The 144,179-nt window shown below is 34.7% G+C and overlaps 7 protein-coding genes across 9 annotated transcripts; 4 read left to right on the top strand and 3 right to left on the bottom strand.

Annotated features, from left to right (window-relative positions):
• Positions 1 to 6,966: 6,966 nt before the first annotated feature.
• On the bottom strand, positions 6,967 to 7,905 carry LOC115981219. The gene is made up of 2 exons (XM_031103386.1): positions 7,510 to 7,905; positions 6,967 to 7,377 (listed from the first exon to the last, which is right to left on the bottom strand). The coding sequence occupies exons 1-2, from the start codon at positions 7,903 to 7,905 to the stop codon at positions 6,967 to 6,969; spliced, it is 807 nt and encodes a 268-aa protein (XP_030959246.1).
• Positions 7,906 to 42,937: 35,032 nt separating this feature from the next.
• LOC115981506 (protein RICE SALT SENSITIVE 3) lies at positions 42,938 to 45,482 on the top strand. The gene is made up of 8 exons (XM_031103696.1): positions 42,938 to 43,395; positions 43,512 to 43,562; positions 43,653 to 43,829; positions 43,952 to 44,057; positions 44,193 to 44,234; positions 44,317 to 44,373; positions 44,668 to 45,283; positions 45,374 to 45,482. The coding sequence occupies exons 1-7, from the start codon at positions 43,259 to 43,261 to the stop codon at positions 45,169 to 45,171; spliced, it is 1,074 nt and encodes a 357-aa protein (XP_030959556.1). The 5' UTR covers positions 42,938 to 43,258; the 3' UTR covers positions 45,172 to 45,283; positions 45,374 to 45,482.
• Positions 45,483 to 53,617: 8,135 nt separating this feature from the next.
• LOC115982682 (threonine--tRNA ligase, mitochondrial 1) lies at positions 53,618 to 65,709 on the bottom strand. The gene is made up of 20 exons (XM_031105357.1): positions 65,431 to 65,709; positions 65,097 to 65,334; positions 64,949 to 65,008; positions 63,376 to 63,465; positions 62,308 to 62,382; positions 62,055 to 62,183; positions 61,886 to 61,975; positions 60,818 to 60,906; positions 60,646 to 60,742; positions 60,482 to 60,568; positions 59,720 to 59,804; positions 58,488 to 58,582; positions 58,131 to 58,163; positions 57,953 to 58,039; positions 56,792 to 56,884; positions 56,464 to 56,556; positions 56,150 to 56,371; positions 55,008 to 55,079; positions 54,668 to 54,739; positions 53,618 to 54,020 (listed from the first exon to the last, which is right to left on the bottom strand). The coding sequence occupies exons 1-20, from the start codon at positions 65,667 to 65,669 to the stop codon at positions 53,925 to 53,927; spliced, it is 2,142 nt and encodes a 713-aa protein (XP_030961217.1). The 5' UTR covers positions 65,670 to 65,709; the 3' UTR covers positions 53,618 to 53,924.
• Positions 65,710 to 87,127: 21,418 nt separating this feature from the next.
• Positions 87,128 to 87,769, top strand: LOC115982081 (transcription factor PAR1-like). The gene has a single exon (XM_031104589.1). It carries the CDS (start codon positions 87,315 to 87,317, stop codon positions 87,540 to 87,542), a length of 228 nt encoding a protein of 75 aa, XP_030960449.1. The 5' UTR covers positions 87,128 to 87,314; the 3' UTR covers positions 87,543 to 87,769.
• A 9,691-nt stretch (positions 87,770 to 97,460) lies between these two features.
• On the top strand, positions 97,461 to 101,627 carry LOC115979245 (RING-H2 finger protein ATL47). The gene is made up of 2 exons (XM_031101227.1): positions 97,461 to 99,178; positions 101,482 to 101,627. The coding sequence occupies exon 1, from the start codon at positions 98,028 to 98,030 to the stop codon at positions 99,174 to 99,176; it is 1,149 nt and encodes a 382-aa protein (XP_030957087.1). The 5' UTR covers positions 97,461 to 98,027; the 3' UTR covers positions 99,177 to 99,178; positions 101,482 to 101,627.
• Positions 101,628 to 103,573: 1,946 nt separating this feature from the next.
• Positions 103,574 to 124,998, bottom strand: LOC115982678 (AP-1 complex subunit gamma-2-like). Of its 2 annotated transcripts, XR_004089700.1 has the most exons (19): positions 124,750 to 124,998; positions 120,946 to 121,248; positions 120,573 to 120,714; positions 119,363 to 119,536; positions 118,682 to 118,861; positions 116,820 to 116,974; positions 113,569 to 113,659; positions 112,898 to 113,061; positions 111,799 to 111,853; positions 109,050 to 109,172; positions 108,771 to 108,866; positions 108,035 to 108,162; positions 107,567 to 107,671; positions 107,179 to 107,438; positions 105,882 to 106,130; positions 105,624 to 105,799; positions 105,253 to 105,357; positions 103,967 to 104,132; positions 103,574 to 103,837 (listed from the first exon to the last, which is right to left on the bottom strand). XR_004089700.1 is itself a non-coding variant. In XM_031105353.1 (18 exons), the coding sequence occupies exons 1-18, from the start codon at positions 124,779 to 124,781 to the stop codon at positions 104,037 to 104,039; spliced, it is 2,634 nt and encodes an 877-aa protein (XP_030961213.1). In that variant the 5' UTR covers positions 124,782 to 124,998; the 3' UTR covers positions 103,574 to 104,036. The 2 variants fall into 2 exon arrangements, 1 of the variants encoding a protein (XP_030961213.1); XM_031105353.1 differs by having other exon boundaries at positions 103,574 to 104,132.
• Positions 124,999 to 137,806: 12,808 nt separating this feature from the next.
• LOC115982677 lies at positions 137,807 to 142,344 on the top strand. Of its 2 annotated transcripts, none has more exons than XM_031105350.1 (6): positions 137,807 to 137,973; positions 138,149 to 138,325; positions 139,097 to 139,273; positions 140,505 to 140,702; positions 141,447 to 141,544; positions 141,624 to 142,344. In XM_031105350.1, the coding sequence occupies exons 1-6, from the start codon at positions 137,904 to 137,906 to the stop codon at positions 142,098 to 142,100; spliced, it is 1,197 nt and encodes a 398-aa protein (XP_030961210.1). In that variant the 5' UTR covers positions 137,807 to 137,903; the 3' UTR covers positions 142,101 to 142,344. The 2 variants fall into 2 exon arrangements, with proteins under 2 accessions (XP_030961210.1, XP_030961212.1); XM_031105352.1 differs by having other exon boundaries at positions 141,620 to 142,344.
• Positions 142,345 to 144,179: the final 1,835 nt, after the last annotated feature.

The raw sequence follows: 144,179 nt of genomic DNA, 5'->3' as shown, positions 1-144,179 counted from the left end.
GGTGTACCGTTCTTTCCTTCTGGGATCTAGAATGCCGAGAGCAAGATCGTCCTTGGCAACGTTTCTAGGCTATTTGGGCTTTCTTTGTTCGTCCTCGGTCATTTCTTCCTCCTTGGCGTGGGCCTTGGGCTTAGTATAAAGTAGGCCGGGGTTGTCGAATTCTTTGGCCCCATAATAGCCTCTCAAAATCCTGCTGTTTGGCTCCTCAGACGGAGAGGAGGGTTTTGGTGTCCTCGAGCCTTTATCATGGCTTATCAAGTCTTGTCCTTCACTTGTCTAAGGCACGTTCCTGGCGCCTTGGTATACAGAGTGCGTCTTCATTAAATTCTGGCAGCTTTGTGCTCCCCACGTTCAACGGTGCGATGGTAATCTAACGGTAGGGATTTCCTTAACTTTATGGGCAGGAAAACTCACACAGTTACTTTTAATGGAAGGTATAAATACCCATTTGAACTGATTTGTCTCTTTACTTTTGCACTTAAGAGTTCTTGCGCACATATCTTGAGTTCAGTCAAACCTCCAGCCAAACTCAAGTCTTTTCCCAGCATAAAAAGCTTGTCCGAGGAGCTTTTCCTCATTTCTATAAGTTTTCTTCTCCCTCTAACTTACGTTTTCTCTCTTCTAAGTTTCTTTTCCTCTTACTCCTCTCTTTCTTTCGTCCTTCCCTGAGTCTTTTTAGCCATTTCTAGGGATGGGTAAATTAAAAAAGTTGGTTGAGTCCGAAGAGGCAATGGAAAAATTCATCGTCGATTATAGGATACCCCCTAATGTAGGTTTGAGGTACTGTGAAGAAGGGGAGTGGCATTTTAGGAGGCAAAAGGGTGAAGTGATGATTCCCCTGATTGCCTTTATAGAAGGTGGTGTAAGGATCCCTATGGGGCCAGTGATGAGGGATTACCCAACACCTAAGGGGTAAGTCCTACTATATGAAGACAAGGGACGATAAGGTTCAGCTTATTCAGTGCCTCCCCAAGACCAACAAAAGGTTGAATAAGGACTTCCTCATTATGTCTGGGGAGTGGCACGACGGCCTTCATTGCCCAACAGAGGAGGGGGAACCAGGTGGGGTATCGAGACTAGGAGAGGGCTAATCTTTTGTGCCATCATAATTTGCATTGTTCGGTTACTAATATGAACGTGTTTTCTTTTTGCAGATCCACACATCTTTGAACGACACTTTCACCTAGTCAACCGGGGAGATTTAGAAACTATTCTCAAAGCGGCAATTTTTGTAAACAAAGCTGACAACCAAGTCATGGTTGCTCACAAGATCCTAGGGTATGATCCCATCCAGAAATCATTCCCCGCTCCAAAGCACGTGATCAAAGCTAACGATCCTCAGCTTCACCAAATCACCATAGCAGAGTACGGGTTTTTGCTTCCCGAAGGATCTCCTATCCAGAAGGCGTCCCGTTGGCAGGCCCTTCGTCTTCCACCCAATTACAGCCATCATTTCCATGATCCAGACTTCCCCCTCCCCCCCAATCTACTCTGCCTCCTGAACCCGAGCCCACCGATCCAAAAAGGAAGAGGGCCGCCAAAGCCAAGGAGCCCATGGATGGAGGGAAATCTCGCTCCTCTCGGGAGGAAGATGAAGCCCTACGAGCTTCAAAGCAATTAAAGATTGGGTACCACGGCCAGGAAAAGGAGGTCGATGCTCAATCCGTGCCCCAGGCTTGGCTTCCCACCCTAATGGTCCACGAGGAGCCGTTGATGGACAATGCCTCCCTTAGGGACTTTCGAAGGGGTGAAGGCACTTATGTGGTCGACGCGTTGGAGAGATCCCTGCTGCTCCCCACTGATATGGCCGAGCTGAGGAACTTAAGGAGGCAGGAGGTCTTTCTCAGCAACAAGAGATACCTAGGCATCGTGAGGTTTCTAGTACATGTGACTCGGTTGATCTTTATTCCTTGGTTTCCAACTTACCATGTGTTTGTTCCCATTAGTAGGCCGTCCAGGCCACTTATAGGCTAGAGGAGGATGCTAAGGAGCAGAATAGGTCCTTAGAGCTCGAACGTAACAAGCGCGTGGACGCTGCATAGACCCTCAAAAACTCCGAGGCTGATCTCTCAAAGGTCAGGGATGAGCTAAAGGAGATGACCAGGGCCAAGGACAGCGCTAAAGCAGGCCTGGCTAGCGCTAAAAAACAGGCTGAGGACTAGACAACACGCGTATTCGAAGTCGAGGACTAGTTAAAGATTGCCAAGGAGTAGATCAATGATTTAAAGAAGAAACTGTTTGAGGCAGAGGGGGCCAAAAGCGTCGCGGAATAAGCCAGGGATGAAGCCTTGAGAGCTAAGATAGAAGTGGAATTCGCCAGAACGGAGGTCGAGAGCTCCAAGGAGAAAGCCAAGGGGGAGGCTTATGACTTGGGAGTGGCTGAGACCCAGGCCACTCTCAAGGCTCAAGTCCTTGGAGTATGCAGGCTCTATTGCTCCCAGGTTTGGAACGAAACCCTCAAACAAGCTGGGGTTGAGGTTTCATCCGATCTGTGGAAGGTGGAGAATGTATACTACCCTTCGGCCATCCAGGAGACCGCCCCTGTCAGTTTCGAGGCTAAGGGTGCTCTAGAGGAGGCTGAGACTGCTCGGCCTAAAGCTGCTCTGGCTATAACCACTCTTGATGAGCCAGCCGAGGAGAGTGAGCTTCCTAGGGCGATAGAAACACATGGAAGTTTGAATCCTGAAGCGCCTCAAGAGGCTGCCGAGTCTACAGCCGGTGCTCAAGCCCCCCATGCCGTGGAACTAGCTCTCTTGGTTCAGCCCCTTCAGACCATTCCTCTAGGTGATACCTCCAAGGGTCCTGAGGTCACTCCTGCTCAACTACCCAAGGAAGGGGTCAAGATAAAGTTGAAGAAGTAGGCGACCCGACTAACTTTTGTATTAGTTCTAATTTGGTTTTTTAGTTAGTTAGTTAGTTAGTTTTTTTTTTTTTTTTTTTTTTTTTTTTTTTTTTGTTGTTGTTGTTGTTGTTGTTGTTGTTGTTGTTGTTTTTTATTTTAAAGGCATTGGAATCATTGTAATTAAATTTTTAGACTAAATGTATGAAATTCCTTTCTTCCTTTTCTCTTCTCCCCTTTTTTTACATTATGTGTTTATTGTCATTACTACTATTGTTATTACTACTATTGTTATTACTATGAACCTTGTGTCTCGTGAATTGGTTATCCTAATGGGTAAGAATGGCTTTGTTTATGAACAGCTTTACAATCCTAATTATCAAAAAATTGAACTAAACAATTGGTAATAAAACGTCACCATCCATCCATGAATTGCTTGACAAAAGGTATGAGAGAAGGTGAACTTTAAATTGAAAAAAATGATCCTACCAATTTAAACTTTAAACTCTATATATACACTATTGCTGCCGGGTGTACGTATCACATTTGAAATTAAAACTTTAAATTCTAACTCACCGGCATTAAAGGGACGCTTAGTTTGCGTCTACCCACATTTTTAGGGGGCAGGGGCCGAGTATATGATCCGAGGTACCGAGTGCGTACTTAGGCCATATTCACAATTTTTATGAATCTTGAAGTAGCTAGTTTCCCCATAGGTCTGAGTCCAAGGACCATGCGAGGCCTTGGTTCCGTCTAGTACTTAGATTTTTCTTGAAGTAGCTAGTTTCCCCATAGGTTTGAGTCCGAGGACCATGCAAGACTTTGGTTCTGTTTAGTACTTAGATTCTTCTTGAAGTAGCTAGTTTCCCCATAGGCTTGAGTCCGAGGACCATGCAAGACCTTGGTTCTGTCTAGTACTTAGATTCTTCTTGAAGTAGCTAGTTTCCCCATAGATTTGAGTCTGAGGACCATGCAAGACCTTAGTTCTGTCTAGTACATAGATTTTTCTTGAAGTAGCTAGTTTCCCCATAGGTTTGAGTCCGAGGACCAAGCAAGACCTTGGTTCTGTCTAGTACTTAGATTCTTCTTGAAGTAGCTAGTTTCCCCATAGGTTTGAATCTGAGGACCATGTAAGACCTTGGTTCTGTCTAGTACTAAGACGGTTGCCAAAATGAAAGACATACACTCATGATAGACTTAAGATTTGAACTTGAGAAATGCTTCTGTTAATAATAATACCTTCTCAGGTTATTTACATTCCATGGACGAGGTATAACTTTTTCATCTAAGTCTTCTAAGTAGTATGCTCCTATTCCTGATACTGAAGTAATTCGGTATGGTCCTTCCCAATTGGGTCCAAGCTTTCCCCAGGATGGGTTCTTGGCAGCACCCACAACTTTCCTCAGCACTAAGTCCCCCGATGCTAACGGTCTAAGATTCACATTGGCATCATATCCCTACTTGAGCTTCTGGTGGCAATAGGCCAATTGGATCATTGCCTTTTCTCTTCGTTCGTCGATCAGGTCTAGGTTCTTCCCCAGTAGTTCATCATTATTATCCGGGATGAAGGAGTTCGTCCTCAGCGTTGGGAAGTTTGCCTCTAGAAGGATAATAGCCTCGGCCCCATAGGTCATGGAAAAAGGTGTCTCCCCTGTTGACCGCCGTGGTGTAGTCCAATAAGTCCATAAGACGTGCGACAGCTCTTCCACCCATCTTCCCTTGGCGTCATCCAGTCTCTTTTTAAGCCCACTGACTATGACCTTGTTGACAGCCTCAGTCTGCCCATTTCCTTGAGGATAAGTTGGAGTTGAGTACCTGTTAGTGATCCCCAGTTTGCAACTGTATCTTCTAAAGGCCTTGCTGTCAAATTAGAATCCATTATCTGAAATGAGGGTACAAGGGACCCTGAATAAGGTAACAATGTTTCTCCAGATGAATTTCTTAGCATCCACATCTCTGATATTTGCCAATGGCTCAGCTTCGACCTATTTGGTGAAGTAATCTGTGCCAACCAGTAGATATCTCTTATTTCCCACTGCCTTTGGGAAAGGGCCTAAAATATCCAAGCCCCACTGGGCGAATGGTCATGGACTGGTCAAAAAGTTGAGGACCCCGCCTGGCTGATGAATATTTGGGGCAAACCTTTGGCACTGGTCACACTTCTTAACATATTCCAGGGCTTCCTTCTGCATTCCCGGTCACCAATATCCCTGGGTAATGGTTCGGTGCGACAGAGATCTTTCTCCTGTGTGACTCCCACAAATCCTTTCATGCAGCTCTTCAAGCAGTAACTCTGATACTTCTAGGTGAATACACAGTAAATATGGTGCAGAATAAGAGCACCTATACAATTTGTGATCCTCAAACAACCAAAATTGAGGGGCATTCCTTCGTATTTTTTCAGCCTCTGATTTCTCCTCGGGCAGGACATCATCTTTAAGGAACCTCACTATAGGGTCCATCCAGCTAGGACCCACTCTAACCTCATGGATATAGACCATGCCTTTTGCTACTTCATTTGCTCTATCCAGATGCTCAACAAGAATAATTCGAAACAGACCCCCTACCGAAGAGGTAGCAAGCATGGCCAATGAATCTGCATAAGTGTTTCCACTTTTGGAGACGTGTGACAGGCTGAAAAGATCGAAGTCTGACTGCAAGCGTTTGACCTGGCTTAAGTACTCTTGCATCCTTGCGTCTCTGGCTTCTAACTCTCCCTTTACCTGCCCCACTACTAGTTTCGAGTCCGAAAATATCTCCACTGCTTTTCCTCCCATTTTCTGCACTATGGCAATTCCTTGTAGAAAGGCCTCATACTCGGCTTCGTTATTCGTGGCCGAGAACCCGAGTCTCAGGGATTTCTCTATGATAGTCTTCTCATGAGATATTAGGACTAGCCTTACTCCGGACCACTTTTGATTTGTTGCGCCATCAACGTACACCTTCCAACATGGGGGTCCTGGTGTAGAGATTACTCCAACTGATTTTCTATCCATGTTCCCGTCCTTTGCTACTGTTTCTACTGGTAGTTCAGTAAATTCGGCCACCAAGTCAGCTGGGACCTGGCCCTTTATGGAGGTCTGAGGCATGTACTTGATGTCAAAAGCTCCCAGAGTGCTCCATATGGCAATCCTTCCAGTGTAGTCAGCAGTTTGAAGTACAGAATTCAAGGGTAATTGGGTTAGAACAACCACTGTGTGGGCTTGGAAGTAATGGGAAAGCTTTTGTGTAGCGTGTACCACGGCCAGAATGGCTTTCTCCAAGGGTAAATATTTGATCTCAGTTTCATGTAGCGACTTACTCACGTAATAGACTGGATTTTAAAGGCCATTGTCGTCCCGTATTAGCACTAAACTCACAGCATGGGGGGCCACAGCAATATATGCATATAGGACTTCATCGGCCTCAGGACTGGACATGATGGGTGACCGGGATAGGTATTCCTTAAGTTGCTAGAAGGCCACAATACAGTCCTTGGACCGCTCAAATCCTTTCCACTTGTTGATCAAGAGATAGAATGGCTTACATCTATCCATCGACCTAGAAATGAATCGATATAGGGTTGCGATCATTTCAATAAGCTTTTGGATCTCCTTGGCATTTTATGGTGGTTTTAGATCATTTATAGCCTTGATCTGGTCAGGGTTAACCTCAATTCCCCTATGAGTAACCATGTAGCCCAAAAAATTTCCTGATCCCACGCCAAATGAGCATTTGGAAGCGTTTAGGCACAGCTTATGCTTCCTTAAGACACCAAAGGTGCTGCCGAGGTCTCCTAAATGCTTGGACACCAATTTACTCTTCACCATCATATCATCGACATAGATTTCGATGCTCTTGCCCAACTGCGGCTCAAACATTCTTGTCATCATCCTTTAATAAGTGGACCCTGCGTTCTTCAATCCGAATGGCATTACCTTGTAGTGATAGTTCCCAGTTGGTATCACGAAGGCTGTCTTCTCCTGATCCTCCAATGCTAGTGGTATTTGATGATAGTCTTGAAAGGCATCTAAGAAGCTCATCCGAGGATGGCCTGCTGTTGCATCCACCAGCTGCTCTATCTGAGGCATGGGGAACGGGTCTTTTGGGTATGCTTTATTTAGGTCCGTGAAGTCTACACAAACCCGCTATTTCCCACTTTTCTTCTTGACTACCATGGTGTTGGCCAACCATTCGGGGTAAAAAACTTCTTTGATTGCTCCTGCACGCTTAAGCTTCGCCACTTCGTCCCTAATCGCATCGGCGTGCTCTCTTGATGGGCGACGAGGTGGTTGCTTCTTGGGAGTGATGGTCGGGTTGACATTGAGATGGTGACAGATGAAGGTTAGGTCAATCCCGAGAGCATCACAGTCATCCCATGCAAATACGTCAATATTTCTTTTGAGGAACTCAATCAACTCCTCTTTCTCTTGAAGAGGCAGCTGAGCCCCTACCCAAAAGAACTTCTCCGAGGCACCACTAATAACCACATCCTCTAGATCTTCACATTTCGCCTCCGCGGCATCTGTGTTAGGGGGCGAAACCGGGGTCCTTGATTGCTATAAATTCTTTTCAGCAGAAGCTGAGGACTCCGCATCGAGCTGATGTGAGACGGCGGCCATCACACACTGCCTTGTCGTGGATTGGCAACCACGGATTTCGAGAACTTGGTCCCCTAACAGGAATTTTACCTTCTGATGCAATGAGGAAGTAACAACCCTAAAGATATGAAGCCAGGGCCTACAGACGATGGCTGTATAGGGGGAGTAGGTGTCCACCACGATAAAGTTCACCTTCACTATCTCTGGGCCGGTCTTGATGGGTAACCTAATCATGCCCTTTGGAATGACCAGCTTCCCGTCGAAGCTCATTAGAGGAGAGCTATAGGGCATCAAGTCCTCTGGTTTTAACCTTAGCCCCTTGTAGAGGTCGGGGTACATCACCTCGGCCACACTACCTCCATCCACCATCAGTCTTTTCACATCATAGTCCCCGATTCTGAGAGTGATCAACAACGCATCATCATGGGACTGGGTGGTTCCGATCTTTTCCTCTTCTGAAAAACTCAAGATTGGGCGAAAATTCATTCTGGCCCTCTTCGGTCCTAGTTGGGACTCCTCGGCAGATAACTAAGCCACGGACAACACTCGTGAAAGGCACGTGCCTGTTCATACTGGCGCGGCTAGGATTACATTGATCGTCCCCACGGGTGGCCTTAGGGCAGTATCTCTCTAGGGTTCCTGGTGGGTTTGGCCTTGATGACCCCCAGAGTGATGTTCAACTTTCCTTCTCAGACTAGTTGGTCCAAGTAGTTCTAGAGGTTCCTGTAGTTCTCCGTGGTGTGTCCGTGGTCTTGGTGGTATTGGCAATAAAAGTTCTGATTGCGCCTCGTGGACTCTCCCGCCATTTTATTCGGCCACTTGAAGTAGGGCTCGTTATTGATTTTCTCCAACACCCGATGTACTGATTCTCGGAATACAGTATTGACAGTCTGTGTGTTGGCTGCTCTGGATTACCCTACGAAATCTCTCCTCAGGCAACTGCTGTTATATCGGTCCAACCTGAAATCCCTCCTCTCCTGAGGGATAACCTTCTCTTTTCCCTTACCTTGCAGCTAGTCTTCCTCTACTTGTTTATACTTGTCAATCCAATCTATCAGTTGGCGCACACTGGTGGCTAGCTTGCCAGTCAAAAACTTCCTCAAGCCGAGCTCGGCTAAGAGACTGTTTTTGAAGGTGCTGAGGGCGACATCGTCAAAATTGTTGTCCATTTATTATACATCTCCCAATATCTGTCCAAGTAGGCCTTTAGAGTTTCTTCATTATGCATGGATAACGATAATAAAACGCTCAAGGGCCAAGGAGCTCTGCTGTTTGTGATGAAACAAGAGCCAAAAGCTTGGGTTAGCTGCCTATAAGAATCTATGGAATTCGTCTTTAAGCCATTAAACTACCTCATTACCACTAGTCCCAAGCTAGACGGGAAAACCTTGCACATCTGCGCCTCGTTTTTAGAATGGATAGCCATCCTCTAGTTGAACTGGCTCACGTGCACCACGAGGTCTGTTTTGCCATTGTAAATGGCAAAGGTTGGCTGCTGGAATCGTCAAGGAAGTGTAGCCCCTTCTATGTAGTGCGTGAAAGGTGACTTGACGAGTTGATCCAGTGCCCTGCTCATGACATCATTTCCCAAGCCCCTAGAAGATGGGTTTTTACGCTTACACCTCCGATAGTGCTCTTCTTCGTGAGAAAAGGTCTCACTTGGGGAAGTTCTCGATCTTTGCCTATAGTCATCGTCACTTTCATCAGAGGATATGTAAAGCCTAGAATGAGATCACCCTCGTTGTGCATGGCGTAGCCTTCTCTTCAAATCATCTATCTCTCGCTGCATGGCCTGCTTATCGTTCTGACTCTAGGATACATGACTCCTAACTTCTTCTGGTTGCACGACCCGGTTGTTATTTCGTCTTTAAAGCACATGACTGCCCACGCGAGAATAGTTTTTGCTGGTTTGAGTGGTGTGCGCACTTCCCTCTCGGAACCTTCCATTCTATTCGTTTCGATCACGCTCAGGGTTAGGAAAGTTGTCCTATTGTTGGGATCTAGCCGGTTCAGGCTGATGGAAGTCTGCTTGATGAGGGCTTGATCCTACCATGCTTGATTGTTGCCCTTACTAACACACAAGTTCTTCCCACAAACGGTACCAATTGTAGGGCCTGGGTTCGAGCACTTCTTTTATTGGATGAGTAGACTCAAGCCCAACTAGCCCAATACAATAAATTTATAGAGAATGGGTTTAAGAACTAGGTCTTACAACAACTAGACACGATTATGTATGGATTGAATAATAAGGATATAAACTAAAGTATGAAGTTTTGTCCTCGGGCACTTCATCCGAGGAACTTAGTGTTCTTCTTCTTTCTTCAATGCTAGGTTCCAAAGGCTTCCAAGATCATGCAAATTTCTCCCGTATTCTCCTTTTTTCTCCCTTCTCATTTTCGATCCCCCATTCTTGGAGGATCTCTCACATTATATATCTCCTTCCAATCGATCTTGGCCCTCCATCTATTGATCATGCAGGTCCTTACTCGAGTGCTTGTCCCATCAGCCACCTTCCCAAACTCTTTGTGAGTTGCGGCAACCAAGACCGCACTGTTCAAGGTCATTTCCTCATTAATGTGGCCAGAATGTTAGTTGGGTGCATTTAATGCGGAGGTGACAGTTTCCCCTTGAATTGCTCCTACACCATACCCCTATGGGTGTCCTACTGTACTTGTCCTTTTTCTGGGGGCGTTTTGGGAGGCTGTCTTTGACGGCGTGCCGTTCTTTCCTTCTAGGATGTGGAATGCCGAGAATAAGATCGTCCTCGGCAACGTTTCTAGGCTATTTGGGCTTTCTTTGTTCGTCCTCAGCCATTTCTTCCTCCTCGGTGTGGGCCTTGGGCTTAGTATAAAGTAGGCTGGGGTTGTCGAATTCTTTGGCCCCACAACTACATACTAAATTTCATATATAAGAAGAAAAAAAAAAAAAAAAAAAAAAAGATTACCACCGCACACCCTTAGTACAATGGTCACTCCACAAGTATAAATAATTGTGGAGTGTAGAGGGCAATAACTAGAGTTCAAATCTTCAAGAGGGAGTTTCACACACATATACACTTAGATTAGGTTATAGTAAATTAGGATCAGGGTTCAAATCTCTAAGAGTGAGCTTCATACACATATACACTTAGATTAGGTTGTAGTAGAATTCTGTCTTATATAAAAAATAAAAAAAATAAAAAAATGATTGTTAATAACTATAATAATTATCATATTTCATATTTTTGACAAAAATAAATAAATAAATGAGACAAAAATTCATTTAAAAATTTTCCTTACATTATACGAATTACTGACTAAGTGATATACAAGTAGTATATACAAGTTAATTATAAGTAATTAAACTTTTTTTTATACAGTTTCAATTATATTTATGGGTTCAGCTTCTAATAATTGCGCTTTATCATCAAACCAAAACATCAATTAGTTTTTAGAGTAGGCATGGATTGAATCTCAGATTTCTTATTTAAGCATAAGAGATTTTACCAATTAAGCTAATTGAAACTTGGATAAATAATTAAACTTAAATCAACTTGACTGGTTAGATCTAAAAATTCAAGTGCCATATTTTTAGTCATTTTAATTCAAAAAATTGTTAAATTATGTTTGGATAAAGTTTTTGAACAATATTATTTATCAATTTTAATCTGTAGTATATAATAGAATTTGAATTATAGTATTCACTTCATGATATTTACCCTTTTTTTTTCTAATAGAATAGAATTTCAAGATTTTGAATCTCAAATCTCTTATTTGACTATATGAGACTTTACTAGTTAAATTCAGTTAATTTGAACCCACAAGTAGAGGTTCATGATGTTTACTCTTTATCAAGATAGAAATTGATTTTTTTTGTTCGTTTAATTCGAACCTAAGGCTGTGTTTGTTTTGACTTCAAACTAATTTCAGAAATGCTTTTCCGTAAAATAGGCTGTTTGGTTGGTCCGAAAAATTGGGTCAAACGGAAAATAATTTCCGTTGACTGTAAAATATGCCCTCTAATTCTAGAAAAGCATTTCCATTTTTATTTTACCTTCAAATCACTTCCGGAACTGAGACGCGCAAAGAGAGGAGCTCACAAACGCGCAAAAGGAGAAAGAGAGAGAGAAAGAACGACTCACAGACGCAGCGGAACGGCAGAGAGAGAGAGAGAAAGAAGAGAGACTAGGGAGAGTGAGTAGCGGCAAGATCTCGCCGTCTAGTTTGCGCCGCCGAGTTCTCAGTTCGCGCCACCGATCTCTCTCTTTCTCGATCTCCCTCTCCCTTTTGAACCGGGTCTGATAGTCGCAGCACCGCACTGATCGCGATCTCGCCTTCGCGCCGATCGCAATCACAGCACCGCACCGATTGTGATCTTGCCTTCGCGCTGATCGTGATCGCAGCACCGTGTCGATTGTGATCGCAGCACCACGCCGTGCGATCTCGCCTTCGCCTCCACCGCGAGATCTCGCCTCTCGTCGAACCCAATCGCCTCTCTCTCTTCCTTCTTCTCTCAATTTGACCGGATTATGAATTTTTTTTTCTGGGTTTTATTTGTGTTTCTGTATTGAGGAATGAAATTATATATTTGTTTGGCAACTGAGAAAATGTGAGCAACAAGTAGAAAATGTGTTTTCTATGGTATTTTCAAGAACGCAACCAAACACTAGAAAATATTTTTCAAAACATTTTCTGAAATGCAACCAAACACTTAAAAATATTTTTCTTTCAAGAAAATAGCATTTCTGGAAAATATTTATTTTCCGGAAAATATTTTACATGAAACAAACACAGCCTAAGTCCCTTATTGAACATCAAAGGATTTTATCAGTTAAGTTAATTGGAACTAATCACTATATATACACTTTATGTGAAATTTAAAACCTACTAATTATGTTTGTTTCGAGATTAATTATTTTTTAAAATGTCAATTTGTTTACTATTTAGCAAAAACAGAATTTTTTTTTATTTTATAAAACAAGTAATATAAAAAATGTTTTATAATTTATTTTAATTTTTTTAAATAAAGGCCACATGGTATCCTATGTGATATGCAATCAACATCAAAATTAACATCAAAATCATTATTTTTATTTTATCATTAGCCACATTAGTTTTTGTGTGGGGATTTTCCCATGCATGCTGATTGTCCGCTTTAGGGAGTCAATCCCGCATGATTTTGCTCTCAGTACCAAGTATGGGGTTTGGGATTTTTGGGGTGCTTTGATCCTGTTCTCACATCGGTAAGAGAAGCGCCTCACACATGTCTTATAAGCCCTTGGAGTAAGGCATGGTGTACCACTACACCATAGAAGTGTTGTAGTGGTACACTATGCCTTGCTTCAAGGGCTTATAAGACATGCGTGGGACGCTTCTCTTACCGATGTGGGACTAGGGTGTCACAAGGTCAAAGCATCCCAAAAATCCCAAACCCCATGCTTTTATGTGTGGGGATTTCCCCACGCACGCTAATTATCCACTTTGGGGAGCCAAGCCCGCACTAATTATCCACTTTGGGGAGTTTGGGATTTTTGGGGTGCTTTGACCCTGTGACACCCTAGTCCCACATCGGCAAGAGAAGCGCCTCACGCATGCCTTATAAGCCCTTGGAGCAAGGCATGGTGTACCACTACACCATAGAGTGGTACACCATCAAGGGCTTATAAGGCATGCATGAGGTGCTTCTCTTGTCGATATAGGACTAGGGTGTCACAGGATCAAAGCACCCCAAAAATCCCAAACCCCATACTTGGTACTGAGAGCAAAACCATGCGAGCTTGGCTCCCTAAAGCGGGGGTTTGGGATTTTTAGGGTGGTTTGACCCTGTGACACTCTAGTCCCACATCGGCAAAAGAAGCGTCCCACGCATGCCTTATAAGCTCTTAGAGCAAGGCATGGTGTACCACTACAGTTTTCTATCAACTACTTAACGACATAAATTATTTTGACACAATATCAAAAAATTAAGAACTAAACTAACACATTTAAAACATTATGAATTATTTTGACATATTGGACAAAAATTAGGGACCTATATGGTAATTTATGCTACATGTTAAGTTGTACATATTTTATTTGGAAACAATATAAATGCTTCTCACATTTATGATAAGAAATTTAAGTTGCCATTATCCTTTCTTTATTTGCACTAGTGATAGGCCAGTGCGTTGCACGGTTTAAAAAATAAATATGTAACATATTATCGCTCTATCATTAAAAATATTTACAATAATTTATATATTTTTGAAACCACAATAATTTATATATTTATAATAAAATATGAAAATAATATCTATATATATATATATATTATTGTTTTAAATTATTAACCAATCCCTATTTAAATTATGAAAAGATTATCCCTATATGAACATTTTCCCTATTAAAAACACTTCTATTCTCATAAAAATAATCCCAGCACTTTTATTTATTACTTTTATTTTTTGTGCAACACTTATACCCCAAACTATATACTTCTAAATTTAATTTTCAAATGGATAGGCAAAAGTATTAGGTTGCGGATTATAAATGTGGAAATAAATATGCATAACACACACACACACAAAACCCTACGTACTAACCATTACAAAAACTCAATGACATAGTGAAATTGATATCTAACTTGAAACTAAAGTATGTGTTTGTCTGTATGTCTTTTGCGCGTGTATTAGAAGTAGAGGTAATTTACACAAATTTTAAGAGCAACAATCATAGAGACAATAAGTAACATGACTTTATGGTAATTTAGAGTGATCATTTCCTAAACCATGCTTCTCATCCCAAACTTCCTAAGCTTATATCAATGAGGCATCATAGGAACCTTGGTAGATCCTATAAGAAATACATATAAAAAAATAAAAAAAGACTTGAAATAATACTACATGCCATATAAAAATAATACATACCAAATACAAATTTTATACCTAAGACACAAAATTGTACAAATAAATTGATTCTTATAAAACTATTTTTTGCTTAGAATTGTACAAATTTAAACTGAATAACCATACTGGATGTTATATAATAATCTCCATTAAATATTAATTTATCCAATATACACCCATCAAAATTTGATACTAACCTCAAAATAATGACAATCATTCTCAAGCTCATAGAAACAATCAATCTTTGGCCACAAAATACTCGTTCAACCTAAAATTCTTAATACATAAAAGAAATATGTGAGCTGAAAACATGAAAATATATCAAAGAAATATTTGAGCTGAGAACATGAAATATATCAAAAAATAAGGTTAAAGATAAATCAAGAATTATAGAGAAGAGTCTTTGACAGTGTCACAGTGGAGATAAAAAAAAAAAAAAAAAAAAAAAAAAAAAGGGAAAATGCTTAGGAATTCTAATTTTCCCATTACAATTCCTAAGCATCATTGAGATAATGCAAATCTTATAAATATAATAGAGGCTGGATATCTTACTGCTTAACGCAGTTGGAGGACAGATTATGGCCTTTTAAGTATATATTAATCATATAGATTTATCAGTGGAACCTATTTTTACTTTTTTATTTTATTTTTTATTGTCCTTTTTAGTGTGTCGGCCATGTTCAGCCAAGTAAGCATTAATCTTTCCAATTTTCTTATAAAAAAAATATAACTATATAAGCACGCATTAATTTATAAACCACACAAAACACGTATTTCTTTAACTTTCGTACAACCAATCTTGTGTTTTAGAGGCCTGAGAATCTGGTTTTATGATCTTGCTTTGTTTGCAAAAGACATTTTCCTGGTTAGAAGTTTTTCTCTCTTGCTCCAAGCATCTTATTGATCTTGTTGCATAGTAATATATTTTTCCTAAGTAGTAATATTTTCTTCTATTTTAAAATAATAATAAAAAATGGCCTACCACCTGATTAGATAATCTTACACAATTAACTCAATTAAGGGACAATTTTCTATTATTGTTATTATTATTTGTTCTCACTCTCAAAATGTGTGGATATTGGGTATTATTTTGAAAGATAACCATTGAGTTTGAGTGACCAAACAATTGTGATGAGCAGGCCTTTGTATAAAGTCACAAATAATGGACCTATAATAGATACCATAGTGCCAATAAACTTGGCGAGACTGCTATCCCACAAAGGGCCCAATTTGATTGTGATGAAAAGCCCTTGTACAAAGTCACAGCTAATAATGCACCTATATAATAGATACAACAACCATAGTACCAATACACTCGGCGAGAGACTGTTGTGGGCTCTCAAGTCCAGCTTTGATTCAAGCCTTAACATTCTCATCTTTTGGAACAATGGTTAATTACGTCCACAGAGAATATAATTAGTTTTAAAGTTTTTACTAGTTCATCTTTGATCCATTCTAGTATAACTTGAGAGTGAAAAAGAAAAATGAAAGAACAGGAAATATTGAGGAGTTTACTATTTTTCTTTATTTGATAGCTAAAGAAGAAAACTCGACCTAAAGAAAGAGAGGTGGAATATTTCCATCACAGGCGTACAAAAATGTTGCTTTTCAAAATTGAGAGAAAATATATGGGAGAAAATTTCCCCTATTAGGAAAAGAATGCAAAGTTACATTTTTGCCTCATATCTCTCTAATGTGTTTGCAGGGCCGGCCCAGGCCTAGGCCATTTAGGCCATGGCCTAAGGCCCCCTAGCATAGAAAGACCCCCAAATTAATATGGGACAGTAAGGGTTTTTTTTTTTTTTTTTCTAATTAAAAAAGGAGTGAGTTACTTGCACTTGTTTTTTTAATCTCATAGGTTTTATAAATTGATATGTCACCGATCATAACAAGTAATTCAATACTTATTTATTTTTTTATTGAAATGCCACATTAATTTGTAAGTTTTTTATAATAAAACTTGTATTAACTTTAGCATCTTTTTCACACACACACAAACAAAAAAAAAAAATTATGAATTAATAGAAATACAACAAAATCACCAATTCACTATTAAGTGAATGAAAAATGTTAAAACTAATACAAATTTTAAAACAAAAATTAATAAACCGATATGGTAGGAATATGATTGGTTCCACTCAAATAATATATTAAATTGAATGTTTTGAATAATTTTTTTTATTGGTGACACATCAATTTATAAAACCTATATAGTAGGTATCACTAGCTCACTCACAGTGAATTAGTCTTATTAATTAGTAAGAATTAATAATAGATTTGAAATTAAAAAAAATTATATTTAAAAAAAAACAAAATATTATTTAAATGATATTTAGATATAAAAATGTCCCTTTAAAATTTTCGCCTTAGGCCTCAAAATATCTTGGGCTAGCCCTGTGTGTTTGTAAGTTATGCTTTCTTTTTTCTCCATTTTTATTTTATTTTTTATTGAACAATCCCACCGCTAGCCTCTTTTTCTTTTTTTTTGGGAGATAAAAGATAGAACTCCCACCTTGCCTTTGATCCTTCTTTATTTGATTTATTTTTATTTTTATATGACCTCCCCTAATATATATTCTTTTTTATATGTTAAGCTTCATTTATAAAAAAAAAATAAAAAGAATTCCAATTATCAATGTTTTTTTAAAAGTTCAAAAGCTATAAGAGGAAACAAGGTTGAAAGAAAAAAAATCAAGCAATAATTTTAATATATATAATCTTATCTTTGTGAAATTTTTTTTTTTAATTTCAAATTCTTAATGTAATAAATTATTCTTCTATATGAAATTTTTTTTTTTAAGTAAAAAAGATAGGCATAATTATGTAATAAACTCCAAAATTCACTATTGTTTTTAAGTTGAACTCTAAAATATCAAGTGCCTATTTGTTCACAATATAGTTTTATAAATGTTTCATTTTGATTATTTTATGAGTTTATACCAAATATCAAAATTCACGAGTTGTACTTGACGTTTGTCTAGCTACTAAACATTATTACATGTGAGTCAAAAATAAGATTTTGAAATTAAAAAAAGAAAATTCTCTATACGACTTACTCGTGTAAAATAAATAGAAGATAAACATAAATAATGAATTCCCTTTTAAATTTCTTGCATTAAAAAACACTTAGTATTCACATGAATGGTTTTTTTTTTTTTTTTTTCGATCTAATTGATCTTAAGTATTAGCATGCGTGCATTTATGTGTCCCTTATAAATTTTGCCCTTTAATTTCAAATCTACTCCACCAATATTGTTGACAAAGATTTTTTTTTTTTTTTTTTTGAAAGAGTTTCAACCTATGGCGTCCACTCCTGATATAGCTCTTTATCATCAGACCAATACACCAATTAGTTTTTGGTGTAAGCGGGGATTGAATCATAGATCTCTTATTCAACCATCAGAGACTTTACCAGTTGGGTTAATTGAAACCCACTATTGACTAAGATATTAGTTTAGGGCCATCTCTATAATATTTAAAAGCTAAAGCATACATTTATTATTTTCACACTCTTATTTAGTCATATCAGCATAGGATTTTAGTATATTATGTCCAGTTCAGTCCACTTAGGTCTATTTAGTCCATTTCGGTACACTTCGGTCTATTTGGTCGATTCGGTCCATTTTCATTCATTTGATCCATTTTCGTCCGCTCGATCCATTTCGGTCCAGTATGGTCCATTCCATCCATTTCGGTCCCTTTACTCCATTTCGGTCTATTTCAATCCACTTCGATGTGCTTTGGTCCATTCGGTCCACTTCCATCCATTTCTGTCCCATTAGGTCCATGCATTCCATTTCAATTCATTCCATCTAATTCAATCCATTTTGGTCAACTTTAGTCCATTCAGTCCACTTTGATGATGCTTTGGGAGGAGAGGTTTGTGTAAAAGAGGAGTTACTTCATTGACAATTATTTCACATTCTTATCATAATGTTGGTTGATTTTTGATAAAATTATATTTTTTAGGTTATTAAAGTCTCGTATTTTTTTCTTATATAAAAGTAATGGATTTACTTATATCTGCTTCTTCTTTAGGCCATTCAATTCGTATAGAAGATAAATAATTTGTTAGGAGCATAAGAAACAAATTCTAACCACACATTACATTATTTAAAAAATATCTCACTTTATATAATAATTGAATGTAATATGAATTATGTTTCCTTAAAAAAAAAAATACTAAATTAAAACAATTTCAAATAACAAACATAGATAGGTTAATTTAGAAAATCTAATATATTGTATCAACCATATGTTGTTAGAAAATAATCATATAATTTTAAGGGTCTAAGATTAACACTTATAAATCTCATCTATTAATTTCATTTTTCACTTAACAAGAAAAATAAAGTTGTCAAATTTTTCAGCGCATTGTGCAGGTCTGCGCCTAGTGACAATAATAGATGACTATGTAGGTCTGCGCCTAGGGCAATTGGTTATGTTTTTATCACTTATTTATCTTTGAATTTTAATGAGAGATGAACTTGTTGGGGCCAAGGTACCATTTTGTTTGCTCGTATTTCTTTCCTAGAAACCTAACTTCTTGGACTTACTTTACCTATCCCTGGATATATTCCTTGTTTTGCACAAAACCAGCAGACAAATTTCTTTAAGATGGATCCATTTCAACGTGCAATATAAAGAGGTAGAAAATATATCATGGGACATCTTGACTAAGCAGCTGGGAAGAGATCTTGACTAAGCAGCTGGGAAGAGTGATATGTCAAAATAGTCATGGCATTTAGGAATTTGTTTAATCTTCTTATTATTCTGCTTTGGAATTCAAGCAGTGACAACCATATGTATCTTGAACAATCATGGATTCATAATTGTATGTTCCATATTTTAGGAAATCTAATATGAGTGTGCTACAACCTAAGAAGTACTAACACTTTATTAACGGTATTGTATTGGTATCGTACTTGTGTCATACTAATTTCGTACTAATCTTTTTATGTTATAATTTTTTTAAAATTGTTCATGTTGCCGTGTCCGTGCTTCCTAGCCACAGCTGTTCTATTCTCAGTTTTTGAGACAGCTCATCTATCCACAGATTTGGAAGATGTTTGCTCTATTATCCAAGCCTTTCTCCACCTAGCCCAAGAAAAAAAAGGCCTTTGTCCAACTGATTGTTTAGAAGTCTTAAAATCATAAATCTTTTCCACACTGTGATATTCATCTTCTGGAAGGCACTCTTTCTGGTGAGTCCAATCATATGTTTCATGTAGGTTTGGTGACATCAAATTCATGTAAGACTTCTAGAAATAAATCATGTAAGACTACTGGAGGGCAGGTTAATTCAGAGACCAGAACCACATGCCCCATTTTACTTTGATGTGTAGAATTTTTTGAGCTGACATGCTTAATGTCTATTTGGGAACAATTTATATAGCTTTTTGCTATAAAAAAAATTGTTGAAAGTATACTAAAATATACCTGTACTTTACAAATTTTTGTAAAAGTAAGAAAATACTGAAAAAGTGAAATTTTAAAAAACTGTATATAAAAGCTAAAAAGTAAAAACTGAACTTATAAGCTGACACACTCTTAATATGTACCTTATCAATTAGGTAGGCTGGTCCCATCAAGCATCAATTAGGTTGTTCTTGAGCAACTTGGCAATAAGATTGGCCTGAAATAAGAGAACCAAAGTGTTTTTATTTCCTTGACTCTGTTGTTGTCTATCAGGAGAATGGAAATGTGAATAGACAGGATGATTAGCGATTGATGAACGAGTAGATGGCGATGAGCTGAGCCACATAGAGCACCAAGCTTTCCAAAAAATCAATTTTTTCCCTTATATTTAGCTAAAGTTTTCAATATATATATATATATACCTCCTTTTACTTTTTTACTTTTTACATTAGTTAAAATTTTATCTTTGATCCCCTCATTCTTATTCAAGGGTTAATTGCAAGTTCCCATGCCCCAAACTAAACGGTCAATCTCAATCTACCCCCTAAATTTCTTAAATCAAGCAATGTCCCCCATGATTGATTAGCGTTCACTTTAGGGACATTTTTGGCATGTATTTATTAATGGGCTAAAAAAACTCACCATACTACACTAAGCCAAGAACCCGAAAAAATTCCCTAAGAAAGCCAACAAGGCGCAAGCCCATTATTCTCTTCGCTCACTAGACTACACCGCATGGACCAAAATGATCTCATGAGAGAGAATTGGTTGATGTATATCTTGTTGAGTTCAGGGAGGTTGAAAATGTGTGTTGCTTTTTTTTTGTGATTGTGATTGATTAATTGTAGAAATAGATTTTAGGTTAATTGTATTAGGTTTTTTAGTGTTGGGTCATTACATGACATTTGCTTGTAATCAAATTAAATTCTTGATGTATTTTATTTGATGTAAAATAAGTTAAAGAATGTGAAAGAAAGTTTGAAGAATTGTTGCTGGAAGAAGTCCGATCAAGTGGAGGTTAAAACTACTCAAGCAAAGATAAAAAGGTGTGCTCAAGTGTCTCATTCGCCCCACTCAAGTGAAACTTCGAGAAATAAAAGCCTATTCTATTTCGAACTTTATTTCAGACAGTGTTTTAACCCTGTTTTAAACAGAATTTAAGCATGATTTTAAGGGTTATAGAGGCAGAAAATTGGTGCTATTCAGGGAGAAAATCCAACCTCAATCCTTGTGCTTTCATGAAAGATCTATACTAGTTTGTTTATGATATTTGTGATCTAGGAGCTTGAAACAACGGAGCCAACACAATCAAGTTGCCTTGAAAATATCTTCTAGCTAGGTGGTATTAATTTGAAGTTGTAAATGAGCAGTTTGTGTCAACAAAATCCAAAGTAAAAGATTCCAACGAGATTAAGAGCTGCGCGTAGTCATGTGACTAAGTATCTACCAAAGAAAGCAATAGTGATTAAGGTTAATATCTATTGTAAACACTTTAATTTTACTTAGTGAATTTTGATCCTTGGGGTTAGTGGATAAGAGGCTATTTGGATGGCTTGTTTCTGTAACTCAATTCTCAGTTTTCATAACTCATAACTTAAAACTAGTGGGACCCATAGCTCAATATTCGTTTGGCGCATTATAACTCTGTTTCCATAACTCTGTTTCCATCACTCAATTCTCTGATTTTTGAGTTATGAATTATGGAAACTAAAAACACATTTTAACTGTTTTCAGTTTCCATAACTCATAACTCAATGGCATTTCTGTAAATAACATTACATGGAGGGACCCACTGTCAATCAAAGCCGCAACTTTTGACCATTTTTTTTTCTTCACTGGGTTCGGTGCATGCATTCATGTTCTTTTTTTTCTTTTTCCTTTCACACTAGTGGCTTCTTCACGTTCTTCACTGGGTTCAGTTCTTTGTCTTCTTCTTCTTCTTCTTTTTTTCATTGGGTTCTTTTTTTCATTGGATTTTTCTGGGTTCAATTCTTTCTCTTTTTTTTTTTTTTTTGTTCTTTCACTGGGTTCTTTTTTTGGCTAGGTTTTTTGGGTTCAGTTCTCTTTTTTCTTTTTCTTTTTTTTTTCTTTTTTTTTCTGGGTTCGGTGAGTTTGGGTACTGGGAAAAAAAAAATGCACCGAGTGACAGTTATGGGACCCCCAAATAGTGTGAAAAATATTGAGTGATGGAAAGTGAGTGATGGTGTCAAACGAGTGTGAAAAATTAAGTGATGAATGATGGAAATTGAGTGACGGAAATTGAGTGATGAAAAAAATTCAACCAAACAGCCTCTAAGTCCTCAGTGTATTTTTTTTTTTCCATTGGCGGCTACTTTTGGTTTTTCACATTGTAAACATATTGTTGTATTCTTTATTTTCTTCACTCTACTTTTAGCAATATTGTTTGTGTGATGAGATCAACCCAAGTAAACCATAAAAAAAAAATAATAATAATAGTAAGACTGGGCACAAAATTTGGAAAATATAAAAATAAAATTCCAGTTGAAAATTTTAATTCAAATAGAGAGAAATAGAGATTGAGATTGACCCCATAGTTTAAGGCTTCAAATATTGGTTGCTAAGATGACTCACATCTTTTTTATTCAATAAAGTTTACTGGAATGTACATACTATTCAATATCTTTGGCATCCATCAATGTAAAACAAAATTAGTTAATGCAACAAAACCTTGTTTATGGTGTTGTAACTATGGTCCTAATCTAATGTCATTTATCCAAAATATTCTTCTACCACGTTACGCTGGACTGCCAATTTGCAAAACTCTTAATATTATGAAGATTTGGAAAGATATGGGAGCAATCATATTAAGTGCAATGATTGAGTGTAATAACTTGAGCATTAGCATTAATGTTATTCCAAACATAATTGGGATTAGATGATAAGAGGAGTGTGTCTAAGACTTGGTTGTCTGTCCAAATTCCAAAAGTGAAGGAATCGATGACTAAATGGAAGACAATGAACACATTCTCATTTGTCATAATAAGCTACACACCTTTTTGTCGATCGATGAACTATACCACTCCTCCTCAAAATCAATTAATAAAAAAAAATTTAAAATAAAAATAAATAAAAAACACTCAAGCATTTGAACGATATCCATCAACATCACATCCCGCTAGCCTCTTTTTAGAGCAATCGTGGGGAGCTGACTGTGGTACCCCAATACTTTTCAGTATTTCAATTATATGCCTAATACAAAGATTGCAAGTTTTTTTCATTTTTATTTTTATTTTTAATGCAGTGATTGCCAATCAAGCCTCAACACGTTTCACAAACACGTGGAGATCATCACATGCCAAGAGGCTAATGAAGAAGATGCTGTTGTCCCTTCAGAGGGGTACCTACATGGAGGTATATTACCCCTCTCTCCTTTGATGTGGGGAGCAGAGGCAGGGAGAGGGACTAGTCATTGCAACCCATTGGCTGCTAGTACCAAGTACGTCCCACTTCACTGACTACTGCAAAATAAAGAAAGAAAAGCTGACTGGGAAAACAAGAAAAGGAGTGTACAAAGTCAGGGCCCCCCCTCCCTCTCAATTTGACATGCTTCGTTTACTATTTCCTCTGGTGGACCCTTTGTCTTTGATAGTGCCCTTGACGCTTGGCTGGGTTCCAAATTCGTTGCATTTCTCTTACACAACTTGAAGTTCAAGATTTCACACTTGAAATGATACCAGAATATTGTGAGTTGTGTGTGTATTTTTTTTTTTTTTTAATTTTTAATGATAAGATGGAGCAATTGTATCGGTTTGAATTGAAAAAAAAAAAAAAAGATGCTGATCACACCAACTTATTTATTTGTGAAAAATACACAAAATTCTCGTATAATATTGTTTGGTAAACCATTAATTTTGTAACAATGTTTTAGGGTTTTTTTAGTTTAACACAAAAATGTTTAGGGTATAGTTTATGTGAAAATATAAACACGTATTATCATATGAATAACTCACCGTTTTTATCACCGATGTTTACTAATTTATCTATAAAAATATCACACAACTAAGTTTTATATTCAAAATGTAAGAGGATTTAATGTTTTATACAAAAACAAAGTCCACGGAGATACTTTTTATCATAACTTGAACGATTACTTTTACATTAACTTATCACTTTTTCTCTCATAATTCATAATCTATCACTTCAACAAATTATTTTTTGGTAGGACTTCAACAAATTGTTGTATCTCTAGATTAATTATCAATCTCTAATTGATGGAAAAATCACACTAGCTTCTATGTACTTCTCCCTATTTATTTTCTGTGAGCAGCGTTTAGCCATTGATTAACCAATAACCATTTATGAGAAATTGTAGGTATATACCTTCTGATTCTCTGATTGAAATAGTTTTCCTATGCTCATTGAGACACAGAAATATTATGATGCTTTAGTAGATATAGTACTGACGGCAGGTAAAATGGTGGGTCAATATTTTATTTTTGTTGTGAACCAGAGCCTAATAAGCTGGCTTCATAGAGTCATTCAAAACCATTTATGAATTTCTGTTAAAGTTGCCCCCACTGACTTATCTATTAATGCTTTAATTGAGTGCAGCTCTATGTACAAATTAAAAAGATTGGATTTATAATACTGGCCCATTCTTTTCACTGTATCTGCATGGCCTGAAATTAATTTACTTTTTCCCCACTGTACCTTGGCGCTGAAATTGGTCCCAATTCAACAGTAATCGTTTTTTTTTTATATATATATATATATATATATAAAATAAAACTATTGTATTTTTTTAATAAATGTACCGTGTACTCCTATAGTTCTATAGTCTGCTAAAACGAGGTCGTATCTTTCGCATCAGTCCTATATAACAGATCTCTGTAGTGTACGTATAAAAGAGATACATATAAGATATATATAGTCTTGTGACAAAACAGAAACAATTCCATAAATTGGACAATGAAGAAGGGGAATCGAATTGATTGAGGGGATGAATTCTTATGTGTTTTGGGCCATGCATGCCCTACAAACTTAGGGGCCTACTTGGTAAATATATGCAGGTACGTACCACGTACAATATGTAAGACCGTACTACTACAACATGTAGTCATCAGTCATGCATGTACAATGTTTATATTGTGAAGATGTCAACAAACATGTTGTCAATTGTCATACCTCATCAGTAATTCGATACCAAAAACGTGTTGGGTAACGGTTCACTGAGTATAAACTGATGAGTATTAATAGGGTTGAAGTTTTCTTTTTTAACATGAGCTTAGATTATGTTTTAATGGAAAGGATTTCAATTATCAAGAAAGAATTCGATGAAGAAAGTAACAAGCTATCTAACAAAAAGGATAGGTTGAAGATAAAATTGCATAATGAGAGGAAAGACTTGAATATTTCATTGAGAGAATATCTGATTACAGAATACATCCATATCACAACAACTCCTGTATTTGTAGTACCTCATCCACAATATGCACTTACTCTAATGGATCTTCAACCAAATAGGTCCCCCCAACCCAATTTGCATCGATCAATGTAGTAAGGAAAATGAGACTAGGTTGAAAGAGGATGCCATGAGTTATATATAGTGTCGCGAATATAACGTAGTTTCCTTTTGGTAGCAACAAGATGAGCAACAACGGGAGAATGCATATGCTAACTTACATGGTTCATTGGAAATAAAGATAAATCAAACCTTGTAAATTATCAAAAAGCTAAGTTATGGAGTGTGAAGGTATTAGGTACCTACCTCGCCCAATCCAATCGATCTTCTAAAAAAAAAAAAAAAGTTGTTCTCAAGAAAATAAGTTCTCATCTAGGGTTTTGAAAAGAATTTTTAAGCATACAAATCCTAATTCTAATCTAGTATTTTTGTTTTGTCTTAATTAGCTCATTAAACAAAGAAAAAAAAATGTTTTCTATTGATTTGAAAGCACTAAAACTTCAAAAAAAAACCAAGGGTTCGAGAAATTCCATCTGTATGTGCCAAGGCTTGATGATCGGTTTAGGCTTGGATTGATGATTCTAACACTAAAGATTTGTGTTTTGGGAAGATTTCGGAAGAGTTTCAAGATGTTTTAGGGGATTGGAGAGCAAATATTTTAGTATGATTGATGGTTGGTCACGAATTGAATAAATTAGTAGCCACCTTATAAACTTCTCAAAATAGCTTTCTATAAATCTCTAGTGAATTGAATGTGCTTTCTGAATGGAACCCCTCTTCTAGTTATAGGGTGAGGAAGGCCTTGGCTGATAGTTTGAGTGAGTCTCAAACTCTTCAATACTTAACATTTTGGAATTATCTTTCAAAAATTCATCAAATAAGAGTTGAAATCATTATTAAAAAAAAAAAAAAAAAAAGGATTGGAGGCCAAATTTTTGGGTCTAGGCGTTGAAGTGCCGATTGCATCCCACTGAGTGTCAATTGACACTTGGGGGGATGGTCAAATTGCTGAACAAGGTTTTGAAATCCGGACCGTTCATTGAACCGTAAAAGGAAGAGGTTTAAGGTTTTTGAAGTCGAATCGAGGTCGAACTGCAATGACGTCATAATTATTTTAAATATATATAAAAATATTAATATAATAAAAAATAGAAAAATTAACTAAAATAGTCTAATTCACCAAGGATTTAACTAACAAGCTCCAAGACGAGTGTTTCACCAAGCAAATCTTTTATATCATCTAGCCCTCGATCTATCACAAGGTTTGAAAGTAATTCACCAACAGTAGGTTTCACAGTAACAATGGCTTTCATAGAACCGACCACTTCATAGTAACAATGTGTAATCCATTACACATTATTTCTTACAAAAATACATAAAACCAATGTTATGAATATCGTTTCGGTTTGTCTAGTGGAATGGAATGTTTCAATACTGGTTCGATACCGGCTCATTTCAGTGTACCATTTCGGAACTACTGCAAATATATATATAAAATTTCATATCTTATTACTTACAAAAAAAATGTATAAAAATTTATATTTTTAATACATTTATAAAACTTGTTATCTTAGAACTAATATGATCATTTACTTAAATTACTATTATTTTATTAAAGTATACTAATTAATTCTTTTAATGCAAAAAAAAAAAAAAGGAACAAAATGAAAGTATGAACTTAGAAAGTTGGCTTGCACTCTGCCTAACAATTATATTTTCAATATTTTATATTACTCCTTTTTTCCTCACAAGCTGGTTCACTCCCTTTTCATATATATATATATATTTTTTTCTCTTCTATTTTCTCATCCACACACGTCTAGTCACACTCCTCGATTTCCACTCTTCTCAGTTTTAAATTTCCTCTCATCTTTGTCATTTTATGTTGTCTTCCTCTTTCTTCTACTTTTTTCCTTTGTGTGCGTCTTCTTCAACTTACCAGTGCTTCATCTCATTTGACTTTTCTCCACTTCTCACTCAAGTTTCTCACCGTGGCTTTTTTGTTTTGCTTTATTTTTTTTTTGTAAGGTATGTTTGTTTATTTCATTTCTTTCTTCTTGTTCTTTTTTTTTTTTTTTGGTTGAGATTTTAGTTTTACAGTCCAAACTCCATGTTGGCCGAATCTTGAATTTCAGCCGGTATTTACCGAGCGTTTCTTGATTGAAAGAGTGAGGCGAGGGTTTCTTGTTTGAGAGAATGATCCAATTCCAAAGTCCAAACGACGCCATATAGGAAAAAAAATAGGGAAGAGAGTCCAAAACGGTGCCATTTAAGGCTTGAAACAAAGGACCTGTGTGAACCGCCTGAACTGGTAACGGTTCATAGAACCGGGTAGTCCGATTGCAATTTGTACGGTTCACTGTTTTTTTTGCATGGAACGGTTCTTCATGTTTAACAGACCGTAAAAATGGCCGATTCGAGGTTTTCTCAATCGAACCGTATGGTCCAGTCCGGGTTTCAAAACCTTGTTGCTAAACAAAACTTTGACTCAAAGAGTCCAATTTTGCCTGTAGAGATTTTTTGTAATTTTTTATTTGTAATTTTTATTTTTTACTTGATTGATTTTTTATTATCATCCAACTTTAGCGCCTAAAATTTAGTTGTTTTAGGGTTAAATAACATTAATGTATATTTTGGAAGTCTTGGATTCAATTAAAATATATATATTTCTAGGTTATTTAATAGAACACAAAATTAGACTATTTATCCATTAGTATTAAATAATCCTATGCTTGATGATGAACCATTTTCCTAAACATAGATTGTGGGGTACAAGAATTTAAGTAAGATAATAGTGCCACGTGTCATACTCATGGCTAAGGGGGCCATTATCTTGCCGAGAAGGTCACACCCTCTGACAATAAGATCACATTAGTGGCACAATACTAAATGAGGTCCTACATTAGAAAAAGGGTTTCGGGGAGGGGGCTAACCCTAACATGACTAAAGGGATGGTGGCTGCCACCACATTTAATGCATCCCACCAAATCTTCTGACAACATTTATGTGAAGAAGACCCCTGAACAATGCTGTTTTGGCTGCCGCAACTCACAAAGGGTTTGAAAAGGTGTCTGATAGGACAAGCACTCAAGTAGTGGCTTGGATGATCAACAAATGGAGGGCCAAGATCATCTAAAGGGAGCTATATAATGTAAGAGATCCTCCAGGGAGAAGGGATTGGAAAAATCAATAAAGAAAACACTGTAGCAACAAGAACTGAAATTGTATCCAAGGCTGAAAGAACTATATTCAAAAACCACTCTCCTCGGACTTCGCCGAGGAAGGATTTCTTTGCATAGAACTTGTCTTTATTTGCTTTCTTATTATCTATAATCCATTGTGTGTGTTTCTTGATCCATTGAAGCCTAACTTTTAAGCCCACTCTCTTCAAATTCATTGTATTGGGCTCTTTGGACCTGAATCCTTCTACCCTTTGGACTCAGGAACCAAAACGCTGCCCTTACATAGACCAATGGGATCATGACATGTTGTCAATCATAATTAATCCTTTAGGGGAGTAATCATGATTATTTAATCACAATCATGTGTGTCTACTTAGCATTCAACCAAGTAACCAAGGTGGTTACTAAAACAGGAAAGTTGGACTTGAAGCTTTTGAAGACTCAAATGTTTAGTACTTAGTAGAGAATAATTCATTGCTGTAGTGAGTTCATTAGCGAGGGATTTTGTTTTACATGATATATTTGTGTGATAGAGAGATCACCCTATTAGAGGCTTTTAAGTTGCATATGGATTTCAAATATAAAGATATAGGAAGAAAAGGCAAGTGAGGATTCAAGAATAGCTCAAGTATCTTGAAACCGTGAGACCAATGATGAGTCCAAGTGATGAAGGATTCGAAGTCATGATGTAATTGACATATATTGTAGAAGGTGTTGTATATATAGGTATGTACAAGGATAGGTTGTAATAATGATGATGTTTGAGTTTGAAAATATTGTTTCATAAAGTTGTTAAAGTGAAAATTCAAGTTATGAAATTTTCTAAGTGAAAAATTGAAGTTAAGCATTTTCGATCGATCAAAGCTTTGGCTCGATCGATCGAAATGGTAAAGAAAAAATCTTGGAGTTTCTGAATGGTTCGATCACTATTTGATTCATATTCGATCAATCGAAACTCAAAATTTGAATTTTTTGCAGAATTTTTCTGGTGACTGTTCGGAAATGTTGAAGAGGTTTCAAGATTTGTGAACGGTTTTATGAAACATTTTAATTCTCTATACGTGTCTTTTGATGAAATATAACCCCATGGGTATAAATAGAGGCTTATGTGGTTATTTTCTAGAATTGCTATCTATAAAACCCAACATCTTAGTTATATCCTGAGAACAAATTTGTGATAACTCTTTAGCAACAATAATGTGAGGGGCAAATATTGTTTAAGGAAAATGATATTGTGCCTCTTCTGTTTGTCTTTTGTGTCAACCTTGTTTTTTCATTATTACTTTGTATAATATCCCCAACAGAAGGTGCATAAACATGGGTTGGAGCCATCAATAAAATTGAGAAGGTTTTGACCTTTGAGATATGGAATAAGTTGAGTCTTCCATTAAATGCAATTTTTGTTGGTAAACTTGATGGAAAAAAGTTACGGGCATTTAACAATGAAGGAACACAGGTAATCTGTGGTAAAGTTTCAGTTGGGTGAAGAGTGGAAGAAGATGAAGGAGAAGAGGAAGAGGACTTGGAAGCCATGAGGGTTTATTAGGGCTATAAATAAATCAAGTTATTTATGAATAGCTCAAGAAAAAACTTGTTAATGTTTGTTTATTTAGTAAACAAGTCAGGCTCAAGCCTATCTTTAGGCTCAATTATTAAACGAGTCAAGCTCAAACATTAATATATTCACAGACAATTTTATGACCCTTAGGGCCTAAATTAACTATATATATAAATATATATATATATATATATAATACTATATATTTATATGAATTCTTGTCTAAAATATATTGGTATAGATTTGCAATTGAGTTATATAAGTTTATAAATTAGTTTATATGATATAAAATTATTATTTATAGGTTATTCATAACATAAACAATCCATTTATAGTAAAGATTTATAATTTTGCAAAGGAATAAGATTATTTTAGTCATGGTTTTACTATATATAGGAAAAAAATATGCTAATCAAATAACTCACAAACAAGCTCGAACTTGCTCAACAAATAAATGAACCAAACTTGAATACGTAATCTTGTTTTGTGATGTGCTCAAGCTCGGCTCGTGTTCAAAATAAAATTAAATAAACAAACCTGAACTTTTAATACTCAACTCGGCTCATCTTGTTTACAACCCTAGGGTTGATAGGATTTGATACCAAATTGAAGCACGTAGTGTTTGGATTAATTTGTCACACACTCAATTTGTTGAATGTTGTATGTATTATATTTAGAACATGATAATGTGTAGATAAGTGTTACAATAATTCAAAAGTATGAAGAATTGAATACAAGAGATAAGATTATGCCAATATGTCATTAGAATTGTTTGTTAAAATTTAATGGTGTTATGTAGATAGCACCCCAGGACTTATATCAATAACAGTAAATAAGCGAAAATCAAATAACAAACACACACAAAGAACACAAGAATTTACGTGGTTCGGCAAAATGCCTACCTCCACGGAGACGACGGAGAAATTTCACTATAAAAAAATAGGGAGATACAATAGTGCACAAGAACACTCTCAAGAAACCCAAATCCCAAGTATACCCTAACTCTCTCTCACCCACAAGACAAAAAAGCTCTATTCTTCTTCTTATACTGCTACTGCTAGGTTTTAGGAATTCTCTAATTCTCTCTCGGTATTGCCGTTCATCTCAAAACTAATATATGTGTGTGTGTGTGTGTGTGTGTGTGTGTGTGTGTTATAAGTTGGCTGTACTATGAATTATATTCCTAGTTGTATTCGGTCATACTTGACCGACATACAAATATTGGGCCTAAGCTTCAGTGGCAATTCAAGCCACCCATGTCAACAAATCTCCACCTTGGCTTGAATTGATCGAGCAACACGAGTAAACTCCTCCATAGCCTCCACCTTAGCCTTTAAGGGCTCACAAGCTGTAAACACCAATCAAGTCCAAGCAGTGCTTGAACTTGTCTGTTGGAACTAGCTTTGTTAACATATTAGAGGCATTCTCACTAGTGAGAATCTTCAACAAAGAAATATCACCAGACGAAACTCATTCTCCGATCTTGTGATACCGCACAGCAATATGCTTTGTTCTTGCATGATAAACCTGATTCTTCGCCAAATGAATTGCACTCTGACTATCACAATGTAGCACCATGCTATCCTGCTTGAAACCCAGCTCATTAACTAGTCTACTAAGCCAAACGGCTTCTTTTCCTGCCTCTGTCATTGCCATATATTCCAAATAACTCACAACTTCTGTACTAGCTCTCGTATCAAATAGGATACCGAAATCACGAGTGCCTGTAAGATATCTAAAGATCCACTTTACTGCATTCCAATGCTCTTTGCCTGGATCTGCCATTTACCTACTGACCACACTAAATGCATGAGAAATATCAAGCCTAGTGCACACCATTAAATAGACACCTAACTACATTCGCATATGGCACTTTAGACATATACTTTGACTCCTCATCTGAACTTGGACACAACTGTGAGGACAATTTTAAATGGGCAGAAAGCAGTGTACTAACAGGTTTTGCATCAAGCATACTAAACATCTCTAACACCTTCTTAAGATATCCCTTCTGAGATAACCATAATTTACCATCCCCTCTATCTTGGTGAATTTCTATCCCAAGGATCTTCTTGGAAGCTTCAAGATCATTCATGTCAAATTCACTACTCAACAAAGACTTCAACTTCACAATTTCTTGCTTACTCTTTGCAGCTACTAACATGTCATCAACATATAGAGCAAGAAATATATAAGAGCCATCAGCAAGTACTCGAAAATAAACACAACAGTCATACTTACAACACATGTACCCATGTGTGACCATGAATGAATTAAACCATTTGTACCATTGCCTGGGAGACTGCTTCAAGCCATATAATGATCTCTTCAACAGACAAACATAATCTTCCTTGCCAGGTTCTTTGAAGCCTTTGGGCTGTTGCATTCTTCTAAATCTCCATGAAGGAATGCGGTCTTCACATCTAGCTACTCTAACTCCATGTCATGCATTGTCACAAATCCTAGGATTACTCGAATTTAGGTGTGCTTCACAACTGGTGAAAAAATCTCATTATAATCAATTCCTTCTCTTTGTGAGTAACCCTTAGCCACTAACCGTGCCTTGAATTTTTCACCTTCCTTTTTTGACAATGCTTATTTCTTGCGGAATATCCATTTGCAATCAATAGCCTTCTTTTCCTTGGGCAATTTCACTAATTCCCAAGTCTTATTCTTTTGTAGTGACTCCATCTCCTCTAACATTGCTACAAGTCATTTATCATTGTCTTTCCTATTTGTAGCCTCCTTGAAAGTGAATGGATCTCCACCGCTAGTTATGAGAGCAAAACTAACCATGTCTTCAAAGCCATATCTCTGTGGTGCTTTGTGAACCCACTTCTCTCTACCTTTAACAATTGACTAAGGCTCTTCTTGTTGCTGCTGTGGATCAATCTCAACATCACCCTTATCACTGGGTGAACTATTCTCGTCAAACTCCACCTCAACAATTAATTTCTCCTGTGGACTATCATCACATGTCTCTACTTCATTCTATTTCAACATAAAGGCTTCATCAAATATGACATCTCTGCTAGTCACTGTTTTCTTTGAGATTGGATCCCAAAGCCTGTAACAACCAAAGATTTTTAAACTCGAATAATCAACTAGTCTACCTGACCAAACCTCTTCTGGAATCTTGAAATCAATGGCTGATGATGGAGATCTATTAATAATGAAGCTTGCTGTGTTAACTGTCTCTGCCCAAAACACCTTAGGCAACCCTGCATTCAATTTCATGCATCTGGCTCTTTCTGCTAAGGTTCTGTTCATTCTCTCTGCAACCCCATTCTCCTGTGGAGTTCCTTTAACTGTGAAGTGACAAGTAATGCCTTCTAATTCACAAAATCTTATGAATTCTTTATCTCTATACTCTAATCCATTTTCTGTTCTAAGGTATTTTATTTTCCTGCCAGTTTGATTCTCAACCTGTGCTTTCCACTTTTTAAATATGCCAAACACATCAAACTTATACTTCATAAAATAAATCCATACCTTTCTAGAGTAGTCATCAATGAAACTGACGAAATACTGAGCACCGCTATGAGAAGAAACTGATACTGGACCCCAAACATCTGAATAAATGTAGTCAAGAACACACTTACTTGTATGAGAGCCTGTCTTGAAACTGACTCTATGCTGCTTTCCATACACACAATACTTGCAGAAGTCTAGTTTGCATGTCTTCACCCCTTTCAATAAAATTCTCTTGTGCAACTCTAACATACCACCTTAACCAATATGGCCAAGTCGCATATGCCATAATTTTATGTCGTCAGTGCTGGACTCCACCAGAGTGGTGACTGCAACTCTTCCTACAACTGTGTTCCCAATCAATCTGTAAAGCGTGCTTACTTTTTGTCCCTTCGTCACCATCAAAGCACCTTTGGTATTCTTCATGATTCCACCCTTTGATGAGTATGAATAGGCCAAATCATCCAATACTCCTAAAGAAATTAAATTCTTTCTAAGATCTGGAACATGTCTTACATTACTAAGAACTCTCACAACTCCATCAAACATCTTGATCTTCACGGTACCAATTCCAATAACCGGGCATGTAGCATCATTACCCATTTGGACCATACCATCGTTGTAAGGCTTCTACGTGTCAAACCAATCTTTCTTTGGAGTCATATGATGCGAGCATGCTGAATCTAAAACCCAAGATTCCAATAGAACATTGTTACTTGATAAAACTGAAAGTAAATCTGCACCAACTTCACTGTCATCTGATGTTTCTTCAGCAACACTAGCTAATTCTAGGGGCTTCTTTCTATTCTTTTTCTCCTCTAAATGCTCTTTCAACTCTTTACACTAATTCTTGTAGTGCCCTTTCTTGTGACAATAAAAGTACTCTACGTCTTTCTTTGCACGTGATTTAAACTATGATCTATTCCTGTTGGAGTTCCGTCCTCTTGACCTGCTTCTACCCCTATTACTTGACTCAGACTTTACAATAAGTCTATCAGCCTAAGAACCATCACCATCTTGCTTCATCTTTATGTGTGATAAGAGAACACTAGTCACCTCCTCGAGTACTATAGTCTCTTTCCCGTACATCAACGTAGTCACTAGATGATCAAAAGAAGCAGGAAGCGACACTAATAAGAGTAACGCTTTATCTTCGTCCTCATAATTCACCCCAAAACTCGATAGTTGGGTGTTCAACATGTTAAACGTGTTGAGATGCTCCAACAGATCAGAACCCTAACGCTTTATCTTCGTCCTCATAATGCACCCCAAAACTCGACAGTTGGGTGTTCAACATGTTAAACGCGTTGAGATGCTCCAACAGATCAGAACCCTCCTTCATATGCAAACTATACAGTTGCTTCTTCACGTACAACTTGTTCGTCAGATTCTTTCTCATATAAAGACCTTCTAGTTTTTTCCAAACCTCCTTTGCGGTCTTTGCTTCTAGAATGTTGTGAATGACCTCATCACCTAAGTTAAGACGAATAGCGGTAGCTGCTTTCTCATCCATCTCTACCCATTCTACATCCTTCATTGTTTCCGATTCTTCTCCTTCCCAAGTAAGGCCTTGTGAACTCCTTGTTGAATTAGGAGATCCTTCATCCGCCTTTGCCAAAGAGAAAAATTTCCCTTACCACAAAACTTCTCTACATCATACTTTGTGCTTAACATCTTTACTGTATTCAAAGGATTGAATCCTAACCTGGCTCTGATACAACTTGTTGTGCAGATAGCACCCCAGGACTCAAATCAATAACAGTAAATAAGCGGAAATCAAATAACAAGCACACACAAAGAACACAAGAATTTACATGGTTCAGCAAACTGCCTACCTCCACGGAGACGACGGAGAAATTTCACTATAAAAAAATAGGGAAATACAATAGTGCACAAGAACACTCTCAAGAAACCCAAATTCCAATTACACCCTAACTCTCTCTCACCCACAAGACAAAAAAGCTCTATTCTTCTTCTTATGCAGCTACTGCTAGGTTTTAAGAATTCTCTAATTCTCTCTCTGTATTGCCATTTATCTCAAAACTAATATATATATATATATATATATATATGTTATAGGTCGGCTGTACTAGGAATTATATTCCTAGTTGTATTCGGTCATACTTGACCGACATACAAATATTGGACCTAGGCTTCAGTGGCCATTCAAGCCACTCACGTCATCAAATGGAAAATTCAAATTTACATTAGACATGCTTTTTTATTTTTTATTTTTTTCCCTTTGAATTTCACATAAATCCCAAGGGTAGGTGGTAAAGTTCTTATTAACGATAGTTTAGGCTTTGAAGTTTATAATGGGAATCATAATTGCAAAATAATTTTTTTTTTTTAAAGGTACAACTAAACCTTTTTTTTTTTTTTGGGAGTGGTGGGGGTAGAAATACAATATCAAATTATTGTTCCTAATGTTTGACAGTAAGGAATAGCATTAATTAATTATTTTGTTGGCTAAATTCGTGAAAGAAAATTATGAAAATAATTGTAAAACTTTTTAGACATATACTATGGTTGGTAGCTAGGGCGAAGATCCAAAGTGTCTTTGATTTGTTAGCACTTAGCATCTCTCTCTCTCTCAACACAGAAGAAAAGGGGTGGGCCACTTTCTGCGTGATTAGATCAAATGTCTCTATCTCTTGGTACCCCACATATCTCAGTCATGTTGTCCTCAACCACATAGCTGTTAGATGCCCATTCCATCTCTCTGAGATTGTGAGTCTCTTTCAGTGTTCTGTTGGCTAAAGAAGCCAGCATCACCAAAAGCTTCCCCCCCCCCCCACCCAAGTGTTGCAATCATAGCTATCTCACCTGGCTAACCAATATATATCTCTACATACGTGTGTGTATATATATTGTCATAGCTAATCATGGTTCTAATCTAATTGCCGACTTATGCCCAAATGAGAGACAAATTAAGAAGCCACATCAAGTCTTGTATATTTGAGCTTTAAAATTGGTTTTTGAAACACAACCCCCTCATGATTAGATGTATGTGTCTGCGTAATATATATAATCATCTAATCATGAGTCTTATCTAAGTGTCAACTTAAGCCCAAATGAGAGACAAATTAGTAATCCGTTTTGCATGTTTCCATCAAGGCTTGCATTTAAGCTTTAAGGTTGGATTTATTTTTGGTTTCCGAAACACAACCCACTTTCAAATTGTCTTTATGTTTGTGACAAGATGTTTTGTCACATAATTAGGGACTGATCCTCTTTTATTTGAAAAAAAAAATAAAAATAAATAATAAAAACCTTCATAACAAATTTATTGGTTTGCACAGACAAATTTATTGTAGTTGTGTGCCTTTCTCCTAATATTTGTATATAGTTTAACTTTTTTATTTAACATATATAAAAATATCATATAGCAAGATATTAAATACACCTTATCTTTAAGGACAGTCTCTAACAAAAATCTATAAGCTATAATCCATATTTAATGAGTCCATTCAATAATAATAGCAGTTGCATGCATATGGTACACGCAAATAATGTAGCTAGACAAACCTTAGGTTTAAGGATATGATTACGTACAGCGAGAAAGTGGACCAGAATAACTAATTGCATCCTTGTTTTCTAAGGATCTATCTACTTTATTTATGATGTCGATGGATGATGACAGTGAGGGGAAATATTTCTAAGCCTTATAGTGGAGTTTGTGTTGAAAATCTGTGTCCACAACAAGGGTAGCCAGTGGATCCTCATCTGATCTGGATTGTTTAATAGATTGGCCCTTAATAAGCTAGTGCATCATCTTGAGAGTTTGATTAATAGCCTCTAATATTTGACAAATGGAAGCCAAACTAGGTATCTTAATTCCTTTGATTATGTAACAAGAACCAGATCTTAGTTTCAAAATTTTGAGATGGGCCATAGATTTTCATCAAAATAATCAAGGTCAATAATATGTTCTTTTTTGTCATTATATTCTATCCAAAGTCATGTTCTCATGACAGTTGATAAGAGGAGAATTGCATCATGAACTTGGATTGTCATAGGAAAGGTATCATCAGAACACATTAGAAGTATCCAATTTCACTCACATGTGTATACTCAACAATCAACGTGTAAATCCATATTCAATAATGATTAATTATTGTGTGCATGGGACCTCCCACTGAGCCGTATCCCATTAGTACTGAATAAAAGTTTGGTAATCCTAATGATGGCCCAGATTGAAAGAGCAGCCATCATTTTTCATGACAGGTTGAAGTTATCCCCATGTTGAGGTAATGTGGGGAGCCTTTTTGCTACATTGATGACGCGGAAAATTTGAGGTGATGTGGGAGTCAAGGTTTACTCATGTTTTTGTTTAATTTGAAAGAGAAAAGGAAAGAAACATAGATCTAAATTAAATGACAATTTCTTTATTTTGTTTATAATTATTGAATTAGTAAGCTGTAATTGATGTACGCTAAAGCCCATATTAGTGGTGGTCATGTAACTAATTACGATTTGATATCTAAAAAATTGTGAAAAAAACTAAAAATTTTATTGCATTTTGTTGAAAATAAGAAAGAAGCACAGCAAAGCAAAACGGGATCGTTTTAGTTGCAACTAAATGAAGCTCAAGATACAATAGTGTTTTGTGTAAATGATGAGCTGTTGAACTTAATAGATACGACGCCATTTTGCTACTTCTTCCACAATGACTTGATGCAAATGATGTCGTCTCACTTAGCAGATTTCTTTCCCTGTTTTATTTTGTTAATAATGGACACATGTTGTTAGCTTACTGGTTATTAGGGTAAAATTTGTTGAAAGGTACCATTTTAGAAAAAAATTTAGTGAATAGCATGTAGCTAAAATTAATTAGTTAAGTAGACTGTTTTTAAAACTTGAGTTTGAGCTGGTACTTGAGTTCCAAGCAATATACACCAACACTAATTGGAACTCGAATTCTAACCCAAACTCGAATTCCAAAAACAGTCTACTTAACTAATTAACTTCGTCCATGTGCTACTTTCCTAAATTTTTTTTAAAAAAAAACATGATATTTGGCATATTTTGCCGGTTATTAGTTGTATATATACTATATAGCATAAAGGTTGTATCTTGTAACTTATCACTTTCATTTCTCTGTTTTTCATTCAATAAGAGCAAGGTTTTATTTAGAAAGTGTGCTTAGATATTTTTCCAAATACTCAGATTTTTTACTTATTTATATCATTAATTTAAAATAAAAATAAAAGTGAATTAAAAGGTCTTTCTTGCTTTCCCTTTTTTTTTCCCCTTTTCTTTTGGGTTTTGGATGGGTACACAAGCTTTTTTTTGGCTAAGATTGTGACAAGCAGCAATGCCTTCACGTGATGCATTGCAGTTTTTTATGTAACCAAATTTTTTTTTTTTTTTTTTTTTTGCAGTGTTTTGATTTGAGGCATTTGACCACTTCTCTCACCCACACCCCCAAAGGCTAGCTAAACCCAAAACCCTTCTTCAGGACACTTTTCTTCTCAATTTTTTAAGGCACTCTCTCTCTTTCTCTCTCTCTTCCCACAATGAAATTGTAGTTGTAGTACTCTAGGGCATCCCAAATCCAATCGTGGAAAACGTGCTGTAGGCCATTTTGTATTGTAAGTTCAAAATCTCTATGATTTATTTATTTTTCCATTGCATTTCTTTTCCAACCTTACCCCACACTTGTTATTGGTGACCGGTGAGAGCTAGATTCTTGGAAAGTCGTGGCATCCAGCTCTTTCTTATAGTGCCTTTTCACTTTTTATGTAACACAACCCACAACTTGTACAAACAAAAATAAGGCCAGCATATCCAAGAAGCCAAGGAATATATATATATATATATACAACTTGAGTCAAACATAAAAGCAAACTTCATCTATTTTTTTAAAAAAATGATACTTACACACTTCTATTCTTTGTTAGCCATGTCCAGCATGCATTAAGTGCTTACACATGCATGCATGATTCCATGACATGCATAAATATGATTTTAAGTATGCATGCATGCATGACTTAGTAAACAAAATGGAGTACATCATTTGCTAGCGACACGCCCTAGAAAAATAGTACAAATTTTAAAAGCCCTATTAAGACATATGTTGCCATTGGGAAATGTGGATCCCAATTTATATTGATCAAAACAAATCATTTTTTTGCTAAATGGGTAAGATATATTTCATTAACTCCAAGAAACACTGAATTTTAGATCTTCGGACATCACATAGATACCTAATCACCAACCATTTCAAACAAAACCAGGTAATTGAGCTGTAGTTTGTGTTTGTGTTTGCTTAAGACAAAAATGGCAATCTAACCCTACGTCTCATTTCAATATAATACAATTTCAAACATTCCAAAATAATATTAAATTTAGACTCTCCTCCCTTTCTTTGCACTTATACCAACATGTAACAATAAATTTATGGCCACACAATATTTTCATAACTACTCACATGAGTTGTTGGTTGGCCATCCATAAAAAGAACATAATCCTCTTCATTTTCTTTGAAATTGAGAGGGTCAATTTAACGGTAAAGAATTTATTTCCTAGACATACCAGTGTACAAAGTACTACATAATTTAAAATTTTAAATGATGTATCACTAGATACACTTTTAAATTTATAATATTTAATATAAATCATGCAATAGATCTAATTCAAATATAGATGATCCTAACATAAATGAAAGTGATATCAATCAAATGAAAAATATGTCATTCTAATTACAACTTGTTAACTTAACAAGTTATGAAAAAAATTGTGTCCCAGAAATATCTTATGATTTGTAATAGACCCATTTCAGTTGTGGAGGATCCTAATTAATGGTAGACTCAAATTAAATAATATTGTTTCAATAACAAACTTTCCAATTTAACAAGTTATTATGAAACAAAATTTGTTTCCTTAATATTGCTCTTTTCATAAAATATTATAAATAGATTTGTTTTTATATTTTGGGGAGGGATATTTGCCTGCTTTGCACCATGCATTAGTACATAAGGTGTTTTATTGTCTGATTACACCATCTTAATTTAAAGCCACAATACATACCATAAAGACATACTTTTTTCAATAAAATCAATTTCATTTGGTTCTTTCTTAGATTTGAAGAATTTTGAATATCAAATGGGACATTGGGAAGGATGGGAAGAGCAGAGATTCCCACTTCCTTTATTGCAAGAAAGGGATGGGGCATTGTTCAACACCTGTTATCTTGACCAAGACTCTTGTGCCATTCTTTCCTCCCATACCAACTTCTTTCCAATTCCATCACAAATATATATAAAAAAAAGTTTTGGAAGTGTTATTAAAACAGAACAAAAATCCAACATAAAATATATATGTCTACCACTACTACCATTGCCACCATCAAGAAAATCCAAACCCCATCCAATTCTAGCTCCAACGCCCTTCTTTTAGCTTACATCACTATACTATCAGAATTTGTCGCAAGCTCATTTTATTTTTACAGTTTTACTCTGCCATATACAATGTAGACTATAAGTGTAAAATAATAGAGTACCCCATTTAAAATTCTGAGTCTGTTTCTTTCTCACAGACAGACAAGGACACACAATGGGGTTGCCTTCAAAAGAAGAAGCCAAAGTGTAATAGAATAGCAAGGTCTGTCACTATCAAAAAATTGAAGGTGGCAAATGCCGGTGCAAATAGAAATATTAATTCATTTACTATACATATTGCTATTGAGAGGACAATATTTGTTAAGAGACGGTCAAAGATAGAGTATGCATAATGATCTGTCAAACTTTCTGGGTGTCAGGGTGGGGAAATGAAAGCACTAGAATCTCCTGTTAGTCATCATAGACTCACTCACAGTCTCTCTCTCTCTCTCTCTCAGCCTTAAAACTCTCTCTCTCTCTCTCTCTCTCAACCTTAAAACCTAAATATCATATCATACTTGATCCTTTAGTTCTCAAAATATGATCTTTGAACTATATTGTGGGTTTTATGCATATATTCACCCACCTTTCTGTTTGTGTTTGTCTGTGCATGTATGCCAAAGGTGTAAGTTTGTCATATAAAGTGCACTAAATATTACATTTTTATAAGTAAAACCGTTAACCATATATAATAGAGGTACTCTGCACCTATATTTCTCCATCCATATAAGAGAAGCAGAGTTGCATCAGTCAAAAAGTCAGTTAAGAGTAATGTAATTATTGTGCTCTAGCTCTTCTAGCTAGGGGTCCTTGTTGATTGCAATGCAAACTATATGCATGTTTGTGCTCCGTCTCTCTCTCTCTCTCACACACATACACACACACACAAAAACCATTCATGAAAACAATTTTATTTTAGGTTTTTTATTTTTTTTTATTTTTTTAAAGAAAAGAAAGAAAAAAAGACTTGTTGCATTGGTTTGGGTTGCCATTTGAACAAACTGCTGAAGATTCAAATTGTAAGGTACATGCAGGCACAGCTTGTCCACATAGTCAATAATAAGGTATAAAATAAAATGCTTGGCATTTTTCATATACACAATCAATGATATGGTATTATGGTGCACCAGGTCCTGTGTGTATTTACATTATAAGAAATTTATAAACAAAATTTTCTATAGTTGGATTCACACTTACAGAAGGCATCCAGATAAGTGACAGCAAACTCTTTTATTTTGTCATTACAGCAGAGTTTACACTTTCCTTTTTTCTTTTTTCTTTTTCCACTATGCATGCACAAACTTTTAGATTTTTGGTTGTACAAAAGCTTCGGACGCCCTTTTTTCTTTTTAATTATTACACTACACATGAAAATTGGCCTCGTGGATAGTCTTAGTCTATACCCTATAAGCGTCAAAGCTGAAAGTGACATGTGGTATCTAAGCTAATCTCATGCAGGTTTGAGCATAAGCACTTCTTGTTTGACTAACTAATGTGTGTGTGTCAATGTAAATTATATCTCTTTTGATCAGTAACTATTTACTAAATATTAGTTAATGTAATTGTTTATGGACTTAATGCACACTCTGATACTTTTGGACACTTAGACCCTAAGACACTTTGCCAAGTATGGATATTAATTTCACTTAAAAAAACAAAAGTGTGGATATCATTTATCATAGTTCAAAGTAAATAGTACAAATCTATAATTGAATTCAGTTTCACGTTATTAAAGATTTGAATAAAGTGATACGTCGTACATTATCAAATTAAAAAAAAAAAAAATTAAACATGATATGTCCTTCCAATGCTAAAATGTGTGTGTTTGTTTTTTTTTTTTTTCCTCCCTTAAGTAGCTGCAGATTAATAATTAAAGATGCTCTGATAAAAACCGGTAGTTGTGCAGTTTGTTCTTTATATTGGCAAAATAAATGAAGGAGAGGGGGAAAAGAAGTTTTCATGGGACTGAAATAATGAACGGTAATGCCTGCCTTGGTGTGTCAGAAATCAAAATGGTATTAAAAAAAAAAATTATAAAAAAAAATAAAAAATAAAAAATAAAAAAAACATGTACATTGGGGTTGGGAAGAAATGGAGCTACTCAATACTCATGATGTATTCTGAGAATAATAAGGTTTGGTCCTCTCTCTCTGCTAATTCATAATTGATATGAGGGCAGGGAAGAAAAGGTTGGTACTGGGAGAGTAGCTAGGCTTGAATGGAGGATTGAAAAAGAGATCGTTGGGAATCGGGAAGGGAAATAACTTGTGGGCCTCAGTGAAATCAAAATTAATTTGGTAAAAATTAAAGTGTGATATAATACACTTCCAAACGCGCACGCGCACACACATACACACTTTGAAGTAACGCATCAATTATAGTCCGAGAGTATTTAATAGTTACTTAAACTCGGTGGAGGTATAAACTAGAGACTTTTAGGCTAGAATGTTGTGGTTTTCCTTCTCTTGAAGATAGAGATTAATATAGGAGAGAGAGAGAGAGAGAGAGAGAGAGAGAGAGGGGGGGTATTAGTGTTGTGAGCCAATGGATGAACATCTCAACCCATTAGCTGTTACTCATCTCCTACAGCACACCCTCAGAAGTCTATGCCTCCATGAAAATTCTCAGTGGGTTTATGCAGTCTTCTGGAGGATCCTACCAAGAAATTACCCCCCACCCAAGTAAGGAGAATACTTTCACATATTAAAACAAATTACATACATTCATGCCATCATATCAATCTATTCCTTGCATATATTGACTAATCATATGATTTTTAAATGTCATGCTATAACAGATGGGATGGACAAGGAGCTTATGACAGGTCAAGAGGAAACAGGAGAAATTGGTATTTCCTTTACTTTAACAAGTTATATTGTGTATAACTAGCAGTGCATATTGCTTCTTTGGGATTATTATGATATATTTTGATTGTCAGGATATTGGTTTGGGAAGATGGTTTCTGCAATTTTGCTGCTTCATCAGCAGCTGATATAAATTCAGGAGATTGCCCTGGCTCATCAGTTTATGGGAACTGTGAGTTTCAACAATACCAAGGTCTGCAACCAGAGCTGTTTTTCAAGATGTCCCATGAGATCTACAACTATGGAGAAGGGTAAGTGAGTTTTTTTCCTAAATAATTGTATTCTCATTACCTTTTGTGGTATTGGCTTCAATTCAATTAGCCGTAAAAACTCTTTTAGATAGAAATAGAGTTGATTTGGTTACATGGATCAGTTTGATAGGAAAAGTAGCTGCAGATCATAGTCACAAGTGGATACAGAAAGAGCCAAGTGACCAAGAAATTAATTTCTTGTCAGCATGGCACAACTCAGCGGACTCAGTAAGCGTGTACTTCATATATTTATTATTTACCCTTAGAGCTTACATAAATTTGTGATTTCAAGCCATACTTGAACTAGATAGCTTGTTATTTCATGTTATATATTAAGTTTGTGTTTCACTTCCATTCTTACAGCACCCTAGGACATGGGAAGCACAGTTCCAATCTGGTATAAAGGTATTACATTTAAAACTGACAGCTTCAAAGTATTTTAGGTAGACCTACTTTCTTGGTTTGATTCAAAAAGTATATATTGCAGACCATAGCTTTGATTGCAGTTAGAGAAGGTGTTGTCCAGTTAGGAGCCATTCACAAGGTCCTCTCTCTCTCTCTCTCTCTCTCAATTAGGTTACAATTTTCAGACAATTGTGATCAATGTTAGAAATAAAACTTTTTTTTACAATTAGTTGAAATGAAATGACATATTGTGATAAGTGTAACATCATTTTCATATAGAATCATCCCTGACATCACTTATACACTAATCACAACCTTCTACATCAAAAGTTATGAAAATTTTGTGAAATTTATTGGGACTTTTGAACTTATTTTATTGTATATAATACGTACTTCAAAGTTCTTTTCATTGCTTTTTCTTGGTATATTCAAGGTGATTGAAGACCTGAACTACGTTGTTCTACTAAGAAAGAAATTCGGCTACATTGAAAGCATCCCAGGTGTGCTTTTACCTCACCCATCTTCCACAGCATACCCTTTCAAAGTTGATGGATACAGCACCCCAGAAGCATGGCATTTCCAAGGCACTTCAACTACTACTGTTGCACCTTCAGGAGCCGAATTCTTTGACCAATACAACCTGCCTTTGAAAATAACACCTTCCATGAGCAGCCTTGAAGCCCTTCTTTCAAAGCTTCCCTCAGTTGTTCCACCCACTACACCTTCACAGCAGCCAGTACAGTTTATGCCATGTTTAAGGCCATTGGAGTTTATGGGAATTGAAAAAGTGGCCAAAGAGGAGATTGATGAAGAGATATATAGGCCAGAACATGATGTGGGTGAGAGCAGCAGTTCTGCATATAGGCGTCAACAACATTTCCATCAGAACCAGCATGATGAGAATGTAACTAGCAGCGGACTCAACAATGGATTTTAAGTGGTACTGCTTAAAAATTTATTAGAGATTATATATATAAGATTAGGGGATTGCTTCCTAACGATTTTAGAATGCTTAAGTTTCAGTTTGGTGTTTCTAGTAGGCTAGCTAGGTTTCTTTTATCTTTCCTTGTTGTACGTGAATGTTTCTAGTATGATATAATTTGGAATCTTCCAGCTAGTGTTTCTAGTAGGCTAGCTAGGCTTTTATCTTTCCTTCTTCTTTTTTGATAAGCGGCTTTTATCTTTCCTTGTTGTACGTGAATGCCCTCTTAGTCCTAGTATGATATAATTTGAAGAATCTTCCAGCTAGTGTGTGTGTGTGTGTGTGTGTGTGTGTGTGTGTGTGTGTGTGTGTGTGTGTGTGTGTGTGTGTGTGTGTGTGAGAGAGAGAGAGAGAGAGAGAGCATAGGACTTGGCTTGGATCCCGTGCACTAGACCATTCAGGATCTTGTTACATGTCTATTTTTTGCCATGTATTATAATCTAAGTCCAATGCAATCTTTGTCATATGACATAATTTTTTTTTGAAGGATAGAAATTTATTAATATTTATAATGAAAAACAAGTAGTATGTTGGACAAATTCAACTAGAAGAGTCTTTAATCTAACCAATAAATGGCTCACAAATAGGGATGACAAAAAAGACCTACCCCATATCACTAGTACTATCACACTCCATCCCATGTGGATTTCTCCCTATCCCAAAGAAGTGACAAAACGAGAACAAGATTTGCTCACCCAACCATGTTTTACACTACCCCATTCTAAATGTATATATACATATTTTATTAAACATACATTTAACTTATTTATACATACAGTGTAATTTTTTTCTATACATATCTAATTATAATATGTATTTTTATACATATTTTATTGCTATCTTCAAAATACTTATCTTAACTTCTCTCTTAGTCCCACTCCATCCCCTCCCCACACCCCCCCCCCCCATTACTATCCCTAAGCAATTTCTCTTCCATTCTTTGGCATACATTGAAATCTCAAACATCTCATATCCTTCGTTCATTGATCGCTTAAAATGGTAGAGGTAATCATCTATTACCCATTATGCATCCCCTTCAATAATAAATTGAAAAAAAAAAAACAAAAAAAAAAGCATGGTTTTTATCCAAATTTTACGCAATCTCAAATAGCCAGCATGAATTGCATAGCTACTTAAGTGTTGAAGGGTAACTAATAAACAAAATGCAGGTTAATTAAGCTTGAAAGTGATAAAAGTTTTTAAAATCTGCAAGTAGGAAGAAGGGATATGTAAGAGACAAGGCCAATTGTCTTTTCTTCATCTCAAAAAGGTTGTGGCCATTGGTTAATGTATTAGAAATTATGGGCTAAATATCATAAGATAATCATTATTAAGTAATACTATTCCTCATTAACTATATTATAAAATTGGGTCTTAAAAATCGTGGTTTTGTGAAATGGCTATAATCTCATTAATTATTTATATGATTTATCTTAAATTAAATTGTAATACCAATATATCAAGTGGCTTATTGATTGTTAGGATAATTTATTCTAGGTAAAACCGTAAAACTCTATTATCTAATTTTCAAAAAAAATATAAAATTTTTACTTCAACTAAAATTCTGGTACAAAAAATTTCAAATAATTTAAAATTTATTTTGATTATATATCATAGTATTGTGTTCTAATAAAGTAAAACTTGCATACTACATGTCATTCTTATATCTAATGGCTCAATATATCTACTTATTACATGTAAAATTAACATTTTTTTTTTCATGTAATTCATTAATTATTAAGAAAATTAATTTACTCTAAGTGAAAATTCTATTAAAATTTCAAGTGATTAACTAAATATTAAGATAATTTGGGTGATATTAGTAAAATATTTTTTTTATTTTACACAAAATTTATATTTTTATTTATATATAAATTTTAATTAATCCGTACATTTTACGGGCATACTAATTCCTTCTAAAGCTATAATACTAAAAAGTGCAACAATGTAGATTTGATTAACTAGAAAACCCTTTTTCTCTTGCATGTTAACTAGAAATTCTTTCATATAGATTTGATTAAAATACATTTTTGGTCCTTAAAGTTTGGTACTGTTTTTATTTTATCTTTTACGTTTTAAAAATTTTAACCCTCCATATTTAATTCCATTTTTATATTGGTCATGCTATCCATCTTTGTTGATAGTCTAACAGTTAACTAATGGCCAGATTATTAAGCACCTATCTGTCCTTAACGCTAGATTACTAACTAAGATAGATGGGATGGCCAATATGAAACGAAATCAAACATGAAGGCTCAAAATGAAAATAACTCTAGTCTTTGAGGGTCAAAAGTGTGCTTTAATACGTAGATTTCATGAAAAAAAAATTAACTAAAATTTGAAACACGCTTAATATTCATGACCTTACTTACCAAAAAGATAAAAAATAAAAATAAAAAGTTTCTAAATGAAAAGATGAACATATTATATTACTTTTATTACACATCTTTTTTTTTTTTTTGGAGAATTATTACACATCTAAGATGCATAGAAAGAGCCTCTTTATATATGCCTAATGTCCAAGGTCTAATGGTACAAAGTACAATTTCAGCGCAAAGTATAGGTGTAGTGCACACAGTCGTACTAGAAATTGAATCTAGACACCATGAAAGACCAATTTGAGTTTCAATACAAGCGGCCAAATGTTTGAAACTTCGTAAAGATGTTAGCCACCTGATCATAAAATGAAATAGATTCAATTGCAAGGTGTCCCCAAAACAATTAGTGACGAACAATGTGACAATTGATCTACATGTGATTGGGTTCATTCATGGAAGATTTCATTGTGCGACAATTTAAATTGCACTCCTATTATGGCAGTAGATAGGAATTGATGTTGAGGAGGAAATGCCTAGAGCTTACAAAATCCATCGTATGAAAAATAAGAGTTCAAAAACCAAGTTTAGTAATTTAGAGGGTAGAAGAGGATTCACCTTGAGAACCGAATGAGACCCGATTGAGAAGTGTCTCTAGTTCAGCTACTGAGAATGCAGGTTTGATGGAAGAAGAAGCTTCAATGGAGGTGTTGGATAAGGCAAAGGTTTGAATAGGCCTCAACTGCAAAGGACTAAAGGAGACAATCATAGGTGCTAGAGTAAAAAAGGTGATCAGTGCTAGAGCTGGATCACTTAGAGCCAAATAGGAATATGTCCATTTTGTCTAGGAGGCCCGGATGAGTAAGCAGGTGGAGATAGTGTGACTATCCTATGAACAATATATGTATGTAAATTATAAACTAGTCTTCTCCTATACAAGCTCATTGGGTCAAAAGAGAAAAATGAAGTAACTGCTTACGAATGAACTCAAAGTTGTCACAAATTAAGACCCTTCAAGAACTAATTAAGATGAAGTTTTCTTGATACTCGTGAAATTTCTTAGCCTCTGAAGGGCAAGCCCATGATGGCTCAAAGCAATGGTGGATCTACTGGGGGCAAATTATTATTATTTTTTTAAATATCCTATAAATTTTATGTCTTATATCTTAATGATGAAATTACTAAAGATAGAGTCCTCCCATGACCCCCTAAAGTTGAAAAAAAAAATTGTAAGAGTCATAAACCTTCTCCTATAATGACAAATGGACTCACAATCTTATTCTATATATTAATTTTTTTAATCAATTAAAATATTAAGATGAAACAAGTTAAGATTAATGTAGTTTGGTTTTCTTATAAACAAATAAGGGTTTTAGTGCATACACTTTATGATTTGTAATTTTAATTAAGATCCTTAGCTTTTTAATTATTGTTTATTTCTATACTTTTCTAATGCCTAAATATTATTAATTAAAAACAAGTTAAAAATTCCAATTTTTTTTTGTTAATATTTATATAATTTATCAAGTGTAATATATATATATATATATATATATTGTATTACATATATTAGGGTTATAAAATACTTAATTTTCATTTTAAATTTTTCTGGTACTATTTATTCTACTATACATAGTAGGAAGTTAACATAGTATATAGTAAAATTTTGGCTCCATCACTGGCTCTGAGTTAATTGATCCCATAAAAAATGCATACGAAAGTGGAACTTGTTGATGCATTACCCCAACTCTTGTCTGAGTTTGAACTTTGAAGAATGAAATCATGAGGTAATAATGTCTCGCACAGCATAACAGGAGGCAAGCATATCACACTATAATGAGTAATGACTCACGTAATTACAAACGGATGCGACATTGCACTGAGTAATCAGTCAATCGAGGGGATGTGAAACCTTACTCCAAATGAATAAGTTCTTTAATATTGATGGTGTCGCAATGATTAATTAAAGTTTACAAGGACTTATGTAAAGAAGAGAAATGAAATTCAAATGAGAATGTCCTGGATAATTTATAAGTTATGTTCTGGTTTCTTATAGGGTATAACCTACCCTTGATAATTGTCAAAATCTAGATTTTTTTTTTATTTAAAAAAGAATTCAACCTATTGTATCCACTCCATGAAGATTGTTTTTTATTATTATACCAAAAACACTCATTAGTTTTTGCTGTAAACAGTTCAAGCCTCAAATCTCTTATTTAACTACAAGAAATTTTAGTCAAAATCTAGTTTAGGAGATTATTTATTAATAAACTATTACTAAATTGAGGGATGTTTTTATTATTAAATATCAGATATTATAATTCATTAATTATATAATAGGAAAATACAAACAAAATATTAAAATATGTTCAATAGTAAGATTGTTGATATCTTCCCACTTAATTTGTATGACCTCTATTCATTATCAAGGAAAAATCAACAAACTAATATTCTTCAACCTCCACTTTGTGGCACCAAATGTTGAGGGATAGATCACGGTTGTGATACATCATTAGTCTTTCATTTGTTCTTTACATTGTTTTGATTTAGTGTCGCCCTCCTTCAAAGTTATCTCCTCCAAATATGGTTGCCATAATTTCTTCCACTTTTTCCTAAAAATTGGCTTTTCCGTTATCACACTACATATGTATCTACCCCTTGTAAACCTCATATATAGACCATTACTTTCCATGATTAAGAACTTTGCATTAAATATGTTGCCCTTTCCTACCAATAATTGGTCTTTTGTCAACTTCTCTTTCCAACTTCTTTCACTATCCTAGATGCGATTATATCATCATCTTTCTCTTGCTGGGATACTTAGCAAGACTCCTTCCTAGCTAATGATCAAGCACCAATGGAGATTTCTATCTCAAAGAAGCTTCTCTAACTGCCTCTCATTTCTTTGGCTCTATTGCCATAACAATATGTCTTTCATAATCTTAGTGAATTGCATTGAATACTTTTCAGTCTTTTCCTCACCTGTACCTACATAATTATATAAAAATTGCACCTCCAAATCCCTTGCACTGTAGGCTTCTTAAATTCAAAGCGGTGCGAGAGATCCACCAGATCTATACCAAATTCGTAAGTTTTTATTTTTTTCAAATTTTGTTAACATCTCAGTCTTATTAATGTTCTCTGATTTTTTTTTTTCTTATGCCCCAATTTTTATTTTTATTATAATAACTAGAAAATATTTTATTTTGTTACCAAAAACACTATTCTTGATTTAGCCAATACTTGCACCCAAAGCCTTGGAATTTTTCAAATTAACCTATTGGCAGAATTAAAACTTTAAACCATACAACAATAACTCTTTTTTAAGCAACCAGGTAAAGCGAGTAGTGAGGGATTAACTAGAAACTCTTTCTTATACAATCTAAAATGCCAAACAGAAGCATATGATCATAGGCTATTTTGTGGTACATTTTGTTATTAGTTTCCTTCAATATTTCTTGTAAGAATTTGTAATATTTAGCATTCTATTTTTATGGGCAAAATAGAAAGACAATAAGAATAGTGTAATGATTTGATCATACCATATATATATTAACAAATTTGAAAATTGAATGATATACAGACTAATATAAATAGGCATGTTTCATGCCTACCTAAGAATACAAATATCATTTTAATAAATAAAAATGCAATATTCTTCAATAATTTTTTTTTACATTCCTAATTGTGAGCTATTAAATTTTTCTCCTTCTTTTGTTGAACTATGTTTTAACTGTGGCAAAAGTAACAATATTTGATCAAGAATGTCATATTTCAAATCAATTGTTTCTCATATAAATCTTATAAAACTAACATCAAAATTTCATTATAATTACATAATTAATGCACCGCTTAAAATAATTAATATATGTATCCTATTAATAATCTTTTTAATTGCATGGAATACTCTTTTTAATATGTTACATGAAGAAGAATGTCATCCTATTAACACGAAGAATAATTGCATAAAATAATCCTTTTAATATAACATTAAAAAAATAATTAAAAATATCATATTTCAATAATTATTATTATTATTATTATTCCAAATAAAACCTTTTTCTTATTATATAAAATTTATAAAAGTAATAATATAAATCCCACTAATAAAAATAATTAATGCACAATTATAAATAATTAATATATGCATTTACTCCATTGACTAATTCAATGCACTACTACTTTAATATAATGCAAACTTTGTTAAGGTAAAAGTTTAAATAAGGAAAATTTCAAAAAATGCGTGATATGGCAGAATTTAATACTCTCTCACATGAGATTTTTGCTTTTATATATAATTAACTTGTAACCCCATACATATGCATGGATACACTTAAAGATATACAATAAGATACATAATATAATTCATTCATTTATATATATATATATATAATTTAAATGTTATTGATAGTTGTTTCCACACAAAAAAATAAATAAAAAAAAAAAAAAAAAAAAACAAATACTATTGATTGTCATTTTTATATTTTATTAACTTTTAAAAAAATTCTAAAGATATTATTAGGTATAAAATATAAATTATTCTCTTTTTTTTAATTATTGTGAAGCACTTTTTATTTTTTAAGATTCATTTATTTTAGACTCTTTAGTTTTTGTACTTAATAACTTACTTTGATGAATATTTATGATAAGATCTCATATTTGATTCTTTTTTCTTTTTTTTTGAGAAATAATTACAACATGCTGCTAACCCCGCAACTCGAATCATTTCCCCCCTAGACTCTCAAGCACTTTGTACATTGGGAGATGTCAATTCAGCTACAAGGCCTTTGGCGTCTCATATTTGATTCTAAAATTAAGAAATAAAACTCTTTAAAAATAAATAATTTAGGACACATGACGCAAAGTTAGAACTCTAATTTAAAATTTTAATTTGAGTTTCTCTCAGCTTCACCTATATAGATAAATATTGATTATTTAATATCAGATTTCTCCATACCTCTTTTTGTAGTATACCTTTTTGGTGTTTGATTGTGTTTTTATGTTACAAGGTTTTATAACCCTTTAATCATAGTTGTATATTATAGATATACATATAAAATATTCATTATAAGTTTAAAATATATTTAATTAATGACTAATTTAATCATTACTTATATCATAATATTCAACCAAACTAACTAAATAAATTAAATTAACATTAGCTTTGTTTATTTAATTAAATTAAATTAACATTTTCTTTAAAAAATTAATTAATTAAATTAGCATTTTCTTTAAAAAAATTAATTAATTAAATTAACACATGTTTATAACATATACATTTAAATTTATTAAACTCAAAAGTGATAATACATAATATATGAACCTATTATATATATATATATATATTCCTTGTTCTCTTCTCACTTGGTTTTGCTTATTTCCCTTATTTAAAAATAGGGCCAAAATAATAATTTTTTTATCATATTCATCTCCTTACCTAGTCAACTCTATCTCAATCAATGTTATCATAATGTTCATCATTTTATGAAATTGTTTCTTCGTCAAGATTTACTATATTTTCTTATTCCAGCTTCTTAGACTCATTACAATAATAACAAAAATAAAAAATAATTATATTGACAATTAATACATTATTCATAGCATAGAAAAGGAATTTGTAAATATGAAAATCAAGTGTATAATCCAAACTTCGTAGAAGAAAGAGAAAAGAGGGGAAAAGAATTCGATTAAGTAACCCAATAATTTGTTGGACTCAAATAATAAAATCAGGGACATTCTAGCTTATTAAACAAGCCTAACAACTTGTTAGACTCCAACAACACACAAAATTTAACACCACCCAAAAATAAAAATAAAAAGAGGTTCATTTTAAACCCCCTTGTCTCTATATTGTACAATATGTCCAATTATACTATATGATAGGATACACACTAATATATGGTACGATTCATTAACACTTCTAATATGTCCTTACAATAAGAAATATTTTGTACGAGACTAACACCTTTAATGATGATTTTTCCTTTTGGGGGATGATGTTAGGATTACCCAATATTTGATTTTGAAAAGAGATTATATGAAATGTATATAACGAAGGGATTGTTGTGTTTTCGTTATATATACAATTACAAACAAAATTAAACTGCTATTAAAATATTCCATTACAATAGAAAAACTGAATATCACAAGAAAAGATTTAAAACATTGCCGCAGCCACATGCATAAACTGGAAGCAAGACAGCAAAAATGATTTACATACCCTTTGCTTCTCTTTTCTTTTTCCTTCTTTTTTTCCTTTGGTTTAATGGAGAGACTAAAGCCCAAAGGAACAATCTATACTAAGCAACAAAATATAAATAATAGTACAGGGGCATGGTACCAATAAGAATGAGGATAAATGTAACTGTTAATAATAGTATGATAAACAAAAACTTAATGGAAAGCTTCAACTTCTTCCACGAAGTGTTTCAGTAGGTTTTCAATGCTCATTGCCGAGTGATCTGCCTTGTCTCTCACTCGTACGCTCACCTGGAAAAACGATACAATGATTAATATGCTACCTGAAACCCAGCATGACTAATGATATTAAACCATCTAGCAAACACACAGTGGGTGTGCTCAGTGTGGTAAACTATAAGCCATTTCTTGATATACAATGGCAAACTGCACCCCCGCCCACCACCCCCGCCCCCCCCAAAAAAAAAAAAAGTCAAATTTAGTTATATTACAAATTGGTAAACCCTGAAAAATTTAAAGCCTCATGACCTAATCATGTTTACAGCAAATCATGGGAATCAAAATACAATTGAATTGTATTTGTATCATAGTTTCACAGGAAAATGGGCAATGGATAATTTATCAGATTTGCATATTTCTAATCTTGTGATTTGACACTTTTTAGCAAGTATAATTTTTTTATTAGAAATTCCATAAGACTGCTCTAGTTCAAATTACAGGTCATTTACCAAGAGCTTACATAATAGAATCCCCACAACTTTCTTCTGATTTTCTTCTTTTATTGGTCCAGAATTAACACAAAATTCATATAAAAAGCCCAAGCATATGCATGCACCAACATGTTACAGAGACTGATTTTCATAGCAAAATCTTTTCAAATCACAACTATCAATAGGGTAAATTACAAAAAATAACAAGATAAGTGTATAGGTAGGAACCTTTCCATTGTTGGCTTCATCCTCACCAACAACCAATATATAGTTGTACTGCGCTAACTGAGCTTCTCGTACCTGCAGGAAACCAAAACTATCAGTAAATGAAATAATGAATAGCATTCTCTTACTTTTACCCTCATTGTAGAGAAGCAAACAAGTAAAATAAAATAGGCGGTTTTTTTTTTAAAGGCAGGCCCCACTCAAAACCATAATAGGGAAGCTAAGAAGGGAAAATGAAGCTAGTAAAAATTTTAAGCAAACACCATTTACAGGCAAAACAGTTGTTGGATATAGGAATCCAAATAAATAAATAAAACAAAGCAAGACAGGAGATTAGTTGCACCTTTTTCTGGATCTTTCTATCAGTTGTATCAACATCAACATGATAACCAGCTTTAAATATCTCATCTTGCACCTGCAGAAACACAACAAAAGAAATTATAGATAAAAACAAAAGAGAGCCTCAAATATTTTACTCATGAGTGCATCTCCCACTCAAGCAAGTGAACAATTTACAACTCTAAATATTAAATATAACACAGCTACTTAATATAACCAAGTAGCAAGTTTTTTTCTGAAAGCCATTACCCTTAGTTATGTGGACACACTATAATAGACCGACAAATAATTAAACCTACTGCCAAAAAACTGAGGAAATCCATAACAAACTAACCCAGACTGTCATTTCAAGATCTCTGACAAACATGGAAAACAAAATAGCCCAGAGATCAATATTATTTAACGTCCATATGATCCAGCGGGTTTGGATCGCGGTGCAATTAGCTCCATCCCCCTCACAATTTTTTTTACCATTCTCATTTTTAACTTTAAATTTTTACTTTTTTTCACTTTTTTTTATAATGGCTGAGATTTAAAGTTGCTTTTTTCAACTTTAAATCTCAGCCATTCACAGTTTTTGCGTCTGATCTCAACCATAATCCAGCAACTTACTGCTTATTTGTAGGGCACATGAACAAAACTAAAGCAACATACTACTTAACTCAACTGGACCTTCTACCATAAGATTTCCAGCAACTCAAGTTTGATATGAGATTGGACCATTAAAAGGTGCAAAATAGCAGTCTAAATTCTACCTCCATCGCAAATTATTGAACCCCTATTCCATTTTGGGATGTTCCAAAATGTAGTCCTCTTTGAAAAGACAATAAGTGATTTCCTAACTTAACGTTTACTTTATTCAAAAAAAGTCAAGACCATTCTTCCACTAGAATTTAAATTAATGAGGGTGCTTTTGGAAACTTGAACTTTTTTAACTAAAAGACAACGTATTATATGATGTTCCATAAAAAAAATTAAAAAAAAGGGGGTTTTCTAACAAGGACTGACAATAGGGACAGATGTAGTAATAACTTGGTCTGAGCTCATCACCACTAAGCACAACCCAGCTTGTTCGCATGGGTATTGAACCACTACACAAAATATCCAAAAAAATAATTACTACTGAAAAGAATACAGAAAAACTACCTTTAGTGCATATGGCTGAGATTTCTCTGACACAGGGCAAACAATTGCTTGGCGTGGACTAAGCCAGAAAGGCCATTTTCCTTTGTAGTGCTCCAACAATATAGCAAACATACGCTCAACAGACCCTAGAATGGCTCTGTGTATCATAACAGGTGTCTCCCTCTTGGCTTCATCCTCTGCAGAGTAATACAATTCAAAACGAGCAGGAAGCTGGAAGTCAAGCTGCAAACATAGACATTCATCTATTTAGTGATAATTCTGCATTATAACATAGCTGCAGGAAAGAAATACAAATAAAAGTGAACACCATAAACCTGTAATGTTGCACACTGGAATTTCCTATTCAATGCATCAGATACACTAATATCTATCTTTGGACCATAAAATGCACCATCTCCTTCATTTTTCTGCACAACATGACTCACAGCATTAGCATTCAGAGTTAAAGTGAACAGAAAAGGGGGATATGAAGGGTATGCTTAAAACAAAGATCAAGAGATAATAACCAACGTCAAATCTGTAACAGATCAGATGTTCTATAGTACGGTTTTTGTGAATGAAAATTAGTCATGTTATATTTGAAAACACCAAAAAAGAACAGCTAGATGCTTAGGTGCATTTATAGTGTAAGTAGAAAAATACCTGCCATGGCTTCCCAAACTCATCCAATGCTTCTCCAAGAGCAGTCTCAGCTTTCTCCCATGTAGCCAAGTCTCCTAAGTATTTCTCAGGCCTCTACAGGATTGATACCAATAGAGATATTGTCAATCATAGTATAAATAAAGTCACCTCCACTATACACATCTACACACAAACCCAGAGGAAGAGACTTTCAAAGGAGAAAGAGTACATGCAACAAAAATAAACTGCCACCATATCTTGCACCTCACAGATAAAGCATCACATAGCCATATATCCACACCAAACAAATAAAGTCATCTGCACTATACACATCCACACAGACCCAGAGGAAGAGAGTTTCAAAGGAGAAAGAGTACATGCAACAAAATAAACTGCCACCATATCTCGCACCTAACAGATAAAGCATCACATAGCCATATATCCACACCCGATGAACTGTGCATATCCCAACCTTTGGGTTAAAAATCAAGGACTTCTAATCATCAAGTAAAAGAACTGCAGGCATAGAAACTTACAGAAAAGCAAATAAAAAAGAGGCGTCCAACAAAAAATTCAAATTATGGCTAGACAGACAAGAAAAGATTTTCATATTAGTGGTGCTGCTTCATTGAGAAACAAGAAACCTTTGATGCACAATCTGCATCTAGTTCATTACAAATTCATTGAAAGGTGGTACATGTATAAAGTTCCTCCTCAAAAGAAAACCCTTCGAAATTTAAAGTTTCATTCATATTTTGAAGAAATTTGCTATATCCCAGCAAGCAATACTGTGCTTATATTTTGAACAATAATTCTTGACTAGCTACTTTATAAAAAGATTTGTGATAATAGAGATCTTTTTCTTACAGGTAGTAAACCATTGTTGAAATTATAAACTATTCAAATTCAATCAAAGAACATTGTATCCACCAGCCAATCATTATTGAGAAAAGATTCATTAACGAGAAACTCCTAGTTGGTTTTTGAAGGCCACAGAAACATTTACTTAAATGTCTTGTGAACTTCAGAAAGGATATTACACAAAGTCAATACTGATAAGAGAACAAACCAATAATCAAGGGGAAATCATTGCAGCATATTAAACTCAAGTTAAAAAATAAAAAAATAAAATAAAAAAACAAGTTCTATACTAGAAGCATGAATAAGGAGCAAATAACATACTGTGGATAGCTTCAAGTCAAATGTGAACCCAAATATACCATACACATATTTGATGAATTCTAGGACACCCCGCACTTCATCTTTTATCTGTAAAATGGAAAACGTCAAAAATAAGAGGTATTGGCAGAAAAAAGAGATTTGACAGCCCTCTCACAAGTCAATTAAAATTTCAAATCACCTGGGATTCCCGGCAGAAGATATGAGCATCATCCTGTACCAATAATTGAAGAAAAATTTGTTACATTACAGCAGATTTTACCAGTCTCCTCAAATGATGATTAAGGATACAAATTACTAATATAAAATGTTCCACTAGGATGACTGTCCAATAAAAGATAAATTCTTGGACTAGGGCACTTCAAGCCCATATATAAAAGGGTTCATGATTAGAACGAAAACCCTAAATTAACAAAAAAGTGTCAGAAAAAAAATTTTGGTAAAAAAAGCACAGAAATGCCCAAATCATATAGAGTGGACCAGGCTAGTATATTTATCATCCAAGAATACAATGTTGATAAACAACCACATTAAGTACCTGCTGAAATCTCCTGACACGAGTCAATCCAGTGAGCGCACCACTGGCCTCATTTCGGTGAAGAACCCCAAAATCAGCAAGCCGAAGAGGAAGTTCTGCAAAACAATCAGGATCATGAATATCCAAAGAAGCAAGATAAAGGTAACCAACAGTTGGATGGGCTTAAAAAGAGAAAAAAAAATAGATCACAAACTTTTAAGGTAATTGTTAGAATAATGGTTAAATGATAAAATTCATAACGTCCTAAATTTATCGTGGTATTAGAGCAAGTGGTCCTAAGTTCAAAACCTATCTCACTACCTCCCATTAAAAAGTTAAAACACACATGTTGCACCCCACTTATTAAGGGGGAGCATGGGCCTACACATGAAGGGAAGCGTTAGAATAATGGTTAAATAATTATATTCACCATATCCTAACAGCTAAAGAATTTGGGACAATCAGTAATTTACTATATATATAAAAAACAATAATATAATATACATTGACTAAATTGTATTACTTCTGCCTTGTATATACATATTCATAAGTGTCTATGTTTCTTTAATATGTATCCTTACAGTTACTGTCATATGAAACTGTACCAAGAGGATGTATGGGAGCAGCTATAACAGAAAAGGCATGAACTACAAATATCATCATTTTTACTGAGTTTAATCATATGATTCCACAATTATGGTACAGGCCAATTTTTACCAACCAATCCTCATAAGGCCAATCATATTCAACCAACCAATAAAGTACGACTTTCCCATTTCACATTTTTATATATGTAAAAATAACTTCCCATTTACATAGTAACATGACATTAAACAGAAGGATAATAGAATTTTTTATAAAAGTAATTGTAATTTATTAAAATTGGAAAACAGAAGGATAATTGATTCATAGTTCTAAAAGCTTCAAGGCTCACCTTTAGGCAAGATGGTTATAATATTAGCCTTTTACAACTCAACTCATCATGCATACAAAGAACACCCACATGACTAAATTGAATTGCATTTAAAAATTATAGTGGTCAGCAGCCATGTTCACTTAGTTATGTAGTTGTAAACGACCAACTTATATCTCATTAACGAAGACTGTTTCAATCAATCCGCAACTAGAAACTTAATCTCAAAGCTCAACAAAATCCGGAAACAGATGGTAACTTTGCTCATAGATGAAGCGTCCACAAGAGGAAAAACACAAGATGCTACAGTAGATATTGATATCGGTGCAAATGAATTTACCTCTATATGAACGAACTCTATGTTGAAACATTAAACAGTGCCCAGGGCAATTCATTGGTTTCAGTCCAAACTCTTGTTTTTCTATCTGTAAAAGAAACACAATATCATCATATCAAAGAGCATGGGATATGGTTAACTATAATATTTTTTCTCTAGCAATCAATATTTAATAATTTTAAAAGTTACAAGAAATTTGTAAATATAATCCCCCTTTCTTACAAAACAGCAACTTGCATACTCAAATAAATACATTATATTCTATTTTCCTAATCACTTTAAGATCATTCAACATTCTTCTTTCTTCCATGTCATCACATTCCCACATTTCTTGTGCGGTACAATACACGTGGTGGGTCATGAACCACGATCTCACCCTCCACCTTGCTCTTATAAGGGGAGGAGGTGTCATTTAAGCTAGAGCTCATTGGCTATCACATATACCCACTTTCCAAAATGATACATAGTTGAGACAAGATTTGGTCATCATATTGTTAATCAACAAGACAAGTGTAGGTGCCCAGACTACTGGGCAGATAGTGTGTGTGTTGTGGGGAAAAGGGAAAGGGGGTGGTTGGGGGGGGGAGCAAAATTTCTTTTCACTAAACCCATTTGAAAAAACACATGCAAATTACAGAATTCCTTCCTTATTAATCTTTTTTTTTTCTTTTTGCCCCGCTAGTCTTTGCTTCCCTATTCCTGATAATCCCTAATAAGGAGAGAGATGAAGATTGTTTTTGTCAAACAACAAACAAACAAACAAACCTCAATTAAAAACATATTCTCCTTGTAATTTGCAGCATGACCAGATGTTTCCCAAAGTTGCATATTGTACATATTTGGTGACACAACCTGCCAAAATCAAGTGAATCACATACGCATTTATAATTGTCAAATATCATGAAAATAATCCTTCAATATGAACCAACCTCTTGGTAACCTCTCTCCCTATATTGACTTTTTATAAAGTCCACCAATTTGTTGTATATTCGTGTCCCATGTGGAAGGAAGAACCAACTTCCTGGGCTGCAATTCACAAAAGACTATCATGAGCAATCATGATCACAACAACCAAACCAAGAATATCAATCTGTACTGTACCTGAGTGGGTGACAAAAGAAAAGGTCTTGCTTTGTACCCAACAATCTATGGTCATATTTCTTTGCTTCTTCCAGATTATGCAAGTATTCCTGCAAAAAAGATTAATGTTCAGTAAAAAAGTTGCATATTGATATAGATAAACACCACTTCCACCATCTTGATACAGGACTTCCCTCTATATATTAATTCCTCTACCACAGCTATAGTTATTGACCATGACAGTTTAGATTTTTTTTTTTTTTTTTTAATAAGTAACACAGTGTAGGAAAGTACAATAAATTTAGACATGGAATAGTTGTTTTTTTAATGAAAGATGGAATTTTCCACATTTAATGCACTATTCTCTCACACATTCTATGCAAAATGAGGTGCATCGCCTGATGCCATTGCATTTTGTTTAGTTTCATCAGGTCTCAGTCCATAGGTCAATAATATACCCCATAAATTACTGACAATATAGCTAACCACTCAGATTAATCGAATTTCATTTTCTGTTCGTTTTCCACAAATGGTTTCTTCAAATTTCCCACGAATGCAAAATTGCAAATCTTTGTTGGTTTCAGTAAGACACTCACTTATTCATATATCCAAGATGGTTTAACAAAGACATTCCTACCTAATCAATCATGTCTCTAATCATATTGAAGTTTCAAACATGAGTACAATGTAAAAGATGTGATGAACTAATGCAGTGGTATCTAAAAGGAACTTTTAATCCTTGGCACATGCAAAGGTGCATCTGCTTTTTTGGATAAAATTTGGGGCCCACCAATTTTAATAGTAATATTATAACACAAAATGGTGTACAAAAAGCCTCAACACTAAAGTGACAATATCAATGGATACAAAATGTTGGCCAACCAAAATTTGAACATCACTACTAGAATACCTTCAAATTGAAACAAGAATGTCTTAGATATTTAACCCAATCAAATATATCATACAATCTCAAATTAAAGAAAATGTAAAGACAACTATATACTCAGCAGCCTAGACAAAGCAGCTTATATCATAGGCAAATGGGGAAAAAAAAAACCACATTTACGAAGAGGCCTTAAAAGAATCCACCTTCAGGCGTTTTTGATCAGGATAAGAAATTCCATAGACCCTCTGTAAACTCTCGCGGTCTTTATTCCCCCTCCAATAAGCTGATGAAGCCTGGAATTCCAGTATATTAGAAAAATATTGCATGCATATATCTACAAGCATAGCACTAACACATAATGAATCATATCACCTTCAAGCAAGCCAATGCTTTGACAAAGGATGTGTTTGGTATATGTGGTCCACGACACAAATCAACCAAGGGACCACATCTATATACCGTTATTGTCTTGTCTGCAGGCAAATCTTTGATGATTTCAATCTGATTAAATCAATGGAAGAAAAAACAATCCATGTGAGAATTGTATAATCATGAAATGCAAATAGGAAAACTAGCTAATCATAATATGCGTGTTTATGGTGAAAAAATTGACAGATTCACTTGCCTTAAAATTATTGTCAGAAAACATTTCAAGTGCCTCATCCCTTGATACTTCAATGCGCTCAAAAGGCTGTTTCTCCTGAAACATTAAAAGGCCCATATGATTTACTGTCATCAATATGCATCCTTCTTAATGAGGAGAGAGAGAGAGAGAGGTACTAGCATGTGTGTGACAAGACTGGTGAGCAGTGACGGTCCCACTGTTCATCAGTTCATCAAAGATGGCACAAGTATGACCATGCCAAGAGGCAACCCACCTGGAGTGCAGTTGACTGATTTACATTTAATTTCGACATTTCATAAACAAAACCAAACCTGATTTTTTTTTAAGCTATTCAGCATTCTAATGTAATTTGCTTTTCTAATAATTAGCATTGGTAATATAACATCTTTTGACTAGTATTTCAATTTAGTCTTAAATTGTTCGGGAGATATGGTTATTCCCAAAGCTTACCAGAAAAAATTTTGGCTTTGATTTTGGTATCCAAAACACCACTTTTTTCTAAGATGGTTGGCCTTCACCTCATAATTTCTAATATTTTGCACCACTACTTCTTTAAAAGGTTTCTGTGATTAGATCATCAGGTTCGGTCCATGCTTAAGTAACCCAACCCATTGCAACTTTGGGAAATTTCATTGTATGCTAAATTTAGCTATTATGTCCATCACACTCCTTGAATCAGGTGAAAAAGCAATGGGAGGCATGAAAAACCATGCCACCACCATTATTTAAATTACATTTATAATAGTAATCAGCATCAAAAGCATTTCCAACATAGGACTAAAAGGTGTGCGCTGTGCATGTGCAGCATCCAACAGTTTTGGAGTCGAGGGACTCAAGCTTAGTCAAGGTCAATCCTTTGCCTCCCTCTCGACTATAAGATAATTTTTAGCCATTTACCTTTAACAAATTTCTTCACTTATATTGTAGATATATCAAGAATAAAATAGAAAAATGTATTTCTGTTCATCAAGAGCAGGAGCAACAGTTCCATAAATGTTAACAGACGCAAAAATAAAAAGTATATAAATGAAGTATACATCATATTTTGGACAAAAGAATCAAAAATACCGTAACAGCCTTCATTGCCCCTGATTCAATTTTCTTGAAGTGATCATCATTCAAGCCCAAATCACCGTAAAATGCATCATAATAGAAACCCTGTCATAGCATTGCACTAATTCATAAGAAAACTTAAATTGCAACTACTTGTAACATAGTTACACAAAGAAACAAGATATACAAAACATATACAATTCCACATGATTATAAAAACAAAAATGAGCAGTAAAATACCTTCAAACGGTTTTTTTTTTTAAATGTACAGAAACAGTTATTACATGTTTGTCGCTCAACAAGTACCTCATGCTGTAACTCTTATTCAGTTGTCACATGTAGCCATCTAAAGTCATATGTTTCTATTTTTTTTTAAATGATAATAACAAAAAGAATGCTAATAAAACATCATTATAGACATAGGAATCATTAACCTCTGTTAGCCATATTTTGATTGCAAATACTTAAGTATTTTCCTGTAGTCATGTCAATCTGAATGTCTACCAATACCTATCAAATAGGAGACTCTAGTCTAGTCAAGCCAATCAAACAATGAAGGATTTTATTCTATGTCATCGAGAATGGTCTAAGCGTAGTAAAAAATGACATTTCAATTAAGAAATTAATTGAAGTCTAACTTCAGATAGAATAGATTGGCAGGAAGGAATACGTGTGACTAACACTAATTAATCTATCTATTAAAGTTTTTGAGGTGTTCAGGATTCAGTTGGTAATGCCGAAGATGGTTAGCTCTCTTCTCTTTGCTGGGAGAAACTGGTTTGGAAGGCACCTGTCAACCAGATGGAATATGGTCCAAGCATGTTTAATGTGATTAGTTTGGCAAGAACATAAACCCGCACCTTTGAAGACTATGTCTATGAGAGACCCTTAGACCTCTGAAAATCTCTTCTCTTTGTTTCAACGGGCTCATATTTGGGGTTTTATGCATTGTATTTCAATTTCTGAATTCTTACAATCTGTTAGCTTTAGTTCTTGAATTTGTTGTGTTTGTTTCTTGTTCAGAGTGTTCACCTTTGTGAACATAATGTTCAATTTTTTCAATAAAAGTCTTATTACCTATGCAAAAAAAAAAGGTTCCATGCCGACTTAAAAAATTTGGGAGCTAAGGCTTGGTTGCTATTGCCCATGATGACCAAATAACTACAATTAAGTCAAAAATTCATAAGAGAAAAGTGGAATTATATCAAACATGACTATCACCACAATAACAAGCCACCAGCTGAGACTTGTAAATCTGACCCATCACGGGCTGAACTGGAGAACAAAGATGATCAAATCTTGATCACCGTGCAAAGTGCAAATATCCAAATACAAGAGGGTTCCAAGGAAACTTAAAATTAATAATGGTGATTAGCATACTAAACACAACAACCATTAGCTAAACATTATCAAACATACACATATTATTGCTCAAAAATAAAATCCTCAATCATGGTATAAGTAATTCACTCAATTCAAACTAAAACACCAAAAAACCACAACACTTTTCCCCGCATCTACAAAAAAACAATAACCAAAACTTTCCAAAACAACATTTTGATTCACAAAAATCATAGCAAAAATTTACCTCTCCCCTTGTAGTACAGGGTCCAATACACAACTTGCACCCATACTCTTGCTCAAGCGACTGCATCCAAAATTAAGCCAAAGATTCAAACTTTCTCTTCAGAAAAAAAAAACCCAAATGCGAAAAATCGACAATGCAGAGGTCATACCTGGCCGAGAATGTGAGCGCTGGAGTGCCAGAAAGTGTCACGGCCTTCGTCGGATTCAAAAGTGAAGAGCTTGAGCTCACAATCAGACTCCAAAGGCCTAGACATGTCCCAGAGAACCCCATTGACCTCAGAAATCAAAGCGTTGGCAGCCAAACTCTTCGAAATCTCTCTCGCAACGTCCAATGGCGATGTCACCCACTTCTTCCCTTCCTTCACAGTCCCATCCGGCAACGTAATCCTTCAAAAAAAAAAAAAACAAGAAAATTTCAAATCAGAATTGAGTGAGTGTGAAAAATTCTATGGTTAGGGTTAGGGTTTTTTTGGAGAGATGTACTTGATGGGATCGGAGGAGAGAGAGAGGCGTTCGGTGAGGAGTTTGGCATGGATGGATTGGAAGAGCTGGATGCGCTTGGGGATGACTTGGTTCAGGTAGGATTCGTCTTTGGGGTGATTATTGGAGGCCATGGTGGCGGTGACCGTGGAAGAGAAACGGCGGAGAGGAAGAGAGAAAGCTGAGGAGTGGCGGCGGAGATGAGAGGAAAGTGCAGCCCTGAGTTTAGAGCCGCATAGCATATGGGGAGGTTTTTGGGTTTTGTCTTTGCGTTGTTTGGAGATTGGAGGTTTTAGTGTTCTATGGGCTTTACGGTAAATTCGTCTTAATATTTTATTACCCAAAAAAAATATATAATTTATAATTATATTTTCACAATATTTTCATGTTAAATCATAGGCATTAAGTTTTTATTAATTTTAATTTAAACCTAAACCTAAAATTATTTATTTATCCACCAATAATAACTCGTAACAACCTGTTGTTGAAGGCCAAAATTTCACAAGAATGCCCATTCCATGAAAAAGTAAAGAAGGCCCAATTCAAGTAGCAAGAAGAATCAACATTAAGGCCCAATTTATATTCAGATTTCCAGCAAAAAGGTCATCAAAAAGTCCAGCAAAATTCAGTGAAAGAACTGGGCCGGGATACCCAGAGGCTGCCAGAGGCCCGAGATCCTCAAAGGCCCGGGATCCTCAGGTAATGCAGGACAGCTACTGTAGAATTGAGACAACTCAAGAAAGGTACCACGAAATACAAGAAATGAAGAACAGAGATGTCCTTCTCAAGTACCCACTGGTGCAGCAAAGAATCAGAAAGTATAAAGCAAACATTCATGAACAAATGAGCTGTATCACAAGGAACCAAAAATGAGAAAATCATACGAAGAAGCAACTGGAAGAGAACTTTCAACCCAGCAGTAAAAGATTCCAACTATTTGGGAATAACGACAAAAAGGAAATAACACCGACAGCCAATTCTGAAAAATGAGAAAACTTGAAAGAAGAGAGATTGAAGGCTAATTGCTGAGGACGTCCCGGAATGGAAAGTCAGCAAATGACTTTTAGAGAAACAGCAATGAAAGATGAAAACCATGAGAAAAAAGGGAAGAGACCAGCCCATAAGAAAATGACACAGCACGAGCTCTGAGGGGCAAAAGAGAGAAATCACTAGTACCTCAGAGCCCTATAAAGCACGCTATAAAAGGAAGAGAAAACCCATGTTGAAGGGGGAGGATTTTCAGTAGAAAGAATATAAAAACAGAGTCATTAGAACTCTGTAAAATTTAAGAAAAACATAGGAATGTCTCCCGGTATCCCAGAAACAGCCACTATAGCACATACTTGGATTCAAAAGGATTCAAACTTTGCAAGTCTTAAAGGCTTGAATAGCCATCAAAGTCTGTAATTTTTGAGCTTATTTGAACCTTGTATCACGTCTTAGTGAGCACATTTGTAATCCACAATCAAGAAAAATAATGAAATATCTCATATTGATTTGAGAATTTCTAACAATTACTTTGCATATTTCTTTACTGCTTCTTGCTGCTCAATACATATATATTCTTGCTTGTAAAGCTGAGTCCCTGCCCAAGCAAAGCCACTCGGACTTGAGTTCCAAATCCCACAAGTCTTGTGCAAAAGCATAAGTCTGTGAGAATTGGGACCAGGATCCTCGTGGCTGAATCATTCTCATGAAATTCACTTACATATATGTATAAAGATTGTATAGTGTAGAGAACCAGAGATTCTGGGTTCTTACAGGCCTCATACGCCCCGGGATCCCACGACAGTACGTCCCGTGATCCCACGACAGTACGCCTAAGGAGGAATCGCATTTTTGCCTTGAGGAGATTTATGTGACTTGCGCACAACTTGGTTCGTAATCAGCCCCCATTTAGCTGCGGTGAACCAAGCCCAGTCCACCAAAAACACAACTATTTGGCCCAGGATCCTTGGGCCTGTGTGCTAAAGAAAAAAGCACTCTCACACCTGTTATTCAGAATTTATTGTGAAAATTTTGTGAATATAACATTTATCTTTTACTTTTATTTAAATTAAGATCAAATTTAATATTCAAGACAAAAAAATTGACATTTGTTGACTAAGAAATGATATATAAATATTATTTTCACAATATTTTCATAACAAATTTTAATTAATTTGTTGTTATTGATAGTTACTGATGGGTAAAATAGTAATTTTAGTTGTGTATTTGGTACCACCTAGGATTTCACAACAAATTTTAAGTGGCCGATTGTTATTGGCCATTACTGATAGACAAAAAAATAATTTTAGTTGTGAATTTAGTACCACATAGAATTTCATAACAAATCTTAAGTGTCAATTATTGTTGACGGTTACTAATGGGCCAAAAATTAAATTTAGTTGTGGATTTAGTACCACCTAGGTTTTTTTTTTTTTTTTTTAAGAACAATTACAATATGTAATTACTAACCCCACACCTCAAACCTTTTACCCCTAGACCCTGAACCACTTTGTATATGTGGAGATATCAATTCAGTTACAAGATTCTAGGTCATATCACATAGAATTTGTTGTTAAAGTATTGTAAAATTATTGTAAAAGTAACACTCATCTTTGCTAACATGACATATTGTTAATAGTAGATAAAAAATAGACTTTAATTGTAGATAACTTAATACAATATTGAATATTGTACACGTTTACCAACTTAACCTAAATTTAGTTTTTTTTAGTTGTTATTAGCTTGGATTCCAGGAAATTATGTGGCGTGGGCATTAAGCATAGGTCTAATGGAATGTGTTCTGACTTTTTGACTTGGAGAAATCTTGATGTTGGACTTGGACCCAACAAACAATAGTGGGGTTTTTTTTTTTTCCCCTCCAAATCACAAAGCCAAATAACATAACTAAACAATACAGGTCATATGGAGGAGGTATACCATGCATCAAATGCATGTTTTCTCCCTTTCACATGGAGATAGATCCCACACATGCATGGTGTATTTTTTTTCATATAAGACCCTTGTGTGTTTGTTCATATATATCTATTTTACTATTTATATAACTTATCAATTTTCATAATGTGTTTCACATTATTGGACTCTTTTACTTTTATAATAAGAGAGAGGGATACTTGTAAATATGATCGAGTCTCTATACTTATCAATCAAAATCCCAATTCCGTACCGCATCTGCATGAAACTATGAACTATTGCTAGTAAAGTGAATTCTTCCTTTTCTTTTTGCCCACTAGCCTCATTGATGATCTTAAGAACATATTCTAGCTCTTTGTTAGGTAAATCGTAGTGTCAAATCATGTCAAAATTTGGTTCTCAATAATATTGTATTGAGGATGAGCTTGGGTTTAAAGATGCTCAAGAAGGACAAAGTTTTGAACTACTCAAGATTAGTATTTCATTATATATATATATTTCATGATTTTTTGTCTACTCCATATCTTTTGCATCATAATAAATTTATCAGTGAAACTTGTTCCTTTGGAAAATCGATACTTGAATCTTAAAAATGGACACAAATTTTACCTAATTTAGATTTGAAATAAGAAAAGTATGATTGTTTTAAGTTGAAACAACTATGCAATCTCTAGGAGGTTAGCTCAAGCAAAAAACATATTTCACTCACACAAAATCAAACGAGCTTGAGCAAATCATTAAAGTCAATAATGCTAGATTGGGCAGAAAGTTTGCTCATTTTTCACTCAAGCAAAAATGTCAAGTTCATCATTCAAAATTTTACTAAAAAAAAATGGCTTTTATCAGGTTTTAACCCTGCTATATAAACTTGTACAAACCACTTGTTGCAAGAATTTTAGAGTGAATAAAGAGGCTACACTAAATCTAAACATATCTAACTTTAATTTGTTCCTTTCTACCTTAGCATAAATAAAGAAAATTGATCCTTGTGCCCAAAGCAAAAATAAAAAGAAAAGTGTATGTTCTTGATAACACATAGCGCCTTATACCTTTCTTTGAAAACTACTTATATCTTTTTATCTAGCGAGGTTCACTGCAGCAAAATCTTTAAGGATATTTTTTTGGAGTGCCAAAGGTTCTAGTTCGTGCAAACAATGTGTGCACGAAGAGGAAATTTGCTGAATGAAGATTTTAGAGATTCTACGACTGCTTTGATAAGAAAGCAAGCAAGGTGTTTGAAGAGGTTACGATAAAGGGTCTAGTCTAGTTGTACAAGAGTCTTATTACTAGATTATTATAATTGTTCTTCCTCAATGAACTTTCCACAGGACTGGTCTCTAGGGTGGTTTTCCATTAAAGAGGTTTTTCTTAAGTTTTCCACTTCAATACCAAATCCTATGTATTGTCTTGTGCTTTATTACTTTTTATATTTATTTATTTCAAGATTTGGTGTTTATAATTGTGGTGAAGTATAAATTTGTGCGGATTGCTTAATAACGCGATGTTTTAATGATAATTTTGTTGAATAAAACACAGAGGGTTCTAAATATATATTTTTTTTCAAGTGATGCCAGGACATTTAGAACATACATAGGGCTCTAAAACAAAATTTTCATTCTTTGCTTGAATTAGCTTGGTGTTCATCCCACCTCATATCATGCCTAATTCCAAACCAAACTATTCCAGCAAAAAAAATTTGAAATAGGTGTGTTATCGACTCTAGTTTTTCCTTCATTAGTAAGGCCCCTACAACTATTAAATCAAACAGATAAACTAACAATTTTTTTTTCCTGTTAAACAGTCACTAAAAAGGCTAGCAATTAGACTAAAATGGTAACATCATCTATTGTTTAGCCAAATAGAGTTTTTTTTTTTTTTTTTTTTTTTGGGTAGGAATTGTTTGACAAAAATTACCCGTCATTTCTAAACCCTATTTGTGGGCTGGATATGAGTATTTGGTATGGAATTCTCAAAACCAAAAGCTACAACAAGTCAACACAAACACAAAAAAAAATAAATAAATAAACACTACATAGTGGGGGTTTAAGTTCATGAATCAATTTGCAACATTTTGACCGTGGTTTTAATGGTGGGAAATTGTGTCTTCTTGTGGGGATTTGCGACATTTTTATAGTGATTTCGTCTGTTTCCACATTTTGGGTCACCTTGTAGTGCTAATTCTGATGAATGATGATAGGGAGAGGGTGGAGGTGGAATGATATAAACCTATAGGGGTGTGTGAATTTTGGATTGCTTAGTGGAATGACATGCCATTTGTGAGAGTAATGTTAGGGACACCCTCTCTACACTCAAATTTACATTCTATTTATGTGTTAATTCCTAGTTGGATTTCAACACTTTCACATAGGTCTACTACATGTACTTGATGTTGGAAAATATGGCTAAATAAACAAGTTTTGATTCAACAATACAAACCCTAAAAAATTAGCAATGACAAAAATAAATAGATAAAGTTAGAAAGATCTCACAAACTATAGAATCACGCAAATGCGTTGTCTTTAAATGTTGATTCGTGCCACCCGAAGTAGAACTCGGTGTGAATGGCTCTCTTGGCCAAACAACCCCCCAAGATTAGATTATAGTAATTTCTTCAAGTTAATCACACACTCAAGTAAGAAGAACTAGGAACAACCTTAATTTGTCTTTCCTTAAAACTAAAAATTGATGCTGAAATTTTTAGTGGAAATGAGCAAGAAAACAGAGCAAAAACAGAGGGAAGAGGTGGCTGCTGTAGCTGAAAAACTTAAGAGCTAAATAGGGGAATATAGGGTTTTATATACTAACTAATGTGAGGGCTGAAAGGCTGCATGTAACAGTCACTGTGCAAGCCAACGGGCTGCATGTAATAGTCACTGTGCAAGCCAATGGGCTGCACATTTAATGCCTCAATAGGCTGCTCATTTAATGCCCAACGGGCAGAACTAAGATGGGCTGAAAGCAAAAGACAAGGAAATGGAATAAGGCCCAAGAGAGACAAGCTTAAGTCTAACCCAAGCCCAACTTCAACCCTTAGCCTATTGTCTTTCAAGCTATCACTTAAGAGGTGCAAAGATTTATAAACATATATGCAAACTCATCTCTAACCAATGTGGGACACAAGTATAGTTTAAGAGTTTGAAACACACATACTCCAACAATCCCCCACATGTTACAAACATTAAACTAGGAAAGACAATAAACTCAAGAAGGCATGCATCAATATGGAACCCTAAGGTTTTAACCATACTTAGGGTAAATAAGTAGGAACCACTAGACAATGGTAGAGTTAGGCTCTTTTAACCAAGCTATTAGATAACCAAACTTACCACCCACATACCTTTCTTTACCAAGATTGTTCCATAAGCAAGTTGGCGCCTTATACAGGCCATGCGCCATTAGGTTTCATGAGAGCTCTAGAAACCTACCCAAGTCTCATCGGAAGCAGCACAACTTCCACTCCCACATAGGTGGCATCCATCAAGAGTGTGTGCAGTATACCCCATCCCAACAGGTAGGGACTATGGATCCATTAAGAGCTAGAGCTCAACCTCCAACAATTTGCAACTTAGCACTGTCTCACACCATAAGGATGGACTCATCACTAATCTCCTCAATGAGATAGCGAAATACATAATAACTGACAGTGCCCATATGGACCACAGATGACCTCTACCCATTTAACCCCTTGCGTGGAATCACCCATCATAGAGATTGGGTATTGGCCATAGTGTCACAATTTGGGTATCAGTCCTATCCCCCTCAATATCTCACTCACCAACCTTCTTGCTAGTGGCTTGGTCAAAGGATCGGCCAAATTCCTTTCTGACCTCACAAAGTCCAAGGACATTACACCATTATCAATGAGTTGCCTCACAATACTGTGCCTCCATCGGATATGTCAACTTTTCCCATTATAAATTTTGTTCTTAGCACTGCTATGGCAGCCTGGCAATCACAATGCATGCAAATAGAGACAATAAAGTTAGTATACAATGGTATATCAATTAACAAACTCCTAAGCCACTCAGCTTCGGACCCAGCCTTTTCTAAGGCTACTAACTCTGATTCCATGGTGGATCTCGCTATGCAAGTCTACTTGGATGATTTCCAAGAGACAGCCCCTCCAGCTAGTGTGAACACATATCCACTAGTGGGCTTTACCTCATCTGTATCAGAGATCTAATTAGCATCATAATATCCTTCTAATATAGCAAGATAACCACAATATGACAAACCATAATCAAAAGTACCCTTTAAATATCTCAACAATCTAGATATTGCATCCCAATGTTCAATACTAGGATTATGAGTATATCTACTCAATTTACCAACAGCATATGCAATATCAGGACGAGTACAGTTTGTCAAAAATATCAAACTACCAATGATTTGTGCATATTTATCTTGTGAAACACTATCGCCACGATTTTTAAACAAGTGCACCTTTGAGTCAAAAGGAGTAGATATAGATGACATATCAAAGTGTTCAAACTTTTTAAGAATTTTCTCTACATAGTGAGATTGTGATAGTGTAATGCAATCATTATCCCTAAGAATCTTGATGCCCAAGATTATATTTGCCTCACCCAAATCTTTCATATCAAAATTAGAGGTAAGAAAGTGTTTAGCATCATGCACAACATCAAGGCTAGCTCCAAATATAAGCAAGTCATCAACATATAAACATTTAATAACACCTTCATTATTAATAAACTTGCTATATATGCATTTATCGACACCATTGATCACATACCCATGTGTAAGCATAACATTATCAAATTTTTCATGCCATTGTTTAGGTGCTTGTTTTAAACCATATAAAGATTTAACTAACTTACAAACTTTATGTTCTTGTCCAAGAACTACATAACCCTCGGGTTGCTCCATATAAATCTCTTCTTCTAAATCACCATTTAAAAAAGCAGTTTTAACATCCATTTGATGTACTACAAGTTTGTAAATAGAAGCAATGGCAAATAAAATTCTAATAGATGCAATTCTAGTAACCGAAGAATAAGTATCAAAATAATCCACATTATGTTTTTGCTTATAGCCCTTGGCTACTAAGCGAGCTTTAAACTTATCAATTGTACCATCCGATTTTAATTTTCTTTTAAACACCCATTTGCAACCAATAAGTTTAACCTTAGGTGGAAGCTCAACTAATTTCCAAGTATGATTAGACATAATAGATTCTAATTCATTATTAATTGCTTCCAACCAAAAAGGTGCATCTATGGATTTAATTGCATTATAGTAACTTACAGGTTCATTTTCAACGACATAGGCAAGGAAATCGTTACCGTAATCCTTTTCCTTCCTAACTCGCTTGCTCCTTATTTCTTGCATATTATCAATAAAGTCATTAGAAATTTCAATAGAATCATGCAATTCTTTTTCCTTATTTTTCAAAGGAAACACATGCTCAAAGAATATGACATTTTTGGATTCAATAATAGTGTATGATTCTAATATATCACTTCTGATGACAAGAAATTTATAGCATGAACTATTACAAGCATAGCCAATAAACACACAATCACATGTTCTAGAACCAAGCTTTCTCCTTTTAGGCTCGAGTAGCATGACCTTGGCCAAACACCCCCACACTTTGAGATATTCCAAGTTAGGCTTACGTCCTTCCCAAAATTCATAAGGAGTTTTATCGGTTTTCTTATAAGGTACCTTATTTTGAATATGGCAAGCCGAAAGAATGGCCTCTCCCCACATGTTGGAAGATAGCCCGGAACTAACAAGCATAGCATTCATCATCTCTTTAAGAGTTCTATTTTTCCTTTCGGCTATTCCATTAGATTCCGATGAATAAGGTAGAGTTACCTCATGTATTATGCCATTTTGTTCACAAAATTCCTTAAAAGGATTAAACTCATATTCACCACCTCTATCAGTTCTAAGTCTTTTAATCCTTTTATTTTTTTGGTTCTCAACTTCACTTTTTTACTTTATAAACATCTCCAAAGCTTCATCTTTGGTTCTTAGTAAATAAAGTTTAGTGAATCTGGAGTGGTCATCAACAAAGATCATATAAAATCTTTTACCACCTCTAGTCATAGTGTGTTTTAAATCACCCAAGTCACTATGTACCAATCCAAGAAGCTCGGTTTCTCTTGTTACGGATTTACAAGGTTTCTTGGTGATTTTAGTTTCGGCACAAATTTCACATTTTCCCATATTAGCTTCACTTAGTGAGTTAATAATTCCACATTCTTTCACTTTCTTTATATAGCCAAAATTAACATATCCAAGTCTACTATGCCAAACATCAATGGAATTAACTAAGTAAGCACAAGAAGATGAACATTTTTCATTAATAACTTGATCAACATTAAGTACAAAGAGACCTTCATCATCATAGCCCTTACCAGCAAAGACTTCATTCTTAGTTAAAGTAACTATGCCACCATCAAATAAAACTTTAATACTGGCCTTACCAAGCAAATGTACCGAAACGAGATTGTGTCGAAAGTGAGGTACATGAAGGACATTATTGAGTGAACAAGTTTTACCAGAAGTTAGCTTCAAGAGTATCTTCCCTTTACCACTCACCAGCACGGACCTATTGTCTCCAACATAGACACATTCGGTGCCTTCCACCATAGGAGTGTAAGAGCTAAACTCTTCTTTGAATGCACCAATGTGTCTTGTGCAAGCCGAGTCAACTACCCACCCCTTCACTTTTGTCACCAAGTGTGCCTCACACACCACCGCCGCAATGATCTCTTTGGTTTGCACCACATTTGCCTTATTTGATGTAGAGTCTTTGTTGTTGTTCTTATTGTTGTTGAAGTTGCCCCTCGCCCTACATGTTGCCGCATAATGACCTACCTTGCCACAAATAAAACAATTACCCTTTTTCTTTTGGATTTGAGGATTTGGGCCATTTTTATTATAAAATTTTCCTTTTCCCTTGAAATCATGTTTCTTATTATGTTGTGGAGGTCTAAAGGTTCCTCCCTCTACAACATTAGCCTTGGAAGTAAATTCCTTAGCTCTAGAAACTTTTTCCGACATCCTATTCATTTCTTCAATTTGAATTTCAATGATAGTTTGTTGAAGATTTGAATAGGTTCTATGGTGGCTATACCGGTGTTTATACTCTTTCCAAGAGTCCGGCAACTTAAACACTAGGCCATGAGCCACAAACCTCTCGGGTAAAACATCACCCTCTTTAGCTAGGTCGGATACTAATTTTTGAAAATCTTCAACTTGGCTAAAAACACTTTTTTTCTCAACCATTTGAAAAGACATAAATTTAGCCGTAGCAAATTTTTTAGCACCATCATCGTCAAACCCATAACAACCATTAAGTTCATCCCATAAATCTTTAGCATAAGTAAAATGACAATAATTATTAAACAACTTGTTAGATAAACCACATTTAATAGTATGAACACACAATTTATTTGTTTTTTCCCACTTTGCTATATTTTTAGGATCTTCTTCGGGTTTAGGCTCATAAAGAACCCGGTCAAGTTCGGTAAATTCCAAGATGGGCAAAACCCTTTCTTTCCAACGTTTAAAATTATTTCCATCAAAAGCCTCAAGGTTTGTAATTTCCGAAATGACCTAAAAGAATCAACAACTTGTTTCTTCATTTTTAAAACACAAAAATCAACCTTTAAAATTGTTGGAAAATATGGCTAAATAAACAAGTTTTGATTCAACAATACAAATCCTAAAAAATTAGCAATGACAAAAATAAATAAATAGAGTTAGAAAGATCTCACAAATTATAGAATCACGCAAATGCGTTGTTTTTAAAGGTTGATTCATGCCACCCGGAGTAGAACTCGATGTGAATGACTCTATTGGCCAAACAACCCCCCAAGATTAGACTATAGTAATTTCTTCAAGTTGATCACACACTCAAGCAAGAAGAACTAGGAACAACCTTAATTTGCCTTTCCTTAAAACTAAAAATTGATGCTGAAATTTTTAGTGGAGATGAGCAAGAAAACAGAGCAAAAACAGAGGGAAGAGGTGGCTGCTATAGCTGAAAAACTTAAGAGCTGAAGAGAGGAATATAGGGTTTTATATACTAACTAATGTGAGGGCTGAAGGGCTGCATGTAATAGTCACTGTGCAAGCCAACGGGCTGCACATTTAATGCCCAACGGGCAGAACTAAGATGGGCTGAAAGCAAAAGATAAGGAAATGGAATGAGGCCCAAGAGAGACAAGCTTAAGTCCAACACAAGCCCAACTTCAACCCTTAGCCTATTGTCTTTCAAGTTATCACTTAAGAGGTGTAAAGGTTTATAAACATATATGCAAACTCATCTCTAACCAATGTGGGACACAAGCATAGTTTAAGAGTTTGAAACACACATACTCCAACACTTGAAAATGTTAAAATTCAATCAACAGTTGACATATAAGAAGGGTATAAAATTGGGTGTAAGAATGAATGTGTCCCTAGCATTGTTCAGAACTGGTTTTAACTATGTTGATAAGGCTACTCTCTTTCAACCAAATAAATGTTGAAAGTTGTAACTGATGTATGTAATAAAAGTATCTTTGTGGTCTCATTAAAACAAAAAAACAAAACAAAAAAGTATTTTTGTAGGTTTTTATTAGCTTAACTAGTAAAATCTCTTGTTGTTGAATAGGAGATTTAAGATTCAAATTTTGCTTACACTGAAAATCGATTGATGTCGTGATCTGTAATAACAAGTAATCATAATGAAACGAATATCATAGGTTGAAATTCAATCATGTGTGCATATGTGTGTGTATAAAATAAAAGTATCTTTATTATCATTAAAAAAAAATGTATGTTTAGTTTCAATATTCAAACAAGCTCTAACACATGAGTTTAACACAACCGTCATCGCGTTCCTCACCATTTCAAAAACTGTTTATTTCACCCATTTCATGATTCAAAATAGATTTTTTGAATCTAACCATGTACAAACTATTACATCATTTAAAATTTTAAATAACATGGCATGCTACTCTTTTAAATTTGTAAAATATAATCGGCCTATGAAATAGACCAAATGGCTCGTTTTGAAATAGAAAGAATCATTTTCCCATCGTGCTAAGCCCATAATTCAACCTTCTTGTTTTTGCAAAACGAGCCCGAACTTGCTGGACTGTAAATGGCCCTACATGTTAAAGAATATTTCAGCCATTGATCGCTTGTTACTCTTTGAATGGGCGACAATTGGTAAACCGAATAGCAAAGTAAATTATGAGTTCCTTTCTTAGGTCCAGAAAGCCCAAATCATGGCTCCAGTGATTCAAACAACTCTGTCACCCCCAACGGCCCTATCTATCATAGTGACCATATTTCGTTTTTGCCTTTTAGCGAAAGCGATTGAACTTTAGAAGATGCCACTTTATTCAGTGGGTATATAATCTGTGTGACAAAAGAAAGTAAAGGTTAAAAGGTGATATTAAAGGCTCGTTTGGTACATGTATTAAATACATGTTTTTAGTTTTTAAACAGGATTATATGTATTTTCATACATTTTTTCACTAACCCGTATTTCTAAAAAAATTGAAAAATGTTGTTTAAACACACGTACCAAACAGACCCTAATTCACACAGAATGTTTTTGTAAACTAAAAACGTCATAGTAAAACACAATAAATTTTGCTCTTAAAAAAAACACAGTAAATTATGTAAAAGAGTTTTTCTCCAAGATTAGGGAAAATTATTAAATACTCTCAGAGTATGAAGAAATGATGCTCATTCTTCTCACATTCATGATGGATCCTACTATAAATTTAATGAGTAAACCCCACTATGAATGTGAGAGGAGGATGCCTTATTCTTTGTATTCCGGAAGTATCTAAAAATTACTCTAAGATTAGAATCACGGCGTTGTGAGAAAGTACTTCCCTCTCTAACTATCTCGTTTATAAATCCAATCAACATCCAACAAGATCAAAAGAAAAATAACGAATAGCTAAAAAAAACTTTTCAATCATGCCCCAACCAACTAGTTAAAAGTAGTGGATTGCCAAAGAATAATGGACAAAAAGACTTGCTATAAGAGCATCTGAGTAAAAAAAGTGGGGAATTAAAGCACTAATTCCATAATAGTACATATTCCACAATTTTTTTTGCCCTTTTTTTTTTTGAATAATTCAATAGTTATAATAGGAAATATGAGAGAATTTGAATTCGAAACGATTCTATTAAAAATACTAAGAAGTACAAGTTAAACTACATATCTCGAGCCCTTGACTATCTTGAATTGTCTCTAACCGCTAGTTAAGATGATCTAGTTGCAATATGACTAAAATTTCAATTCAATCATGATGACAAAATTAATGGACGATGTTAATAAGCAGGTCACATTTCTCTTTCTTTTTCGAGTGAATGGTCTCAAAGAAGATGAAAAGAGAAAGATTGGAACTAATGAGCTTTATTGGAGCATGGTTGTTGGTCGAGTAAGCTATTCAATATTATGTAACCATTAGCAAAATTCTGATTAGGTAGTACTTCATTTCTACAAATGCTCACAAAGAACAAGGGTACGAAATCACAACAAGAATGGGAATAATAATATATAGTAGGGGCTACGTGGGGACCTGTTATAATAACTTTGCTGTTAGGGCATCACAAATGCAAAACCAGCAAGTTGGGTGTGGGACTGTGTTGTAATGGTTAAAACTAAAAAAAAAAAAAAAAAAAAAAAAAAAAACTTGTGAACATGTGCAACCATGTGCGTTCCGTTCCCACCACCACCAAGGGTCCAGCTAAGAACAAAACGGAACCACATGACACTTATTTCACCACATATCACTCTATCTCTGCTTGCTTCTCACCACTCTGGCCTCCCACCATCAACGTGCTCTTTCCTAGCTACCTAGACAAGAAAAGAGCACAACTCTCCTCACTCATTTCATATGTATGTGCACTCGTTATCAAATTTGTCTGATGATTCAAAAGTCATAACAGGAAATAGGAAGAAATTTGAATCCTAAACGTCTTTATTGAAAATAATAAAAGATGTCGGTTGAACTATAAGACTCTTGGTCACTAATGCGCGGATTACTGACTGGTTTATATTTTATAAAATAGTGTTTGTTATTTGGTAGTAATATATAATCCCCAAGTGTAGGGAGTTTGGAAGTACTTATTAATTAAATTCGATCTATTTGCTATACCGTTTACATTCCACAAAGGTCTCACTGTCCATTTCTTTCTCGTTTCGTTAGCAAACATGGGGTTTCATTTTCGTATTTGGTGGCAAGAGACAAAAGAATGTGCATTACTTATCATGCATAAAAGCATTGGTTACGGCAACTAGCTAATATCGTGGCAGGAAACTGTTGAATAATGAGAGAAATATCTTCCATCAATAAATTATATAAGAGATATGGTACAAATATCATGATTATGTATATTAGAATATCTATATATATACCTCTCCTTTGTATATTATGAAAAGTAATTCAGCATATATAATGAGGTTGCTTCTCATTATTTATGGGACGTATAAAGTATAAACCATATCTGTTCTTTGTCACTATTCATCTTGAAAAGAAGAAAGAAGGCTTCTGTTTTTTTAACTGATAATAATGTTGATATCCCCACAATAACACCTCACTTTGATTAGTACGAACCAATTATGCAGCATATATACACAGCTCAACCATGATCCTAGGCTTTTACAAAAGAGAGGGAAAAGTGCATGTGGAGAAGTGGGAGCTACATATTAAATGCTACTGCCAATGCTTAATAAAATTTTCTAACTTGGGGTAAATCTATTACTTTTCACTTCCAATGTTATAACTTTCACTGATAAGCCTACCACTATCATGTCCATGGGGAAAAAACCAGAGTTAGTGATTTTATTCTTCACCAAATCCCAACAAAATTGTGGGTCATACTTTTCTATTAAGATGTATTTTTACCCCCCTACTCATGCTTATACATGCGTAAACTCTTCATCAAAATAGCCTAGCTCCACTTATGCTAATAAATTCAGAAATTAACTAATTCTTCATATCTATATGCAGACTTCCCATACTTATATATCATCACCATTTGAAGAAAAAGCAGAGTTTGATTTTTGATCCATTCTAAATACTTGGTTCTAGCTAAGAGAACATGTTTGGGAGAGAACATCTTAGAGAGACTCCAATTTAGTGATTAGTATAACAGAAAGTTAGGGGCTATGTTATATTAATCACCATCTCTTATCATTTTTATTCAATGTTGAACTTTACTCTCACACGTATTCCCAAGAAAAGAGCTTATTTAGACATTAAGATTTGAGAATGGAACCTACATATATCACTTTCTGTGTATTATGAAAAGCAAATCTGCTTCCAACTTGGGGAGACCATACAAAGCTGGAAAAGCTGTAACCTCTTTTGTTGTTAGATTATATTAGTAGCAATTAAGTCCAGGCCAGGCCTGTGCTCGATGTGGTTGCATTATAAGGTAAAGCCCAAAACTCCCTCTATCCTATTAAACTTAAAAAGAGAGACTAAACCAGAAAAAGATTAGAGGGAAAAAAAATATTGGTAATTAAAGAGACTGAAACAGCGAAACCTGAAATAGTGGCTTATCCTAGAATTTTATGATGACTACAAACCAAATTTATATGACCATGTCAATCTAATGAATGGTCGAGATCAATGAGTTGGCAAATCACATGCACGGTATGGGGTGTAGGGTGCAATCTACCATTGCAGGCTATTGGACCTAAGGGCCCTCATATCATATGATCATATCTACATATTAGAAACCCCTACAAACAAGTTGATCATAGCTTGTTTCTGCATAATGGAAGTATCAACTATCAAGTCATTGTCCTTTCTTATTGTATACATTTGATTCATGCTTCAAGAACTAAATGTGACAGCCACGAAGGAGACAATGCATAAAGCCCACCGGCACTTGAAACTGCCATAGAAATTGACTTAACATGACCAGCCAATATCTAATTTGATGGCCATATGCCATATGAGCCAGGGTAGCCTCCGGGACACGCTTTCACCAAGTGTCCCTCCACGTACGAGTGTTTTCAAGACTCTGTTTTTTAATGTACTGAGTTCGTTAGAGTAATAAATTTCAAATATGTAATTAAATTAGTTAACAAAAATAATATGTTTGAAACTGATGCAAAAATTCTGAGCGAGCTACTCGTCCAAACACAAAGTGTTGGAAGTTTTGCAATAAAGAAAGTCTGTTGAAGGGCACCGGTGTAGTATCAGCTTAATTGTCTCTGATTTTTAAGTCATAAACTTCTTAAAACTTAGATAATTGTGTATGAATTTAGAGAGTGAGATCTTTCTCATATATCTAGCAAATGGGGCAATGCTGCCTTTATATATAAAGGCACTTTAAGTGACCGTTGCCTTTATAAATGTTTCATTCTATAATTGTTATGCCGGAATTATACTATTCATAATAGCCACAAGATCATTGGAATTCATGAATGACCGTTGGAAATGGTTATGAATTAATGGCATATTAAATGTATTCCATCAGTTATGCTTTTCTTTTCTGGTCCAATTAGCTGCATGATTGTTCATTTAGGTGGGCGAGCTTGAATTTGGATAATTAAGACAAGGATAATAGGTTTAAGGTTATTGTACATCACTGTATGGTGGAACAAGTAAATATTGTGACTGTGGCTTGATGGAATATCAAGAGTTGGTAAATGACTAAACTCTAAACTACCATAAATTTACATAGAAATGCTACATACTCAAAAAAAAAAAAAAATTGACAATTGATAGTGAAATTTGAAATCTCAATCATTATATAATCAAACATATGTTGATGCATAGTTTTCAAAAAAAAAAAAGAAAAAAAAAGGGAAACTCGATCATGTAGGTTACTTCCATTTTTCTTGTCCTTTTATTCAATACATTATTTCTCTTAGTATTAGTACTCTCTAGAATTCTTATGGTAACTCCTCCAATAAAGTTTTTAAAATCTTATTAATCCATTTTTGAAATGACTGAAGGATTTTTTTTTTAATATCATCAATAATTTAAATAGGTACCAAAATGGTGATGGTCAACTTTAAAAAAAAAAAAAAAAATGATGACATGGTAAAATTTAATCCACTTATTTCTAAAGAAATTGGTAATATTTTATAACTAACTACACCAAGTTCAATTGGCCTACGTCTATTGATTGGAACAAGGTGGTCTTTATCAGCTTCCTCAATGCTAGACCAGGCTAGTCAAGGTTTCTTATACCTATTTAAATAAATACCAAAATGATGATAGTTGACTTTTTGTGAATGTTGATGACATGCTAAAATTTAATCCGCTCATTTAAAAATGAATTAGTTGGATTTTATAACTATCTTTGAAATGAGTTATTAGTAGGATTTTATAACTTTCTAGATCTGGTTCAAAATCTTGATTGCAACAAATGGTTTTATCAACTTCTTCTCACTAGACCTAGCTAGTCATACCCATTTGAAGTAGGGTACTAGGTAGGAAGAGTTAGTGCATTATAATTAACTAGACTTTAAAATACCTTTGAATTCACAAAGTAGAGATCTGTAATCCATTATAAAGTAGAGAACAAGAGATTGAAGATCTATTATTGATAATTAGCTTATTCAATTTTACAAATTCCCAACCAAACTTAAAGGCTCCAGAAGCTTTAATTTCCAAGCAAAAACATTCTTACACAAACTCTAATCGATATTCTGTCATATAACAGCTATTTTTTTACTAATCAAAAAGCCATACAAACCCTGCAAATTAAGGAAATGAAACCAAAATCTGATTAGAAATTCAAAATTTTTTAAAAAAAATTTCTTGCAATAATTGCATATGAAAGCCCTACGCCACAGGTGCCAGTATATGCACGTGAGTTTTAGCTATCTTCTTCAACCTTTTTCTGTGTGCATTAACTCAACCCACGAGCTATGTATCATGCAAATGTACAAATATATACGAACACATACCAGCTAGATATAGCCAGCAAAGCTAACACACCATTGCTCTATTCTGTGAATGGTAAAATGCGGCATTAATGTTCATATCTACAACGTACGTGTGTACATATATATACATGTCAATTTTTTTTGATGTTATTATGTGATTTTACACATCTATCAGAGGCATTATCATACCTCACATGGGCATGGGGTTTTTAATGTCCTCGTGAACCCCTGGAACTTTCTGAGAGGCATATATGTTGAAAGGTACGTAGGGGACCGCCTTGCTGTTCATACATTCTATATATAACACCTTGCTTCTGCTGATATCTATTATACACACTTGTGCTATAGCTTCTGTGTGATTGTTCATTAGGGTTTACCATCCTTGGCTTTGAAAGTTTCTACCTTTTAAATGATTGTCAAGAAATATACGGAGATGTCATCATATATTTTCTTCTTTGATGAGTCTAATTGAAAAAGCCATATATATATATATATATATATATACACATATATGAGTGTACATATCATAAAATTTGAAAAGTTTTGTACATATCATAAAATTTGAAAAGTTTAGTACAAATTTAAAATAAATAAAAATTTGTAAATGTATCAAAGTAGTCATTTTGTAGCATTGTTTTTATAGATCAAATTCTTTATGTGGAAAAAAAAAAAGAAAAAAAAAAGAAAAAGAAAAAGAAAAAGCTAACATGTACATTTTATTTATTCATTTATTTATTATTTTTATAATTTGGTTGTTGTAATGATCAATAAGCCTGCATTTGGATTGGATGTTTTGCCCAATCTGCGCGTTTTGCATTTTTTAGTGGGTCCCACGAGTATTGTTTATTTTTCCACCAAACTCAGCAAAATACGAATTTTTAGGTAAATTTGAATCTCACAGCATTATTTACACCTTTAAAAATTATTTTGTTACAGTGTTTTTAACAATAAATTTTCAGTTTTCAGTAAATAAGCACTGTCCAAACACACTCTAAAAGAGAATTTGAACCCTAAACATTTCTATTAAAAACAATAACATGTGCTAGTTGAATTATAAAATTCTTGACATTGACTTGGTATGTTTACAATTTGAGGCAAAAAAAAAAAAATCAATTTTCGAAGACTTCTAATAAAACTTATCTCAAATTTTAGGAATCAATTGTATATTTCCACTAATTATTTTCCATGTGACCTGGTTACTTACCTATGTAGTAGGAAGAGATCAAACTTCTAGATAATGCCACTCCAAGTAATTTCCTATCTCACAATCAAATAGTGATAAATAAATGCCTTGATATATTAGGCATCAAAAAGTAGTAGCTCAAGATTTGTCAATTATAAACCTTATGCTAGAACCCCTCTAAATTGATTGCAGGAACCTGACAAGGGCCTTCTCTAATTGCACTAGAGCGCATATATAAAAGGAAGCTAACAACTGTGTTGATAATCTAACTAAAATGGGAGCTGATCTTATAATAAACTTCTTTATTTTTTGAATGACCCACCACCTGTGGCGGAAAGTTTGCTAACTAATGATAAAGCCGACCTTCTTTGTAATAGACTAATTGTTCCCTAATATTATTATGAGCATGTTTTAACAAGGATTAGTAGATATCATCGGAGAATGGAGAATTTTAAGAAAAAAATTCATTTATTTTTGTGGGATCATTTGTACGCATTGGTGGTGAATAGTACCATATCTTACTTCAACAAATCAAGTATATAGCAATCAGCACGTTAGCTAGCTACCTAATTGAAAGTTGTGACTTGTGATACTTGATATGATCCTCACATGATTATATTATTTGATAAACTATTGAGTCTGAAACATGTTTGTACCCATTTTTCAACAGCCAGGAATGATTTGGTTTGACCTATCCAACAACAGAAAATTGTGTGTTTGATTCGATTAAGGGACTGATCATGGAATCATCGACAAGTCTCAACAAAGCCATGAGTCTAGATTCAGAAAATATTGATTGCCTGAAGTTATAACAATTTTACATTAAATAGAATTAATCATACTTGAGGGATTAAATAAATAAATAAGCCATGCTTGAACAACCATATAATTACTTAACAAATTTCAATTAAAAAGTCATCTTGACCTATCAAGATATATTCAACCATGCGTGTCGAGATATGAACAAAAACTAAGATCCCCATAGCAATACGAGTACAGGAGTCTGGGATATCCAAAAAACAATTATCCTAATAATACATATAATATTTATAAATAATCTTTCCTCGTAATTTATATCATTGGACTATTAGGAAAAAATTGCCCATACTGCACGTCTTTTTCAATTATATTATATAATTATAAAAGTACAATCATGGGTGAGTTCAATTACTACAAACCAAAATAGGAAAAATAAAACAATAAACTCTACAATACAGTACATGTTAATTTGTTCAATCATCACCAACCAAAATTCTAACACAAACAATACATGTATTGCCAAAACATGATATAGAATACTAATAACTTTGTTTTTTTTTTTTTTTTTGGGAAACAAATACTAATAACTTTAATTATTAAGTATACATATTTAATGGACTATCTATAGAGTATAGAGGAAACTATTTAAGGCTCTACAGAAACATATCATACGAATCAAATAGTCAAAACCTTTCCCTTATAGTTAGTGGGCCATTCTCAAAGATTTGATCACACATCACCCACGAAGTGGCAACCAAGCTGTCTCCCCACTCTAGCAACCTCGTTGGACATCACCAATACCACGTCTATAAGCTTATACATATGTATTCACGGACACATCTAATTTTATAAATTGTTAATTTTATACGACTGTAAATGATGAACACTTTCTAACTTTTTATACCGACTACTTTTTTTGTCGACGCAATCCATGTAAAATTGAGTGTGTTTATAGTATTGGTGATAGATGAAACCCTCGTGTACTAGTGGGGCCAAGTGAAAAAAACCTCAGAAGTGTGATTGATCAATAGCCGTCGATGACAAGAGAAGACTTAGATGATGGGATCAGGACGTGTGGGAGAGGGCAAAGTGTCGGGATTCGGGGATTACGAGGAGAGATACTGTAAAGTGTAAATGTAACAGAAGAAGTAGTGGCTGGCGTGAGCGTAGGAGCAAGCTGTCAGACACGTGCTTGGGCCCACAATAGGTAATCAATATGGGCCACCCACCCAGTCCAACTCTCTCTAAAAACGACGCCCAACAAAATAAACAAAATACTTGAACTTCTTGAGTGAAAATTTTAAATTATTTTTAAGAAAAAAGTTGATGGATTGTTTTAGAAATTTTTTTGTGAAAAAAGAAAAAAATTGACTTTTTTTTATACAATTTTTCATATTTTTCATAAAAGTAATATTAAGAGCTAGTTCGGTAGGGCATTTCAAACACCTATTTTCAGTTTTTAAATAACATTATACACATTTTTATACATTTTTTCACTTACATGTATTTCAAAAAATTACAAACAACACTGCTTAAACTCCTCTACCAAACAGACTCTAAAACTATCTTAAATTTATATCTTTATTTTTAGAAAAGTGCTATTATGCTCATAATATTTTCACAATAAATTACAGGTAGTAAATTGTTATTGGTTTTGATTTGAATTTATTATTGAAATTACTTTTTGACCTACCAGAAACTGCAAATAACAACCTACCACTTAAGATTTGTTGTGAAAATATTATAGACATAATATTTTTATATATTTCTAATTATATATTAATTCAATGTTTTTTTTGGTTGATGGGTCAAACTCACAAGTTAACAAGTTATGAAATTGAGTGGAAATGAGTGTGTTTTTGTTTTTTATTACTCACTATAGCCTCAATGGGGTACACGTCCAATTGTCCAAAAGCCAAAGCAACAAAAATATATAGCTCGGCTCACATGGCCTCGTCCGTCCTATAACTCCAACTCCCACACCCTACCCTTTTCATTATTTATAGCTCTCTCATTTCTCATTTTCTCTTTATAACTTTGAACATTATATCCATCCATTATTAATTTTAAATTTTTCTTTCTTTCTTTCTCTTTAGAAAGGATCTTGGCCTCTTTCTTTTGTTCTTAACAATGTGCTCTAATGGTTGCAAAGAGTTTGCTAAGGTGAAATGTAGGAGAAGGCGGAGACAGGCGGCTCGCGGGGCGGTGAAAATGAAGGTGAAGAAGCTGCAAAGGCTGGTTCCAGGCGGGGAAGGCTTGAACCCGGATCGGCTTTTTCTTAGGACTGCAGATTACATACTACATTTGAGGTTGCAAGTAGATGTTTTGCAAACTCTTTCCAAGATTTCCAAACCATGAGTTTATATGTTATATCTTATGTTATAAGTTATAGACTAGCTTATTATGGCTTCTGTATTGGTTATAATGTAAGTTCCTCTTTCTTTTTTATTTATTTATATTTGGGTTATATGTAAGTTCTTGAAAATTCTGTTGGCTTATTGAGTAGTTTCTATATATATTCTGCTGAGTTGAGTAGCTTACTTTTCTATGCTATTACAATATTGAAAGCTTTGAGAATTTAGAAAGTTCCAAATTCAAGGGAAGGGTAATTGTAATTAAGTTTCATTTCTTTTCCTGCATTCCTTCTTTATCTAGCTCTCTCTTTTTCTATGGTTTGTTTGTTCCTTTTCATTTGTCTTCAACCGCAAGAGAAAGTTAAAGTTTTTCTTTTAGGGTTTTTTAAAGTTTGATACTTGGTCCTATAATTTTGTCCCCTCTCTCTCTCTCTCTCTCTCTCTCTCTCTCTCTCTCTCTTTGATTTTCAATGAACATTTTTGGCCATAGGCAACACCTTTTGAGACTTACCATTTTATTTTAAACAGCTTCTTAACTTCTTGGGGTAAGGACTTATCTTTTAATTTACTAAAGAATACTCAACATAAATACAGTATGAATGACATGAATGCAAAGTTTTTTTTTTTTTTTTTTTGGGGGGGGGGGGGGGGGGGGGGTGGGTGGTGATAATGATGCTAAGTCTTTTATATATACGTTCACATTATAAATGTGTGAGTCATATTTACACCATCTACATATTATAGATTTGCTTTTGGAAAATGATCCTGCATTTTTGCTTAAATTTTTTCCTCCAAACTTTTTTTTTTTAATTTTTAATTTTAATTTTTTTGCTACTCTAGCTAGCTAGGGGGAAAAATGAAGAAGAAGAAAGATAAAAGATTCAATATATATAAACAAATTTTAAAAACAATCACATGAAATTCACTGCTACTGCCATGCCTTAATAGTTTAAATTTGGAAAACAATGAGTGGTGTACGATTTTTAATGCCTTCATCATTTCTCAGACTTATATCTTCCTTGGTACCATATACAAGTTTCTGCTTATGCACTATGGTCCCCCTTTCTTCTCTTCAAAAAATAAAATAAAATGAAATAAAAGAATGGAAGATTTTGGTAATGGCGGAAAAAGTAAGGAATTAAAATGAATGCAGGCTCAAACCATCATTTTGCACTGCAGAGAGTTCCATAAAATTTCTGTCAAACTTAAAACACCAATAAAAGAACCTTCTTTTTTTTTTTTTTGAGAAGATCAATAAAAGAACCTGAATGGCTTATACTCTTGTCCAAGGGGCCAAAGCTGTAAAACAAAATTTTGAGGCTATTTAATATGGACAAAACTTTTTTTTTATAGAGATAATTACAACATATTGCTAAAATTTTACACCTTATGTTTTCCAATTAAATTCAACCACACGTTTAAAATGACTAATGAACTACATAGTTGAATTCAATTATTAAAAAAAAAAAATTGTATTGCATTAATCAATGCAATCACATAATTGAATTCAATTAGGTAATTTGAGATACAATTGCTAAGAGTATTAGTTCAGGAAATATTTTTATAAACTTTTTATGGAAAAAGAAAAAAGTAGCTTATTATTTTGACAATTTTTTTTTATTTCTCATAAAAATTATGTCAAATTAAACTTTCCTAAAATTGTCCATTAACAAATGCTACGAAGGCAATTGTAATTAGGTTTTATCCATTCATTGCGCATCATTGGCACGATAGTCACTCCACACATACAAAATTCTTGTGAAGTGGAAATCACAAGAATTGGAGTTCAAGTTTCTAGAAAAGAGTTTCTTACACACATATACTTTTTTTTTTGAAAAGTCACACATATATACTTAGATTAAATTTGAATAAAAAAAATTTATGTTCTATCAAAAATTGAGTTTTGTCCATATTAATTGTCCGCCAGTCAATGCACATGGTCAAGAATAAAGACTAGCCTGTACATTTAATATGCAACTTGTAAGAGAAAAATCGAAAGCAGTTGGGAAGTTGCTCTCTCTCTCTCTCTCTCTCTCTCTCTCTCTCTCTCTCTCTCTCTCTCCAATTCCATGGATCTCTTATATTCCCACTTGGTTTTCTTAAAGATTAGAATCTATGCAAATAGTAAAATGAGTTAGATGAGATAGCTCAAATTTTCCAACCCAACCTAATTTAGCTGATACAATATTCCACATTACTAGACTTGACCAAGAAGATGAATTAATCTTAGCTGCTCTTTAAATTCAACTTAAGCAATATTCCTAAACATGTGTTGGCAAAGTGGGGAAAACAGGATTGTCGGTTGGAGCAATAAATTCCTACCAAGTTGGACCAGGTTTTACTGAAAGAAATTCTATTGGAGGATCGAATTGGACCGACCTGAAGTTAAAGGCACTCGTGAAAAAAGCAATGTCAGACGGGTACTGATTTAATGAAAATGATACATGTGAATGTGAATGTGAATGTGATACTGATATATACTTGTCTTCCAAATGTTTTGGTTTATATGAAAATTGGAAGTATTCAACTGAATTTCACATGATAAATGAAGTTGATAGATGTGCACATATGTATAAGTCAAGAACCCACTTCACAGTTCACACCTCAAAACTAGTTCTGTACATTTATTTGCTAAGTTGTGGGTTGCGTTTTCACATTTCACGAGTCTCTTTCCCACTTTTCTAAAAATGAGTTTCTTAATTTGCTATGTTTTCTTATTTTTGTAAACCCTTGAGCATGTCCTATTTTGCTTTTTGGGTGAGTACGCATATATAGTTCTATTTTTCATCATTTTCATTTAGAATTTGGATGGTAAGCTTTACTCTCTCGCTCAATCGATTGTTTCAACGTTCTGAATAGAAATCGTATACCCAGTGTTTCACTTTATATTTTACCAAAAAAATAAAAACATAACATAATGTGGATGGTGGAACACTAAGAATGGAACAAATGATTTCTATGTACCTCTTTTTATGTTTTTCCAATGACAAGAATAATAATTGAGCCTGAATCCCAAAATTCATCTCTACTTTGTGACTTTCATGTGAACTAACTGGTACAATATGTCTAAATGGATTGTGGAACACAAAAAAATAAAAACATAAGATAACGTGGATTGTGGAACACTAAAAATGGAACAAATGAAAATGTTTTCTATATACCTCTTTTTATGTTTTTCCAATGACAAAGAATAATAATTGAGCTAGCCTGAATCCCAAAATTCATCTCTACTTTGTGACTTTCATGTGGACTAAATGGTTCCATGTCTACATGTACCAGAAATTGCATTAGTACAAAGAAAGAATCATATTTTTTGGCCACACCACGAAAGCTGAGCACTGAAAACAAAGAGTCTAATCAAAATCAAGCTCGCAGAGACTACCTGTACGCAGGAAGGAGGGCCAGTCACTATTTGTCACATAAATTCAAAAGAACAACAGCTCAAGCCAAAAATGACTTAGTTAATTTGTACTGGTTTTAAAAATATTTCTAAACCATTCTTTGGACCAAAGAACGTGAAACCAATGACCCACCATCCTTTCAAAGCTTTATTATCTTCGACTTCGTCGGCCATATACTTACAAAATTTCAAAATGTCATACCCAGCTATCAAGACCAGGTTTTTCCTTACTGAATCTCTCTCTTTTTTGTCTTTTGAGCTAATCTTAAAGTACAGGCAGTATTAGCCAAATTAGGACACATATGGCAGACACTTAATTTTATATATATATATATATATATATGGATCCGGTTAATGTATGCATTTAAAAAAAAAAAAAACTATTGAAAATTGAAAAAACTATAAAAAATTTTCCTAAAATAGTTTACTAACATATGTTTTAAGAGCATACGTTAGTAAAATCCTGGGTCCGGTTAATGTATATTCTTAGGGCATGTATTAACAATCTTTTTTTTTTTTTTTTTTTTTTTGAAGAGTATTAACAATCCATTATAAGAAAATTTTTATTAAAAATTGAAAAAGCTGTCACTAGTAACTTATGCCCTTAGAGCATACATTAGTAAATCATTTTAAGAAACTTTTTATAGAAAAATGTAAAATTAATTGATTGTTTTGACAATTTTTTTAATTCTCTATAAAAACTTTCCTAAAATAGATGATTAATGTGTGCTTTAAAGGTATACATTAACCCGACCCATATATATATATATATATATGCATGCCTGCATGAAATTGAAGAGAAGTTATAACTATTTTCTAATTGTGCATGCCTTAATATTGGTTTTCTAGCTTCACACTAAGATCCAATGGCTATGGAAACTAATCACAACCGTTGCTTCTACTTCTTCATTTTTTATTTAAATTTTTTTGCTAAATTAAGATTCATTAATCAAGAAAAAAATAGATAATATATTCTCCGACCATCTCTCTACCGAAAAGGCAGCCAACACTGCCAAATTGTGAGCCTTTGACTTGGTTAACCGAAGCAGAAAAAAAAAAGTTTTCAAATAACAAATGAATCTAAACACTCACATTAGCTATGGTAAAATGACACGAGGGTCAAAATTTGTTCAACCGACCTCAAAAATTACTCACATCAATTTATGCATATATTGTACAAAATGTATTTTAGCTATAGTTTTTGCGCAAATAAGCATAAGCACTGTAGTTGTGCATATCAATTTTTTGTTCTTTTTTTGCATTTTCCAAAGATATATGGAGAGAGTGAGAAATTGAGAATAATGGTTGTGATGTGTGGAAAGAGAAACAATTAAAAATAAATAAATAATGTTTAAAATAGATAATTTGATGTGTATATTTTGAAAAATAATTAGATAAAAATAGGAAAAATAAGTTATTATACTAAAATGTATAGAATTTTTTTTTACACAAACTGAAGTGGACCGTTGCTTCTGTGGCATACGACTTGTATGGAAAAGCTTTTAGTGGATATGGGCCCAATCTTTGAAACTCCTGCAGCATAGCACATGTTGATACCTTTTCTTCAAAATTTCATGGTCGGAAATCTCACGCATTGGACCATGAGCCCTTTCTGGTTGCATATGTACATAGATTCCTTCTCTTCATTCTTCTTCTTTTCTCAATGGATATGTACCTTCCCACCCATAAAAGCTGGAATTTTCGAAGCACATTGACAAGTTTTCAATGGAAAGCTGATCTAGAATGTTGAATTCCATGGTTGAAAATGACAATATTTGTTGACTTAATTTCAAAGGGTACGTTTAGGGTCGGTTAGCTAGGGAATAGCAAATGTATTCTTTGGCTAATTTTGTTTACAAAATACATTATAAACTGGATTATAAAAGTGAAAATTAACTGGATTTTAAATTTAATTAAGTTAATCCAAAACATATTGACATAATTTCAACTAGCACATATATTATGAAATGAAGGTTATCGGGTTACTCTTCCCTTAAATCTCAACTTTCATCTCTAAAGAAAAAATATATATAAATACTCTCTCTATATTGCTCCAATTCTTGCACAATCACATCAATTGGCCAATTTAGACTGCCCAATCCTTCTACACATACCTAGTAAGTTCTAATCTAAGAGGGCATCATCTTGAATTCAGAGTTGATTTGTAGTTTTTGTACTGAGTGTTCAAACGGGCCATCTTAAACACGTGGATTAAACTCTAGTATTTTAGGAAGAAATGTGAGTTGTGGTTCGGAGGAATAAAATGACATTTTGACAAATTGTCTTAAAGTTCCATTGATCCATTCCATGAGTGGTGTTGTTGATAAGCTTAGAATATTTGCATGCTCATGAGAGTCCATGGCAAGTACACAATGCAATAAGCTGAGTAACTCAATGCAGCTCCATGACCTATAGGGGTGAAGAAAAAAAAAAAAAAGGAGAGAAAGCTCCCACCTGCAGCTTCAAAGTTGCATTTAATGTTGGCTTAATTACAATTATACTCTCATGTTATGAGTTATAACGTGAGATCATTTGGGTTATTCGAACCTACAACTTTAGACTCACAGATATAAATTATAATGGTTCATAAAAGTTTCTTACCACTAAGTCACCTTTCTAAGTAGTTAGATTAACAAATTAATATTCTCTATTCAGGCTCAAACACCCAAAAATCCCACTTCCCCATGCAAAAAGTATAAAAAATAAAAAAATAAAACCTATTATTTAATATTGTTGGGTTGTGATAAAATCACTCTTTACAAGCCTTTTTTCTAAAAAAAAAATTCAATTGTAAATACCACAAAATGTTTTGGGCATATATAGATGAAGACAAGGAGAAGAAAAACGAATGATAAATTGATAACTTAAACATTAACTCTCTGTAACCAAAACATCCCAAGCTAATTCCACTCCAAAATTTCCAACAACAAGGTTTCTCTAATCCAGCAAAGTCTGAAACCAAGTTTCCTTTTATTTAACAACATTATTTGAGTACCCTTTCTCTTATAAGAGACAATTTCACATTTATGATATATATATATATATATATTTCTCTTATATTTTCATTTGTGCATTTCTAATGTGACAAGGAAGTTCTTGAATCATGCTTCTTGAAGGAACAGAGTGTCCACTTGTAGTTGCTGCGAATCATGCTTATTGGTGTGAATTCTTGAGCTTGACTTCTTGAATCCCTCACATTTATTCAGCAAAGGAGATAAAAAGATTGGTTATTTTGTATCTTTGTTGGTGTGCACCAATTTTTCTCCCTTTATATTTTACTCTTTATTTATTGCTAGATATTCTTGTCTAATGTTGCTAAACACATTTAGTCTTGGATTTACTGCTAAACCGTAGGTCCATGCTTTTTTTCTTTTTCTTTTTCACTTTTCTTTAAGGCATATAACCGAAGCATTAAAAAATAAAATATTTATTTGATTGATAAAATTAAATATGTGCACTTGAATATTTATTTGACTGATAAAATTCAATATGTGCATTTGAATTAGTTTTTTTATTAAAAATTTATTTATTGAAAGTTGACAATATTACAGTTGACTTAAAAATAAAACTATGTATACGCAAATAAATTGAAAACATAAAAGATAAAATAAATCCAAACTCTCACTTTACAGCAACATCGTTGATAGTTGATACCACCCAAGTAGTTGTTAGTTGCTGATTAATTGGCCACCTCCCTCGTTACTAGTTATCACCTTCTTTTTCTTACTTTGGTTGCCAAAGGTCACCGCCATATAGATAATTATTTGTTGACTTATTGATTTATTTGTGTCTACCAAACATCTAACTAAGAACCTAATTAAAAAAAAATTGTTTTGCTCTACCAAACATAAAATATTTTTCATGACAAAGTCAATTTTCAACTTCTTGCTCATTAATTAATTAATAACCCAAGGAAAAAAAAAAAACACAAAAATCTTCTCAAAGCCTTTGTGCCTTTTGAGTCTTGGCTTGTGTTTCATAAAATAGCAATACATCAAATTTTCGGCCTTTTCTAACACCCCAAGGATCCATGGACCAGATTACTATTGGGCCATGTATTCCTAACCCAATATTGTCCAATACTTGCAACAAAGTGTAGTCTACTAACAACACTCCATGACCTGGCTAATGTCCCTAGTAGTTGAAAGTACAATAATTGTGCAAATATGTAATAATTGTAATTATGGTGATTAATTGATTATTATGATTATTATTATTATTGGGAGCATGTTAGCCGATGTCCAGGTGCACCCCTTAAGAGTATTCACGCCAGTTTATATAAAAATAATTTTTTTATGTTAGAATAAGAATTATTTATTCTATTTCAACTAACCATTTTTCAAAATACTTTCATCATATTATTTATTATATTTTATATATTTTATTTTATTAAAATATCAAAATTTTTTGATTTTTTAAATCATTTATCTCTCATCACAAACAACAACCAACATCCATTACCTTCTTTTATCTTGGTAAAGTAAAGAAATAATATAAGTTTGTTTTGCATAAGCTATAGCACCTCCTAAATTTGGACAAGTATCGTAGCAAAATCTATTTTTGCATAATGAATATATGAGTTGGTGAGTTTTTTTTTTTTTTTTTTTTGGGTTCATTGGCCAAATTTTGGGGTTTATGGTATTTTAGCCAAACTAATATGAATGCTAGGAACCAGGAGGATCAACCATTATTTTTCTCTTGATCAATAACAATATGCATTGCACAGTAAATTTGAAGAAGTAGACCATTATCTCTATGATAATGAGACAGCCTATGAATAACATAGAAGAGTAGAACCCAATATCCCATTGCATTGGAAGTTAGAAAAAGATAATAAAAAAGAAAAGAAAAAGCTAATAAAAAAATACCCATTTAACTGAAAGTTACTTGTCTCCAACATAATTCATTGCAATAAAAAAAAAAAAAAAAAAAAAAAAAAAAAAAAAAAAAAAAACCTTAATTAGTACACTTGAAACTCATTAACCATCATCATTATTTATTATTATTATTATTATCTTTTTTAAGAAAGTTATTATTATTATAGAAAAAATTAACAGATGTCCTAAGATTCTTAGTTTATAAAATACTTTTAGAAACCTTTTTAAGGAAAAGAAAAAAAAAAGCATTTGACTCTTCTTTTTTAATTCTTTATATATATATATATATATATATTTGCCATTAAAATAGTTTTAAACTTTTTTAAAATAATATATTTTCAAATGTTCTTAGGTACTCGTCAATTGACCCAATTATTATATAGAGAAAATGACTAAATGTCATTTATTTTTAAGTATGTAGCTACACCCATCTTTCCAAAGTATATGGCAAAATGCCACTATTTTAGAACTTGAATTTAACAATGTCGAGTTCTGTGTAAAACTCTATATCCTCAAAATCTAATTCTACTAATCGCTAATCCGTGCGATGTACAGGAATATCTACTGAATGAGTTTGAGGAAAAAAAAAAAAAAAAACCATTATTTTTGAGTTGGAGTAGTTAGCAAAAATGCATAAAATTAAATATATATATATATATATATTGAACGAAATAACACAAAATTTTATTAGTTAAGCAGAAGAAAGTAATGTTGTTTTATTTATTAGTTTTTTGTGGGAATAAAAAACAGACAGAATGTTGTGTCTTTAGTTTAGTTTGTGTTATATATATAGGTATATATAAGATAGGTTGTGATATATATGTCAAAAATGTCAATTGGTCGAAAATGTGCCTATTGACTAAAAATGTTCATATTGAATAAAAATGTGTCTACCAAAATGTATCTATTAAAATGTCACAACCCTTCATATTAGATATATCAAAAGGTGCTTATTGACCCCGAAAATGTGTCTATTGGCTGCAAATGTGCCCATTGAATAAAAATGTGTCTATTGAAAGGTCATAATACTTCATATGGGATATACCAAAAAATGCCTGCTGACTGAAAATGAACTTATTGAAAATGAAAAGTCACAACTGTTAGGTATTTTTAAATATATACATGACATTAATTTATGTAATCATGTGGCGTAATAAGGAGTAGTCAACAAAAAGTCAAATATTTTAGTTTTATATTATATATAGATGTGTTTTTTTTAAGTAGAACTAATGTATATTTTTACAATATACATGAAACTCAACGTTACTAAACTTAACATTATTGATGTCCAGTTTTACCTAAAACTCAACCTCAGAAATATCGAGTTCCATGAGCAAGAATATTTTGTTAGATATTTTAGACAAACAAGTATTTTACTACATACTTTAAAATAAAAAATATTTACCCATTTTGCCTTTATTATTTCATCTAACTGTAAACATTTGTAAGGCAAAAAAATATAAGTGTGTGCATGCCTAATCTACCAATGAAAAGGATAGTCGTGACACCTATAAAGATTTGGCCCTGTCATTCTAAATGACAATTTTGCCCCTGTCTGTGGTTCTTTGTATTTTTTTTAAAGATGCGACCTTTTTCTCATTCCCTATGACCTCTGTAGTCTGTACCTTCCATTATAAAAAGAAATTTAAACCCCTGAAAAGAGGGTACCATTTTTTTTATCAGGGTTTTTTTTTTTCATTTTTTTTCTGTTCTCACTGCAACAAACACTGTCCAAGACAAGACTCACCAAGCACATGGAAAATGGCACCCTTAATGGCAGGTTTTTCACAGAGCTGAGGTAGGTAAACTGCAACTTAGACATCTATGAAAGGCTGTTTCTTTTTCAATATTCTTTCTCTTCTTTCTTGCCAATGCAAAAGATAAGAGGTGGAGTTTCTGGTAACAGTAAAATATTGTCCTTTTAACCAGTTTGGTTTTACAAATCTGAGTCAAAATAAAAGTAGATTCTTTCTGCATATTATTTGACTAAACTGTGTGTTTGGGTTTCTTGTGGGAGTGCAAGAAGTAAAAGTGACTATTTGCTTGTTTACCACATTACATGAGTTGGGGTTTGATTCTTTGGTGTCAAAGGAAGCAAGGATAAATTGTTTCTTGAGGGTTACACAACACTTAAACACATATTGATAACTGAGTGTTTGTCGCAATTCAGCAGAGAAAAGTGGTGGTGAATTTAGTATGCCAATATCCTAAAATGTCTTTGGTTCAATCTCAAGTCAGACTGAGAAATGGTTTTCTCACCAGCCCTCCTCTTTCTCATCTACTTTCACCTTCTTCTTCTCCTTCATTGCCGTATAATACTGATTACCAGAAACAACCAAGCCCATCATCATCATCTGGAAGTAAAATAAGCCCAGCAATCCTTTTTATCATAATTATTCTAGCTGTCATCTTTTTCATATCTGGTCTACTTCACTTGCTTATTAGATTTCTCACAAAGCATAGATCTTCATCATCAAACAGTGAATCAAACAGACACCCAGAAATTTCTGAGTCTGATTCTTTTCAGAGACAATTGCAACAACTCTTTCAACTTCATGATTCTGGCCTAGATCAAGCTTTCATAGATGCTCTCCCAGTTTTCCTCTATAAAGAAATAATGGGTCTGAAAGAGCCATTTGATTGTGCAGTTTGTCTTTGTGAGTTTACAGAACAAGACAAGTTGAGGTTGCTTCCAATGTGTAGCCATGCTTTTCATATTGATTGTATAGACACATGGTTACTATCTAATTCAACTTGCCCTCTTTGTAGAGGGAACCTTTACACACCTGGGCTTGCTGGGCTTTCCATTGAAAACCCAGTTTTTTGTTTTGAGGACCCAAGGGAAGAAGATGAATTTTCAAGCAATGGGGCCAGTGGGTTCGTTTCTGGTCAAAAGCCTGCAGAAAATGCCATTATTAGTGAAAAGAGGGTATTTTCGGTGAGACTTGGCAAATTTAGAAGCTCAAATGATGAAGGAGTAGGAGTTGTAGTAGAGAGAGGAATGGGAGAGACCAGTAGTAGTAGTTTGGATGCAAGAAGATGTTACTCATTGGGATCATATCAATATGTGGTTGCTGATTCAGAGCTGCAAGTTGCTCTATGTCCCAATAGAGTTGGTGGTAGCATGAGAATTGTGAAAGGGAGAGGTGAACAAAATGGGACTCCCACAATTGATGGGGATGGTGAGGGGAAGAAGATTAACATTGGAAGTAAAGGTGATAGTTTTTCTGTTTCTAAGATCTGGCAATGGTCCAAGAAGAGTAAATTCACAAGTTCTGCAGAAACACATATGGGTGGTACTGGTACATCTTCTCTTACTGTGGGTTTGCCATGGTCTGATAGACCACAGGGTTCATCATGAAGGTATTCAATGTGCTTTGTACTTTTTTTTCATTATGTCAAATTGCCAATGGATTCATTTCTCAAAAGCTTTTTCTCTCAGCTTTTTCCTTTTCTTCTTTCCTTATTTTTTTTGCTGAATTTTCTTCTTTTCTTATTAATGAATGGTTAATTCCTTACCTAAATGCTAACTTATGTGAATGGTACTCATTTTTTTGAACTTTATGGCAAATGGCTCTTGCACTTTATCTTTTCAGTAAAATTCCTTACTCCATACATCTACAATTTGATGCTTTCCTCTTCCTTGTTACTTTTTCTTTTTGGGGCAAAATTTAGGAATATTGGGTATCCAATTCTATTCATAGACATTGTTGCATTCACGATCAACTAACAGTGTTTCCCTTTTTAATAACAATTAAACTTAATACAGCCATGCATTTGAATATAATTGAAAAAACTATTGGAATAAACTTATGGAATTAGACATAAGTATTGTTTTATTTTTTAAATTCCTCCTCTTTATGGGGGAGTCATTTAGTTTATTCAGTCAAGATGTGATCATAGAAACTTCTCTATTCATTGGCAAACCAATGTATGGGGTTTCAAGCAAAAAGAGATAGTAAATCTTAATGGAGTGAGTTTCAGTCAGCTCGACTGAATAAATCTTAAATCTTTGATTAAAGAACTTGCGTTTGAATCTTACCCTACCTACATACATACAAATAAAAATAAAATCCATAGTTGAATTGACATCACTTTGTCGTTGAGAAGTGACAAACTCAGAAGATCATTAGCATCCAGTGATACAAATTGCAAAATGCATTCTATCCATTTTCGCTTTTATTAACACCAAATCCACAAATAGATTCCCACGTTGGGTGAGGCATCTTGAAAAAAATGTAAACGTACATTTTCACTGTAGCAACAGTTAAAAGCTTTTTATTCTCCCTCTACTGTCACCAAAAAGTACAGAAACATGGTTTTCTTTTTTGTTGGTATGTATAAAATATAATATTATTTTAATGAAAGTAAAATGTAGGGTGTGTTGTTAAAGTTGTTATTATAAAAGATATAGAATGACTTTTCGGTGATACAAAATGTTTTTTTTGCTTTTCCACTTATGGATGTGAATTCTACTAACTAACTTTTAAGTATATGTTTGACATTAATTTTTTATTTAGTTTTTAAATTTATTTTGGTAATGTATAATTTTCTTTATATCTCATATTTTTAAAATTATAATTATATTTTAATTAAACTATCAACAAATAAACTAATATTGTAGCCAAATTCCAAATTCACAAATCATAACGGTGGGTGGTTGATACTTCCTGTTTTCAACTTTATACCATGTTGCTAATGCATCAGTCCTCACCTTTTTTTTTTCCTTCAACTTGTGCTAATTTTTCTCCTTGTTTGAGATGGGACCAACAAGCTGCTATGGTTGAGCTTCACGTGTATTCACAAGTCACAACTTTTTTTTTTTTTTTTGGGGTGAGAAAACACAAGTCATAACTTTTGTGCAACTGGAATTAGCTTAATTTCTCCAACAACATTATAGTAGCTTTGCACGCTTTCCCCATTTGAACCGCCCTTCTTGATTACATTTTTTTTTTTTTTTTAAAATTTGACCATAGATCAAGCATTTACAAATATATAATAAATGGATGTCTTTAAAGGAATTATTAATAAATTTTTTTCAAAAAATTTTGACATAATTTTTATAAGAAATATATAAAGCCGTCAACAATAAGTTGCTCTTTTTTTTTTTCATAAAATATTTCTTAAATTAGTTTCTAAACTCCGTATCCCTTGACATCTTTGACATCTATATATATATATATATATTAATAGGTAAAGACGAGAAAATTCAATTAGGTTTCAAACTTGAATACAATTACAGTCTAATTTTGTGCCACGTGTCCTATTTAATCTAAATTTTAAAATTTTGTACTAAGTGAGTTAATTCAGTGTAAAAATTAGAATTTAATTTTATGTCATGTGTCCCATCTAATCTAAGTTTTTTAAATTTTTGTGCCAAATGATTTAATTTAGTGTAGAAAACGGAGTTCAATATAAGTAAACCATAAAAAAAATTAATCATGTAACTAAAAACAATTCAAATTTATAAGTCATTTATGTAATATACTATGACTATGTATAGTCCATTACTAATTAGGTTATATATATACAAGCCAAAGTTTAGAAAAAATTCAATTAGAATCGAAATTGCATTTTGCTTTTGTTAGCTTTCCATACAAATTAAATTGTTTAAATTTTTGCTGTTATTTTTTTTTTTTGAACTAATGAGCATATTTTTTATACAGTTTCTATTCAGATATTTTGTATGCGAAGATATTGGACGTAACAAACTATAATTGAGCTGAACGATCCCATGTACCTATCCTCATTCAATTTAGGAGATACTATTTGATCAATTTATTATTTTATTTTGTGTTGTATTAAGTAGAATTTCACATACAATAATTGTAAATTGATATTGTATATGTAGTATTTAATAGTGATTTTCAAAATTATATGTATAATAGCAATGTAATGAGAAACTTGACGTAACCAATAACATGAAAATTGCTAGTAAAAACTATTTTAATACCTCAAATGTCCTGATTAAATCGATGAATATGTTTAATAACTCAAATTAACATCAATAACACCACTACAATCCATTAATTCCATACGGAAGCACAAGTTTCGTAATAGTTTCTTGGGATGGTAGCTATTAGCAAATTTTGTAATTTTGTTTGGGAATGTGGGGACCATCACAATATCTGTGATCATTTCTATTCTCCTTCTTCAACAGACAAAGGAGTTTTTGTTACATGCAAAATTTTATGAGAATAGAATTTTACTTTGGGAGTCAAATCACATGTTGCTTTTTGGATGCTTTGGGTTTCTCTAGAACTTTTTTTGCTTTTTTCAAAAATAAAATTCTTTTCTTTTCTTTTGATCTTCTAATGGAGCCCCACTTTTTTTGGTTGGATACATGATGGGGTGGGATCAGCGAAAAGTTGTTCAAGGGAGCCTTGTTATGAAGAGCTATTATTTCAAACGTTGACAAAAGATGGTGCTAGTGGGGTTCACAGAGTGTGTTCCCCATATCTTATGATGGCATTTCACGTAGTGTAACATTTTCTTTTAGGACCTAAATCCAATCGAAAAAAGATGACCTTTTAAGAAAGGCCACACCACAGTTCTTGCACTTGTAACGGTAAATAAGAATAAAACTATACCACTTCCTTTGTGCATTGGATTAGGGAAATGATTGGGCAAAATGGTGTATGGTTCTTTTGGCAATATCTTTCCCTGTTCAATGAGAAAATTTTCTTTTTCTATTGTTTTTTCACCCCCAACTTTAATCGACTTCCTTAATACATGATTTTAAGTTGTGGGGCATATGAGAGATAAAGGGAGGGTCTAATAATAAGAATAGAAACTGGGTTTGAGAGGAGTTGGTCACTCACATGCCAAATCCTTCAGAATCAGATACTGGAGCTAAGCAAAAGTGACAGAAAGTAAGCTATAAAGTCAGAGTCATATATTGGTAGTTGGTAAATGTGAGATCATAATAAATACCGACTCCGCAAGACCCGCTCACACGGGCTCTCTATAGAAAGTCATGCTTTTTTAAATGTAACCATCCTTATCAAGCCGATGTAATTATGCAATATTATGCCTCCACAGTCCACACAGTCACAGAGAGAGAGAGAGAGTCACAGTATCGAACAGTGAAACTTGGCATTCATCGATTGATTTAAGGGTGGTATCCAAGGCATTAACAGAAGCTACATCGCTTTCATGAGTTTCCCCATCTGGGTTTCAAAAAAATAAGATAGGAGGTTCCTTTTTTCGCTATTCATGAATCATGAGTGTTGCAAAGCTCAGCGTCGTTTAGGTCAAATCTATGATCTTTCCCAGCCAAAAATAAAAAGGTTAACCTGTGGTCTAATGCGAAAACCAATGAAAGACTTATCATTAAAATAGAACGTTTTTTTATTTTTTATTTTTTATTTATGACCATTTATTATTATTATTATATCACAGCCAAAGTTCCGTAATAACTGGCATGCATCGATGGATGAAAAGGTTTGACTGTGTGTATATATATGATTGCTAGAGCTTCGCTAAATTTGACCGGTGATCAAATATGAACTTTGAGATGACTTTTCGCCAGTTGGACAACCGAAGAGAGTTGAAAAATCAGAGGATGACAAGACCAACTCTCACAATAACGTTTATGTTAGTTAAATTGTCCTCAAAGGAAGAAGAAAAAAACGCCAAATTGTCACCTAAACAAATAGTTAGAATAGAAATAATCATCTTAATAGCTAGAGTCAAGAAAATTCACAATATACCAAACAAACAAAGCTGATCTTTCCCTATCACTAAAAATAAAATAAAAATATTAGAAGCTGATATTTCACTGATATTGATGAAGAAATATTACATAAAAATCATATTGAAATATACTAATCACTGTTTAAAGTCAAGAGACTTGGATCTCAAACAATAAGGCTTTGTGAGTAAATTCAAACTACAAAATAACAACAGCACCTCAAGTACTCAATATGACACATGAGCTCCCTCCAATCTGTGCCTCTAGGGCAAAAATTCAATTACAAGAATCCCTAACAGGAATATAATGTAATAATGTACACAGAACACCTACAAGAGGAAGAAAATTTTAAAAGGGAAAAAAGAAAAGAAAAGAAAAAAAAAAGAAGTGAAAGTGTAAAAGCCTTCGGACATATTCCAAACTAAAGCAAAATCAGTCCAAAATGCTATAAATCATACCACCCCATGCAGCAAGAAAGATCGGTGATAGTGCACTACCATCTTTAACACATCCAAAGGACAACCAACCTCACAAACCACGAGGGAAATTGCTAATTTGTCCTTCCTCCAATACATCTTTGTTGTTGATCTTGTAAGCTATTCTTATTCGCATGACAAGAGATTTCTGAAAATGAAATGAATTTTGTAACTATCTAGTATCTCACCCAAAAGAAAGAAAAAAAGGTCATAAAATTTCTGTCATGATTCAGCCGAACAACATAAGCCATAGGTTCCTGGACTACATAAAAAAGGTCATGTATCCAACACCAAGTAGTAGGGAATGTCTTTTTTGAGTAGAGCTTACTAAATTATATAAACAAATACTTACAACTCTTCCAGAAAATTACCGTAAAGCAATAAGGACCTACTTTATTAATTCATCTCAAACATTACATGACAGGTTGGCATTTACATCACAAATTTAGTCAATTTACAAGTTGAAATGACATATTCAAAGCTGCCTCAGAAAAAAAAAAGGCCCTGTTAGAGAGTGGTTTTATTTAAAAAAAAAAAAAATGATTTCCTTATCACCAGTCACAAATTTCACTAACATTGTTGGTTGTTTTGTCTTCTTTGGTAAACCACAAACTATAATGTGAATTTTATAATTGTGGCCAATTTTCGGTATATTTTCTGTTAAACATATAAACCCACAGTACAATTATTTACTTTGATGGTATCTACATCCAAGAAGCACCTATGATGAGACAACATAAATGATAAAAGTAAGACTTCAAGTTTTAGTAAGTTGTTAATCTAGATGATAATGAAGTAAAAAACTCCACTTCATCCATTAAAACAAATAGAAAACAACAGCCATCATGAATCACTGTACCAGTAGATCTAATTAGGCCCTTAAATGCCTGCCTCTTATACATTGACTCAGCTCCTAACAATCTCTCTAAATCAGTGAAGTACAAATCAACCAGTAGATCTAATTAGCTCTTAACCTCTTGTTCAAATATCCTTGTACTCAAGGAAGCTTAAATATTGAATAAAAGAAATTATTTCATTTAAGGATAGAAATGATCACCAAGATTTTTATTGATCGTTGAAGCACTATTTTTGTTTTAGTGAACCACTTTGATAACAAATGCACAAACACTTTTATTTATTTATTTATTTTTTTAAATTTTTAAATCTAAAAAACTAGAGAATGGTTAAGAAAATAGTAGGTTATTCAGACAGCAAACTGAAGAATAATATTCATTGTCATGTAGTCCAGGTTCTAGACTTGCAAATACCTTTCCATGTTGGCTGTTGGTAACTCTCAAATTTTGTGTGATAGACCCATTACCAGTTGCAGGGAGAGTATTGCTGCTAGCGGGATCAAGGTGCAGTTGAAGAAACTGTGAATTTAAAATGACAAATGTCAGGACTACATCTCGAAGGAAACATGGAGAAAATAGACCTAAATCAACCAGAGAACATGAGTTATGGATCTACATTGACAGACAACAATATCACAAAAGAAAACAAAAGGCTGCATGAGAATTGATTTAAAAAAGCAAGCAAAATATCTCTAAAAGAGGGTGGGAAAGTCCAATGATAAGTTGACACATATCAAAAAAATAGTATAACACAAAATATTTTATAGCCTGTTATCTGGTCCTACCTTTGGAACTGCTGCCTGGAAAATAAAATCTGAATAGACACTTGGTGACAAATTTGTAAAAGTAGCCTGGATCGATGTTGTTTGTGGGTTTCCAGGAGGCTTAGAGAAGTCAAACGTTATTCTCAAGGCGCCGCTCTCAAATGCAACAACAGATGGATAAACTGAACCATTGTTTTCTGTTCAAGAAAAAGGCTGTCACTACTTTTGACAAAAACTATATTTTCCTAAAAAAGAACTCCAAGTGAGACCAAATTTTACCAGGCTTTGGTGGATTGGAGACAAAGCCATCCAACAAATCCATCATAGGAGCAGCTGCTACAGGAGTAGTGGCTTGTCCAGAAAGTGAAGATGGCAATGCAAGTTCCTCCAATGATGCAACTGGAGATTTGTTATGTTGAATGCTAGATAATACATCAGGTGGGGATGAACTACTTTGAACAGGAGGTGTTTCAATAGACAAAAGATCCAGTAGAACATCTGTGCCGGTTTTTGAAGCCTGATTTGTACCTGAAATTGCAGAAAGATAAATTCCTGGCAGATAAGGTGTGTATTCTCACATGCACACAAATGCATACGTTTGTCTGTATATATCTATATCCTTATACAACAGAAGACCATTATAAGTCAAATTAAGAAACAGAGCACAAATAGAAACTTTAAGTCACATTTAAGATGCAGACTCTGCAAGAGGATCCTACACAAATTTTCTCTTGCCTTCTTGTTTAAGTAAAAAAGAAATTATTTTTACAGAAAAACAAATATACATTGTGTGATCACAAGCATGGTGCCAGTAAATTCTCTGGTACAATCTAGTATTCTTGTTTCAAATGTTCTCATATGGAGAAAAGACTGAAGAACTTAAATAATTATGAAAACAACCTAGTCATTGAAATTGGAATTGACCAAACATAATGCTTTCCAAGAAACAAAGGTTTGTTAAAGATTCTAGAAAATTTCACAGGCAACAACCTATTATATAATCTAAATGTTTATACACAATATTAACTTTCCTAACTTATCCTTTACTTTAGATAAAAAGTCAATGCCCCTCTTTCACAGTAGTTTACGTTAAGGACAGTAGTTTTGGAAACATATCTTTATATTTGAAAGACGAAGCATAAAATGATATTCCGTCAAAAAGTTGGATTTTTCTAAACATGAACAAAATTTGGAACAGAGGGAGCAGTATTTATAATTATATTTAACATAATATTCCGTTATATATTATTTTTTTCAGGTAGATGAGTGGGCATGGTTCAGAGTCCACTCAAATCTGACCAATAGGAACTGGGTTAAACCTTGGCTAATGCCCCAGAATGATCATCAACAATGGGCCTCCAGAAATGATACATCAAAGGACATCACTTCATCATGCATAAAGGAAAATTTTACAGATCTTGGAAAATACTGACTTCTACCCTAATGCTTTGAAGGCCAAAAGGTTTATAAGAATAAGCATATGGTCAAAGCCGAGAGAGAGAGAGAGAGCAAATGCTTAGAAAAATAGAATAATTCAATAATGACAAATTATGCCATAATACATTCCAATACTAACCAGATTGATTTGATGCTGGCGACAAATCAACACCAAGGAGATCCTGAAGAAAATCACCACCAGAAGAGCTAGGTGCAGGAGCGTCATCTAAACTTAGATCAAGTAAATCTACAAGAGGAGCCGCAGAAGGTTTAGCAACTCCATTTGGAAGATTAAGTGACGCGCCACTGGAAGTTGAAACTGTTGCTGGCATTGAACCAGCCCTCCTTCCAATGAAAGTTGCCTCATCCAAAACAGGCATCCTTTCCACCAGTGCAGACCTGCACAAATTCATCTATCTAATACACAAATTTGCTAAATTAAGGGAATCCTTCCCAAGGGAAGGAGGGGTGAAGAAAGTAACTGAAGCACTTAATGATTTAAATCCCAAAAACATTAGACTGCATACCTAATATTCTGATGCTTCTGAATAATGGAATTGAATTCGATGGATCTCTGCTGCAATTCAAGCACAAGGTTTCCTCTGTTTTGAACGATGATATCTTGGATCCTCCTATAGACATTATTTAGAGAACAATCACACTTCCACACCATAAGATGATTTCCTAACAGATCCACAAATCAATAAAAGAAATATTTCACATACATTTCACGTGTGTCTGTACCACACACACATTCAAACATAATCAAATCACAAGACCAACTGCATACCTAGCCAGCAATATGAATAGCTAATAGTTCATATTAAGTTCAGCAACAGAGAGAGAAAACCCAATTCAGCTATGCACACTAGGCATGTTACTAGATTTAAATACCTCTGATAAAACAGTAGGGCACTAGACAAAAATATATCTAAAGTATGGCAGAAAATAAATGTAATTAAAGTGAAAAGAGAATTAGACAATGCATCACGTACTCTGAACAAGAAGGAAAACGGGAAGAGAGCTTTAGCAGAGCAATCAAAGACATTGCTTTTGTGGTGAGGTCTGATGTATGGCGCTTAATAGCAAGTTCTATGATGTCCACAGCATCAGATTCTGTTACCTGTTTTAGATGAACTCCAGTTAAACGGAAGAAAAAAGGATGACAAACTAAAGGGTCTAAACATCCATTTGTTGCACATTGTTACTCAGATGCTGTAGTTACAGGATCAATTTTATACTAAAAGCAGAGGTCACTTGACAGCCTTATTGTGAGTTTTAGCCCACAAGTTTGTCATTAAGCAGATGACCTAGTGGAATCTGGACGACTAATTATACATTGGTCTATGAAACTATTTTACTTATAATTTCAATTTGAACCTGTATAATTACAGAAAACAATAGGGGGACAAGCAAAAGATACTTCAGTTGCTGAAACTTATTGAGAAGAGCCATAAGAAAGAAAAACTGAAACTATTTTGCCCATGTCTCAGCAACATGCTGCATAAGAAAGACAACCCAATCCCTGCCCCCAAAAGGCAAAAATAAACAAAAAGAACAAAGAAAAAAGAATGACTTATTCGAACAACATTGCATAAGACGTGGGTGCTTATTTGTTAAAGGCATTATCTACAGATATGCTTTATCCTACTTTCTAAGTTCTGAAATAAAAAAACTAAGATGACCACTGGAAGTTCATACAAACAAACATATGGAAGAGGTTGAACTCACAGTTATTGGATCCTCTATATCAAGCATTCCAACATTCTTGACCAACATGTCGCCATATTCTCCAATGCACCAAACAGCCACTCGCACAAGACTTTCCTGATGAAAATATTGAAACAATCCCCTCATGAAGAAAAAATGTTATAAATGGTATGTAAGCTTAAATACTCAAGATGATAGAGCTCCATATTGAGCATTTATCCTATCCCCTTTTTTCTTTCCATTTTTGAAAAGTATATTGAGCACTTAACACTCAAAAACCAAAAAAGAAAAGCCAAGTACCTGTTCAACTGATGTTTGGAGTGCTCTGTATAATGCCCTCACAGTATATCCATGGAGGTCAGAAGCATTGCTTATCACAACAATAAGGGCATGCCAGACTTCATCTTTAACAAAATTTCCAGCCTACTAAGCATAGCATAAAGATAAGTACCTCCTAAAAACAAAATATATAATTGAGAATGCTGAGAAAAATACAAATGAAAAGATTAACAGATGTCAGATGTCAGATGTCAGATGTGGAACTTTCTTTACTCTTTTTTTCTTTTGTTGATAGGTAAAGATAAATTTATTAGAAAAACACTACTACATGTACAATGGATGCAAAGAAACCTAAAGAATTATAACAAGGTCATATTATATATAGAAACCCCATGCACGAGACCATGATGGAATTACTATTAGTGAAACCACATGCATGAGACCAATCAAATAAGGAACTAGTAAATGTAGCTGATAATTGAGTCCCTGTACTTTCCGCATTCTCAAATATATGTTGAATGTGTTCCCGTTCATGTCAAACATAAAGAAAATATGTTCCAAATATCCAACAAAAACTTACCAACCCAATTTCTCCTTCCAACAAAAGGTCAATGACCTTTTGTAGCAGAGACAGACCCATTATTATATATTTCATTTTTGTAGTTGGGCCCCCTTCCAAAACCTCAGGCCCCCTTCTCCCCAATCAACCTAGCTAGCCTAACCCAAATAACAACTATCAAACCCAAAAACTTAACAAAAACAATAAAAACATTCACAATGGTGATTATATTTTAGCAAAAAAAAAAATATATATATATATATATATATTTTTTACCACGAAAGAACCAAAAAATCATGCGTTATTAGAGAAACTAAAGCTAAATTTTTTACAACTACAGTAAACTGGTATAAATACTAGTTGATTGTAACAAGTTGTTAAAAATAGAGTACAATATTTTATTAAGATTATATCTCTTCCTTCAATTAAAAAACTCAAATTCTCTCTCTTCCTTTATTATTTTAAATGAAAAGATAAAAAAATAGAACATTTAATATTGGGTGTATTGTAAAGTGAGGTGGCAAAGTAAATAAAGTAGCTTTTTGAGGTGCTAAAAGCTAAAAATTTTAACACCACCACTGTGAATGTTCTAACTTCAGCAAAAAAAATCCTAATCAGCCTAGTATTAAATAAAACCATTATTTTTTTTTTTTTTTTGTTTTTGTTAGTAAATGATTGTATCTTAATGTATTTAGAAACAACGATTTTGTGTAATTTTTAATACTATATGGATGCTTGGAGTTTTTTTTTTTCTTTATACTCCAGCCCCTGCTAGCTTAAAATCTTGGATCCATCCCTGTTGTAGTAACACCCAATAACACCCACTGAATCCCAAAGGATCTAAAAACAAAGCTCCACATATCAAATGCAACAGTGCAATATAGAAATATACGATTCATCATCTCCCCACTACATTGGCACATACAACACCAGCCTACTAATGTAGGTTCTCCCAAGTGAGGTTCTTCCCCCATGCTGCCATCCAAACAAAGAAGGAAATTCACCATGGGGCCTTTAACACCCCAAAAGCCTTTCCAAGGGAGAGTACCGCACATGAGCCCCTTAGATCTGTATAGAAAGAACGAAGATCAAATTCCCCACTCCTCCTCAACCTCCACCTCATTCTATCACAAGCACAAACCTCTATATGAGGAATATTAGAATAAAGAGGATGGAGAAACAAGGCTACCAATTCTAATTCCCAATCATTCAAGACCTGCCCAAATCCTCCTCTTCCCCTCAGTCAGTCTCACCAATAAGGACTCCATTAATGCTTCTCTATTTGTGAAGCAATCATACAAGTGAGAAAAGCCACCCGACCACCCACCCAAAAGCGATTTGCAGATGGATTCTCTCGACCCTTCAATCGACAACTAGTGAAGGCATCCTTCACCCAAAAGAGTCAGTTCGAATGACAAGTTGACCCCAAACCCAAGCCCAACCGACCAGTGATCACCCCTAATCCACATTACACAAAGCAGCAACTATAACTTATGAAGGGCAAGTAATCGCAGAAGGTTAAAAGAGAAAATGGTAGCCCATAACTTAATAGTACATATGACCCTAAGTGGAAGCAAAGTCACACAATAACATTGGTCTAATTATTCTCCAAACAGTTCATTAATACCTTCATAGAATTATAAATACAGTTGTTAAAATAATAATTAAATTAATAGTTAAATGACTAAATTCATCATTTCCTAACATTGACCTTTTGGGAAAATTGGTAATTTATCATAGTATCAAAATAGGTGATCTTGAAAGTTCTACCTTCCATTTAAAAAGTTATAAATCTCACGTGATGGGCCCCACTTATTAAAAGGAAGTTTGGGCCCACACTTGAGGGGGGTGTTAGAATAATGGTTAAATGATTAGCCAAGAGCCTTGTAACTCAACTAGCATCTCTTGGTATTTCCAACAGAGACATCCAGGGTTCAAATCCCCCATCCCCCAACTATCGAATAATTTTATTAAAAAAACAATTAAATTCATTATTTCCTAACAGCCTAAGCTTTTAGAAAACTCAATAATTTATCAACAGTCAAATATCATTAAATCAAAATGGGGTTTAGATATTTATTGATACAGCAGAAATCAACCTTGGGTAGTGACTAGTGACACAGACTCATCAACATGATGAAATTTTCCAGCAAAACATCAAAGCATAAAATATATTAAAATAGACAAAGAGTATGTTATTAAGATGCATACCTCAGAGAGAACCTTGAGCATCTGATCAATGTACCATATCTTCTCTGGTGAAAACCTAAAGCACCAAAAAGTGAATGTTAACTGACTATACATTGCAGGATGAAATTCCAATTAATTAATGAAGTGGACCATGCTCAACTAATCCAACTGTATGGATCCATATCATGACCCAAAAATGGAGTATGAACACGTGCACATACAAAATTGCATACATATATAACTACACGGAAGCATATATATAAGCATACAGATACCCCACAAAAACAAGATTAAAATAATTTTGGATTAGTAATCAATTTTATTGAAAGAGAGACTCTTCCATGTAAAACCACCCCCCACATCAATTTTATTGAAAGAGAGACTCTTCCATGTAAAACCACCCCCCCCCCCCCCCCAAAAAAAAAAACCAACCAAAAAAAAAAAAACTGAACCGGATACCTATGTTGAAAAACATCAGTCCCAAATAGTAAGCTATTAGAAAGTGGGCCAACAACAAATATCAAGCTCCCCCTTTTATGTAGGCCCACCAAATAACAACTAACTGGCCACTTGGGCATTACAAGTGCAAAATAGAAGAAATTAAAAGAATGGAGATCATCAAGACTTGAAGTGAGGACCTTTTAGATAAACAAGGCTCTGATACCATCTTAGAAACATCAATCCCAAAAGCAAAAGCAATTAGGAAGTGCAAAAGCTCACAAAAACATAAACACTAGTAATCTAAAAACAATAAGGAGACTGATTTACTTCCCCCTCCTTGCAGAACTGCCTTGCTTGGATGGAGAATCAGCTGCTTAAGTTGCTTCAAAAGTAAAGGATATATAATGGTATTGGCGACTGCAAGATTTGATAAGTGAACAACTACATCTAGAGGCTACAGATATTACCATATGAATGCAAGTCCTACTCTTACCACTAGTAGCAGCGTAACTTTTGTTTTTTCTTTTAGAATCAATATTCATGTTTGTTACAAATCATACAGCAGATACGAGGAAAACATTATCTGGCATCTCAAAGGAAGATAGAAAAAAAAGGAAGAAGACTTTAATTTTAAATTCTTGTCTCAATAATTTTAAATTCACTTGACCGCGTAACTTACTTTGCAATTAAGGAGCAAATTTTCGCAGTAAGGTCTCCCTTGAATTCCTGATCACTTACTTCCAGATAATCAATCAGCTCTTTTGTTAAAGGTTTCACATTGCTCTCATTTATTAGAAGATAAACAAGTTCAAGAGCCCTTTTCCTAATTGAAGCATCTGAATCCTGAAAGGGGAACGATCAAATGACATAGTACACTAGAAGACTCAGTTTTTGTCAGTAACAGTACAGAAGAGTCAAACGACAAGGAAATGCATCAATTCTACACTGCATTTTCAATCCAAAGTCACAATATTTATGAGAGCAAAGTCAAAAATAATGCTTAAGACAGTAATATTTTCTGCTCAGCAAGTGCACAGGAAGAGGATTGAATCACATTCCCCTAGAGCAGCGGCACCTAGACAACTAGAATATCATGGGCAAAAAGACTACATAAAAAGCAATTGTGTAAATTTCAATCATGAAGAAAAAGAAAGAAGAAGGTTGCAACAATATATCAACAACTTTTTGTTTTTTTTTTTATTGCTAAAGTAAATGGTGCGGGAGGGGGAAGGTGGGGTTTGAACCCCAGACATGGGGCACCACAAAGGATGCCAATACAGCTAGGCTAATGCTCGAACCCAACTTTTTCATTAATATCAAGCAAAAAAACATAAGTAGCCCATGTAATACCTTAACACATTCCAAGATTGTTGCCCGATGCCTCTGCACTGCTTGAGCATCTACGGTTATAGCCTTCATCAGCATGTTTAGTGCAACATATCTGAAAAACAAAAGTTTTACTTTTACAATATAGCGCAGTAAGTAGTTGACAGAGGGATGGAGAAGAGGACAAAGCATCTGGAATATTAAGCAAAGAAAATAATTTCTTTCAAGGACTAAAACAACTACTGGCTCGAAGAATAATAGAATATAATTTAGTCTCAGCTTTCAAAAATGCCAGGATAATAAAACCAAAAAAAAAAAAAAACAAAACAAGAGTCTGCACAGAGTCAATGGACAGCTTATGACACACTTACCCAAAATGGCTTATAAGACAAACAGTGAAGAACTTTTAGGTGGTCAGAAATTTCAAAGAGAGAATTGCCAGATACTAACGCAGTCGAGTAGACCTTGGTGACTGCCTAAGCAGTAATTGAAGCCGGAAAAAGGGATACATACTCTCTACAAATACATCTAATGTCAATTCTGTTATTTTTTAGGGATGTAATATCCTCTGACATAGATTAATTGTCATCTATAGATATTTGTTTAGTGCTTGTAGAGACAACTAAATTATTTCCAGCAAGTTATAGTAGAACAGGAATTATATACTGGATAGGAATTGACATCTTTGCTAGATTTTTCATTTTCTTGACTTTCAAACGGACAACCCACATCTTCCTTCTAGTTCATATGCATATGAGAGGCACATAATAGGCGATCTCCTTGAGTAATTGGAGGGGAGAGATTTAGGATGTCAAGGATCACCTTCATTGTAAAACTTGCAATTACCATTTGATAAAAAACATAAGACCATCACACTAGCATGAATTTCTACAACCTCAAACAATGGTTTAAATTACTAATCAGCTACCCATGACTTTTATGTGCATAATGTTTATGTGAAAGAATACATTGGTAAATAATAGATCCCACAACTCGTTTAGAGACATCAACATACCTAAGATCCTAGCTAGAGTGGCACTTTTCATTTGAATGGCGGCTTCAGGGAGAATCCATACCATCACACTAGCATGAATTTCTACAACCTCAAACAATGGTTTAAATTACTAATCAGCTACCCATGACTTTTATGTGCATAATGTTTATGTGAAAGAATACATTGGTAAATAATAGATCCCACAACTCGTTTAGAGACATCAACATACCTAAGATCCTAGCTAGAGTGGCACTTTTCATTTGAATGGCGGCTTCAGGGAGAATCCTTACTATAGAATATCTTAGGAAGCACCGTATCTTTGTGGTTGATTGGTCTTGTGTGTGAAGAAGAGTGAGGAGACAACTGATCACTTGCTTTTCATTGTGAGTTTGCTAGGGCACTTTGGTTCTTGTTTTTTAGCCTTTTCAGTATTCAGTGGGTAATGCCTAGCAATGTAATTGGTTTACTAGCTTGTTGAAAAGCTCTCATTGGTAGACACTATAGAATATCTTAGGAAGCACTGATCACTTCAGTGATTTGCTAGTGGTCCTTGGTAGCCTTTTCAGTATTCAGTGGGTAATGCCTAGCAATGTAATTAGTTTACAAGCTTGTTGAAAAGCTCTCTTTGGTAGACATCGTAGCCTAGGCATTTGGAATGCGATCCCTCATTGCCTCAGGAAAGCAATGCTTGGTGTTTTGAAGGTCAAGAAAGCTTGGTTTAGTCCACATTTCTTAGACCCTTATATGAGTGGTCATCAGCATCAGGACATCTTTCCTTCTTTTTTTGTAGCCCAAGTACATAGGAAGTATTAAATAGGTACACCAACAATTAAGCTCTAATCAAATCTAATAAATTTGAAAATGAATATAATTCTGACACTATCATTCATTCAAACAAGGATCTAAGAAACAACAATTGAAGATCTAAAATTGGTAGTTCACAATTCCTAAGCTTCCAGCATTCCTCTCTCCAAACGTACCTTATTAAATAATGAGGAATCACCTTCTAGATTCCTACATTCAGAAGTCATCCAAAACAGCCTCGCTAACAAGCTAACAAAACTGTTAAATCTATTACCTTTATAGGCATAACCCACTTAGCTCCAAAGATGTTGAAAAACATAGCCCATGACTCTAGAAATAGAACAATGAAGAAGTACATGATCAACTGTTCTTTATATATATATATATATATATATATATAAGAGTAAACGATTAGCTGTCTTCCCACTCCTTTTTTTTAATATGTAATGATCAATTGTCTTCCCACTCCTTTTACACATACAACACCATTCTACCACAATAATATTCCTTTTTTTCAAGTTGTTAATTGTAAAAATTCTCCCCAAAGCTGCTGTCCACAAGAAGAATGCAACTCTTTTTGGGAGCTTAGGCTTCCAAATGTCTTTCCAGGGAACATCACATCTCCATTTGGAACTAATACTCAGAAATAGTATTCTCCTAATGCGTACCTTTTCTAATTTATTTGAAATGATAGATGTTTGTAATTTTAGATAATAATTGTGGTGTATCTCTTGTATACTTCTCATGTATATGGGTTTTTGCATATTTTAGGAGCATTCGCATCAGCTCGTGCAAAAATTCATTTCTACTTTAGCATAAGAACATTTTTTTTTTTTCTATTTTACATACTTCTCAAAATACTCCACATCATATTATTTATTTACACTACATTTCATTAAAATATCAATTTTTCTTGAATTTTTTTTTAATTTTTTCTCTTTCTTCACATATAACAACCACTATTCACTCTCTTCTTTCATCCTCAAGATACTTAAAGAAATAATAAAAAACTAAATGCAAAATAAATAGTGTCAGTGTAAATTTACATAGTTACTATAGCAAACTTGTTAATTTACACAATTAAACACTAACGGATGTGGGTCATTTTTATGCAAAAAATGTGTAAATTTTACACTTTTTTCTATTATACACCGACTGATATGAGCGACCTAATGAATTCTTTACTTATACTTTAAAAATAACATATAAATATATATATATATACATCTTTAAAATTTTAAATTAAAATTTTATAAAAAATCAGGATCAGATAATACATAATATGAAAAAGAAAAAGATACATACGTTAGTGGCAAAAAAAATCAGGTAAAACCTGAAAACAAATTTTTTTTTAAGTACTTTTTTTTTTTTGGTTGATAAATTCATGATTTGAAATTTGTTTCTGAAAACTAAAATAAACAGACCATAATCTATAATTGTCCACAAAGGTAGCCCAGGTTAAAATATGAGAGAAAACCTGATATTGTTGTCACGATTTGACAAGAATCTTCCCAAGATATTGATCGCAAGCACACGTAAGCCACCATTATCTTCAATGCTCATGATAGTTTCAACGCATTCATATAGAATTGCATTGCCAGCATTCTTGTTTGACTCAGTTTTCGTTGCCACCTAGGAAAAATATGCCACGTTAAACAATAAAGATAAAAGAGAAAACTTTATCATATTTTGTCAAGTCATGATGAAGCTAGATGAGTTTCAAGAATAATGCACAATTGCAACTGTCCAAAAGGGTTTAATGTAAAAGCAACAAATCTCGTAAATCCACTTTGACAAGGTTACAAGGAATCACAACAAAGGGGTCCTTCAAATTATATGACTGGAATCAAAGAATTAGATTTAGGGATAGAAATAAAATTATAGCACGCAAAATTTACACGTGGAAGGAGGGCACAATTGCAAGGTTTTGAAGACATATGTTGCACCTTTTTTTGCCCCTTTTTTGGGTCAAAGACATGCTTAGCATTTAATTCTGCATAGTCATCTAATCCTAATCAGTCAACTCAACATAAACATACATAGATACATTTACATTCGTAGACGCATGATACAGGTGACATAAGCATACAATCTTAAACATGGTCTTAGAAAAACTGGAGTTTATGGACCCAGTCATTACTCACTGTCTGTATAAAAGAAACTTAAAAAGAAAAAGAAATCCTATGAATTTTTTTTTTTTTTGATAAATAAGAAATCCTATGAAAATTTCTAATAGATAACTCACTCATCCATAAAAGATTTAACTCCTAACTTTTTCACCCCATGTTTTATGAAGAGAAGATGCCAATTGATCCAAAAACCATCAGATAAAAAAGTCCAATTAAACATCATGAATAAATTTTCCAAAGTACTGTATAAAATAAAAGCCTACTTTATGCCAACTCTCTTGTAAAATCCTCATCTCTAAACAACCGATATACATTAAGAAAATCCATTTTGGTCCCCAACCAACTGTGCTTCCCTAGGGGGTCAATCTCAAGTACTATTTCTATTCTAATTATAATCATACATGTCCTACTTTTCTTAGGATCCATTTATTCTAAAGCATCTCCTTCTTGTTCTAACATTCTCCCATCAATGACAGGTTGACAACTACACTATCAACAAACATACATGCCACCATGAAACCAAAATGGAAGCCCAGACAAGCATGCATAACTAAAGCAAAAATGACATGGCATCAGATTGACCTCATTTGTAAAGTCCTATTTTGCAGATTTCCTACCTCATCCCTTCCTAAACATGAAATTTAATTTCATCATAATCACAAGCCTACCCTATACACGTTGAAGCCTTAATTTCCTTTCAACCCCTTTAGATCTCCAATAAGTTATAGAAGATATTCAAATGAAGGCCAAACGCTCCTAAGAGTCTAAGACTGCTGAGGCAAAGGCATCACAAATGACCCCCCACAACCACTAAATCCTTCATGTTCAAAATCACGATCAACCACCCAAAGGACCTTAGCCTCTAGCATAACCACAGAATATTCTTCCTTCTTAGCTATACTTACATTATGATTCTGTAATTTGGCATCTTATACGGCTTTGCCTGCTTTCTACCAACAAAACACCATCTCAAAAATTGCGTAGTTTTACCTTTTTTAAGAAAAAAAATTGAAGATCCAAATCTACTGTAGGCAAAAATTTAGTGTATCATCTTTAACATAATATCTACTACCCATAAAATACAAACTCACAAAACATACCGATTGGTGAGGTAAACAATACTGCAACGCAAATTGTCAATAATCTGTAAATCTTGACTGATAGTTTTTTTTTAATGATAGCATGAGATAAAATTTAAGTGACAACTTACCTGAGCAAGTATGTCATTCATCAAGTCACTGGCATCTGCATCTCCTTGGCCTAACACACGCAAGAGCTTAAGCAATCTGATATGGAGGAAAGGGTCGGTGATGCCAGCAATGTCATACTCAGGTGCATATGGACTGTTTGCGACATCCTTGAGTGTTTTAACCAAACCCTCTGTGCATTTCTACAATAATGGTATAAACCATTTCTTGTTACAATAAACAAACAATCTGAATAAAATTTCTGTAAAATAAAACCATAAAATATTAAAACCTGCATTCCTAAAATATACAAACCAAATTCACAATAAGGATTTAACGTGTAGCACCTTGTGCATAAATTCAGAGTGTCATATAATGAATGGTAACATCAGGTCATCAAGAAAAACAAATACATATAGAAGAGACAATGGTTTCTCAACCATGCATTATGTATTCCAAAACACAGCACTTTTAATCTTGCTCAAGGACTATAATACGTGAAATTATCCAGATATGTATTCCAGCATGGATTATCCAATAAGAATGAAAACAGCAGCTACTCATGTAGTGAAATAAAATAAAATAAAATAAAAAACTCAAAAAACAAAACTTTACAATTGCGCATTAAATCATGTGCCACACAGAATGCTTCTGTCCTATTAACAGTAAGGAGAAACATATTGGCTGGGCCATGGTCAAGTTACCTCTCTGAAATATTCAAGGGCATCCGCACTGGCTTTGCATAGATCTGTACAAAGTTGAACTCCAGTTATTAAAACTCCATGGTGCTTTTCTTTAAGTAAGGCTGCAGCAGGATTTATAAAATTTTCCGCCAGGTCTGGTACTTTCCTTATAATCCTTATAGCACACAATGCTGCCTATATACAACATGGTGCATAGTCAAGTTTACAAGAACGAAAGATTAAAAATAATCAAGTTGACCAAATAATGATTAGCATCAGATTATCGGACATTGCAAATTAAAGTTCAAATGTAAATGTTTGTCAAGAAACACCAAATATTAAATTGCAACACTTAAAGTAGTTTCTCAACAAATAAAATCACGGTAAGTTGAACACATCTAGGATTGACTAATATGTTGGACTCAACCTTTTACTGAACAAAATGATTGTATCTGGCAGTACACCAGGTTAGCAAAGCTTCTAACAAGAGAAAACCACACACCGTCAGTCTAAAACAATTTGAAAATGGGCCATTTTGATGAAAATTAATTTCATAATTGAAATATGAGGACCAGATTCTTTCACGGTGAGTATTCCATAATCCTACAGAACTAAAATTAAAAAGATGGATTTAGCACAGATATCTAACATGTACTTGTACGAATAAATGGCAATGACTAAGAATTTGCCAGAGACTAAAACAGCAGACTTGCCTTGAGTCACTAAAACAACTTAAGGATACTATATACCTAAAATTTGCCCTCTTTTTCTTTTCTGTTTTGAAATGATTATATGTTGGAAAATTTCTTTCTTAGTTTTAACTTAGTTGAGCTATGTGGAAGGAGTAATATTTGGAATTCAGAAAATTCGCAAACAAACAAGAAATAGACACAAGTTCAGCAGAACTAACATCTCAATCTGCACGAAGAAGTGGAGTTAACCTTGTCAAAAAGCTGAGTATTGTTGCAAATGACTGATTTTCATTTCTTAGTCACAGAATTTACAGAATGCAGATTTTACTACTCCTTGTATTAATACAATCAATATTTAGTTACCATGCTTTAACACAGCCATAAAGTGGGATGATCTTCCTTCCCTTTTTCCATCTATTCCTCACAGGTGAAAGCCAAACTTATGGGTCTAATTCAGACATCTTAGAAACATATTCTCCAGAACATAAAGGGCCCAAAATTAAGGGAAAAAAAAAAAAAAAAAAAAAAAAAAGACTCACTTTTTTCCGTGTATTTGGATCTCGAAATTGCAGCAATCTTTCTACTTCTGGTGCAAGATCACGAGCCATCTCAGCTGAACAAATATTTCCCAAAGCACAAAGGGCAAGTCCCACAATATACTGATTTGAATGATTGAGATCTCTGCACATAGGTTAAGGTCGCACAACACTGTATGGATATTTTTCTTTTTCCCTTTTCTTGTATAAACACCACATCAGTGAAAAAGTCACAATAAAATAAACCTTTAAAAAATAGGTGATAACAATAAAACACAGAAAATTGACTAAACTTAATGTGGGATAATGATAAAACTGAAAGAAAAAATGAGGTTTTTCCAAAAAAAACCCAACAAAAACAACAACAGTTGGATACTGTTTTAGCGAGTTTGTGACCAACATTAGAACTTCTTGTCTTTCATCAAGAAGCAACATAAGGCCAAGATATCCTATTCTTTTCTCTGGAAATTCAGAAGAAGCAATCAACTTCAGGCACTCCATTTGACCAAAATGTGTGGGGTAGCCAAGCATGTGAATGAACATAAGCTTTGCAAGGTTACGGTGCCTATAATCATTATCATTTTCATTAATGGCGGCACGAATAGCGGCACACTCTTTTCTTACAACACCACGCTCCTCTGCTGCAGTTTTGCAGGCACGTATAGCCCGAATCATGTCCCTGCATTAAAATAGGTATATATCACATAACAAAATTTAACATGTTCAAAACCAGTGAGTTAGGTCGATGAAATGTCACCTCTGAAAGAAACTATAGAGACAATAGGTTACGTATTTCTTTGATTGGGGTTATATGAACAAACAGAATGAAGAATTATGCACAAAAAAAAAATCATAAAAACAGAAGTAACCATAAATTAAGCAAATGGAACAAAACAAAAATGGACTTTCCACTTAGCAACTAAAAGTTTAACAAATCGCATTATTCATACCAAAGGATGTAAGTACCCAATCTATCACTTTATAAAATCTTATTTTGTAGAGATTCATACTATCAAAATTATAGGGTTTTAAAATAATTATTGTGTATTCCATTACAAGAAAAATTAAAGAGTCATTTGCTATTGACAATAAATCATTAATAATCTTCTTTGAAAAAAAAAAGTAATAAATAACAACTTTTATTATATTATTACAAAGGTAAAACCACAAGAATGAAAATTTCCCATGTATACATTTTGTTTTTTTTAGTAATTTACAACTCAAGCCACAATTTTGATAAGTGCCACTAACACTCAGCTTTTTCAAAAATCACTTTTTAAGCACTCTTACAAACTCCCTTCTTTTTCAAAAGGACCAATTTCATTGAGCAATTATTAAAGCCTCCACTTTTTTCAAAAAGCACAATTACAAAAAGCTAAACCAAACTCACCCTTTCTTCTCTTTGTTCTAATCTTACATTACTGGATTATTATACCCTTTGTAAGAGTCAATTTGCTTGAAAGATGGCATGTTTTGGCTGGGTTCATATCATATCTACACTACATCGAAGTCCTCCTTACCGCATCCTTAACCCACTGGGAAATGAATTCCCTGAATTACATATTCATGGAACTACAAGCGATATGGCCACTCATTGCCTCTACCTTTTGCTTTTATGAGATACGCTCAAAATGGTAAAATCAGTAAATTATCCACAGGTGATGCATTTGACTGCAAAAGTTATCATAGTCTCACATATACCACACTCAGGTCTGCTGCTCCTGATCATGGGTGACCTATATGTACCAAGCTCAAGGGCTATCCATAATTAAAAACTTAACGAGGTGCAATGGTTCAATTCCAACCAGATCTGTCACCTATATTGTTTTGTTTCATTAAAATACTTAAATATTTCTAATGATCCATTTGGTTGAGTTAAAAAGGAGAAGGCTGGTAAAAGGGGTGGGTGGAGTTTTCTACTCAAGCACACCATAAACCATTCTCCCAAATTGGAAGGAAAAGTGGGTAAAAAATGTGTCTTACAGACTTTACTATTTTACCCCTTTTTTTAGTCACAATTTTTTCTATCCTCTCCTCATGCAAGAAAAGAATAATAGTAAATTTATTAAAATCTCATTTCTATCCTTATACTTTTACACCTTCCCTACATTTACACATGAGGGAAAAGAAGACTAAAACATTTTCTATCCTACCACTTTCCTATCATTCCTACATTTTCTATCCTCTCACTTGTCCATTCTCCAAACCAAAAAGACCCTAAATCTATACATATAGATACAAAGTGCACAAACAGTAATAGCATCAATGTCAATTGACATATTCACTTCTTATGAACAAGATTAATTAAAATAAAATTACTCAAGTGGTCCTGACTCATAGGCCCTAGTGGTTTGAATTCTATTTTAGAGTTTGTTGATTCAATATCTCTTTGAATGTAAAGATTGGCATTTGTGTTATTTAGGAATATTTTGTGTACACACCCTGTGACCTGTGTGCATAAAGTATCTCCTCTTTTTCAATAAAACACTCTTACTTATCAAAAAAATAAGATTAAATGCCATTAAATTAAAAATGAAAGAGTTAGAAAAAGGTAATAGGCAGTCATTCTATTTTTTCGGTTTTTTCTTTGATGGATGCTTGTAATTTGTGCGTTTGATTGTTACTTTTCCCTAGTGTATACTTCCTTTATACTTAGGTGACTCTTTTTTTGATAATCTAATAAAATTTCCTCATTACTTGTCAAAAAAAAAAAAAAAGGAGTTAGAAAAAGGTATAGACTCTTACATGTTTCATCAGAATGGGGAGCCAAACAAAGGACTAACCAGGCCACTTCAGCATTGTAACAAACTAAAACCAGAAGTTCTCAAATAGTAGAAACTTTTGTTTTCCTTTTTTTTTAAACCTTCATCTCTCTCTGCAGCTTGAAAAGTTCTGGATCTAAGACCTAAGCTAATCTTAACCTACCCATTACTACTTGAGCCAAAGGCTCAAAGCCCATATAAGTTGTAGAATTAAGTCACACACGTGACAACCTGATTCTTGCATGGCAATCTAGCAATCATATTGTATGAATCAAAAGATACAAAGATTAACAGTTCCAAATTCAATAATTTAAACCACGTTCTTGTTAAAAAGTGCGACCTCAATGTTCTTGTTAGCTAGGTTAAAAAGGGAAATTCATAACATAAAAGATAGTTTTAATCTTTCCCTCTTTTTTAATAGCTAAAAATAACTTTATTAGAAACAGGAGGAAACTCAAATACACAAGGAGTGTATAGGAACTACTCTTGAATAATTGCAATTCCAAAATATCATCTTCTTTTTTGAAATTAAAGGTTATACTTGCCAATGAGCTTTAGCTCAAATGGAACTTCCTCCTTCCACAAGAATGGCTGGAGAGTGAGGTCATGGGTTCAAAACCCAATATGTACGTGTATAACTTACCCGCCCCAAACAAAAAAAATAAAAATAAAAACCTAAAAGTTAAGCTTCCAAGTGAATGCTTTTTTTTTAATTACTTTTATGGCCAATTTGGATGGAGGGGGTGTAGAGGCTAATTTCCGGCCAACTCTACTTTACTCCCCCGCCCTCCCCCTCAATCCAAATTGGCCATTATGGGAAGATTTAAACTTAAACCCGATTCCAACCAAAACTCAAGGGTGCGACCCAGTATAAATAAATTAGAAAGGGAATAGGATTTAACATGGGTTAAGAATTAAGATTGACTTTCTGTCAGGAATGATATCACACAAGCTGAGTTTGGTGTTAAAATTCAACTTCATACATTCATTTCCTGAAACCACTTTACAGTCCCTCTCTAGAATCATAAGATAGTTCCAGAGACTAGAGAGCATCCACTTCTTTAATCTAAACTAGGAAAAGGCATTGCCCCCAATAATTCCAATTCATTCTCAGTTACTACACATCCAAGTCGTTGTTTTTCAGCATATAAACGAGATCACGCGGCGTCAAGATCACATATACAATGCAAAATCTCGCACATTTCAACATTTGCTTCAACAATTCTTACTAAATATATCAGTCTCTAACTATCCAAAATCAAACAGTTCAAATTACAACGACAAACAATCACAATAAACCGCGATTTTCAACCAAAATCGTCTCGAGTTACGATCAGCTTTAAAATTAATTTTCGATTTGCGCAAACAAAAATTCGATGTGAAATTGATCTGATAGCAAAAGGAATCGGAGCTTTTACCTGAGACGCGTTCCGGAAGAGAAGGGATTCATGATTGGGTCCGTGATGGATGGAGCTCCGGGGAAAAGGTCGGTCGGTCAGATCCGATTGGTGGATTCGGATTCCCCCGAGCTGGATCCGAAACGAAGATCTGAGAGATTTTGGATCTGAGAAAAGAGAGAGAGTGTGTCTCAGTCTCTGCGTTTCAAAGCACTCTTCGTCAATCGGTGATTATATGAGTGCGTTCGCTCGTGTTTTGTATTTTTTTTCCTATGTGAAAGAAAGAAACAAAAATTAATTAAACAAACATTTCTTTTTTATTTTCTTTTTCTTTTTCTACATTTTGATTGTATTACCTGGTGCGGTGAAATGGGGTGGGTGACAGCGGATGCTGATTGGATAGAAAGGGAGTGGAGGACGTGAAAGTTTTGAGTTGTCGTGGAGCAAAGGTTCAATTATATTGGTCCGTGGATAGATCTATCTCACCCAAGGGGAGGATTGAGTCATTTTCCATTTAATAAAGGGCCCTTCGTTACAGACATTTATTTAGTTCTTATGGTTGGGGGTGTATGACTGGCAGTAGTGTAAGTACGGGTAGGATTCTCAAAAAAAAAAAAAAAAAAAAAGGCAATTTTTGCTGACAATTTTGTTATATCACCAAGAAGAAAATATATTAGTTAAGTATGTAGTTAAAATCGGATTGGACCAGTCGGTTGGCGAAAATGGGTAAATACCCGTTAAAAACAAACTATTTAGTTAATAGGATCCGTTTACAAACTATTTATAATTTTAGCAACTCGAGTCTCAGAAACTCGATTTTGGGCCCTTAAATCGACTCTTAAAGGCTCGATTTTCATGGGTTGTTCCTCTCTCATGTGGCACTTTTTCCACGTGGCGCCTACATGAAAATCGAGTCTTAGAGACTCGATTTACATTTAAAATGAAAACAAAAAAAAAGCCACAAGGGCAGCAGGAAATCCACAGCAACGCGTTCATCAGAGAAGAAAGAAAAAAAAAAAAAAAAAAACCAGAGAAGAATGTTCATCAGAGAAGAAAAAACCAGATCGCACCGCGAAGAGAAGAAAGAAAAAAAAAAAAAACCCAGATCGCATCGCGAAGAGAAGAAAGAAAAAAAAAAAAAAACCCAGATCGCGGTGCGACCTGGGTCGCGCGGCGACCTGGGTCTCGCGGCGACCTGGGTCTCGCGGCGCGACCTGGGTCGGCGGCGACCTGGGTCTCGCGGCGCGACCTGGGTCGCGCGGCGACCTGGGTCTCGCGGCGACCTGGGTCTCGCGGCGCGACCTGGGTCGCGCGGCGACCTGGGTCTCGCGGCGCGACCTGGGTCTCGCGGCGCGACCTGGGTCGCGCGGCGACCTGGGTCTCGCGGCGCGACCTGGGTCGCGCGGCGACCTGGGTCTCGCGGTGCGACCTGGGTCGCGCGGCGACCTGGGTCGCGGTGCGACCTGGATCTGTCTGTGTCGCCATTCCTTCTTCTTCTTCTCTTTTTTTTTTTTTTTTCTTTCTTTCTGCTTTTTTTTCCGCTGGTTCTGCATTTTGGGTTGTGGTCATTAATATTTTATTTTTGGGTTGGAAATCGAGTCTTAGAGACTCGATTTCCATGTAGACGCCACCTGGATAAACTGCCACATCAGACAGGAACAACCCATGAAAATCGAGCCTTTAAGAGTCGATTTAAGGGCCCAAAATCGAGTCTCTGAGACTCGAGTTGCTAAAATTATAAATAGTTTGTAAACAGACCCTATTAACTAAATAGTTTGTTTTTAATGGGTATTTACCCATTTTCGCCCAGTCGGTTCGATCAAAAACCTAGTATACATACCGGTTCAAGTACTTAATTAGATCATTTTGCAAGTAACTTGCCTAAACTTGGTCAAACCTAGTGATTTTGTGAGGAACAATCATTCAGCCCAGCTAGGTTTATATCACCCAATCGGATTATTATTTTTGAGAAAAGATCTGAGTTGTTCTAAAATTTATGAGAAAGAGGATGGCTAACAAGGAGAAGAAAACGAGAGAGAGAGAGAGAGCACATCGATCATTGCAGTTGCAAATTGCCTAGCCTCACTTACTACTATTGTTATTTCTTAGTTCTCACTTCTCACCCTTGTTTGCCTACTTAGTTCTCATGTTGTAGGTGGATTTTTTTTTTCTATGTTAGCCTTGCCACCTCTTGGAACTCGAAGACTCAAATTCCTTTTGTGAAGTTGAGTTTTTGAGACTCGAGATACTACTTAACTAATATGTTTGTTTTGGGGCCACATAACACAATTGTTAGTAAAAATTGCCTAAAGACCAAAAACCCATGTAAGTCATAGTAATGTGTTATGTTACACTAAAATTCTTAATAGGTATTTGTAGTTGAATGACTTATTTGAAAAGAACTCAGAATAAAGTTCCTAAAATTTTATCCATTATAAAATTGAAATTCACTATATTGATTCGGCTTATATCTATTAAAATAATTAATGACATAGAAAAATCCAATTCATTCAATTTGAAATAAGTAACTATAATTTTAAGAATTCCCTAATAAGTTTACTATAAGAATATCTTCATTTAACAAGAGAGTGGATCCCATGTAAAAAAAATTTGGGGGGTGGGGGGGAATTATATTCATGGGTAATATGCATCACTCTAACAAAAGGGTAAGCTTCATTTACATAACCCATAAGTGAGGCCCACTCTTATATGAAGAGCACGTTATATAGCATGTGTATGGAATAATTTTACTACCATATGTACGGAGTAATTTTACTACTACAAATATTGTATGAAGTTAATTTTAATCAATTTGGATAATTAAACTAGTAAAATCTCTACGTCATAAATAAAAAAAGTTAAAAGTATTGCCATCAAATAAGTAACTTAGGTTTAAAACTTGCTCACACCAAATTCAATTGGTATTTTGGCATGATAATATACATCAATTATCATGAAATGGGCATCAAATGTTCAAATCCTTAAATAAATATATATATATATATATATGCGTGTGTGTGTGTGTAACTCTATTCAGTTCAATTGTGTAATTTGGAAAATAAATTACTGAGGCATGTATTATTCAAAGCACCAATGATCTAAAATGTTCTTCTTCTTCTTCTTTTATTTTTTTATTTTTTATTTTTTTTGCTCCCTAAGAGGGTTGACAAAAATTTCCCACCATGCCCCTCTTTTCCCCGCACAAGTTTCCCCGCCTTAAATAGGTGACTGGGCAAGGACAAGTTTTGCTTGTCCTCATCTAGTCTTGTCCCGCTTAAATGTGTGTGTGTGTCTATAAAATTTAATTTACACACAATTTAATTTTTTTTTTTTATTCCTATCCTATTTATAATTTATTTATTCCCTACCTAAGAGATGTTGATATTTATGTTGTTATGTTTCTTGAACCCCAAATATATTTAAATATGGTATATAAAACACACATCTACATACATACATACATACATACATACATATATATTATTGATAGTTATTCTTGTATTTTTTTTTGTTACTTTTTAAAAAGTCGTGTAAGAATATTGTGGGTCCGGGAAGTTTACAATCTGGCCCAAACTCTATCTGGGCCCATGGCCCGTGCCGAGGAGGTCTCTTGCCGAGGACAAGTGATCAATGGCCAAGGCAAGGGGGAAAGGCTGAGAAGTTACCCTGTCCTCGGCACTCCAGAACTTCGAGGGGAAGATCAACGTCCTAGTGAAGGCTATCCCCAAACCGCTCCCTGAAGGGGATGGGAGTGGAATGGGGCCCACGGGGAAGCAAAGTGTAAAATTGGATCAAGGAAAAGGCGTCTTTCCTTCAGTAAATGTACCTGCCAATACCCAGAGTTGATTAATGGGAAAAGACGTTTGGATAGTGTAAACTTCGATCCACGCAACTAATAGAAAGTAAGAGAGGACGAGTGATGGGATGGATAGAGAAATAAGCACCTGCCTGACCGACAAGTGGAAGGCTAGGATCAACCAAGATGGACTATATAATAAAAAGGAAGGTGCACAAATGAAGGGGCTGGGAAAAATGGCCAAAAACCAGAGCCTCCCAGCCCACCTCCAGGAGAAAGACTTCAGGGGTGAAGATAACTTAATCTTGTATGAACACCATGAAAAACCCACCACCTGGTGACCAAGGCCTAGCCTTTCAAACCCACGCTCTACAAATGACATTGTTTGGGCATTTTCCCGTGCGAACCCAACACTGTTAGGTTCGTTACGAATCGTGTCCTTACAATTGGCGCCGTCTGTGGGGAAGGCTTGTGTGTTGGCATGGGCGGTGGGTCGAGAGAGTTCCTTTGTTATTTCTAACCGTTAGTTATAGAGTTCTAGTACAAAGTCCTGCTAGGGGCTACGTTTCTTGACTAGGGGCTTGGTTGAGGAGCTAACTCCCCTAAAACCAAGATCCCCCGTAAAGAGCAAACTAGGTGCTTGGTAACGTTGATCGTATGGATAAACTCTAGGGGCTTGGCTGAGGAGCTACCTCCCCTAAAGCCAAGGTCCCATGAAAAGAGAAAACTAGGTTTTTGACAGAACCAAGGCATTGCATAGTCCTCGGACTCAAGCCTATGGGAAAACCAACTACCTGGATGTGGAAAACTAGGTTTTGGACAGAACCAAGGCATTGCATAGTCCTCGGACTCAAGCCGATGGGAAAACCAACTACCTGGATGTGGAAAACTAGGTTTTGGACAGAACCAAGGCATTGCATGGTCCTCGGACTCAAGCCCATGGGGAAACCAACTACCTGGATGAGGAAAACTAGGTTTTGGACAGAACCAAGGCATTGCATAGTCCTCGGACTCAAGCCTATGGGAAAACCAACTACCTGGATGTGGAAAACTAGGTTTTGGACAGAACCAAGGCATTGCATAGTCTTCGGACTCAAGCCCATGGGGAAACCAACTACCTGGATGAGGAAAACTAGGTTTTGGACAGAACCAAGGCATTGCATAGTCCTCGGACTCAAGCCTATGGGGAAACCAACTACCTGGATGAGGAAAACTAGGTTTTGGACAGAACCAAGGCATTGCATAGTCCTCGGACTCAAGCCTATGGGAAAACCAACTACCTGGATGTGGAAAACTAGGTTTTGGACAGAACCAAGGCATTGCATGGTCCTCGGACTCAAGCCTACGGGGAAACCAACTACCTGGATGAGGAAAACTAGGTTTTGGACAGAACCAAGGCATTGCATGGTCCTCGGACTCAAGCCTATGGGGAAACCAACTACTTGGATGAGGAAATTGGGCACTAAACAAGACCTAGCTACTATACGCGACGTCGAAAATGGTTCCTATATCTCCGTTAAACGATAGTTAAAAATGATTCTAAAGCCTCTACGGGTGCAAATAAACTAAAGTGTGGGAAACATGATGATAAATGTATTGCATACATAGATATTCGTACGTGTTAAAAATGAATCAGCGTAGAATTTATAAATAAAAGTGCGTATCAATGAGGGCAGCTAACGATGTAACCAGAAGGAAAAAAGAAAAGTAAGATTTCATATATACATGCTCAAATGTTTGCAAATCATCGATAAATTAGGAAGTTTTTGAAATAAAAAGAAACAAGTTAATCGTTAAAATAGAAACGAATACAAAAGCCTAGCCAAGACTTCTACTTTTCTGCTTTTTTGTCGGTCACATCTTGGGAGATAGGAACAAGATCAGCTTCGATGCCCGGAATGACGGTCCCTTCTGGGGAAGGCTGAACAGGGCCAGCACTGGTACTCTGAGGGACCACAGTAAGGAGAGTGGCCTATGGTGGCTGCGTAAGTGTGGCTGGCTCTTCTGTACTGGACACCTGAATGCCAACCATGGGCTCAGTAACCTCTGTAGGTGCCTCAGGATCTGCATGCTGCGATATCACTATCACGTCCTGAAGTTTTCCCTCTTTGGGCGCCTTGCTAGAGGAACCGCTGGCTTGTAAGTTTTCCGACGGGGTGACCTCTTCCTCGGGTTGATCATCTGTAGCCGCAGAGCTGGTGGAAGTGGTCTCGCGGATGGCCACCGGATAGAATATGCTCTCCGCCTTCCACAGATCTGATGAAGCATCCATCCCAACTCGCTTCAATGCTTCTTCCCAGACCTGGGAGCAATAAAACCTGCACACTCCAGGAATCTGCGCCTTAAGGGTGGCCTGGGTTTCGGCTACTCCCATGTTGTAACTATCGTCCTCGGCCGTATTCTTGGCAGCCTCTGCCTCATTCCTGGCAAACTCGGCCTCCTGCTTTGCCCTTTGGGCTTCATCACGGGTATATTCTGCCACTCCCTTTTCATGCACAGCCTCGACCAGCTGCTTATTTAAATCCTCGATCAGTTCTTTGGCTATTCGCAACTGGTCTTCGGCTTCAAGTGCACGCTTTGTTTGGTCATTGGCTTGTTTTTGAGCGCTGGCAAGGCTCGCCGAGACGTTATCCCTCTCGCGGGTAGTTATTGTTAAGTCATCCTTGACTTTGGCAAGTTCATTTTCGGCAGCTTCGAGAGTCTTCGAGGTCATTATGCGCTTCTTGCGTTCGTTCTCGGCCGCCTTACTCCTGTCATTCACTTCTTCCTCCATCCTATAGGTTGCCTGAAGGGCCTGTCAAGAGAGATGAGTGTGTAGTCAGTGACAAACTCGTGGCAAGGGTTAATAAATTTTTAAGTTTCGAAGAACCTTACCATGCCCAAGTACCTCTTAGTGCTGAGAAAAACCTCCTGCATTCTCATTCTCCTCAGTTCCTCTACGTCCTTAGGGAGTAGCATGGTTCTCCCTAGAGCATCCACCACGTAACCACCCTCGCCATCTCCAAGGTCCCTCAGAGAGGCCGTCTCCAATAGTGGACCCCCGTGAAGCATCGGGGCAGGAAGCCAGGCATTCGGTAGAGACTGGGACTCAATCCCCTTTCCTTTGCCTTGAGAAGGTTGGACTTTAGTTTCTTTGCCCTTGCCTTGGTGTCCAATATTCAGTTGTTTTGTCCGCGGAGCCTCAACCTTCTCCTTAGAGGGTGGGGATTTTCCCTCGTCCATGACATCCTTGCCCTTGGGGCTCCTCTTTCTCTTGGAATCAGCGCCTTCAGGTCGGTGAGGTCGAGCTGGTTGGGAGGGAGTGGGAAGTTCGGGGCGGGTGGATTGTGGCTGAGACTTGGTGGAAGATGACCTGGTTTGGATGGTAGGGGGCCGAGGTGGTGGAGAAGGAGCATGGGGTTGTGGTGTCTCCTGTGTATCCTTCCCAGGTTGGCCCTCAAGGAGTTGGAGAAGGGGGGTCAAAGGTATTCTTTTGACTTTCATCTCGGCTTGAGAAGAAGTGCCTATGGACGACAACTCCGCCTCGGACAAGGCTGGGTCACCTATGTCACCAGGAGGGTCCTCGGATTGATAGACTCGGTCAAAAACTTCAAAACCTTCCTCGGGCTGATCAGGATCGCCTTTGTCCTCTGCTATCTGATGAGACAATGAGGGGCCCGCCTGTGGGATGTTCTCAGGGACAGCTGGCTCCTGGGAGATTAAAAATCCCGTTTCAACTATGGTAATTTTTGGAAGCCAAGGACGGCGGGCGCTGATCACGTGTCTTGCATCCGCAAATGACTTCTGAACAGGAGGGTACCCTAGTATTTTGTGAGCTGCTCGGACTTGGCCATCTCTGTCATTCACAAAAACTGCTGCTTGTAAGACGGTCTCTAAGTCCGCCCGATTGACTAAGTGAAAATGCCGTGTGTAGGCGTGTTCATCTACAAAAGCAACAAACACATATGCATGGTTAGTTATCGAACGACATTAAGATTAGAATGGTTTAAAGGGTTAGCCCTCCTCCATTTCCAGTACCCCACCTGGTTCTCCTTCTACTATGGGGCATGGATCGCCATCGTGCCACTCCCCAGAAACGATAAGGAAATCCTTGTTCAGTCCCTTATTGGAATCAGGGAGGCACTGGATCAACCGAACCCTTTCGTCCCTCGACCTCATGTAGTAGGTTTTTCCTTTCAATTTTTGGAGGTTATAGCAGCAGTTTACATCATGGTGGGTCAGTCTTAAACCCATCTTCTCATTTAAAGCGTCCACGCAACCCAAAATCCTAAAAACGTTGCCGGCGCACTGGGTAGGGGCCAAACGAAAATGCCTGAGGTAACCCCTCGTCACTGGCCCCATAGGGATTCTCATACCTCCCTCTACAAAGGCGAGAACGGGAATTACAACCGCGCCCGTTCCCCTCTTAATGTGCTATTCCCCCATCTTGCAGTGCTCCAGACTTACGTTGGGGGGAATCCTATAATCAACGATGAACTTATTCATCGCCTCTTCAGTATCGACTAATTTTCTCAATCTCAGTTTAGTCATCTTTGTCATTTACTAAAACAAACCCGACCCGCAACGGGAAAAACAGGGAGTCAAAAAGAAATAAACTCAGAAAAGAAAAAGCACGAGTTAGTGGAGGCAGAGAACTTACATAAGAGAAGAATTACGCTTCGGATAGACTTTATGTGCTTGAGATAGACTCGAATTTGGGCGGAAGTTCAGATGAACCCAGGATACACGCACTACAACTCTTAAGTGCAGAACTGAAGAGACGGATCCATCTCCAAAAAATCTTTTATATCTTCTAGGGTAACTGCACACCTTTTCCCGCCCAAGGAGGCCAGGAGATCATCACCGTTCGATTTCCATCACACCGTTGAACGTGGGAAGCACAAAGCCGCCCGTATTTAATGAGGCCACGTTTCGCCTTCCAGGGGCTCTAGGAACGTGCTTTGGGCAGGTGAAAGGCCTTGGGAACCGATAGGTGATAATGACAGACAGATGTTGGCGGATCTCTGATGTCATCAAAACCCTACTATCCGTCCGAAGAGACGGATAGCAGGATTTCGAGGGGCTATTGTGGGTCCGGGAAGTTTACAATCTGGCCCAAACTCTATCTGGGCCCATGGCCCGTGCCGAGGAGGTCTCTTGCCGAGGACAAGTGATCAATGGCCAAGGCAAGGGGGAAAGGCTGAGAAGTTACCCTGTCCTCGGCACTCCAGAACTTCGAGGGGAAGATCAACGTCCTAGTGAAGGCTATCCCCAAACTGCTCCCTGAAGGGGATGGGAGTGGAATGGGGCCCACGGGGAAGCAAAGTGTAAAATTGGATCAAGGAAAAGGCGTCCTTCCTTCAGTAAATGCACCTGCCAATACCCAGAGTTGATTAATGGGAAAAGACGTTTGGACGGTGTAAACTTCGATCCACGCAACTAATAGAAAGTAAGAGAGGACGAGTGATGGGATGGATACAGAAATAAGCACCTGCCTGACCGACAAGTGGAAGGCTAGGATCAACCAAGATGGACTATATAATAAAAAGGAAGGTGCACAAATGAAGGGGCTGGGAAAAATGGCTAAAAACCAGAGCCTCCCAGCCCACCTCCAGGAGAAAGACTCTAGGGGTGAAGATAACTTAACCTTGTATGAACACCATGAAAAACCCACCACCTGGTGACCAAGGCCTAGCTTTTCAAATCCACGCTCTACAAATGACATTGTTTGGGCCTTTTTCCGTGCGAACCCAACACTGTTAGGTTCGTTACGAATCGTGTCCTTACAATAATAATTAGCTTGTAACTCCGTGCATATGCATGGATAAATTTTAAAAATATATATTAAGATGCATAGTATAATTATTACATATATAATTTAAATATTATTGATAGTTATTCTTATATTTTTTTATAAGTCTATAAAAAGTATTGTAAGAATATTATTAGGTAGAAAATGTATATTGTCCAAAATTAAGAAATAAAACTCTCTCTAAAAATAAATAATTTATGACATATGATGCAAAATTGGATTCAATTGTAGAATCTAATTGGATTTTCTCTAAGTTTTGCCTACATATATATATATATATATATATATATATATATAAATATATATATTTATATATATAGGTAAAGCTAAAAGAAAGTTTAATTAGAATTTGAAATTAGAATCCAAGTTTGTGTCATGTATCTACTTAAGTGTTTTTAATTTTTGTGCCAAGTGAATTAATGAGTACAAAATATTAAGAAGCTAATATTAATGAACTATAATTTTTTTTTTTTAAACCAATCACATATGGTCAATAAAAATCACCACACAATAAAGATCACCACACGTTCTATCTTACTAAAAATTAGAAGAAAAAAAATTATCATAATTAGTATTAACTTTAAGTAAGAATTTTAATATATGACTAATTATGTTTACTTTTTCAAAAAACTAATTTGACTAATTATTTATATTTTTATGATAAAAATTGTGTTTAATTTTAAATGTACCCATATGTATGCATGTCCTATTTTTTTATTTATTTAATAATTTGACTAATTTTTTTATTTAATAATTTGACTATTTTTTTTTATTTTTATAATAAAAATTGTGTTTAATTTTAAATGCATTCATGTGTTTGACTAATTATCCACATAAAGTACACTTCGTGTAACGATCCACCCACGAACATTCTAGCCAGATCTATACTTACACCCTAAAAGAATTAGTAAAGTTGTAATTGGAGTTCCTCGTAATTATTTATAAACTTAAGATCCACCTAATAAACATCAATTACGAGACTTAGGCTGCGTTTGAATCGACTTCAAAGTGATTCCGGAAATGATTTTCCAGAAAATGCATACGTTTGGCTGTCACGGAAAACGTTATTTTCCGGAAAATGATTTCCGGTTGACCACGAATTTTCCCTTTGACCACGGAAAATGATTTCTGCCTTCATTTTCACTTCAATTGACTTCCGGAAAAAGAGAGAGAGAGAGAGAGAGAGAGAGAGAGAGAGAGAGAGAGAAAAGAGAGAGCCCAGATCAGAGAGAGAGAGGGACGATCGCGCCGACGAGAGGCGCGATCGACGATCGCACCGCGCCGACGAGCGGCGCGGTGCACGATCGCGATCATCGATTGAGCGGTGCGATCGACGAGCGCGATTGACGAGCGCGCTCGTCTCTCGTCGATCGACGAGCGCGATCGACGAGCGCGTTCATCGATCGCGATCGTGGATCGACGATCGCGATTGTCAATCGACGAGCGCCGCTCGTCGGACGCTCGTCGGACGAGCGTTTCGCCGGATTTGATGTATTTTCTGGTAAAATGATTAAATGAACCAAACACCAAAATTAATTTTCCGTAAAATGAATTTTGTGACAGCCAAACACATGAAAACGTTTTCCTTTCCGGAAAATAGCATTTCCGGAAAATAGAATATTTTCCAGAAATGATTTTACGCGAACCAAACACAGCCTTAGTACACGTTCATACAACACACCCAAACAATAAAACCAGTATAATTTTGGGTATCACATATATGCCCTAGCCATGCAATGAATGGTTACGCATGATTTTACTCCCCTCAAGTTTGCAACGCAGAGATGACGAGCGGAAAATTTTCATTTTTGCTTCAATTCTTATTGATTGTGTATGATGTTAAAAAAAAACCACATTCTAGTTGAAGAAATCCAAAGTTGCCTTGTTCAATTAGCCCACAAAATCAACAGATCTTACAAGTCCCACTTGGTAGGTTGGTGGAAACTTAGCTTTGATGCTGTTGTAGATTTTAGTGCAATGTATGTTGCAGCAGTATGCAGTGATCCACGAGGTAAATTATCCTTTTTCATGGACAAAACAGCTCCCATCTAGCTCTCCTATTTGGGTTGAAGCTCAAGTTGCTTTGTTGGCTCTTTGAAGGGGACTCCATAGGAGTGGTGAAAGCTATTGAGGCTAGTGAAGGTGAACTTCAGTGGGAATTAGCCAATTTAAATTAAGGATGTAAAGGCTTGTCCTCAATCTTTTGTTGTTTGGGACTATAAACATGTATTATATGGTGATAACTTTATTACCCACAACCTAGAGCGTCTTGCCATTTCCATGGCCCTATTCATATTTCCTCTCATCACCTGGATTGAGTTTCTACTTACTCTAAAAATAAATTGATTTCTTGATATGAAATTAAAGGGAGATCATCAAAGAGCGGAGCCTATCATGTCTTAACAAATAAAATTTAAATAAAAATACACCAATTTCTCTTGAAGTTTCACAAAATGAGAATTTCTATCAAAAGTTTATAAATGTAATTGATAAGTCAATTTCAACTAATGGAGTATTTCATTAGTAAAGTAATGTTGTGGGAGGAAATAAACTTCATTTTTTGATATATTTATAAAACCTCAATAATGAGTGTCATTTTTAAGGCTACGTTTGGTTGGAGTGAAAATAAGGAAAATGGAAAATAAGAAAGAAAAAATAAGAGAAATTTAGATGAGAAAGGTATTTGGTTAGAGTGATTTTGAAGAAGATAAATTGAGTGAGTTTGGCTACTTTCTCCCCTGGACCACCACTTTTTAGCCCCCAAATTGAAAAGAAAATTGGGAGGAAAAATGGTTGGATGAAAATTACTCATCTACCACTTCCCCTCCTAAACAAAATTCAACTTTAAATTCTTTTATTTTTTCTTTCTTATTCTGGGTACTTTGCTCCACATTTGGATTACTTATTTTATTCCAAAATATTATTTTTTCCCTTTATAAAAATATTTATATATAATAAAAAGTTATGTAATAGAGACATTAGAGTAAATTTATACCAATTTTATTTTTATCTCTCCATTTTTCCCCACTCTGTCCAAATGCAAATGATGAAAATTAAAATACTTTTTATTTTTCAATTTTCTCTTTTTTTCTTTTCACTGGAATTCTAAAACGTTTGTGAGATGATGGCGTAAATAAAATAATTTTTTTTAAAAAGGGACTTATTAATGTGTGCTTTAAGGCATATATTAATAACCTATTTTAGAAAATTTTTTATAAAAAAATAAAAAATAATTCACTATTCTGACACTTTTTCAATTTTTTATAAATTTTTTTCTCAAAATGGTAGGTTAACGTGTACTCAGGCCTTAAAAAAAAAAAAGAAAAAAAAAAAAGCTAGCAAAAAGAAGATTCTTTCCAACTTTTAATCCAACGGTTATCGATACTTAACCCGCCACGTGTTGGTAGATGGAAGGTGACGGTTCCATCACCAAACTTTAATAAGTTGCCTTCGCAAGCAAGTAGCAATTGCAATAGCCAGTAAAATATAAAGAGCTATATTACAAGTAAAAAAAAAAAAAAAACCACACTTCCAAATTCCGAATCCACTCACAACTCACAAACGCAACTCTCAAAAAGCTTTGCGATCATGGCCTCTGCGTTCGCTACCTCCTTCTTCTTCTTCCTCCTCTTCAACCTCGCTTCACTTCATCATGACGGTAAATAAATTCCATAACAGTAACTCTCATTTCTGGTTTTTCACTTGTCAGTAAAATTTTTTATTTTTTATTTTTCCTTTTACTATAGTCTATTTCCAACGGCTTTTAAAGTTAATGCTAATTTCTTATTATTAAATAGTAAGAAATAACCCTTAACATTGTTCTGTATTTTCAGTTTTAGCCAGGGACGTAGTGGAAATCGAAGAAGGTTACACAGTAACCACAGTAATCGACGGCCACAAGCTTGGCATCAACCCACGCTCGATCCTCCCTAAACCTGGATCGTCCGATCTCCTACTCCTTGATTCCGTCAGTAGTATCGTCTACACTCTATCTTTTCCCACATCCAAAGGTTCTAAAAACACTAACCTCTATTTGGCCAAAGTTTGTGTATGCTTATGATTCGATCGGTAATTTAACATTATATTAACATGTTATTAGAGTGCAGAAGATGTTGAGTTTGATCTCCGTATTTTAAGAAGAGTTAGAATTATGACTTTTGGGGTAATTGGTAATTTAACAAGTTTATGAAATGGAGAAAGTTTAGCTTCAAATTTGTAGTGGTTTTTTTGGTCTGGCAATTTACTAGACTGTTCATGTGTATTATTTAAACACGTAACACATTAAAAAAAAAAAAAAAAAAAAGTCATGCTAAAACTACACATGGATTGAATTATTTAAACACATAACACGTAAAAAAAAAAAAAAGTGATTAAAACTACACATGGATGGTGTTTTCAATTGTTTGATAATGAATTGGAGGAACATAGCTCTAAACCAGTTTGGAGCTCAACTTTTTCCGAAATGGAATTTGGTTTAAGTTGTGGATGTGTCATACCTAACACACGCATAATTGTTGAGGTGACATGTTGTGATTAGTGCATGATAAAAGTGATATTAACGGCGGACATGTGAAAATGATGATGCATCACTCACAACTTGATGCATTAACATTTTGTGAAAAAGGTTGCATTGGATTCAGTTAAATATTTGACAAATTATGCATAGTTATGAAAAAAATCGTGGATTTTTTTTGTGTCACTATACTTGTTGAGGAGGAAGAAATTGATTGGTTTTAAAAAGTTCAAGGACAAGAGTTATACTTTTAGTTTGATAATTGCAGAGAGTAAGGTGAAAGTGAACCGGTTAGCTGGAGCTAGTGATAGAAATGGCGGGTATGCAGATGGGGAATTGGATTCGGCTCGGTTCAATAAGCCTCGGAGCTTTGCTGTTGATCTAAAAGGAAATGTTTATGTTGCTGATAAGACTAACCATGCCATTCGAAAGATTAGCAATACAGGTCCCAATTCCCAACTCTCTTTCTGATGTTGTTGTTGGTGTTCTTGATTTAATTATAACTAATTAAAGCTTTGTCTATTGGTATTGTGCGGACTTGTCATGTGGCCATGTAGTATGTGATTTTATACATACATAAACCATGTACTTACGTATTTATGGTTTGATCATGTAGATGTTATGTACATTTGCATTTGTGTAAACAGTGGCGAGCCAGAATTTTAGTTTGGGGAGGGGGGAAATTGAAACATAAAATTGATTCGGCAAACATTGATCAATGTAAATATAAACTCAAAATAATTAAAGAGTACAATTTAATTTTGATACAAGACATAATGTATTTTTCACATTGATATGAATCGTTTAGGGTTCAATTGCGACTTCATATGGTTTTCATAGTGCTAGGATTCCATATGAACTCAATAATCCTTTAGTAGTTAAATTTATTAATCGTGGGCATGAACAAAAATCTATATTTGATATAATTATAAATCTTTTAGACATGTAATTGGGTCAAACCTTAAGAGCAAATAGAATAGAATAACTTATTGCATAGAAAAATTACTCATTAACTAATAACGAATCATTATAAAAATTGTAAAATATGATAATATACCTGGAAGTTATTAGAAATATTCTTTCCATTATTTTTTCTTAACTGTTTTTTTTTGAAATTTGAATGACCATTTTAATGTGGGTAATGGTGATGGGGCAACATGACTCTTGGCATTTGTTGGGGCAAGGCAAGACCTTTCTTTAGGGGTAATTTCACTCCCCTTCCTTCCACCTGTGTGCACAAAGATATATACATCATACATGTGAGTGTACATACATATATATATGTATGTGCATGAAAACTTGGTTGGGCGTGGTCTGCAGGCAAAAGTAGTAAAAAGGGAAACTGAAGATTTTTTTTAGTTAAATACGTAGGGACTAGTAGCATATCTTCTTGTGCTTCATTTTCTGTTTTTGCATTTTCTCTCCTATAGGAGGTTGGAAGTATACTGCAGGTATATCTTCAGGGTCTAATTATTCACTTAAATTACCTTTTACTGCATTAAGTGATTAGTGGGTACTCAAACTTTCTATTTTGTACCAGAAGCTGATGTTGACACGCTTAGTTATTCTACTCAAAGATCTTCTCAGAGGGAACTAGTTTATTTAGAACAGTAGGCATATCTTCCATGGGTGTATTATGACTTCCAGTCTCTGTTTTTTTAATGACACATGTTTAGGTGTGAAGACGATTGCTGGAGGATACTCAAAGAATCCAGGCCATCAAGATGGACCTGCAAAGAATGCGTCATTCTCAGATGATTTTGAGATATCTTTTGTTCCTGAAAAATGTGCCTTACTGATTTCAGATCATGGGAATCAATTGGTCCGCCAGATTAGTCTCAAGGCTGAGGATTGTGTCAGGGGTTCTCAATTTGGTGAGCTTTTGAAAATCATTAATGTATGCACAATATATGGATGAGAAACATATTTTACATTTATGATTTTTCTTTTTTCTTTTTTTTGGGGGAAAGGGGAGGGGGGGGGGGGATTTGGAAGGGTTTGGGCCAGGGGTCCTGAATCCTGATATTTGCATATTGAGTCTGTTAATAGCACAAGTTTCTAAACGCTTTAAAAAAAACCAATAAGTTTTAGTTCAAATGACATTTCCTCTTGTAAGAGTAAGGTGGAAGGTGACATTTTTGGGTTCATGACCTACCGTGTGTGTGTGTGTGTGTGATTATCAAGAAAAAATTCTATACACTATTTTTTTCCCTTTTCTTTAGAAAATCCGGATACATCAAATGTTTTATGCTAGAAACATGTGCTATACAAACCCTTACAAACACTGGAGTGTTTCTTATGATGTTTTGTAAGGGTTTGTATATCTGCCTATTTTCCATTTCCGAGTCACAGATTGGGATTTCTCACATTATTTGAGCAAATTTTAGTCATACAGATTTGGAGTTCTCTCTTTTCTTTGGTTGAGGTTCTGTTGTGCCTTTTGGTTTTATCTTTATTAGTTGTATCTTTGCTCCCCCTCCCCAAAAGATATTATGATGACTTTTGGTGCATTTGTCTCTTCCCTCATGAAATTTATTCTTTACCTGTATTTAGTAGCTTTTTAATAGTGGTTCTAATTCTGTTATAAGAAAATAAGATTTCATTTACATATTTTCCAGCATTGGGAGCAGTTTCAATTTGGGTTCTGGGACTGGGACTCTCATGTTTACTTGGCTTGATTGTGGGGATTGCAGTTCAGCCTTATATCTTTCGTCGTGTAAGTGTCTTTTCATCTCTCTGATATTTTATACAACAAACAATTGCTTGCACCTTCTCTAACTGAACTTTGTAGACAGAAAGGCTTCAGCCCCCTGTGTTTCAAGACATGGATGCATTGCCTAATCCGTCTGGGGAAGCAAGTACTGATACTCTGCTTCGACATCAGAAGCGCAGTTGCTAGATCCTCGTATTTCACACTCTTGAGGAGACTCTTTTGGTTGAGCCTCTCTCATCTTTCTCATATGTTTAGAATTTACAAAGTAAAATCTCCTATTTCGTGTAAGGAATATGTATCTTTGATAGATTGTGATGACTTAAGTAGTTGTAAATTAACAAAGTCAGAGATGTATGCTGATCAGTTGAAGGATCTGATGACTATTGATGGAGGCCTGGATTTGTTAAACATGGCTGAAAAAATTGTCAACCACAGTGATGATGATAAGGAGGGAAGTGATGACACTTTGACTGACAGTCATGGAGACGTAGATGCTATGATACAGGCTAATATCATGGGTTTTGCTGAGCCGGCTAAAGAACAATGGAGGGGTTTTTGATAACCCACCATTTCAGGTTTGGTTAAGCAAAGATGCAAGTAATCAAAAGGCGATTTCCTTGTTATATAACTTGTTCTTCTATTGTGAGGTTTATAAGTATTTAGTACTAGTGACTTGTTGAAAAGGCATTTTCCTTGTTATATAACTTGTTCTTCTATTATGAGGTTTGTAAGTATGTAGTACTAGTGACTTGTTGATGACTATGGCCAGCAATACTTAATTTTCCGATGCTTCATTCTCTCTCTCTCTGTGGGCCAGATATGTCGTGGTTTTATATTTGAGGTTTCATAACAGAGATTTGGTCTGATTGATCAACCGTAGAATTGTTTGTTTCATTATTGATTAAATTGTGCACTTGGCAAATTTGAATTTTGGGGATATATCCTTTTTCAGCCAAGCTGTTGAATCGAGTAATTAATTTTACAGTATGGACTCCTATTTCTTAAACCCGTGGGCCAGAAAATGTACTCCCATTTAACACTTAGTCTCTTGCGGTACTGTGTTAGATCTCGTTTCCCTATTTTGTATAATAATTATACGATGCAAGTATGTGCTTAACCTTTCTAACAGTATATGGGTCTTACAACTATGTACTCCATGGAGTTCACATTTTGTAAAGGGGATGATTTTTATGTCAGATGCTTGCATGATATACACATTTTCTCATATAATGCAGAGGCTTTTTGATAAAATGTACACACTTTTTCACATAATATACAGAATGTAGGAGCTGAGGGAAAAATGTACGTAATTATGAATATTCATTGTATATTTATTGTACCCGATTTTTAAAAGAATGTAAACAATTTTGTATTCAATATACATAATTTTTCACTTAAAATACACTGTTTTTGAAAAAATTTACACACAATCCTATAAATTCAAAGTACACAACTTTTTTTATTTACAAGCTTTTCTCTTCATAAATTACTAAGAATGAGAATGTAAAGTTTGTACATTTCATATCCAAAACTTCAAAAAATGTACATAATTATATATATTTAACATATATAATTTTTCAAAAAATGTTGACAATTTTTTATATACAATTTTTCAAAATGGGAGGCCTCACAGAAGGTTGAGAAACCCAGATTTCGATCTTGTGTAAACCCTCCTCAAAGGTACTCGGATTTTATAGAAGAATCTTCACTTGTCATAGAAGCAAGGGAGCCTTCCGGCCCTAGGTGTTTTATATTTTTCTTCTATTCTTTTCCTCTTGCCTCTACAAGGCTTCATTTAAGTTCTAGCGGTTTGAATCAGAATATGTGATTGGTGTTGATAGCTACTGTATTCATCTGTATAAAGTAAAAGGAAAGTGTTGTATAAGTATCGTCGTTCTTCCTTGTAAAGTTAATCGAGTTTATTGAGCCTCTACCAGAAATCTTGGGAGTTTGTTACAGATTTTCTTGTAGTTTCTATTGTGGTTGTAGTTTGTTTTTGAAGCTGACAAATACTGATTGTATGTACATGGCCCATAAGGTGTAAGGTGCCTTATGGTTGGCTGAGTTTAGTTCATGAGAATAAGCTACAGGGCCACACATAATGATAACATTTTGCTAAGGTGTGGACTACAGAATAGCAATCCCTGAAATTCCTCAAGAAGCTACATTGGTTTGGAGAGGGATGTTGATTTAGAGGAATCGATTTGCATTTCTTGAAGCATTGAATTGGGCTGGAAGAGATGTATTTCTTTGGGTGGGCCCTAATCAGCAATAAACAACACTATAGGCCTATTTCATTTATAAAAAAGAATAGACCCTATAGTCAATAATCGACATTATAGCCAATAAATTTTTTTAAAAAAAATTTGACTTATAGCAGCGTTTATAATCGCCACTATAGGCTCATTTCATTAGTTAAAAAAAAAAAAAAAAAAAAAAAAAAAAAAAAAAAAAAAACCCTCTTTAGTGGCTATAGGCTCTTTTTTTTTTTTTTTTAATAGACCATGTAGTGATGTTTATAAATGCCACTATAGGCCTATTTCATTTTTTATTATTTTAAAATAGACCCTGTAGTGGCCTTTCTAAACGCTGCTATAATCCCATTTCATTAGGTAAAAAAAAAAAAAATCTTTAGTGG

The sequence above is a fragment of the Quercus lobata genome, chromosome 3 (genome assembly GCF_001633185.2).
Source record: "Quercus lobata isolate SW786 chromosome 3, ValleyOak3.0 Primary Assembly, whole genome shotgun sequence".
NCBI classification, from domain to species: Eukaryota; Viridiplantae; Streptophyta; class Magnoliopsida; order Fagales; family Fagaceae; genus Quercus; species Quercus lobata.
Note: the sequence above shows the minus strand (reverse complement) of the source record. Positions and strands in the feature narration are given on the sequence as shown.

Coding starts and splice junctions, on each gene's coding strand:
- LOC115981219 (XM_031103386.1), bottom strand. CDS start 7,905: ATGAATTTTCGCCCAATCTTGAGTTTTTCAGAAGAGGAAAAGATCGGA. Junction 7,378..7,509: donor CTTCCTCATTGCATCAGAAG/GTAAAATTCCTG, acceptor AAGAATTTATAG/CAATCAAGGACCCCGGTTTC.
- LOC115981506 (XM_031103696.1), top strand. CDS start 43,259: ATGGATGAACATCTCAACCCATTAGCTGTTACTCATCTCCTACAGCAC. Junction 44,235..44,316: donor AGTTCCAATCTGGTATAAAG/GTATTACATTTA, acceptor TATATATTGCAG/ACCATAGCTTTGATTGCAGT. Junction 44,374..44,667: donor AGTTAGGAGCCATTCACAAG/GTCCTCTCTCTC, acceptor GGTATATTCAAG/GTGATTGAAGACCTGAACTA.
- LOC115982682 (XM_031105357.1), bottom strand. CDS start 65,669: ATGCTATGCGGCTCTAAACTCAGGGCTGCACTTTCCTCTCATCTCCGC. Junction 60,743..60,817: donor TTCTTTTGTCACCCACTCAG/GTACAGTACAGA, acceptor TGTGAATTGCAG/CCCAGGAAGTTGGTTCTTCC. Junction 59,805..60,481: donor AGAATATGTTTTTAATTGAG/GTTTGTTTGTTT, acceptor TTTCTTTTACAG/ATAGAAAAACAAGAGTTTGG.
- LOC115982081 (XM_031104589.1), top strand. CDS start 87,315: ATGTGCTCTAATGGTTGCAAAGAGTTTGCTAAGGTGAAATGTAGGAGA.
- LOC115979245 (XM_031101227.1), top strand. CDS start 98,028: ATGTCTTTGGTTCAATCTCAAGTCAGACTGAGAAATGGTTTTCTCACC.
- LOC115982678 (XM_031105353.1), bottom strand. CDS start 124,781: ATGAATCCCTTCTCTTCCGGAACGCGTCTCAG. Junction 113,062..113,568: donor CAATCTTGGAATGTGTTAAG/GTATTACATGGG, acceptor TTCCCCTTTCAG/GATTCAGATGCTTCAATTAG. Junction 106,131..107,178: donor GCCAGCATCAAATCAATCTG/GTTAGTATTGGA, acceptor CTGCAATTTCAG/GTACAAATCAGGCTTCAAAA.
- LOC115982677 (XM_031105350.1), top strand. CDS start 137,904: ATGGCCTCTGCGTTCGCTACCTCCTTCTTCTTCTTCCTCCTCTTCAAC. Junction 138,326..139,096: donor ATCTTTTCCCACATCCAAAG/GTTCTAAAAACA, acceptor TGATAATTGCAG/AGAGTAAGGTGAAAGTGAAC. Junction 139,274..140,504: donor TCGAAAGATTAGCAATACAG/GTCCCAATTCCC, acceptor ACACATGTTTAG/GTGTGAAGACGATTGCTGGA.